The sequence below is a fragment of the Megalobrama amblycephala genome, linkage group LG2 (genome assembly GCF_018812025.1).
Source record: "Megalobrama amblycephala isolate DHTTF-2021 linkage group LG2, ASM1881202v1, whole genome shotgun sequence".
NCBI classification, from domain to species: Eukaryota; Metazoa; Chordata; class Actinopteri; order Cypriniformes; family Xenocyprididae; genus Megalobrama; species Megalobrama amblycephala.
In genome coordinates, this window is record NC_063045.1 from 28,990,087 (window position 1) to 29,102,552 (window position 112,466).

The 112,466-nt window shown below is 35.5% G+C and overlaps 3 protein-coding genes and 1 long non-coding RNA gene across 6 annotated transcripts in view; 2 read left to right on the forward strand and 2 right to left on the reverse strand.

Moving 5' to 3' along the window:
* Positions 1-1,412, forward strand: part of LOC125254698 — a 17,095-nt gene extending 15,683 nt beyond the window's left edge. The window contains exon 4 of the long non-coding RNA XR_007181722.1: positions 1-1,412. This exon is cut by the window's left edge and continues 414 nt beyond it. This is a non-coding gene — a long non-coding RNA (uncharacterized LOC125254698).
* A 36,087-nt stretch (positions 1,413-37,499) lies between these two features.
* mfsd8l1 (major facilitator superfamily domain containing 8-like 1) lies at positions 37,500-50,193 on the reverse strand. Its single transcript, XM_048169450.1, has 12 exons — positions 49,295-50,193; positions 47,444-47,629; positions 47,303-47,365; positions 47,082-47,201; positions 44,063-44,142; positions 43,651-43,966; positions 41,134-41,207; positions 40,462-40,675; positions 40,258-40,380; positions 39,880-40,010; positions 39,062-39,147; positions 37,500-38,013 (listed from the first exon to the last, which is right to left on the reverse strand). Exons 1-11 carry the CDS (start codon positions 49,368-49,370, stop codon positions 39,067-39,069), a joined length of 1,464 nt encoding a protein of 487 aa, XP_048025407.1. The 5' UTR covers positions 49,371-50,193; the 3' UTR covers positions 37,500-38,013; positions 39,062-39,066.
* Positions 50,194-50,368: 175 nt separating this feature from the next.
* Positions 50,369-57,963, reverse strand: polr2h (RNA polymerase II, I and III subunit H). The gene is made up of 6 exons (XM_048169460.1): positions 57,789-57,963; positions 57,494-57,615; positions 56,308-56,391; positions 53,750-53,843; positions 52,358-52,441; positions 50,369-51,034 (listed from the first exon to the last, which is right to left on the reverse strand). The coding sequence occupies exons 2-6, from the start codon at positions 57,564-57,566 to the stop codon at positions 50,917-50,919; spliced, it is 453 nt and encodes a 150-aa protein (XP_048025417.1). The 5' UTR covers positions 57,567-57,615; positions 57,789-57,963; the 3' UTR covers positions 50,369-50,916.
* A 484-nt stretch (positions 57,964-58,447) lies between these two features.
* LOC125254714 (lisH domain-containing protein ARMC9) lies at positions 58,448-100,031 on the forward strand. 3 transcript variants are annotated; one of them, XM_048169475.1, is made up of 26 exons: positions 58,448-58,639; positions 59,078-59,163; positions 59,260-59,385; positions 60,103-60,273; positions 60,497-60,652; positions 60,798-60,890; positions 62,700-62,724; positions 63,446-63,603; positions 63,719-63,817; positions 65,705-65,740; positions 68,637-68,671; positions 71,467-71,578; positions 72,206-72,298; positions 72,997-73,087; positions 73,939-74,062; positions 75,275-75,414; positions 75,581-75,657; positions 77,648-77,722; positions 79,164-79,254; positions 79,669-79,733; positions 79,911-80,009; positions 81,974-82,083; positions 86,721-86,857; positions 88,787-88,895; positions 90,342-90,523; positions 99,381-100,031. In XM_048169475.1, the coding sequence occupies exons 2-26, from the start codon at positions 59,089-59,091 to the stop codon at positions 99,401-99,403; spliced, it is 2,502 nt and encodes an 833-aa protein (XP_048025432.1). In that variant the 5' UTR covers positions 58,448-58,639; positions 59,078-59,088; the 3' UTR covers positions 99,404-100,031. The 3 variants fall into 3 exon arrangements, with proteins under 3 accessions (XP_048025432.1, XP_048025450.1, XP_048025442.1); XM_048169493.1 differs by lacking the exons at positions 90,342-90,523; positions 99,381-100,031 and adding an exon at positions 89,050-89,389; XM_048169485.1 differs by lacking the exon at positions 65,705-65,740 and having other exon boundaries at positions 58,449-58,639.
* The last annotated feature ends 12,435 nt before the right edge of the window (positions 100,032-112,466 follow it).

A 112,466-nucleotide genomic window follows, 5' to 3' on the forward strand; every position in this document is an offset into this window, starting at 1 on the left:
CTGTCAGGTATCAAGAGTTTGAGAGTTGACTGATTGTGAAAAAGGTCAGAAAAACAACCTTAGCTGTTCAGCTGTAGCTTGAATGAACAAGTAAAAAAAAAAAAAAAAAAAAAAAAATCAGAAACATTGTGACTAGTTGGTTGAATGAAACAGTTCATATACAATCCAAAGACAAACTCTCATGAATAACCCAGTAAACAATATTTTAAATGTAATGAAAATAATAAAGTGAGGTGACCATCATTCACAACTCTGACAATATTGGATGTTGACCTTATTAAACCTTTAACCTATTTAACCTTAACCTGCTGCTAACCTTATTTAAGACTTTCTCGGATAAAGGCATATTTCAACTTGTAACCTTTAAGATAGGAAAATCCATCAAACTGATACTTCATTGTAAAGGTGGCACACATTCTCAAGCAATGCCAAAATTACATATCTACTCTTCCCTGATGAACCTTGAACCTGGATAACACCTGAAAGCATCACTGTTCTTGTGATCTGCACAAGTCCACTCATTTCATCATCTCTGAAATATGGTGTCATTTCATATTTTTAAGTCTTTTGAACTCCATGCAGCTATCAGAGACTCCTGTAGACTGGATCATCTTCAGCATTTCAGGGTTAGGCTCCCTCTCTCACTCCTCTGGTTACAGAGTTTGGTTCCTGGATCCTGTAGCTCAGAAGTCTCCAATTCTGTTCCTGGATGGCCAATGTCCTGTAGAGTTTAGTGCCAACCTGCCCCAACACACTAGCCTGAAGGTTTAATCCTGAAGATCTTGAATAGTTGGTTTAAGTGTGTTAATTAGTATTTGAGTTGAACTTTTCCAGATAGTGTTCCTTTAGGAGCAGCATAGGAGACCTCTGCTGTAGCTCAACTGGCAGAGCATGGTACTAGCAATGCCAAAGTGATAAAATGTATACCTTGAATGTGCTGTAAATTGCTTTGGATAAAAACATCTGCCAATGTATATGTCAATGCAAAAAGGCAGAAAAACAACCACTAAAGTCTCTAAAGTCTACAATATTAGTAACCCACCTTCAAGAGACACCCACTTCTTCATTTCATTTCTGCTGCCTGCCTCTGGTTACCTCCTTGTCCTCCCACTCATTCTTGGTCATTTGGTCAACTTTCAGCCCATGTCACCCTCCGCCTCTTCAACAACCATCTTGCGATACTCCTTCGACTAATTTTCTTAAATGTCTGCACATACTGCTGCCTCTGCCCTGAATTCCACCCTCTCGTTAGAACTTGATGCCTTTTGACCTTTTTTTCAGCAACAGGATTAAGCACCTCTGTTCTAAACTATTCCACCACAGTGAAAAATGGAAGGAAACCAATACCTACAAAGACCTTACATCATAATACATCCTTTGATCCAAGGTTTCTTTAGACATCAAATCAGGAATTATACTGCCATTCCAGAATCAGTTTTGACTCAAGAATCAAGTCTAATGAAACTTCCTCCACTAGGCATAGGGTGAATTGGCATTAGAAGATCAGGCAAAGCAGACGATCAAAGGACATTTCTTGAAGAAGAAGGGAGCAATTGAGATCAAGGGGGCAGGAACAGTGTTTCATGAGAAGCTGTTGTCATTTCTTGTCCGTTTCAATCTCCGCCACCATTCGTACTTATCGCTTCCGCATGAGTCACACTTTAAGTGTGAAGTGGTCATCATTCACAACTCATTCTCCAAGACTGTTAATGATGTCTATTGACATGCCACCCACTGTGCTGCTAACCTTATTTGAGACCTCAGACAAGAACATACTACAACTTATCATAAGGCACAAACCAACTGCCCTCCTGAACCCAATCCCTCCTTTCTGCTATGAGTGATATCATGTTATCCCCTGCTTTACCTCTCCTATATGGAGAATACATTTTTGCATCTCTTGTACATCCCATTTAGTGCATTTAATTCTGAAATGCTGCTAAGGGTTCTTCACTGGCTTCTTAGTGGACATCCATTACACATTTGCCTGCTTAGACTACAGTACCATCAGTCTATCTCCCATTACATGCAATTAATCATCAAGCTAAACATCACATTCAGGCTGTTAAATCACTTTTTGTCACCTAGACCCTGCACTCATCTCCAGATGAAAGGTCGAAAGGTCTCTCCAGATGAAAGGAAACACACCTTTTTCAGACCTCACAGTGAGTTGACTAATTAATATCTACACCTGCAATAAAAATGCCATGTACTTAACTTCCTCATTTAAAGAATCATCTAGATATGTGCTTTGTACAGTAGCATCCTAGCTATACATTTATTATTTAAATATATAAAACATGTAAAATAGTTAAAGTAAATTTTTCTTCAAAAGTTATTTTGGTAAATGTTGGTAAATTAAATTTTGTTGTGCTAAAATTTGACAAATAGACTGAAAATTATAAAACATATGATTGAAATTAGCTGAATGGTACACTTCTGTGTAGTGTCAGGCAAAAGGATTTTTAAACACAATTTTTATATAGCAATGTTTTTTGTTTTTTACTAGTTACCAGCCTCTACAACTCAAAATGCTTGTTATAACCTGTTTAAAGGTGCCATAGAACGTGTTTTCAAAAGATGTAATATAAGTCTAAGGTGTCCCCTGAATGTGTCTGTGAAGTTTCAGCTCAAAATACCCCATAGATGTTTTTTTAATTCATTTTTTTTAACTGCCTATTTTGGGGCATCATTAAATATGCGCTGATTCAGGCTGCGGCGCCTTTAAATTCTTGTGCTCCCTGCCCCCGAGCTCGCGACTGCCTTAAATAGCATAAACAAAGTTCACACAGCTAATATAACCCTCAAAATGGATCTTTACAAAATGTGTGCTTCATGCAGCATGTCTAATCGCGTAAGTATGGTATTTATTTGGATGTTTACATTTGATTCTGAATGAGTTTGATGGTGCTCCGTGGCTAAAGCTAACATTACACACTGTTGGAAAGATTTATAAAGAATGTGTTTATGAATTATACAGACTGCAAGTGTTTAAAAAATGAAAATAACGACAGTCTTGTCTCCATGAATACAGTAAAAAATGATGGTAACCTTAACCACATTTAACAGTACATTAGCAACATGCTAACGAAACATTTAGAAAGACAGTTTACAAATATCACTAAAAATATCATGGATCATGTCAGTTATTATTGCTCCATCTGCCATTCTTTGCTATTGTCCTTGCTTGCTTACCTAGTCTGATGATTCAGCTGTGCACATCCAGACATCCTGCCATTGTGTAATGCCTTGAACATGAGCTGGCATATGCAAATATTGGGGGCGTACATATTAATGATCTTGAGATTCACCTGTTCTTCGGAGGTCTTTTAAACAAATGAGATTTATATAAGAAGGAGGAAACAATGGTGTTTGAGACTCACTGTATGTCATTTCCATGTACTGAACTCTTGTTATTCAACTAAGCCAAGGTAAATTCAATTTTTAATTCTAGGGCACCTTTAGTTAATTAAACATGTCTGTGGTGAATTCAAGGTATTTAGCATCAAGCAGACCGCTGCTGTACTGTGTGTGTCAGTGTCTAAGCGTCACACTGTCTCCAGCAGGATTTGCACTGGTCCCATTGGTCTTGTTCACAAAGAAACAGTGACAGCTGGCAGGACGTTTGCCAGCTCAGCTGCACACTGTGGGACAGAAGTGTTACAATGACTCTCCTCTTACATTGCCTGGTTACACGCAAAAACCCAACGTGACCACTGATCACCATAAACAGGCCTCAGCCTTATTGACTAGTGTGTTTGCAAGAGAATATTCAAACCACAGTATTTCAGTGGATCGTGTTCTACAACATACAAGAAATACTCAAAAAAATAAATAAAATAAAAATAGACGGAAGTTTTAAAACCCACAAAACTAAACTACAAAAAGTACTATAATGGTACTGTAGTATAGTGACCAGATTGTATTACCATTTTTTATTATTATTTTTTTTTTAATATACAGTATACCAATGTACAGAATAATTAACTTAGTGTTATATTATGGTATTTACATGCAATTACAATGAGACATATTAAGGTGTTGTGCCTCGTGGAATATCAACATGATTTCTAAGAAGTGTCATGCCAATGTCACAGTTGCTCTCTCTGGGTTGCCTTGCCCTCATGGGCATTTGTCCAGAATGCCACTGTTGTGTATGTGTATGTTGGCAGTAGCTCTCAGCACTGATTAGAGAACAACAGCAGCAACAGGAAACCTTGAAACACCTTGACAACTATCTACACCTGCTCTTATGATGGAAGTGTCCAAGTCAACATGGCTATCGGCACATTGCTACTCTGCTGCTCTCTAAACAATCACATCCTCAGCTCTGTCAGCATTACATGAAGATAAAACACTCAAATCCTGCAATCGGTGTCCTCTGTCCTCACTGGTCAAATTTCTTATAATTGTATTTAATTTTTCATTGTGCTTTTGTCAGAAGGGTAACATGCTAACAGGTGCATTTTTTCAAAACTCGTCAAGAATAAGTCTGGGTCATTTTTCAACCTGAAGAAAGAAATTACAAAAGTGTTTTTATATAGAAATTATTGTTATAAAAGTTTGTTACATAATATAAGTGTGTGTACTGTGTATATTTATTATGTATATATAAATATACACACATACATGCATATATATGTGTGTGTATTTATATATAAATAATAAATCCACATAGTACACATATATATATATATATATATATATATATATATTATTTTTATATATATATTTATTTTTAATTAATACTTAAGTAAATATTTTTGTGAAACCATATTTTGAATGGTAGCTTATCTCGGTTTTATAAGAATTATAAGATATATTTTTAATATATAATGTTAAAAGTTAATATATTTAATATATTTTTTTATGTCAGTCAAGCGGGTTAGCGCTTCACAGTTAGCATCTCTGTGTTGTGTCCAGCCTGGTGGACCTTCCCAGTGTGAACTTCTCACCCCCACAGCGGAGCAGTTGGCGTTCATCCAGTGCGTGCTGTACCGCACCATTCACTCCCTCACCCGATGCAGGGCATCACTCACCAAGAGCTCTAACACAGACGGTATTCCAGGTATTTCAGTGAGTGACAGGATTTAATAACATGTAAAAATAATTCTCTATTATTAAGGGCCTGCTAACGAATTTTTTGGGTCCCTGACAAGAACAGTAACCCGGGCCAAGGTGGCGGCTCCTTTGGCTTAGCTTTCTTTAAACCCCTGTCAGGAAAGAGTAATGACCTGGTGAATATTCACGAAAGCTCATGGCTCTGTGCCAAATGGACATCTCTGTGTTTCTACCATGGCTGGTTTTGATGGCTATGCAAAACAGGCATATACATGCATATCCATACTGTAAATACATCTGAGGACAGGTCAACACTGGGATAACTAAAAGATTCTCCAAAGTTAATCTGAGAAAATGTACTGCCCATAAATATTTATTGTCACCCATGAAACTATATTTTGGATCATTTTTATTTAATAGTCAATCAATTAAAATGAGTCTATGACATGTCCACAACAAAGAAAAGTAAAAATCTTAAAACCATGTTGCAAGGTTTTAGAAATGTACTGTATTCATGTTGGTTTCATATGGTTTTAAAAAAAAAACTTTTATACCATTTTCAAGAAAAGTTTAATTAATGTAATGACTGTAAATTGTCATTTGGTTTAACCATCAAGAAAAGTAATAACATATTTTCCATACAACTTGAAAATGAGTGTACACATCTTAATCATAATTAAGTTTTTAGATTTCTTTTTTCAAGGTAAAAATATATAATTTTACAAATATCATGAATTCATAACTATTTTTAACTTTTTAGGGAGTTGTACCACATGACATTTTACAGCCTGAACTACCTTGCCTTGGCAGGGGTCCTCTCTATAATGTAATTTCCTGTTTATGGATTTTTTTAACCATGTTTGTTACATGTTGGTTGCATCACATGACTTTGATCTGATGGACAAAAGTTTTATTTTAAATATATAATAATATTTTACAGAAGAGGATTAGGGCCAAGCAATAATAAAAAATAAAACCATCTCGAGATTAAAGTTGTTAAATTTCGAGAAAAAAGTTGAAATAAAATGTTGAGAAAAATCTCGTAATTTAATGAGTTTATTCTCAACATTTTATTTCGACTTTTTTCTCGAAATTTAACAAGTTTTTTCTCGAAATTTAACAACTTTAATCTCGAGATGGTTATATTTTTTTATTATTGCTTGGCCCTAATCCTCTTCCGTAATACTTAAACTAAATCTATATATTATTAATATTTTTATCAATATTTCATTATATATTATAGTAACTGTTTCATAAATATTCTTTCTTTTCTAAAAAAAAATAAAAAAAGATTATTCTGAAAATAAATATCTATTTATTTTCTTTATTATGAAATCAGAAAAGTTGTATCACCCTGACATGTCTTTAAAGAGGTGTTTTCAAGTTACTGTTTGCTTTCAAATCACAAAACAAACTAAACAGACAAAAAAAGTCACCAAAATGCTAACTGAATTAGTTCTATGATGTGTCATTGAATTTAATATATTGCAGTTAATTGCAAATATCTCCAAAGAAAATCCCCCAAATGAAGATAATTCAAAGACAAAAGATAAGTTGCAATATTATTGTTGTTGGTATGGTTAGTGTGTCTTTAATTTAATTCCAGGGTTTGATTATTGTTTTTCCAATTTGATTGAAACCATGTATGAGGTTTCATTTCCAAATAGAATTAGTGAAAAAATGATTTTTACTCACATTTAACAGTTTGAGGTTGTTATTTTTGGACCCTGCGAACTGCACAACTTAAGAGCATAGTGACGTTTTGCTATTTAGCGTATTGCTATTCCTCAGATTTCATGTGAAGCCATATGCTCGAAACATCATTGAATAACATGCTCGATGTGGGAGCTCTTTAAGTGAGTGGTTATGAAACAATTTTGCATGTTACCAAGGTTTTTGAAGTCCGATAGTAAGAGCAAACGCTTGGAATCGCGTTGTTAATTCGGCATGTAATTCAACGTGAAGTTAGCATTAGCTAACAACAGAGGCATTACCGAGATGTCTAAGAATGTGTGGCAAGCAGTGATCCCAGCCATAGATAAGGTCCCATCTGTTGTGTTACCTCCAGCAGGCCTATAACTGGAACCAGACAGGTCCCGTCACTTGTTCAGTGGGTTCCGAGGCCTGGGTTGGATTAGGACCAGTGTTGAGCCATGCTAGTTATTATTGTAGATTCGAAAGGGCTGAAGACGGTCTCTTTCTTCTTCTCTCTAGTTTCTGGCAGGATTAACATGCAAGCCTGTTTTTCTCAGGCCGCTATCAGTAGATCTCTACAGGCGGCCACAGTCCATCACAACTTGGCCCTTCCGTCTCACTCAGGACATGGCAATGTGACATCTTCTTCTTATTGTTAATTTAATTAGATGTGCCAGCAGGAAAAACACTGTTTTAGTCCCTCTCGCTTTTCAGAGTAATTGGATGTTGTGTTTGGCCAAAGCTAATGGTTGAACGGGTGCAGAATCATGGGGGAGCGAGGGAGTGAACAGTGCAGGACTGTCGCAGGATTATGTTTTTCATAGCTTAACCTTACATCAAATATAATTTTGTCAATTTGAACAGAAATCTTGTCGAAGTCTCTGTAAGGTGACATGCTATTTTCTACATTTGATTTGTGTGACATTTCTTATCTATGAAGCCCCTAGAGGGGACATGGTGATGGAAAAAAATATGAGATGGGGGGAAAAATTGCCTGCAAAACGTGTTCTCTCACAAAAGTATTGTGTTTCCCCAAGAAACTGTGCGTTATCCCACAAAACGTGTTCTTTTGCAAAAGTATTGTGTTTCCCCAAGAATCTGTGCGTTATCCCACAAAATGTGTTCTTTCACAAAAGCATTGCGTTCCTGTGTAACTCTGTTAACCCACAAAATGTGTTCTCTCACAAAAGTATTGTGTTCCCCCAATAAACTGTGCGTTATCCCACAAAACGTGTTCTTTCGCAAAAGTCACAAAAGTATTGCGTTCCCGTGTAACTCTGAATGTGTTCTCTCACAAAGTATTGTGTTCCCCAAGAAACTGTGTTTCCCACAAAACGTGTTCCCCCAAGAAACTGCGTTATCCCACAAAACGTGTTCTTTCACAAAAGTATTGCGTTCCCGTGTAACTCTGTTAACCCACAAAATGTGTTCTCTCACAAAAGTATTGTGTTCCCCCAAGAAACTGTGTTATCCCACAAAACGTGTTCTTTCGCAAAAGTATTGTGTTCCCCCAAGAAACTGCGTTATCCCACAAAACGTGTTCTTTCGCAAAAGTATTGTGTTCCCCCAAGAATCTGTGCCTTATCCCGCAAAATGTGTTCTTTCAAAAAAGTATTGCGTTCCCGTGTAACTCTGTTAACCCACAAAATGTGTTCTCTCACAAAAGTATTGTGTTCCCCCAAGAAACTGTGTGTTATCCCGCAAAACGTGTTCTTTCGCAAAAGTATTGTGTTCCCCCAAGAAACTGTGCGTTATCCCTCAAAACGTGTTCTTTCGCAAAAGTATTGTGTTCCCCTAAGAAACTGTGCGTTATCCCGCAAAACATGTTCTTTCGCAAAAGTATTGTGTTCCCTAAGAAACTGTGCGTTATCCCGCAGAACGTGTTCTTTCGCAAAAGTATTGTGTTCCCTAAGAATCTGTGCGTTATCCCGCAAAACGTGTTCTTTCGCAAAAGTATTGTGTTCCCCCTGGAAACTGTGCGTTATCCCGCAAAACGTGTTCTTTCGCAAAAGTATTGTGTTCCCCCTGGAAACTGTGCGTTATCCCGCAAAACGTGTTCTTTCGCAAAAGTATTGTGTTCCCTAAGAAACTGTGCGTTATCCCGCAGAACGTGTTCTTTCGCAAAAGTATTGTGTTCCCTAAGAATCTGTGCGTTATCCCGCAAAACGTGTTCTTTCGCAAAAGTATTGTGTTCCCCCTGGAAACTGTGCGTTATCCCGCAAAACGTGTTATTTCGCAAAAGTATTGTGTTCCCCCTGGAAACTGTGCGTTATCCCGCAAAACGTGTTCTTTCGCAAAAGTATTGTGTTCCCCTGGAAACTGTGCGTTATCCCGCAAAACGTGTTCTTTCGCAAAAGTATTGTGTTCCCCCTGGAAACTGTGCGTTATCCCGCAAAACGTGTTCTTTCGCAAAAGTATTGTGTTCCCCCTGGAAACTGTGCGTTATCCCGCAAAACGTGTTCTTTCGCAAAAGTATTGTGTTCCCCCTGGAAACTGTGCGTTATCCCGCAAAACGTGTTCTTTCGCAAAAGTATTGTGTTCCCCCAAGAATCTGTGCGTTATCCCGCAAAACGTGTTCTTTCGCAAAAGTATTGCGTTCCCCCAAGAAACTGTGCGTTATCCCACAAAATGTGTTCTCTCACAAAAGTATTGCGTTCCCCCAAGAAACTGTGCGTTATCCCACAAAACGTGTTCTTTCGCAAAAGTATTGCATTCCTGTGTAACTCTGTTAACCCACAAAATGTGTTCTCGCAAAAGTATTGCCTTCCCCCGAATAAACAAAGTTTCTCAAGAGAACGCAATAGCATAGAAATGTATTTCTCTTTCTCCCATCTTATTTCTTATCAACACCATCACCATGTTCCTTTAGGATCTCCGTACTTATCTGATAGCTGCATACAATGAAAATTCCCAGGGCCACATTACACATGCGTGCAGATGTTCCACCTTTTCTTCAGACCCCCTTCCGCTCCGAGCCTTGATTTTAGCACAATATTACAAACTATAAATGCGGCAGATTGTGTCCTGTGATAAGTCAAAACAAGCTATACCAAAATAAACACACTGCCAACTCGAGGGCCAATCAGAATCTCTCAAAAATACCAAAACAGGAGGCCCGCTGACAAGACGCATTAAGCGTGACATGCTGAAAGCAACCGGCAGGCTCTTGTGTCCTAGTGACCTTGCTTTAGGAAAAGATCAAACTGCCGCCACACTATCCCAAACCCAACCATACTTCCAGCCCGGTGTCAATCTTAACAAACCACATGGATTGTCGGTCAATTACGAATGTCTAATTAACTTGGACAAAAGACTAATATTGGCTTGGCATGAGGGCTAGAGCCTTTTGTTTTTAGAGCGAATAGGTTGGTGGTATAGAGCGTGAAACAATCTGTGTTTTGTATGAGCTTTCTTGAGACACAGAAGTGCGCAAGCTTGGCTGTGGGACTCAGTCTGGATCCAAAATTCGGATCTGTACCCAATTAGCTGGCTCAAAATCATGGGCTTACAATTCCTGGCCCACGTTATGGACTGAAAGGGAGGAGATGGGGAAGAAAAGATGAGAAAATGTACAGGGCAATGGGACTGCTCTTGGAAACAATCTGGCCAAGTTTAAATTGTCTTAATTGAATCTGCTATGAAAATGACTAGGTTTTTTCTTTGAAATGGGTGCCTATTTCACTTTTGAATGCTGATTTTTAAAATGCATTCTATCAGACAATTATTAGCACTTATATAATGTCAATCTCAAGGTAAAGTACAAATTATTATGGTGGGATTTTCATAAGTTGTGACTGGGAACATAACATTTCAAACTCAAATAAAAGATGACGCAGCCAAAAATCTGGATTCCAAAGACAAAAAGAGAAACAGGAGAAAAAGTACAGCTAGTCACCAGAGTATGTGAGCAATATAGCTCAAATGAACAACTTTATGTGTTTCTGCCTGGGTTTCTTGAAATTTAAAAACCCATGTTGTCTTTCATTCCAATATATCTCTATTATTACCCCATCATGAGCACAATGTGCATTTTAACGGCCTTCAATGCAACTGCATGTCAGCAAGTATTCATATTCATGTTAATGGACTACTGGCAGTCAAAATGTGGAAGGAATCGATGTGATTGAATTGTGAAATATTACGGACGGACGGACAGACGGACAGATGATGAGACCAAAATGGACCTTTTTGAACTGAGCTCCAAGCACTATATTTGGTGAATAGCAAACACAGCATAACTACTGGTGTGTTCTGGAAGCATGGTGGTGGCAGCATTATGTTGTGGGGGTGTTTCACTTCAGCGGGGACTGGACGATTGCAGGGAAAATAGATGCTGTCAGGTACAAAATTCTTGAGGAAAACCTGTGGCCCTCTGATAGACAGCTGAGGATGGGCAGGTCATTCACCTTCCAGCATGACAATGATCCAAAACATACCACCAAATGAACAACACAACGGCTGAAGGGTAGGAAGGCGAATGTCAATGAGTGGCCAAGTCAGAGCCCTGACTTAAACGCTTGGAAAATCAATGGATGGGAAGAGAGCCGTCCATTGCCGCTCACCACAGAAACTGACTAAACTTGAACAATTCTGCAAGGAAGAATGGGCAAATATTCCCCAATCTAGGTGTGCAAAGCTAGTACAGACACATCCAAAAAGATTAATGGTTATAATTAGAACAAAAGGTGGCTCTATGAAGTACTAAATCAGGGGACTGATGACTTTTCCAACCCTGTTATTCTAGTTTTTCAATTTTTAATAATCCTCCAGAATGTTTTAAAATGTTATTTTCACTTTGATGACGAGTGTAGCTGACGCTGGTAGGTCAGCTGTGGGTTATGTATGACATATTGGTGATTTCAGGGGTTTAATTTTATTATTTTCATAACTTTATATTTTAAATGTGTATTTTTGTGTATGTGTGCCAATTTCATAGTTTTGTTGGTATTGTATAGTATTATTGTTGTATTCATAGTTTGTCTAAATTGAGTGTCATGTGACTCTTCCTGATTTACTTAAAGGATTAGTCCACGATTCCAAAGGATTAGTCCACTTTTAAATAAACTTTTCCTGATAATTTACTCACCCCCATGTCATCCAAGATGTCCATGTCTTTCTTTCTTCAGTCGAAAAGAAATTAAAGTTTTTGATGAAAACATTCCAGGATTTTTCTCCTTATAGTAGACTTGAATGGGCACCAAATGATTGAAGGTCCAAATTAGTTTCACTTCAGCTTCAAATTGTTCTACACGATCCCAGATGAGAAATAAGGGTCTTATCTAGTGAAACCAGTGCTCATTTTCTGAAAAAAATTGAAAATTATATAAGTTTTAACCTTAAATGCTCATCTTGAACTAGCTCTCTTCTTCTTCTCCTCTATTAGAATTCCAGCAATGTAGACACTGCTAAGTGTATTACTGCCCTCCACAGGTCAAAGTTTGAACTAATTATTATATACTATTTTACTAGCATATTGCATATAAACATTAGTTCAAACTTTGGCCTGTGGAGGGCAGTATTACGCTTAGCAGCGTCTATACTGCTGGAATTCAAATAGAGGAGAAGAAGAAGAGAGCTAGTTCAAGATGAGCATTTCTGGTTAAAACTTATATAATTTTCAATTTTTTTCAGAAAATGAACAATGGTTTCTCTAGATAAGACCCTTATTTCTCATCTGGAATGTTTTCATCAAAAACCTTAATTTCTTTTTGACTGAAGAAAGAAAGACATGGACATCTTGGATGACATGGGGGTGAGTAAATTATCAGGAAACGTTTATTTAAAAGTGAACTAATCCTTTAACCTGGAAATGTTAGCGCCAACAGGATGGCGATACGCAAATACAGATAAATGTTAGTGATCCTGACCATTCTACTGCTGGTTACCAGGCAAGCACGGTAAAAGTGTTAATATTTTGTACATTCTTTTATTCGTTTTTCATCTCTTTAGTGGTGTGTGTAAATCTGTTTGTTGTGTTTGTTTGTTCTAGTTTGCACGTTTTGCTAGTTTGTTTAATAATAAATAAAAACGCATGGACATCAGTACTTTGGAATCATGGACTCTTTAATAACCAGCGAGTAGTTACAATGAGGGTTATAATGTGTACATACAGCTCAACAAAGTTAGACTTTTATTTATTTTCCAGGGTGTAATGTGACAAAAGTTAAAGGATTAGTCCACTTTCAAATCAAATTTTCCTGATAATTTACTCACCCCCATGTCATCCAAGATGTTCATGTCTTTCTTTCGTCCTACGCCTTCCCTATTCTACAATAATAAGGCGTAGGACATACAGCGTAAGCTTTTTGAAGAATACAGAAAGCAGAAGCACGTGCAAGGCGATCATTTGTGTTTATAAAGCATATACAGTTGTATTTTTTTTCGAAAATGACCGATCATTTCGCTAGATAAGACCCTTATTCCTCGTCTGTTTAAAGCCCTTTGAAGCTGCACTGAAGCTGTTAGTAGTTTTGATCTTCAACCGTTTGGAGGCCATTGAAGTCCACTATAAGGAGAATAATCCTGGAATGTTTTCATCAAAAACCTTCATTTCTTTTCGACTGAAGAAAGAAAGACATGAACATCTTGGATGATATGGGTGTGAGTAAATTATCAGGAAAATTTTATTTTAAAGTGAACTAATCCTTTAAAGATTTTCATAGGCTATGACTTTCCATAGGCACTATTTAAGACACTTGAAGTAATAGAAGATTTTTGTGTTCTAATTGAAATGTTGTGGACACAAATGGTCCTCATTTACTGTTCTGTGCCCGTTCAACACATAGACTTTAAATGAAGGGTCCAGTTCAAAGAGGTTGTGCTTGACAGACATGAACCCCTGTCAAAACATGCCTATAGTCATCAATCATCTAACCATCATACTACCACACACATGCACGCCAATGTGCAATTTCTTTTTTCAATTATCAGGTTTGTGGTGGCATTTAATCAGCACGAATACTTGTGCTTGAATCTCTCCAGAGCTGCGGTTCATCCAGAGGTCATCATTCACTCAATCGCTCTCACTCACTTGCATTCATTTCAGTTCAATAGCGCTTCGACATGGAACATGGTCAAGCTGCAAAATGTAGGTCACATGCTGCCCTCTAGTGGTCAGTCTTCATAGTCAATCCAAATAGATGAATTGCATTTGGTACATAAGCATTATATCACACTTGCAGTGCATTATGATGATTTTTCATTTCAGAAATATTTTTTTCCCAAAAGACCAATTTGGCAACAGTGTAGAAAATGAAAAACAAAACCTGTAGATTTTCAGGTTTATCTAACAATAATATATCTTGAAGACTGTGACAGGCTGGCTGTATTTATTACAGTAAAAATGTATTACAGTAATGCAAATTAAAATTGTTATATTTAATATTTATTATTATTAATAAGTTATTACTTTATATTATTTAATATACATTTTTATTATTGAATGCAGCTATAATTGCAAGTTTTAATAAGAAATTTCAATAAGAAAATTTCCATTTAAGTTATGAGTCAAAAACAAAACAGACAGTATATATCCTCCTGGGACCCAGGAATAGACTTTTGTCCTCTGTAGTGGACACTGTATTTTAGTGATTTACTCTGACATCATGTCACAGTTTTAAGTCTGGGTGTCCTGTAAAGAGCACATTCAGGGCTTTGCAGAGAAACCACATTTTTAGAGGTTTCGCCATGACAACAACAACTCCTTGGTCTTTAAATATGACTGAAAATCAAAATTAGCACTTAATAAATAATTTGTAATTATCATTGAAATCATTAATTTTCAAATTGTTTGTTATAAATCAGCATCTCAGGAAAATGTTATGGGGTTTATAATCAAAATATGACTTTCTGTTACAAAACGGCATTGATTTCATACATGTCCAGTGTAGAGGACAACAGGACTTAAATCATGTTTATCAGGCATTTTAGGAGACACAACAAGTGAATAGGGAAATAAATTATATATCAATATTCCTATTAATTATTAGATATTATTATGAAAATGTTGCCAAATATTACTCCCATTACACTTCTTTTTTCATTGCATGTTGCTCCAGGAACACATTAATATGCCAATAGATACAGTGTATAAAATGCATTGTATTGAATGGGAAAACACATGTTTTGCATGAAGTAAAATGGTATATCGATTCATTCCGTTCCATCTTTCATAACATAGTTGAGAATCATCTTTATACAAAATTTGGTTAAAAAAAAAATCCTGAAGCCTAAAAATTGATTCGTGCCTATACATGTCATTTCATGTCATTTTATTTTTTAAACAATTTAGTCCTGGTGTCCACTACAGAGGACACCATAAATAAAATATGCATAAAATATGAATAAAATATATTTTTCAAAAATGTTTTTTTTTTTCTTCCCCAATTTGTTTCTGCAAATGCTCTAAACAATGTAATGATGTGAAAAAATACTAAATTCAAAAAACTTTTTTTTTTCTGCGTCTCAGGAGGATATATATATATATATATATATATATATATATATATATATATATATATATATATATATATATATATATATATATAAAATGCACAAATGTATTATTATTATTAGTTTTAATTTTTAAATGGGCCACTCTGTGCTAGTCTTTATGTGCAAATGTCACAGCACAAACCTTGTATCTAAATAAGCAATTAAGCCATTATCTAATAAAAAATGCATTTGCATACATTTCTAGAACACATATCTTAACTTTTTTTTTTTTACAGAGGGGATGTTTTATATCACTTTATATCACTACATAAATGAGAAAATACTGTCAAAAGAAAGCAAAGCAAAAAAAAAAAAAAAAAAACAGAATATAGATAAGAATAAAACTAAGGTTTTCCTATGTTTGTCTGAATTTACTGTGAAATAGTATGTTTTAGCCATGTATTATTTTACTCTAGTTTGGTTTTTGACAGACAGCATGGATAAAAGCAATTCCAGGTTTGGCTGGATGTGTGTAAGTGTTACTGTAGTGTCTGTGGACTTTTGAAGGTTGAGACTGAAGAAATTCAGACAGACGAAGGTGAAATGTTCTTTCAGCAGAGACACACTGAATTGATTCTCCAGTCAATGTCATGCTTCAGTAGTCAAGAGAATCCAACAACTTGCTTTTTACAAGATTGCACTTATACAGTTATTGAGCAAAACCGACGATATGACCAACTTTTATTTCAGAGTAAAGAATGCTAATCATGCTCTATATTTAAAAAATATTACAAATACTTAATATATTCTTACAGACAGGCAGACAGATAGATAGATAGATACTGTAGATAGATAGATAGATAGATAGATAGATAGATAGATAGATAGACAGATAGATAGACAGATAGACAGATAGACAGATCTCACTGGATCTTCCCCAGGAGTGAAAACCTGGCATTTTCTTGAGAGGTTACATATTTTTGATTTTCATTTCCATACTTTCTGAATGATCCAAACACAGGACAGACTCTAAATAACTAAAGCAAAGTTTATAGCAGACTAAAAGCAGTATAAATTCATGGGTGAAATGCAGACTGAATGATTTGGTGAAACAGATAAAATGTTATTTAAAAAAAAAACATCTTTTTAATATTAAATATAATTAAAAACATTTTATTAACATAAAATGCACAAATGTATTATTATTATTATTATTAGTTTTAGTTTTTAAATGGGCCCTGCTGCTGCATATTTCATCCTGCTAAATGAATGGACTTCGTTTTACCTCTGTTCTTGGAATCTTACTTTTTATAAAACATTAATCCAAATATGAAGAGAATTTTGAGAACATGATACACAAGCAGTACTTTAGAAACACACACACACACACACACTTTTACCCCACAGCTTGGATTACTCATGCTTGTTGAATCTTGAAAGTAAATGTGCTATAATTGACATATGACATACTGCCATACACAACTGACCTGCAGCAGAAATGTGGACACATGCAAAGGCTAATGCTTAGTAGTGCGCATACAGAAAAGGAAAAAAATAAATAAATACAAACAAAAAATGTATATATATATATATATATATATATATATATATATATATATATATATATATATATATATATATATATATATATATATATATATAAACCACAAATACATTTAATAATATGTATACAATATTATTTATTGTATTGTATAAACCTTTAATATTTTGCAAATATTCCATTGTCTAGGTTTCGTTTCAGATCAGTTCAACACAGTAATTTTTGGTCAATTCCCCTGAAGTTTATTTTCAGTATAAAAATGTTTACCTTTTTTGCCCCCCTCCCCAAAATAACACTGCTCCTAAATTTATTCAAAGTAGATCAATTGAATCATTTAACTGAAATGGTAAAAACCCATGACTAGATATTCTGAAACAAATAAAATGTAAAACAATAAATAGGATACAATACATATCCAGTTACACTTTACAAAAAGGTTCAGTTGTTAACATTAATTAATGTATTAACTAACATGAACTAACCATGAGTAATACATTTGTTACTGTATTTATTAATATTTGTTAACATTAGCTAATAAAAATACAGTTGTTCATAGTACAATAATCATTTCATTTAGGTTAAATTAGATTTTTTAACTGTTTTAAAATGTTTGTTTAATGTTTAATTAAACAAACATTTAATTAAATGTTTAATTAAAAAAAAAAAAAAAGAAAAAAAAAAGATTTTAGTAATTTCGTTTAAAGCGGGGTATAATGCTATTTCATGCATTCTGACTTATTTACACTGTTAAAGAGTTGGATTCTCCAACGCTATCTCACGACCAATTCATACTTATTTTACGAGGTGGGTATTTCATATGAATTCGTACAATTCGTCTAAACCCCAGTGATGGTTAGGTTTAGTGATGGTGATGGTTCCTTTTACGCGAACTTCTCCCGGAAGAAAGCGCGCGCACACATCGACCAAAGCAAGAGAGCAAAAGCACACCCATCAACGCGAGTTCGGCTTTACGGAAGTCGTCGGCAGCGCTGCACAGGTCACAGGACTTCACGAAATCAACAATGTCACCAAAGAAGTGTGTTTTTTTGGTTGTGAGGGAAAGATAACCTTGCTTCCCAAAGAACCCAGTGTTAAGTGGAGCTGAGAGTTTTGTTCCCATGCGATACATTGATGCGCTCTCGACATTTGTTATTAAAATAACCATAGAAACTGATAGTTGCGTTTTTATTGGTTAAAATGAATGGAGAATATCTCGGGTTTTTCCGTGGCTGCTCGGTGCTTATGGTTTCATAAACAAGGCCCAGTTCTATGCTGGATTTACAGATCATTTGAAACTGAAAGATGGAGCGGTCACAGCGGTAATGATCCAGGTCATGATTCGGAACCGCTTCAAATGTCTGTTTTGTTTGCAATAGGCGCCTAAGTGCATATAATGTAAACAACACGAACTTAGTGAATTCATAAATTCATTATTTATCATTCACTATACGCTATATTCATTATAGTGATTCAAAACTTATACATGGATAACGCGATTGTGTATTGCATGTGTTTAAATATATTTGTTTAGCTGACCATTGATAGCTTGCAGATGATCTCTATGCAAAAGCTGCGCGAGCCTCCAGGGCGGAATAAGTCCCGCCTTCTAAATAAGAGCCAGTCACCGACTGGTAAAGTCTTCGCGTCACTTCAGTGGCCGTTAGAATCACCGGTTTCCATAGAAACAGTCAGACGCGCGCCTCCGAAGAGACACGCATTTAGGTCTGCGCATGCGCATTAGCTTGAAAAAATTAAATTTTAAAATAAATAAAAATAAATAAATAAATTAATTTTTTTTTTTTTTTTTTTTTTTTTTTTTTGTCATGATTCGAGCGTTTAGAAACTAAATTTATGAGCTGGTTGTTGTTAGATTTCATTGGTGATTTCAAATATGAAATTTAATCGTAAGGTTGGCGAACAGTTTCCCCATTCAAAGAGATTGCATGATGCCCAGGATGCCCGAGAGGCGTTTTGGCCGGCGAGTGAAATGACTTGTCTTAAAGGGACTTTGGTACAGCGTATGTATCTTTTATAAATATGATAAAACTAAAGACTTTTTGGCAATATGAAGGATGCTATACTACTCTATAGGTACTCAAGATTAACATGAGATTGGAAGGTTGTGCTACTCTTTTCACTGACCATTTGTTGCATTTTAGGCCTTATATTGTATCCTATTTGTGGAAAGTGCCAGACACAACACAGAGACAGAGGAGTTCACTCCGGGCATACTTTAAATATCTAGGGCATTTTACTGTCACATCTGTGGCACTTCTGCCCCCAGTCCTGGTTAATTTCTAACCCTGGTTTCGACATACAAAGATTATGAATTTTGATGGCTTAAACATGAAACATTAATCTGCTTGCAGATCATAAACTCAGCATTCAAAAAAAAGGATGTGACAGTGACAATTCCTAAATATAGGCAATGAAAACAGGATATGGCTGGATCGAGAGACAGAGCAAGAAAGAGAGACAGCCTCACAGCTGGCATAGCCCCAGTGACCCAAAGGGAACACGCTCACGTTGATGTAATTAGGGCACCAAGCCACAGTATGATTCCAAGCTCTTGCCCTTCAGTAAGCTTGAGTCACCAAGGCAGCTCCTCACGCTATGATTTTACTGACTGCGGCAGTTTGGTTCTCCTATATTAAAAGCAGAATCACTGGATGGGGTCAAGAGTTTAGTCTTGACTTCTGTGGCCCTTAAAGTGCATGTTGCTGTAATGTTTTCAGAAAGAAACAACAACATAGACATCACTGTTTAGAAACCTGAGGTCATGATGGTGTGCAGTAGGCCTAGGCTTTTCAATGAAGTGTAAAGATCTGCGTTAACAAAAATATTGTAGGGGTGCCACCAGGGCGTGTACTTGGCCCAATTTCATTTTTTGCTTTTATTTTTGGCTCTTGAATTCCTCTTCCAAAAAAATAAATAAATAAATAAGTTCTGACTGTATAAGGTGGGCTGTTTACATGTAGATTTTAGTATATTTTTATATTTCTATAACGAAATTAGAATTCAGTAATCATGCTTGAAGGTATAGATGTACAGGCAGTCTTCCTAAGACATCTAATCTGTACAGTTTCATGAAGTTGACACTACAATAACTTTTTTGAATTGTGTCATTTATTCATCTTGGATGTAGACCACGCCATGCTGAAAATGGGACAGGAATAACAACATGGAAATATGCAACTTAACATCTTAATTTTATTTATTTTATTTAAATACACAACTCTTTAGTATATTTACATAGACAAAAGAATGTGCATAATTTGTTGTAAGTTAGTAGTAAACTTTAGAACTTAAGTTGAGTATTCATAATTATTGAATGTAAAATAATCAATTAAATGTATTCAAATGAAACACTATCTGTGAGCAACTGTATTGAACGACCTTTTCAACTACAGAATAATGCCATCACATCATGGCTTGAGTGCTTATGTAGATAAGTTGCAATTGTAAATCTATACATTTTTAAATAAAATAATCAAATGACTGTATAGTTGCTGTTTTACATCACTGAACATTAATATCACAAAACATAACATTTGAAAGATTTAAAACAGTTAAATGATATAATGAATGCAAAATAAATTACAAAAAAATTATACATTATTTTAATCAGTATTTTTTTTATCTAAAGGATTTCTGTATTGATTGTTGCACCTTAATAAAAACGTTGGCGTTTAATTGTTTTTGAATACACATCAAAAATCAAATCAAATAAAACAGCTATATTTATTAGATTTGCTTTGGGTGCGTAATATTTTTGTGGATTGTGCTAAAGAGTTTGTATTCTTTAAATAGGTTTCCAGAATCTTTATATTTCAGCATAGCATAGTTAAAGAAAAAAATACTTTTTCTAGTATTTTACAGATATCTATATCTATTTTTCATTTGTTTGCAAAAATAAAATGTTTTTGTCTGTCTTTTAAAACTGTATCATGTAAACCTTAATGCAAGAATTCACAAACCTAATACAAATATTACTTATTTCCTTAATATTACTTGAGATTAATTTATGTATTCATTTCAAATGTTCCTCCATGTTTGATTTGTGTCTTATTTCAATAAAAAATTTCTCTCTTTTGTTATATTTATTATATATTGTTATAGTATTTATAGATATTTTATCTATGCTCCAAGAAAAGTCAATATTAAAAAAAAAAATGTAAAAATTGAAATTTGTAGTATAGTTTAAATTAAAAATAAAGGTGAACATTTTACTTAGAAACTTAAACTTATTAAATAACATAAAGGATCAAATGAGAAAAAAAATAAATCTCTCTGATGTTACATCTTGAAATATATTTTATAAACATATAAAATGTCATTTCTTTCTGCTTAGAAACTGGACCACTGAACATTAATGCTCATACAGTTATTTTATTGTATTTTTTTTTTATTCCACACAACTACAACATCATCCTTGCTGAATAATTTATGTCCATCAGCACAGATTAGACCAAAAAGTGGGTCGGATCTCTCAGAGTGATCCTTTTTCCATGAAGCAGAAAAGGAAAACATTGGCTGCACAAAGATATACATCATCTCTGGTCGGATGGAACAGATCTGTTCATTACAGCACTAAAGCAGCCAACACCACTTCTGTTCTAATTTAATACTATTCTTTTTCATTACAAATTATATTACCAGCATTACATTATGAGAAGCTTAACTGAAAAATTTGAGTTTGAGAATGTTCCAAACAGCATCTTGTGCATGAACTAATTTGCTCTAGAAATACTAAAGAATACTAAATAGCCTATCGTATTCATTTTGCCTCAAAAAACAACAATGAAGTTTAGTATTTTAATGTGATATTTTAAAGAGATGCTAGCGTTGCAAACGGATGTAATCTCTCCTCACAACTTCCCTCTCCCTGGGCCGATTAAAAGCACCTCAGCTAATTGGATTTAATGAATGATTTAACACAGCACAGCCTGATCAAATCAAACTGCCTCTGTCCTGGCCATTTACTCCCGGGTCAGCGCTTTCTAACACGAACGTCTCGAGAGACAGCTCAAGCTCCTTAAGGGCCTGAATCAAAACTTCTGCTTATTTTGCCTCTCCAAACTGATCAAATATCTCTCTCTCTCTCTTTTCAGCTGTGAGCTTCCGTTGTTGATCTTTGATACAGTTCACACATGGAGATAAATTGGTAAACACTTTACAATAAGGTTCATTAGTTAACATTAGTTAACTACATTAGTTAACATGAACTAATAATGAATTGCACTTATACAGCATTTTTTCCATCTTTGTTAATGTTAATTTTAACATTTACTAATGCATTATTAAAATATTGTCAACATTAATGCACTGTGAACTAACATGAACAAACAATGAACAACTGTATTTTCATTAACTAACATTAACGAAGATTAGTAAATACAGTAACAAATGTATTGCTCATGGTTAGTTCATATTAGTTAATACATTAAGTAATATTTAACTAATGAACCTTATTGTAAAATGTTACCATTGGTTCGTAATGTTGCATTTTTGTTATTGGTATATTTATTCATTTATTATTTTGGATTTTTTTATTTCATTTTTTCAAATAATTATTGTGATTTTTTTTAACCCATACCACCAATCATATTTAAGCATAATAACAGTAACAATACTGGATAACTTGTATATTAATAACAATTTGATCATTAATAATTTATTAAAATGTAGATAAATTCACCTAGAAAATATTTAAATTGAATTATTTAATATTAATCATATTTATATTAGTTTAATAATAATTATTCAACAACAATTACAATTTGATAATAAAATGGTTCTTTAATAATAACAATATTCATAAAAAATTAAATAAAATTAATACAAGTCAAATTGTGTCAAGTTCTCTTTAGAGTGTTCTTTATCGGTCTAAAAAAGTATTATTATTATTATTATTATTATTAAATAAATATAATAATAACAATATGTATAACACTTATATAAAATAAATAGTGCATTTTATGTTACATAGTTTGATATAATAGCATTTTCTTTATCAGTCCATGGCGAAAATGAGAATGGTTATTATTAAATAACTATTATTATACTTATTTAATATTTATATACTTATTTAATAATAATTAGTTATTTAATAATAACAACATATGTATAACAACACTTATATAAAATAAATATAATACATTATGGCCTGGTTTCACAGACACAGGCTTAGATTAAGCCAGGATTAGGTCTTAGTTCAATTAGTTCAATCTTTTATAAACGTACCCTATTACTGGACTGCATTTTGAGACAAAACAATAACACTGACATATTTATAATATGTTAGTTAAAGTTGCTTTCAGTTAAAACAGCTCAAACATGCATTTGACTAGCTTAAGCCTTGTCTGTGAATCCGGGGGTTTAAATTTTATAGTTTGACTTTTTCAAAATCACTGTTAAATTGTGTTAAAAAGTTTCCTTTAGTGTTTTCTTCATCTGAGTCTAAGCCGAAAAAAGAAGCAGGAAGATGACAACAGAACGGAGCCTAGAGTTTTACAAAGAGAAGTCTATAATCACTGGTTACATTGAAAGAGCCTCATCCGCATGCTGACAAAGTTGATTTTCAATGGCAATAGCAGCTTAATTACTAGGTCAAAGGATACACTGCCAGCAGGAAGCGTGTTGTGTTGGGTCACTCTGTGGCTAATGACCACTCTTCATTCACTCATTCTTTTTTTGGGGGGGATTTTTGTTAAAGCATTTTCACATTAGAAGCTTAATCATGATACAAATAAATATATTACTATACTGTGCATTACATAAAATAAATTAAAAAAAAAAAAACTTAATTGCAACAATTTACCCATCTAATAAGTAATGTTTGCTAAGGCAAGCACCATTATTATTACTGACTATACTTGGTGTGATTCCGGGGGGAAAAAAGAAAGAAAAAAATATTAAGTTGAGAAGTGTGCTATTACTTTTCTTAGTGATTGTATGATTTTTATCTAGCAGACAATAAAACCACATACACTCTAAAAAATGCTGGGTTAAAAACAACCCAAGTTGGGTTGAAAATGGACAAACCCAGCAATTGGGTTGTTTTAACCCAGCGGTAGGGTTAAATGTTTGCCCAACCTGCTGGGTAGTTTTATTTAACTCAACTATTGTTTAAAAATTACTGTATTGCTTAATTAAAATTATCCCAAAGTATGTTGGAAATGAACATTTATTAATGTTCAATGAATAATTATTAAACGATAAACATTTATTAAATTGCTTATTAATAAATTTATATTAATAAACTATTAAACTTATATTAATAAAATATTAAAGCTTATTAATAAACATTCACCTTTTGTCTATTATTGTTGCCTCTAATTGCATTTGGTTTTTAATTTCCCAACTATTTTGGGTTCATTTTAAGCTAGCCATATAGCAATTTTTAAACAATAGTTGGTTTAAATAAAACTACCCAGCAGGTTGGGCAAACATTTAACCCAACCGCTGGGTTAAAACAACCCAATCGCTGGGTTTGTCCATTTTCAACCCAACTTGGGTTGTTTTTAACCCAGCATTTTTTTAAACAACATGGAAAAACTAAAAATCTAGATTTAGATTGTATGAAATGCACAATATATTTGTACATTTTACAAAGTTAAAATGCTTTGAGTAATTCAGTAAAAACGATACGCAGGTGTTTATTACGTACGATATAATTTATTGAGAACAGACATTTTAACCATGCACTCAGTAACATGTGAGTCTCTAGTTTGACACGTTTTGTTGTGTTCTCACTCTGAGGCGCTTTTCTCTCTCTCCAATGGGCGCTCGGTTCAGCGGCAGGGCAGTGGGTCATGCCATGCCTTTGATTTTCACACTGTTTCTCCACTGAATGCCACATCAAGTTAATCAGGGTTAACAATCTAGGTGCCTTGCTAGCGCAGGACCCAGCGGCTCAGCGTGGCCCTGCGCTGGTGACACAGATGGGGCGATAATCCCCACGCCTACGGGGAGGATGGGAACCTCAGGGGCCGTCAGCTCGGCAGAGGGGTGTCCTAACGCTAAACTGGAGCGACTGCACCGGGGGAGGGCAAGGAAAGTTTATACTCTCGACAAACTGTTTTTGTTTTCTATGGAGTGGACTAATGAATGTGTGCTACTCGACACCTGTTGTCATACCAACTAAACTGATTAAACAACACAAAAGTAGAGAAGCACAAATGAGTTATTCTAAAGACACTTCTCATAATCAAGAGGATGAGGTTATGCTCCATTTTGAAAGATTGTAGGATCTCATTAGACATCTGCGGCACTAACGCGGAGACTATTGTCCTTCCAAACACTTATTATTTTCTTTCTTCTGTGAAACACAAAACGAAAAAAAAAAAAAAATCCAAATGATGTAACCATTGCAATGGCTACAGTATGAAAGCTTGTTTCCACTATGGAATAAAAAATAAAGTTAATTGCGACTTTGAATCTCACAAAAATATAAAGTCATAATTGCGAGCTATAAAGTCACAATCGCATGTTATAAAGTCATTTATAACTTACGAGTACGAGTTTATATCTCTCAATATAAAAAACACACAATTGCAGAAAATTTGCTGAAAATTTGTCATTTACTCACTCATGTTTTTCTAAACTTCTAAACACATAAGGAGATATTTTGAAGAATGTACTCAAAATAGTCCATACTTATGTGATGTGTTTTCTAAAGCAATATGATAGATCTGTTTGAATTTTAAGTCAGTAACTAGTTTGTCTCGCAACTGTCTTATTTTCTGAATTTTCGGAGAAAAAAGGTCAAAATTGCAATATGTAAACTCGCAATTGTGTGAAAAAAAGTAAATTATTGCAATTATCTTTTTTATCTTATTATAATTTTTATTCTGTGGCAGAAACTAGCTTTCATACTATTGCAATATTAGAATTGTGACTGAATCGTTTTTTGACTTGGATCTTTTCAATTATTTGGTTTATTCAGTTGATTCTTCCTTAATAAATTCTTGACTTTTATAGTTTTTTTTTTGTTTTCCTATAAAACTCATGGTTAGGTTTAGGAGTTGGGTTGTATGTTTTTGTAGGAAATAACTATAATGCTTTTTATGGTTTCGCCATTCCGTACAAATTTGCATTGCAAAGGTTTACATAACCTGTTTGCGGGACACTTGGCACTCCTTTTTATTGCATGTTTTCCCCAACACATATTATAGTAATCATCATAAATTTGGTATCATTCCTAACACTCAGAATTTATCCACACTGTAAAAAAAAAGATTTTATGGTGAAGTAAATACTACAGAAAAACAAACGTAATTTTTACATGAAAAAGTTAGTTCAAGCAAGAATTAAAAAAAAAAAAAAAAAAAATTAAGTAAATTCCAAATTAGTTCTCAATTTAAGCTTGTAGAAATTAAAGCGTAAATATCAATATTATAAAATTACGTAAAACTACACAACTTTTCTGTTACTGGTGTTCCCATCATGCACTGGGCCTTGAATAATTAATGGGTCGATTTTCCGCTGTTTTATCATCGCTTTTGTGATTATGTTTAGTAACTTGCCATTTTGTGACATTTGGAGTTCATTTCCTACTCAAAATGCCACATTCACACTCAAAACGATCTATCGAATGTTATCGTCATTGTGTATTGTGAACCAAGTACTGAGCTGTATTCAGGTGCCGTGTTACTTCTAATAAATAGATATGGTGTTTACATAATATCTATTGTATTATTTACTTAGCTGTTTATAAGTAAAGCATACACTTTAAAAGCATGGTTTAATTCAGTGTTATATTGTTTGAATAAAATGTATTGAAAAAGAAACTTCAACAAAGTAGAAATTACTCAACCTTTTAGTGGCTAAGTTAAAATTACTTATTTTCTTAATTTTACTAATTTTGTTAATTTTCACTTATCTTAGTTAAGTAGAGCTACTTCATTCCATATTTGAAACTTACTTAAAAATATGCGTGCAAAATCTTTTTTTTTTTTTTTTACACTACGCCGGCATTTTTGAACCTTGAAAATTGAGACTTTCGAAAACGCTGCAGACCCCGTTTTAGTTTAAAAATGCCGGAGTTACGTTTCAGTGTAAAGGGACCAAAACGGAGACTTTTGAAAATGATGGCGTGGCTGCCCACGTTCGCTCTGTGTATCCTTGACCGTGTAAACAATAACATGGAGACTAAATTGCAATTTTTGCTGGCTTTGTTGTCATTTTTAGCAGCCATTGTGCAGTTAAACTCTGCATTTTTTAATACTGCAGAAACCTGCATGTGCAAGAGGCAACAGTTTACACTTCTACACGCATGCCCAGTGTGCATGAACAGTCATGTGACATGCGTTTTCGGTCATGTAGTGTAGATGGAGATCGTTTATGAAACATTGTGGAAACGCCAGTGTAGATGAGGATCATTTTCATTTTAAATGTTGTTTTGAAACGAAAATGCACTAGTGTAAATGTGGCATTAGACATTGCGTTACAATGGAGGCGGTACTTTAAAATCTTTTAGTGGGCTGAATTTTTGTTAAATCAACTTCAAATTTGTAACTTGGTTAGACCTAATGCTTTAATTTTCTAGCAAATTTTAGAGTCCAAATTATTTTGTAATATATAAATTATATGTAAATTTAAAAAAAAAAAATTTAAATCTCTAAATTTTGTTATTTCCAGGATTAAATTAAATGTTAAAACATAGCATATGTTTTAGGAAAACTAATTTGCAGTTGTGAAACAAGCTTAATGATAAGAAATATAAATATCAATCCTATACTATTATTGTAGCTCCAACTTTACACACTGCAAAATACATTTTTCTTACTTGGTATTTTTGTCTTATTTTCCAGTACAAATATCTAAACATTCTTAAAGTCATTTTGCTTCTCAACTAAATGTATCTAGGTTTAAGTCTTGTTTACTGAAACATGCATCAAAATTTAGTGAGTTTTAGGCTTAAAACATGAATGGCATCAGAAAAATACTCTTGTTTTCCCTTTTGAATTAAGTTTATTTTTTGTCTACACTGTTTTAAGCATAAACTCACTTAACAGATGCATTTTTCAGAAAATCAGACTTAATATCTGATGTCATTTAGCATCTCAAGTAAATTTATCTAGATTTAAAAATGTTATTTGAGAATATATATTTGTACTGGAAAACAGGACAAAAATACTAAAAAATGTCTTCCATCCATTTTTTTTTCTTTTTCTTTTTTGCAGTGCATTGAAACGTTGCGTTTTATCTATAGATGTACAGCAAAAACTGGGATTAACATTTAATTTAATCCTGGAAATAACAAAATTTAGAGATTTTAAATGTCAAACAAAGAAACATTATGAAATAAAATAAAGATTCTGCAATGCAAGATGCGCTTCGGAGCATTTCTCAAATCTTGCTGGAAATTCATTTTAAATGTTGTTTTGAAACGAAAACGCACTAGTGTAAACGTGGCATTAGACATTGCGTTACAATGGAGGCGGTACTTTAAAATCTTTTAGTGGGCTGAATTTTTGTTAAATCAACTTCAAATTTGTAACTTGGTTAGACATAATGCTTTAATTTTCTAGCAAATTTTAGAGTCCAAATTATTTTGTAAGATATAAATTATATGTAAATTTAAAAAAAAAAGTTTAGTTCAGTACATTTGCTTGACAGTAAAATTAAACTTTATAATTTTTTGCACTAATTTTTTGAAGCTGCTTTCTTTTCTGCAATAATCTGCTGAATGTCTACATTAAAAAAGAGACCAACCTTAGATTTGTTTTCCAAAACATTCTTGAATTATAACAATTTAAGTTCAGACATGTGCTTAAGAAGCGGGATGACAGTAGAACAATAGGTTAAAAATAAATATGAATGACTTAAAACTGCCTCAACTTAAAATTCAAACAAATCTACCATATCGCTTTAGAAGACATATATAAAATAAGTATGGACTACTTATGATATTTTTTATGATTAAACTATTCTAATCCAAAACTAATCCATTAATATGCAATATGCAAATTGCATTGCACTTGTTTGTCTTCATAACATAATGTTTTTATTTGGTTTTTGTTTTAAACGTTTTAAAGTTATTTACAAAAATAAAGTATGCAAAGTCGAATTCAACTTAATTACATCCAAACACCTTCACAACACCCATGACTTTTTCCCCCTAAAATTTTAAGACCACTCGACATTCCCTCATCTTCCTGCTGCCGTTATCCTTGATTTCAAGAAGGCATCGGCTGGACTTTATATGCATCTCACATCCATTATTGAGGAGAATATTCAAATACAGCCTTCTGTCGCACATGTCACCGCACTTCCAGTAAATGCCAAGCTGGATTATTTAACTTTTTTTTTTTTTTTTTGAAGCAGTGACACTTGATTTACAGCTCTTAAAAGCATCTTCCAACACTATTGTATAAACTTAATATTTAATAAAGACTGCATGCCTCAAAAACCTATAGTGCAGTGCACTCTGAAATATATTTTTAAAGTTTTAGTCATAGTGGCATTTTTGACATTATAATGTGCGTAAATTGAAAACTGAGAGGTTAACAGAAAAAAAAAAAACGAAATGGCACGCCGTGGTCTCTCAGTGACGCTTACGAAGTCTAGCCGAATTTGTCGCTTGCGCACGAGGTCAAACTTCGGTCAGTTCTCGGATGAGCTAACAAAATCGGATATTGCTACAGTGTTTTTTTAAATGTTGAATCTCAAACAAAGTATAAACCCAAACAAGCCCATATACAAACTCTCGCTGTCCCTATGAAAGAATTAAGCAAGGTTCATCTGAAGTTCATGTGTCTGGTATCATAGATTTACATGGGCAAGAATAAAGACTGATTTTTTTTCATTCTGTTTTGTTGGGGGCTCAAAACTAATCACAGACTGTCACGTCAGTTATGACGTGACATTTTCTGAACTTCTGACCCCAATCGTTGGGTCATCGTTCGGTCAGACCCCTCCTGCGGGCCAGGAGTTGGTTCTCTAAAACATAACCGAAATACCTCGCATTTGCCAATATGCCGTATTTTCGTTCCTTCATAACCAGCCCCCTCCTCGGTCTAGAATCAGAGTTCACAGAAAGGCCACCGAATCTGCCCCGCCCTCCAAACAACTTTGCTCCGCCCATCGTTAGGCAACTCACAATGCGTGGCGGTTTCTACATACAGAAACACAGCGCGCCCTGTTGTTTGACGATGGAAAATCTTGCAAGAGCATTTTCAAAACTTACATTATTACAGAACAACAGACTACCCATATATTTGTTTAATATTTGAACATGCTTTTATGGAAGAAAACAGAAATCTTTCATGTAAAATATAACATTTTATTTCAATATTTGAACACATTTTTGATACTTCCATGACTGTTAGAGCACTGTGTAATTTAAAAAAATAACTACAATTCAGCATTAAAGTTTTCTTGAGCTTAAGCCTCATTGGAAAATGCATATTAATATTTGTTATTGAAAATATCCTTAAATATTATATTTAAATTTAGCATGTTTTAGGAAAACTAATTTGCAGTTGTGAAACAAGCTTAATGATAAGAAATATAAATATCAATCCTATACTATTATTGTAGCTCCAACTTTACACACTGCAAAATACATTTTTCTTACTTGGTATTTTTGTCTTATTTTCCAGTACAAATATCTAAACATTCTTAAAGTCATTTTGCTTCTCAACTAAATGTATCTAGGTTTAAGTCTTGTTTACTGAAACATGCATCAAAATTTAGTGAGTTTTAGGCTTAAAACATGAATGGCATCAGAAAAATACTCTTGTTTTCCCTTTTGAATTAAGTTTATTTTTTGTCTACACTGTTTTAAGCATAAACTCACTTAACAGATGCATTTTTCAGAAAATCAGACTTAATATCTGATGTCATTTAGCATCTCAAGTAAATTTATCTAGATTTAAAAATGTTATTTGAGAATATATATTTGTACTGGAAAACAGGACAAAAATACTAAAAAATGTCTTCCATCCAATTCCAAAATTCTTTTTCTTTTTTGCAGTGCATTGAAACTTTGCGTTTTATCTATAGATGTACAGCAAAAACTGGGATTAACATTTAATTTAATCCTGGAAATAACAAAATTTAGAGATTTTAAATGTCAAACAAAGAAACATTATGAAATAAAATAAAGATTCTGCAATGCAAGATGCGCTTCGGAGCATTTCTCAAATCTTGCTGGAAAACATGATCACACATGATTTGTAACAGAAGTGAATCACCCAAATGTAGCCGGCCGGGCAACATTTTTACAAGGTCAGTTTATATGGAGGTGTGGTATAAAAAGAGGTTTCATGGGAGAAAAAACATAACAGAAAAACACTGTGCAAAGAAAAATAAACAAAACAAAAAAACATCAAACCCTGTCTTTGTCAACAAGCACCTGGATTAAACCCGAATCAGAGAGATGAGGAGTCAAACATGGAGCTTTCTGGCTGACACAGATTCCATTATTTCCAGCATGAAACAGAAAATGTTTAAATTGATTGCTCAATCAATGAATCGATCAATGAATCTATCTATCTATCAAAGAGCATGATGTGTATTGGTTGAATATAGTGAGTGAAAATAAAGTGAGACCAAGGTAAATGAATTTGTTGAAAAGGTTAAATTCACAACTTTCAAAACACAAAAAGACATATATTTGCACAAAAAACAAAATTAATAATACATTACAAAAATTATAAATATTTTTTCGTTCCACATAAAGCTATGTCTAGCCACACACTTAATTTATGCAAATTCATGACACACATTATGACATGTACTGTATATTAAATGCTAAAACAAATTATATTTGTTCCGTGTTTCTAATGGCAAAATATTTCTGTTATAGAAAAAAACAACAAAAATAAAAACATTCTTGTCATTCTTACAAACACATTAACAAAGTAACAGGTTGTTGCCTAATAGTGATCAGTGTAATTTCACTAACAAATACTGGCATTTTAAAATCAACCAGTGCAGATGAGAAAGAGAGAGAAAATAAATGAATGTGGATTAAGAAATACCTCAATATTTCTCATTCTCAAAGGTTGCTGATTGTTTTATCTGGGTTAAGGACGTCCTCTAGAGTACAACTGATGTACTGCTATAATTTAATGGGTTATTTAAAAAAAAAATGGTTCTACTGAAATTAAAATTTGTGTCTCATGCAGAATTTGTCTTGTCACTTTCTTTTCAACCCCATCACACTAAAACATTTGATCATTCTTCATGACATGATATTATATTGATTTTATATGTATATAGATCAAGATCAAGTCATCTTGTTTGATTAATTTTAGAAACAGATATTGTTCTTGTTATAAGAATATTATCCTTATCTGATAAATAATCTAATATTCAATCCTGTAACATTCAACCCTTAAACATTTCGGATGTAACATGGTTGACAAAATATTGTTCATAAAGACATGTAATGAGGTTATTATTATTATTATTATTATTATTTTCAAATATAATCTACAAATCTCATGGTACTTTGGGCCTGGGGTGTTAAAATATGACTTTTAAAAGTAGCAGGAATCTTATCAAATGAAAAAAAAATAAATAATAATAATAATAATAATAAATAAATAAATAAAGGCATACATCAAAAATAAATCCTGAAGCTTTCTAACACACACAGCCTGAAAAAGAGCCATGTGAAGCTCATCATTTCAAAAAGACATCTGTAATAATTAGGGATGCTCTGATCGATTGGCCGCAGATCAGTATCGGCTGATAATCACATTCTATGACTCGAACGGGAGTCACTAAAATAGGGAGACCTCACCAACCGATTGCAAATTGATGACGTCAGACTTTAGTGCCGCAGTCATGTCATCACCAGTGTTATTACGTGGCCTCAAGAAACAATGCATTTTTAAGTCTTGCGATTTAAGAACAAGTGATTTGTAACCGCTCACATGCAGTAAGCAGCGAAACAGTGCTCATTTGATATGTGCGCGAGCTGTCTGAGAGACGGGTTCTGAGCGCAGTCAGCACACACCTGGAATTCACGCACATAAAGCTGCTGCTCATACAGGACGTGAGTACTTATCTTACTGGGCTTGAATGGTCAAATACACACTTATGTGTCAAAATGTCTACCTTTGTAAACACAGTCGTTTATGTCTTAAGTGAATGTCAGTGTAAACGGTGCATTCGGTGTTAAAACGAAAGCAGGCTAATAAAGCTGCTGCCATCCTTGCATTCATGTTAATCAAACAGTGTTTCATTGCTCTTTAACTAAATCACTTTTGTGAAGATTTTGCACTGTTTTTGTACGTTTGATTACTTTACACAATTTATGTTCCATTTCTATTTATAGTGCTTGAAGTTTAGCGCTCAGGTGTTGATGGTAAGCGACTATTCAGTACAGTTCATATGATTTGGATAAAAAGAGGAATAGATTAACTCCCCAAAATGCAGAAAATCTTGAATGGAAGGACACAAATACTCAGCACTTGCTGAATAATATTCCTGATCATTTTTCGTGTCACATTCGGACTATTCATTTTGTTCATTTAGAAGTTAGCAATGTTTTTGTTGCAATGATTAAAAAATAAAAAACAAAAAAACAAAAAAAACAATTATTGAGCAAGAACATAACCAGCCAGTGTATCTTCTTACCTTAGCCCGATTTGGTGGGTTTGAGCATGTCGCCGTTTGTCTTTGCGTCACATCTGTTTAAATAAAGAACGAGTCCCAGCTAGTAGACTATATCACATGTGAAGCGGAGCATTTATAGCCTTTTCTCACAGCAGCTGCAATTAAACTTCTCATTTGGAAGGAGGATTGTATGGTATGACAAATTAACGTTAGAGATTAGACTGTATAGAAATTGAAATCTACAGGTAGCGCTAATACTCGCTAAATACAGTCACGCAATGCTGATGTTGTTAACATTAACAATTTGAGAACAAAGTATAACAATAATAATAATTTGGTTTGACGTGATCCGAGCTAAGCGATCGTTAGATTTATATCACCATTGGCTGCGCGATTTATTCAGTTGGTCAGAAAATAAGTGGCAGACATGTTACTTGTTCAGATGACAATTTCCGGTGAAATTTCCTACTTTGGTCATACTTCAAGACTACAGTCTGTGATTCCGAAGTACAGTATCCACACCGGTGTGGTGACTGACAGCAAACATTAGCTCTCCAAATATGGTGTTAAATGTTGTATAAAACTAAACAAAAAGCTTAGAAATGCACACAAACAGTGACATAAACGCTGATCATTTGTCAATGGGAAGCCTGACCGGCATGCGAACGGTCCAGCCATCCTCCTGTCAGCCTAGCAGCGCTGAGCGCTCTGTGTAAACAAGCTAGCAGATCTCCTCAGAAAGATAGTTCAATACTGTGTAGTGTAGTGTAGTGTAGTATACTGTGTGTAGTTCTGTTTATTAATTTGAGAAATGTCACTGTCAAAAGAGAGCAAAGTCGCCAAAGCGTTAAACTCACCGGAGGCTCTCTGTGACTGCGTGTACATGTGCGTGTACACGCGAGCTGACAGTCAAGGATGCACGCACACACACACACACACCCTCTGTCTCAAGCAAAATTGTAGCACCTCTGTTCAATCTTTCTGATTTTAATAGATCTTTGTAAAAGTGCCTTTTAAAATATTTATTCAAATAAATACTTTAAAATAATTTGAGCTTCAGTCTGGTTTAATAGCATATATATATATATATATATATATATATATATATATATATATATATATATATACACACATATATACACACACAAATGTATTTGGTCAAATTAAGCTGTAAAATAAATAGTTTATTCCTTTAAATGCAATGGATTTTGAAAGATATCAACAAAAAATGAACTTGAAAACTTTAAAAAGCGATTTTCAGACAACCATAATTCAAATGGGTATATCTTTAAAACCATTCAAGGTATGACTCTCAATTTTGAAATCTGGGTCACTGTGACTCTGCTGGATCTGGTCACATATATAATTGCTTGGCATTAAGTCTTGTCATTTAAGCCGAGTTCAGACTGCACGATTTTTAAAGTAGTCGGGTCACTGTTCTTTTCACACTGCATGACTATCTTGGCCAGCATTCAGTCGCTGCTATGTCCACACTGCACGATGGATCGGCGACAGAAGGTGCATGACTTTACAATAGGAAGAATCGCCGACAACTCTGTCTGGCACGCAGCAAACTACGTTTCACAACCAAACACACGCGAGATGTGACAAGGAAACAACTCGATATCACGCGTGCAGGACCGGAGTTATTATTATTATTAAAAACGGTAGCCTGCAAGAAGCTTGCAATACGAGTTGCCTGTGCACTGATTTGCAGCGAATACAAGAAAAAGAAAAGAAGAATATGGAGGAGGAAATGCTTGGGGAGACTGTGGATTGTGTTCTGCAACGAGAGTTGGAGGTAAATACATACTTAACTTTTCAATGTGCTGCTGTTGCGGATGGTCAAGCAAATGTTTGTGTTTTGTTTCCGTTTGATAGAATTGTAATGTTTATGTGAATTGAAGCCATGCTTCGCTGATGTTGTGGTCTATAACTCCTCCCCGAACTCCCCACTGCTCTGTATCTTGCTCTCTCATTGGCTGTCAGTCATTGCCGATGTATTTTTCAGTCAGAACACTTTTCACACAGCAGGATTTTGAATCGCCGACAGGTCCAGATATTTAGCATGCCAAATATCTCACGGGCGTCGGCGACTTGTCGGCGATTCTCCCAGATCGCGTCTTTGCTCATTCACACTGCGTGATTGTCACTCGCGTGAACGAGCACCGATTTGCCTGTGATTTCGGGCATTTGTCTGCGATTTCTCAAAACCTGTCGGCGAGCCAAAATCGGGGCTAAAATCGTGCAATCTGAACTCGGCATTACTTGCCCGGGGAAAAAAAATGGATTTTTGTGTTCTCTTCAGTTTTCTATCAGCTTTGACATATTTAAATCTGCATATTTGTGATATTTAAAGGGCTTTTTTTAAAAATCTTATTAAATATATGCTTCCTAAATTTGATCAATAAATTCTACAATAAGACGACACTATGGGGCTGTTACCATTAAATTAAACTAATTTACACTGAAAAATTAAAACTCTCTCTGAATATACATATAAACATAATATATACATAATAAATGAATATACAAATAAGAAATGTTGGAAAGAATGATTCTTTCAATCAGGTGGCGGCAGGTGATCGTCTTATTGAGTGAGTCATTGAGTCATTCATTCAAACGATTCGTTCAAACGGCTGATTCATTCAAGAATGAGGCAGTTGTTTATGAAAGGGTCACTGAATCTTTGACTCAAACAATTCGTTCAAAATGCTGAATCATTCAGTAATGAAAACACGGCCGAGTGTTGCTGCGAGATACGCAATGGTTCTGCTGTATGTTAACTGAGTTTGTGTGTGCTGCGCTCATTTGTTTCCATTTCTCCTCGAGAGGCTGCGCAACCTTGTTGCAGTACAAATACATTATATATTAGCCTATTATTTCAATCGCCACTTACACTAAATGTAATAAAATCAGAATCATTCTCGCGTTTTGGTGACTCCCTAGTTTTTTTTTTGTTTTGTTTTTTAAAGCGTTCAAGTGTTAATATGTAGCCCTGCTGTAACTGTTCTTTTCATCTTCTCTCTACATTTTGTGTGCTAGTTAGCTCCCAGTCACGTGACACTGGAGCACCGTGAAAGGGAGAGTGACGGCTATATTAACCAGCCTAAAGTCTGCTTTAAACTTAAGAACATAGAGATGAAGTTTAATTGGTTGTGTGATAAAACGGTGGACCGGTAACTGTATCAGCTCACAGCAGACACATAGTAATTAGCGAATTAGTAATTATCGCACCTAAACAATTCGCACTCGCACATATGCTCCCGAATTATATTTTGAGGTCGCACGCATTAAATTTATGGAGCATATGCGACCAAAACGGTCGCAATTTCGAGCCTTGCAGAGTATCCTAATATGGATAGTGTTTTGCATAAGCCCTGTTTTAAAGGCCTATTAATATGTTCATTGTAAAATTAAAGGGTTAGTTCACCTAAAAATTCTGTCATTAATTACTCATTAATGACCTTCATTTATCTTCGGAACACAAATTTTTGATGAAATCCGAGAGCTGAGACTACCACCACTTTCAAGACCCAGAAAGGTAGTAAAGACATCGTAGTCGGCGCCGATGGCCTCATGGGCAGTGAGTCGACATGTAGCGCTAATGCGCTTCGGGCGACCCGAGTTCGAGTCCCGGCTCGTGGTCCTTTCCAGATCCTGTCCCCCTCTCTCTCTCCCACTTCGCTTCCTGTCTAATCACTGTCCTATCATAATAAAGGCAAAAACGCCAAAAACAAATCTTTAAAAAAAAAAAAAAGGTAGTAAAGACATGGTTAAAATAGCCGATGTGACTGCAGTGGTTCAACCTTAATGTTATGAAGCGACGAGAATACTGTTTGTGCGCTAAAACAAAACAAAAATAACAACTTTATTCAACAATATCTTCTCTTCTGTGTCATTCTCTTACGCTGTTTATGATCAGCACTTCCAGGTTCTACGTCAGAACAGCGACTCGTTATTGGCCGGCTCCTGTGTCTGCATTGCACTCATGTCGTGTTGTTCACATGGCCAATACTGAGCAGGCGTTCTTACGTAGAACCTGGAAGCACTGAACGTTAACAGCGTAGGATAATGACAGAAGATACTGACATTCAACAGTGAGCTTAATTATTTTAAAAATAAAAAAAACGGTAATCGGTATCGACTGTAAAAATCCTGATCGGAGCATCCCTAGTAATAATATTCTCTTTTATTCAACCATCAATCAGCAACATAGCCCAAAATATATATTTTCCTAAACTTAATGCATTAATCTCTTTATTACTATAAAAACATCATGACTCACATAAATGGATCTTCCATTGGAATGTGGCCTGTTCGTTCCTAATCATAAAACATTTGATCTACTGCAATTTCCATAGGAAATATAGTAGAAATTTACATTCATAAAAAGAGTCTTTGCCTTGATCAAACCTCTGCACAGAGCAAAGATGAAGACATCCAAATATTCACCTTCTTTTGTCATTTGTTTGTAATTTTGGTCTTACCCCACTCCTGAAGTCTCCACTCACTGCCACTTATTTTTGTTCCTGCAGTAAATGCAGAGTCTCTTTAGTCGTCACCAGTGGAAGCTCAGCACGTGTTAGTGAATCAACCCTAGACCGATTCCAAAAGATTTATTGGAGTCAAATGTTTCAGTAAACAGCTTGTTCACCAACAACGGCACATTATAGTTGATGTCAACCCTAGAAACAAAGAAAGAGCATTGTTAAATAATAAGCTGCTTAGGAGTGGGTGGATTTTTACCATTATAGTGTGGTTGTGGACACAGTGCCAACACATTTATGTTCAAACACCATGTAAAAGTGAATTTTGTATAATTGGTCCCCTTTAAAAAGCATACTGCTATTTAAATATTTATAGTTGCATACTGTTAAACAGTATGCAGTATGGTTGCACGATTAATCGTATTTTAATCACGATAACGATATCTGCTTCTCTCGATTGATTACAAATAATCGCTGGAGTTTAGCGATCTCCACAGGGAAATTCTGCTTTAATGAAAGTGTCATACAGCCAGTCTTTGTTTCTTCACAAGCCACTTGTACTATTTGTGTGACTAAATCTGCCATGACCAAACCTTCAGCGATAAATTTCAACAAATGCAACATGGATCTCCACCTTACTGTTTGCAGAGTGCACTTTTGCAACCTATGTGAGAATTCAATCATGAAAATGAACATAATTTGGAATTATTTGAAATAATATTAGGAGTTTTTCCGTTTTATCTTTTGAAGTTCCTAAAGCTTTTACCAGTTTTCATAATGTCAATCAGCTGAAAATTATATATAGCCAGGGATATTTTTTTTTATATCAAAGGGCATCGTTCTTTGCTTTACGAATTTGCAGGGCAATCTGAATCTGTGGTTTGTCTAATTTGCAAACGAATTGCGTTGCTTTATAAATCTAATGTGAATACAGATTACAAAGCACTCACAAAAACCATGTTTTGTATTGATTTACCATCTAACGAAGTTATCATAGTTGGTTAAATGAAGTCGCTGTGCCACCTTACAGGCCTTTTGGGTGAAGTGTAGGTTGGTAAAGAACGTGCAAAATGGCCATAACTACATTACCCTTTTTGATAGAATAATCGTGATTATAATTTTGAAAATAATAGTGATGAACAGTTTAACCATTATTGTGCAGCCCTAGTATGCAGTATAAATTATATACTGCACATCATATACATATACTATATTTCCATTTATCAGATTGAATCTCTTTGAGTACCTGTTTCAGTCTTCAGATTCAGTGCCTGCCGGACTGTCCACTGTTACAGGCTCCACCAGACGCTCATATGACACCATCATCATGATCTGTCAATCATTCATAAGGAGTTAATAGTTTAACCAAAGAGCTGTTGTCTTCAATAGCCAATTTTCCACTGTCAGGCCAGTGCGAGCCAGGGCTAACAATGTGCCGGGCCGGGCCAATAGCCTCAGACCTTGTGCAGCGAGGCCAAAATCAAGCTGCGTTTCCACTGTTGGGCCAGTAGCCCCACAGAGCTTCCCTAAAACGCCTCCATAGAATGACGTCACAAAACCCCACCATTTCACCAGCTGACTGAAAACTAACTAGATCGCAAATTAAATGAGTATAACAGAAGCGAACGTTTGGTCTTTACTTAAAGACTTGCGACTCCAGCATCGATATTTGACCAATGTTTTACTAGGGATGGGCATTTTTAAAAAATACTGCATTCGAATATTTGGGCTCATAAAAAAAATTATATTTGAATATTTGTTTATTTAAATGATATTTAACAAGAATGATGTTATTTATTAATTATCAAGTTTTTGTCACCATTTCTGAACAAGCTTACACTTCTCAATCCTCATTTGGCCCGCTTTTTACCACGGTATTCGGCAGGCCAAAAACCCCGGATGCCCTGATGAGGTCCGATCAAGCCCCGCAAGTGACAGTGGAAACACAACTGGCCCTGGCATGCACTAGCACGCTCACTTTTGACACGACAGTTGAAACTCAGCTATTGTTTGTTCTCACACTTTCACGTGACCAAACAAGGACATGTGTACATTAGGACTCACGGTAAGTAGGGCAAGCAGACCCATCATCAGCCCCATCATCACATAAAGGTCAGAGGTCAAACCACCAGCCCAGAGAGGACCAAGGATGGTGGCAAGTCCTCCGACAGAACGGCGTATCCCCTGACTGAACCCTGAGAGCAAACAAAGGGTTAATCCAAATAAGGTCTTCGCCCAAGCAAACATTGACTAGTAAGCCAGAAAAACTAGAAAAGTTGTCAAGATAACCTTTGTATGTTGCTTGACAAAGCCATGCCTAAACGTTGAAAAAAAGCCTGAGTGTTCTCTATCAGATAGACGCTTGTGATCATTTCAGAATTCAATGCATTGTAATGTGTTTAGTTTTACTTTATTTTTTACTACTATGTTCATAGAACTGACCTTGCGTCTTCTGTGATGTAATTTTGGAGAAGAGTGACACCTGGGCAACCGCCACAAAAGGGAGGCCCAGGACCTGAAGGAAAACACCAATGATGAACTCTGCCAGCTGCCATGCAAATCCACCTGAACCAAAGAAGCATTTGTGAGCCATGTGGGATTTTACAGCTAGAACCACAACATCAACATCACTGGGTTCTTTCTTACCCTGAGGATTGGCCAGGAAGATCAGGCACCAGACGCAGGAAATATTGCAGAGGATGAGGCCAATGGCCAGCACTACTCGCTCCGCCACACGCTTGCTTAACCAGCGCACGAACAGGAACCCAGCGATCACCTCTATGCCACATATACAGTACATGATGCTGTTTTCCAACTCGCCGAAGTTAAAGAACTTCTGCGTCAGAGGAGTCACCATAGTCTAGAGGGAGAACGTCATTAGATAAAATAGCCATAAAAAGCAGTGTAAGTGATTTCCGTAAGCTATAAATGTAAATGCATTTTATTTTCTAAATTAATTACTGAATTTGAAATGAGGCAACAACTTGGATGCAGAATTGAAATAAAAATTAAAATTTAAGGAAGAAGAAACAAATATAATGAAAATGTAGTGAATTTAAATGTTTTAACTCTATTTAAAGTATTTAATTTAAATGTATTGCGTTATATGTAATAAGTTAACTGTCATTTTATGGACAAACTGAAAACAAAGTGGTGCTATATTGCAAAATTAAAATTTGTTTTGATGGCAAAAGTTAAAAGTTAATGATGAACATTTAAATTCCAACACATGAACTGAAAGTGTGTCAATTGTTAAACTATGAATTTTGCCTATGTGTATGTGTCTGTGTGTGTGTGTGTGTTAGTGTGTGTGTTCACCTCCAGAGCAGTCTGATTAAACAGTGTGATAAACTGAGCTGCCAACAGCACAACCACCTCCTCACGGAGGAACTCTGAAAGTAAAAACAATGAAACAATTTATATTAAGCCAAGCTGATTCCCATACAGAGACTGAAAATTATAGTGCAACAACCTGTTTTTATTAGACATTAAGTAAACTCTGTGACACTCAAAGCGCCACATTTTTAAAATTTCAGTACCGATACTTTTGACAACTCTACTCTGAAATGTGTCAAACTAGGTCTTCCAGATTCAATTTATATCAAGAGAGATTCTAACTTACCTGAGCATTTAGTGTGTTTTTCTACAGCACCAAACAAATATCCTGTAAGCTAAGATACTAATGTAAGCTAGTATACTAATAAGTCAACAAGTTGTCTGCTTATATTAAAAAAATAAAATAGTAACAGCTTAATAGGATAAAGGTGTATATTAAAGGTCAACTTAGCGATAAAAAAAATAATTCCAATTCAATAAAGTTAAATAAATCTAAATTCAAATCCAAATCCATTCAAATTCCAGTTAAACATTCTGTAGAGCAGTGTTCCCAACCCTGTTCATGGAAGCATACCAACACTACACATTTTCCAACTCTTCCTAATCAGATACACCTGATTCAACTTATTAGCTCATTTGTAAAAACTGCATGACCTAAAAATGTATGGGTCAGATAAGGGAGACATCAAAAATGTGCACTGTTGGTGTGCCTCCAGGAGCAGGGTTGGGATACACTGCTGTACAGGGTGGGGTAGATTCAATTCAAATTTCAGTTCAAATAAAATTAAAATCGATTCAAATTCCAATTCAAAATTTTAGCTTGTGGCAAATTCAATGTAAGCTCCAAATAAAAATTCTAACTGATTCAAATTTCAATTCAACATTTATTCCAATTCAAATAAATTCAAATCCTAAAAAGGTAGGAAAGACATAAGTATTCCATGTGACTTTAGTAGCACTCAATTTTATGAAGCGACATGAGTGCTTTGTGTAAAAAACATAATTTACCACTTTATTTTACAAATTAATATTATCCAACAATCAGCTCTCACGTGAACACAAAATGCATGTGTCGTGATGCTCTCATGAACACTCGCGCATGTCAGTTGAAATAAGTTTGAACACAACACGCATGCGTCGTGAAGCTTTTGCGAACATGCATTGCAGATCAATATTTTTGTAAGAAACCTGGTAAATTTCGCTTCTATGCACAAACAAAGCACTCGTGTCACTTCATAAAACTGAATCACATGGAGTACTTTGATGTCATTCCTACCTTTCCTGACCTTAAAAGTAGTAGTTGTGTTGGATCTCTATGGAGGGACAGAAACCTCTCAGACTTCATCAAAAAGATCTTAATTTGTATTCCGAAGATGAACAAAGTTCTTACGGATGTGGAACAACACAAGGGTGAGTAATAAATTACAGAATTTTCATAAACCCTTTAAAGGTGCCCTAGAACATTTTTTAAAAGATGTAATATAAGTCTAAGGTGTCCCCTGAATGTGTCTGTGAAGTTTCAGCTCAAAATACCCCATAGATTTTTTGTAATTCATTTTTTTAACTGCCTATTTTGGGGCATAATTAGAAATGAGCCGATTCAGGGTGTGTGGCCCTTTAATTCTCGTGCTCCACGCCCACGGAGCTCGCGCTTGCCTTAAACAACATAAAAAAAGTTCAAACAGCTAATATAACCCTCAAAATGGATCTTTACAAAGTGTTCGTCATGCAGCATGTCTAATCGTGTAAGTACAGTGTTTATTTTGATGTTTACATTGATTCTGAATGAGTTTGAGGCTGTGCTCCGTGGTTAACGGCTAATGCTACACTGTTGGAGAGATTTATAAAGAATGAAGTTGTGTTTATGAATTATACAGACTGCAAGTGTTTAAAAATGAAAATAGTGACGACTCTTGTCTCCGTGAACATAGTAAGAAACGATGGTAACTTTAACCACATTTAACAGTACATTAGCAACATGCTAACGAAACATTTAGAAAGACAATTTACAAATATCACTAAAAATATCATGTTATCATGAATCATGTCAGTTATTATTGCCCCAACTGCCATTTTTCGCTATTGTTCTTGCTTGCTTACCTAGTCTGTTGATTCAGCTGTGCACATCCAGACGTTAATACTGGCTGCTCTTGTGTAATGCCTCGATCATGGGCTGGCATATGCAAATATTGGGGGCGTACACATTAATGATCCCGACTGTTACATAACAGTCAGTGTTGAGATTCGCCTGTTCTTCTGAGGTCTTTTAAACAAATGAGATTTATATAAGAAGGAGGAAACAAGGTTCGGTCCAGGCAATCGAACCAAGTGTGAAAGCACCCTGAGACTCACTGTATGTCTTTTCCATGTACTGAACTCTTGTTATTTAACTATGCCGAGGTAAATTCAATTTTTGAATCTAGGGCACCTTTAAGACAAATCAGTCAACTTGTTCTAATGTAATTATTTCTGATTGAGAATATGTAAATTTGCTGTCACCTCTGCTGGCACTGAAGTTCTTGAAGGGACTGGAGCTGATATCCTCAGGTGGAGGTGAAGGCGGAGGAGAAACATGAGTCACATTGCCATTGGCCATGGAAGAGGCTCTGGACTGGACACTGGTGACCGTCCCGTATGACCCAGTGAGCTCATTGGGCCCAACCAAAGGTTTGCCCTCTTCGTTCTCCTCATCTTCCTGCTCTACCTCTTCCTGCACCACTCCATTCCTCTGATGCCCATCGTCTTGAGGAGTGAAGTCCCAGTACATGAACAGGACTACAAACTGAAGGAGGATCCACAGCAGGCACATGAAAAGCTGAAACACAATAATAAATTCATTCAGGTAATGTATGTCTGCAAACATCCACAAATATTTCAAACAATGTCGACTGGGAAGCTACCAGTATCTTACCCCTGGGGAAGTGTATTTATTCACTGTAAAAGGTCCAACCTGGAAGTTACAGAGTCTGAGAAAGATATTGAATGCAGGACCTAGAAGACAACAGGAAAAAGTTAGCATGCGGAAAACACTAAATTAATACTGAAACTGTGCTGTCATTATGAGAAAAAGAAATCATTTTCTTACACACAACTGTTCAAAGTAAGAAATAAATGTTTTTCAGCAAGGGTGAACTTGATCAAAAGTGACACTAAAGACATTTATAATGTTACAAAGGATTTCTATTTCTAATAAGATTTTTAACTTTCTATTCATCAAAGAAAAAAAGTATCAAAATTCCACAAAAATATGAAGCAGCACAACAGTTTTCAACATTAATAATATTAGAAATGTTTCTTGAGCAGCAAATCAGCATATTGGAATAATTTCTAAAGGATCATTTGACACGGTCACATATTTATTAGTCTTGTTTTCTCACAACTTGTGTATTTTTGGCCAATCACAATGCTCTGGGTCAGCTGGCCATTCAGAGCACTATGAGCTTTTCAGAAGAGTGTGTTTCAGACAGACTGGGAATAGAGGGGCTGCAATAGAGGGTATGCATTGACGTCATTTTCCCGCTGGAACACACCCCCTCAGTCGCACTGAATGGCAAAATAGCTGCTGCATGACTGGATTTAATAGAGGAAATTGCAAAAACGTGAGTGAAACAAACGATTAAACTAAAGGTTTACCAAAGATCTAGTAATCCATGGATATTGACATGCAACCAAGAATCATGTTTCCAGACATTTATAGCCTGTGTGCCTGATTTTGATGCTGGGGAAATATATAAAGCAAATTTGCCTATGAGCGCTTTATATAAATACAATACAAGTAGGTCTAAATCCGGGCGATCACTTATATCAATGTTTTATATATATATATATATATATATATATATATATATATATATATATATATATATATATATATATATATATATTATATATCATCCAGACTTAAAACTTGTATAGTTTATGTCAGTCTATTTAAAAAGCAACCAATTTTGCAGAATATAAGATGGTAAATATTTAATTGATGCACATGATTTTACCTTGAAATTAAACATTGACAAAATGATAACTGCAAATCCATGTTTCGCTGCATTGAGTCCAGTCGTTTCTGTGAATTGCAGCAATCCATTTGCTTTTTTTTTCTTTAGCTTTCGGCAATCTGTAAAAATATACTTCAGATTTCTTGTCAAATCTATTTGTACAGTGAATCGCAAAGCTCTTTCCCATTTTGAATGTGTTTTGTGTTTTTCGCAACATTTACGCTGAAAACCAATGCTGCCACTCAGTCTTTTTGCCACTCAGTGGGTGCAACAGCAGTCGCTCTGGCCGACGGTGACATCACGTGCGTATCCTCTATGATGTACAGTATGTGAAAAATAATTAAAGAGAATTAAAGCATGTTGGCAGTAGGTGACGTCTTAATGAGTGAATCATTCATTCAAAAGATTCATTCAAAAAGCTGAATCATTCAGTAACAAAACTCATTCTGAGTGTTGCTTTCCTTTGGAACTATTTTTGTTGATTAAATAGAACAAAAAGAGTCAATAGTGTGTCTAAAACTTAAGTAACTTAATGTTAACTACTTGTTTATTGAACTATAAATTCAATGTAACATTTGCAATCGTGACAATATTCAGCAAATAGTCATGTTATGTTACTTAAAGGGAATTCCCCCTTTTCACAAGATGTAATATAAGTCTCTGGTGTCCCCAGAACTGTGAAGTTTCAGCTCAAAATACCGCACAGATCATTTGTTATAGCTTGTCAAACTTGTTCCTTTTTGGGTGTGAGCAAAAACACGCCATTTTTGTGTGTCCCTTTAAATCAAATGAGCTGCTGCTCCCGGCCCCCTTTCCAGAAGAGGGCAGAGCTTTAACAGCTCACGCTTTGGATACTCAACAACAACAAAACTGGAGAATCTCAAGCAGCCAAAAAGTCAGAAATTGTTAGTAGCGGTGTTCAGCCTTACATGTTTGAACCAGAGTCGGACACTGGTGGAGAGACTCAGTAAGAAGTTACAACTTTTAGAATGCAACTGGATGTTTCTGAATGGTTAGCGGATAAATTTATGTAGTTGTGGAGTTAAGTAGATTCATTAAACTCATCGACTTAGATTGTGCTACCAACATTATATTTGCATTATGCTGCTACCTACTGTTTTAATGGGAGGTAGCAAAATCTGAGCGAAATCGCCACACCAACGTAAAAATGATTTGCGCAAATATCTAACACTTTAATGACTTTCTGTGGCAAATTTTCAATCACGGTGTCCCAAGTGGCTCAGATGCCGGGAATTTATGGAGACTCTTATGTTCATTGGTACATCCAAAAACAGAATATTTGTATATGTTTTTGGCACAGATATTGTACATCTCCAGCTGCTACAGAGAGGAAACAGAAATGGTGGACTGCTGCGGCTCTCTCAAGGCGGTATCTATTATAATAGGGCAGAACGTCACCAGTCATGGGCAGGGCTTCCCTACTCTTACGTTAGCCTTTGGAGAGACTGTTTATGATTAGTGGGGATTATTAAAAAAAGGAACACATCAGTGTTCAAACAACTTATAAAAGTGAATTTTGCATAATAGGTCCCCTTTTAACTATATCATATTTTATAAATAAAAAAACTCAACATTTTTACCTCAGTATGTTTCTTCTGTGAGTTTCTTGTGTGTGCTGTTATGCATATTTGTTTTGATTTCTCCACGAAAGTCTCTCTCACAAAGAGACAGGCAGCGTGAGCCTCAACAGCACAACCTTGTTACCAGAAATACACTATCCCTTATCAATCTCCTTTTACACTGAATGTAATAAAATCAGAATCATTCTTGCATTTCGATGCTTCCCTAGTTATTTTTTGTCAATAAAGTTTCAAGCTACTTGTCCAGTCAGGTAAAGTAAAATTCTCTTTCACTTGCCCCTTCAAAAAAAACGTGTTAATGTCGAGCCCTGCCTAATCGTTCTTTTGCACCTACCAATGAGAAGCCCAGCCTGACGGCAGGCCATAACCGCAGCGAAAACTGTTGAACGGTCCTCAGGGGCCGTATTTCTAGTCAAGAAGCCAAAGATAGATGATCCAGCACCAGTGCCGATACCTAGAACATCAGAAACTGGTTCAATCACTAAAACACCATATACACACAACCATAAAGAAATTACAGACTAAAGATTAAAATCTTAAAGATTGAAACTTCACCTGCAACTAGACGACTGCAGAGCAATAACCATTTGGAGTAACCCATAAAATACATGAAATTACCTAAAAACAGACAGAAAGAGATGTTACCCACAAGCCACTAATGTTGCAAGTGTGGTCTGAATTGAGTGTGAAACTTACCAATAATCTCAAAGACATTGGCGAACAGGATGATTTTCTTGGTGCTGAGTGTGCGATCTGACCAGTGGCCAAACAAAGGACCAGTGAGAAGCCCACTGAAGCTGAATGCTGATAGGCTGAGGCCAAGAAAGTACGGCGCCGCATCCAACGTCTGCAGATACCTCCATATTGTCGGCAAAATCACAGCTGAAATGAAAACAAACATAAACATGGATATTATTAGTACATCTGATCTGGTATTATCTTGATAGCTAGTGAGTTAGAAATTAATGCCAGTTTATCAATAGAGAAACTTCTGTGACTTACTATTATGATAAAAATCTTAAGAATCTCTAAACACAAAGAGCGATGCTGAGACAGGCATGTCAGAAATGTCTCTTATTTAAGAAACAAGTGTATTAGAAACAAGTAACAAGTCAATCACTGTTATTAGCAACATCACGTTATACATTTGTGATGAATGTGACAGTCTTGTTATTATGGAGTCAAAAACAAGGGTGATTTACATTAAGAATTTTCCAGACTACTGAAACATTTAGCAGCATTATTATTTACAATATATATTATTATTTAACATATAAATATATTAATTTACTTCTTTTTTTTTTTATAATAGATATCCAAAATAATAATATACAAATAACAAAAAGCACAATATAACTGTATTATTATTATTATTATTATTATTACCATAGCAATATGACTATTTTAATGTGTACCAAGGTAATGTTATTGTAATTTGGAGTCCCATTAATATGAAGTATATGTAAATAGTATGTTAAATTAATGATAACTGTCATGTACTATAATATTGGTAATTCAAATTTGTGGCAAATTCAATTATACATTTCAAATCAAATACAAAATCGATTCGAAATCCAATTCAACATTTTGTGGCAAATTCCATTTAAATTCGAATTCAAATCAATTCGCAGTCAAATTACACATTCTGTAAAGCGTGTGGTAAATTTAATTCTAATTCCAATCAAAAATAAATCAATTCAAATTTAAATCCAAATCCACTCAAAGTCCAATTCAACATTCTGTGGAGTGCGTGGTAAATTATATTTAAAGGGTTAGTTCACCCAAAAATGAAAATTCTGTCATTTATTACTTCGATACACTGATTCATTGTGCTCCGATGCTTCATGAAGCAGTGTTTTGAAATCGGCCATCACTAAATAAGTCGTTATTTTGTTTTGTTTTTTGGCGCACCAAAAATATTCTAGTCGCTTTATAATATTAATATTGAACCACTGTACTCACATGAACTGATTTAGATGTGTTTTTAGTACATTAAAAGGATCTTGAGAGAGGAAATGTCATTGCTGGCTATGGAGGCCTCATGGAGCCATCAGATTTCAGCTAAAATATCTTAATTTGTGTTCTGAAGATGAACGAAGGTCTTACGGGTGTGGAACGACATGAGGGTGAGTAATAAATGACAGAATTTTCATTTTTGGGTGAACTAACCCTTTAAATTCCCGTTCAAATAAATTCAAATTCTGACAACTGAAACATTTAGCAACGCTATTATTTAGTTCATATGCATACATTTATTTTTGATATAGTGAATCCACATAAAATAATACACAAAAAAAGCACCATGTTATAAATCAGTCAGACCAATATTTGATAATGTAATTATACTGTGGAATACCTGTAGCTTTAAGTATATCTAAATATTGTTAAATTTCTGGAAATTGTTTTGTTCTACTGTGGTAATAGCGATGATACCATCTATACAAAATTCTTTTAAAACAAAAAAAAATTGATATTAGCCATACTGTTATTTTTAAATGTAAACCATCGTCCATAACAGTGTAACTGTACCGGAGACACTGAACTTACCGTACTCAATGCCGCTCAGTAAGAAGATCAGCCCTATAGTGAAGAACGTCAGTCTCCTCTTGTGTCTATAGTCCATTTTAACTCTTTTAACAAGATTTATAACTTATCACAGCGACTTCGACCCATTTTATCGCGTCCCCCTGCACGTAATGATCAAGACACTGCGACCAATTACTTCAGCGCTTCAGAGACGCTCCACATACTGCATACTAGACAAGCATACTCGCAGGACTGTCTGATAGCGCCGAATAGTCAAAAATACAAGTCTGAACCGGCCAAAACTATTGCCGTTGTAATGTAATTCAGAGAGCTCCTTTAAAAAGTCAGTAGTACAGCATGTCAGTTTTGTTTAAAACACTACGTGCATTATTTGAACGCAGTGATTTATACCAGTAGGTTAGCCGCAGTAAAAGATATACCTTTGGAACGTCACTCCTGCGTCACGTCCGGTTGCTGCAACACTGATATTACTCTTTTTACAGTCTATAATATTACTTGGTATTAAATGTTCGACTAAATTATCTAGAAAAGTATGCAAATTATAGACACCAGATTAACAAAAGCAAAATCTCACCTTTTTTAAAAAAAATAAATAAATAAAAAGTAAAAATATTCTAAACATTACCATAGCATGCAAAATATGTTTCAAAGACAAAATCACAAAATGTCTGTGCCCCTCCTTCACGACTGTTTACAATTGTATAAAAAAGTAAATACTTTTGACAATCTAATAAACTAATATTCAAATGATATAATAAACCATTTGAAATAATTTAATGCCTAAAGTATATGTATGCATGCATGTATGCACACACAAACTTTATTTTGAAAATGTAAAAACTCATATTAAAATAAAAAAATAAAAATATTAAAGTCTATACAGACTTCATTTTAAAATGTATATTTTACATTTTAAAATAAAATGTAATATGATTCACTTGTTAAATGTTTGTTGCTAGAAAATAAAAAAATAAAGTTTTTAAAGTGTATTTTGACACTTATTGTTCATCATGCATCTCTTTTGAAAAAAAATATTTGAATAATAATGTGGAAATTCTCTCTTTTGCCACTGTATAAAGATAACCAAGGGTTAAATATTTATTCAGCCCCTCATTTGACTGCAAACTTGTCATATGATTTCCATTATGGCCCTCTCACAGTAAACTGTGTCGCTCGCAGCCGCACACTGACGCTTTTATTTCCTTTAAATTAGATTAAACTGCATTTCTATCCGAGTTGGGACATCATTTTTGCCGTCACTTAAATTCTCAAGGCTCAGGATGCAGTTTTTTAGACTTAAGAAACACAATTTCTCATTTACTGATAACAGTTTAAAAGAAAATGAATGTACAAAATGTTACATGTGTCTGATGGCATTAATGTAATTCAACAAGGACTGTATTAAAACGTTTGGCCAACGTAGTGTACATGCAATGAGAAAACATCTCATCAAATGTTTTCAATATATAATCAAATAGTTCTCAGCAATTTACCACGGGCCACAGTTTCCAGATATTATCAGTAATATCAATTTCTCATCAAAAGAATTAGTTTAAAACAAAAGTCCTCAGTCCTCAAAAGTGAGAAGCTCCGCAGGACAGGAAATACAATCCAAAAACCCTTCAGAAAGCAAGTTTCTTCATCAGTAGATAAACCCTGGAGTCCACTTCAAATCCATGCAAGTTATTGGCATCTCCCTGAAGTCGCATCAGCAGGCCTCCATAAGACACGTACGCAGATCTGTGCAGACACATATACTCATGACATTTTTTATAAATATTACATATTGTAAAATATTAGGGATGCACCGTATTGGTACCAGTCCCAATATTGAGCTTGTGTACTCGTACTCATTGAAATGCTCTGATACCAACACCCGATACCACGCAGCGTATAGTACAGTGCTTGTGATGAAAACAGAGCAAAGAGAGAGCAGAACAGATATGTCAAAGAAGAATATCTATGAAGTGAATGTATCAAATTAATAGAATGTTAAACATTTAATATTTTATGCCTATATAGCCGGTGTGAGCACACAGCAGCACAGACGCTCAAGCTTGTCAAGCGCACATATTACTAAACATTAACTGATGGTATTAACTTCTGCTGCATGCTCTTTATTGCTGATTGTTCGCTAAGCACACATGTCATTTGAATTAAAACTAAATCGTATATGCAAGTAAAACTTGAACTGTTACATGATTTATGTATAACGAGTGATTCCCTACATTACTACAGGACAAGAAGTTTACTGTACTCAAACATCCAAAGCGTGCCCAAAAGGCAGCGTTTGAAAACTGCATTCTCTTGAATTCTCTTTTACAGTTGAGAAATAAAACGCACGTGTAACAGTATATTTGAACCGTGCATTCGGTCTTAAAGGGACAGCAGCTTAATAAATCTGCTGCTGTTTTTAATGTTAAGCAAACAACAAAGGACAAAGAATTCACTCACTGCTCTTGACTGAATGATTTTTGTAAACTTAATAAAGATTTATCTATATTAAATTTATACAGTGAAGATTATAAGCAGTGTTATTTTACATTTGATTACTTTATTCAAATTCTGTACCTGAAAACTACTGTTAGAACTACCTGAAAAGCACTGTTTATTTCATTTGTGTCGTTGTTCTTTTGTATTTATTTGTGCTATTTGTAACTGGATTATTGTTCTTATTTTATTACTGACTGTTTAATTGTTTTTAATAATGTTTTTAATTTATATTAATTAGGAGAATTGTCATGTTTCACTGGTATATAAACTTTTGAACCACTGACCCAACCAGGACAGTAGAAAAAAAATCCTTAGCACTGAGCCCTGCTGAAGCAGCTCTAAATATGCACTGTGCTATTAAATGAAAGATAAAATATGATATATAATAGAATGAATAGCAATAGAATGAACAGTCATAGTAAAAGAAGCTTGTACAATACATTTTAACAGGCATAATTAAGCATGAAAATAACTGAAGGAAATATATATAGAGCATTAGAGCAGAACAACTAAACTTCATGATTGTCATGAAGCTTTTAGGAAATGTATATAGTGGAAAGAAACACTCACAGTCGTGTGGCTGCTTCTGTTGAGGTTTCATCTCCTTCAATCCTATAAACCTTTCCATACATGACATAATCAAACTGATCGGCCCTGCAAAAGAACAACACACACCAGATATTACCATTAAAACAACTGTTTTCTATATGAATATACCATTTAAAGGTCCCGTTCTTCGTGATCCCGTGTTTCAAACTTTAGTTAGTGTGTAATGTTGTTGTTAGAGTATAAATAAAATCTGTACAATTTTAAAGCTCAAAGTTCAATGCCAAGCGAGATATTTTATTTAACAGAAGTCGCCTACATCGAACGGCCAGTTTGGACTACATCCCTCTACTTCCTTCTTTAATGACGTCACTAAAACAGACTAACCTCTGCCCACAGGAATACACAAGAGTTGCGTTTGTAGAGTGTGTTTGTCGCCATGTCGTCGAAACGCTGTTATTTTTATCCCGCAGTCCAATCACCGGGTCTGATTCCGGCTCAAATTGATAGGGTAAAATTAAAGACATGTTTACAATAACACTGAGCGCGTGCATCTCCACGTTATGGTAAGAGGCGTGACCTTTCCAGGCAAGGTTCGCTAAGCTGCTGTCGAATCACAACACAGGAACCGCTGGCACAATCAGAACTCGTTACGTATTTCTGAAGGAGGGACTTCATAGAACAAGGAAGTCATCAGCCCGTTTTTATGACAGTGGAAACAGCGGTATACAGATAAGTAAATTATGTGAAAAATACTGTGTTTTTTTTACACGCGAAACATGAACACATGTTATATTGCACACTATAAACACAATCAAAGCTTCAAAAAACCACGAAAAACGGGACCTTTAACATGCAATTTATTCCTGTGATCAAAGCTGAAATTTTCAGCATCATTACTTCAGTCATCAGTGTCACATGATCCTTCAAAAATTCTAATATGATGATTTGCTGCTCAAGAAACATTTATGATTATTATCATTGTTGAAAACAGTTGAGCTGCTTCATATTTCTGTGAAAACCATACTTTTTTTTGTCTTTGATGAATAAAAAGTAAAAATATTAGAAAAATAAATCTTTTGTAATATTTTAAGTGTCTTTACTGTTGCTTTTGATCAATTTAATGTCAATAAATCACTTCAAAAAAAAAAAAAAAAAGCACTGAATAAACTATTTTTTTATGTAAGTTTAAAATGTAGTTACATTTTAAAAACAGTAATTCAAGGGCAGGGCAACCTGTCTTTCAAATGAGATCCACCAATAGCAAACCACAACCATCCAATCAATTCCATATAGACAAAATCAAGTCCTGCCTTACATTTGTTCTTGTTCCAGCAAGCATTTCAAATTTGTATTTGATAAATGTTAATTTAGTGACATTTTTCATTACATATTTTATACATTCACCAGGATTACCTAGACGGTCTGTCATCTTGAGGGTTGTATTCGCCGTCATCCGGCGTTCCATCCTCATACAGTGTGCTAGCAATCACCAATCTGAACTTGTCACCTGAGAGAAGGACACACACACACACACACACACACACACATACACATACACATACACATACACACATTATATTATATTATATTATATTATATTATATTATATTATATTATATTATATTATATTATATTATACACACACACATATATTTAGGATGTAATGGCACACAGAAGTCATGGTTCGGTATGTACCTCGGTTTTGGGGTCGATATAAGTTTGGTACAACAAGAAAAGCAACAAAACCCCAATGCTAGGTTTCTTTTCATTTATTTTGAACAGACAGTAGTGCAAATTACAGTTTGTTCCAACTAGCAGCATTTAGTCCCCCTGAGGTAGTTGGTAACAGTACAGGCTCCTTTAGTGTATTAAATACTAAGCAATAAACAGAATGCACTCTTGCATTTTTTCTTTCTTTTTTCTTTTTTTGGGTAGGGCTGATAAAAAACAAAAAAGGTATTTGGTCAAAATCAGCTACAAAACTGAAAGCATCTCTAGTGTTATTAAAAAAAAAAAAAACTGCCTAGCTCCAGTGATTGGCATATCTGGATGATGCGTCGTCTGATGTGTTGCCATGCTGGACAATGTCCATGACACAAATCGGCACAATGCCAAATTATTTTGTCTCAATATAACAGTGTGAACAATTTAAAATACTCCGTCATTTACGGTCATACAAGTAAGAGTAACTGTAAAAGGGTCTATTTTTTTGGTGTGTAAACTCACAATAAAAACAAAACATTGTGCTTTTGTAAATTAAAGAAAACAAAGAGGATGGCGTTTTCTGCCGTCCCAGTTTCCTTTCTGTGCAGTTTGAATTATTCGAAACTCAGAGTATAGGCTACTAGAAAGCTCTTGCATGCCATGTTTTGAGTTGGTGCACAGATCATCTGTTCTTCTTCTGCTCTTTTCCCTGTTGTGGCGGTTAGCAAAAAGCATTGCATTACCGTGTGTGCCCCCTTCCGAATTAGAGTGTGGATCACTTGTGACTGACTGTATTCGTCATCTGACTGTATTCACTGAACCGTGACGTGTGTGAGTGTGTGTGTATGTAGATAGATTGATAGATATGATGTATAGTGACATGATGACAGTATTAACCCTCAAAAACCGAGACGGCCGGTGGCGGCCAAAAAGAACCATCGTTCTAAAATGTTTAATAACTTTTGAACCGCTAATCCAATCTGTATGCTTTAAAATGTACTGTAAAGAGGAGATTCTGCTTTCCAGTGATATCACATTTATCTCATTCTGACATTCAGAGGCTCCGTGGTAAGACTGGTTATGTCATCAAAATCTGCAGCATTGATTCGTTAAGGCAATGCATGTGGTTTGTTCCTCTAAGCCAAACAGGAACGATTGTTGATGCCTAGTTCCGCCTCCTATGCCCAGATTGGTTCAAACCATTATCATCATCTCAACCAATAAACATAGGTTTTGGTCATTTGAACCACGATACTATCATGTTTCTTTGAAAGTATGAATAAGTATTTGCGTGCGCGTGTATCTGCGTGTATGAAAACAAACACAAAAATTACAGATTTGAATGAGAACACTCATATTACAAAGCATGAATTTGACATAATATGAACCAAAAATGATGATAAAACAGTTTCACATCAGATAAGTTATTGCAATTTATGCTTTCAAACGTGTCTCTATGCAGTGAACCGGTGCAATCAACGCGTTCAGTGAGGAGTACAGCCACAGGACTGCTCTGTTTGGTTGTTATATTATCTAAATACTTATTTTGTAGTTTGTGAAGATCATTAACATTAGTAGTTCAGCTGAACTACTTATTTTTCTTTCTCATTTTGTGTGTATTTTGTGAAAAAAATTTTGCACTTTTTATTTGTTGCACAAGACAATTTTCATAATGGTTTTCATTACTTGCAACACTATTTGATTTTATTCATGTTCAGATTGAAAATATATTTCTCTAATAAGTCACTTTTGCTTTAGTGTTCTGTTTTTTTTTTTTGTATTTATTTTACTCCCTGGTCTTTGGACACACATTATCAATAAATAGAGTGCACCTGTTTATCCCTAAACAGAAATATTGTAGTTTTATCTAGAGTAATATTGTAACAAATGGCTATAACTTGCTTAGAGATTGTTACATTTAGACAAAATTTCATCTGAAAGTTTAAAACATCCAAATATTACTTTTTAAAAGAAAAAAAAAAAATCATACTTCAGGAGGTTTTGTGTGAGTTTACTAGATTTTTGCTGCCGTTTTTTTCTTTAAATTCTGGGAATTGTATCCATTCTCAGACAAAATAAATGTAAACTTGGCACTTTAAATGAGCTAAACTGAAACTTCAAATTGTCCTGTTTAAAATGATAAATGGCATTTGATGCTGACTACTAGAATGGGTTAGAAAACCAGAGAAAAGTGCAGGAGAGTCAAGAGCCCCAAAAATGCTCTAGGTCTTTAAGGGTTAAATGAAGACTGAACATCAATGACTTACCGAGATCAACAGGATAAATCTGAATGTTCACATCAAGGATCAGGTCCATTTTGAAAGACTCACTTTCACAGTGAAGACGAGATACTAATAACAACAAAACAAATATTTAGAATAATTATTTAATTAATTTAGTAGAATTTTTGTGGACCATCAACAAGGTTTACCCAATATTTTTTCTGGCATGTAAGGTCTTTTGTAGTGGATATAGCAATATTATATAACATGTTATGTTTTTATTTAGAGGTCTTCCCAATATCCATTATTAAAGTAGTATTTACATTAAAATAATACATTAAAAAGTAAATACAATTAAAATAATAATAAGAAAATGAAGAATAACTTTCAAACTTTTCTTTTTAAACTGATTTATGTTTTAATGTTCAGTGTTCAGTATCAATTATTTAAGTAGCATTTACATAATAAAGTATTACATTACAAACATTAACAAATAAAATAAAAGTTTAAATATTAATTAATTAATTTATTTTATTTATTCATGTATTTTTAATGTTTATAAACTCACAGTCAATAGAATAATAAATTTTTTTAAATGTTTTTGAAAGAAATCTCTTCTGCTCACTAAGGTTGTATTTATTTGATGAAAAATAGGTTCAAAACAGTAATATTGTGAAATATTGTATTCTACTCTTAATTCTATGTGAATGTTGCAAAATGTAATTTATTCCTGTGATCAAAGCTGAATTTTCAGCATCATTACTCCAGCCTTCAGTGTCACATGATCCTTCAAAATCATTATAATATGCTGATTTGCTGCTCAATAAACATTTCTGATTACCACCAATGAAAACATCTGTGCTTAATATTTTTTTGTGAAAACCGTGATACAATACTATTTTAAAGTTTAGGGTAAGTAAGATATTATAGAAAGTTCAAAAGAAAAAAAAAATCTACTTCAAATAAATGCTGTTCTTTTGTACTTTCTATTCATAAGTATCCTTAAAAAAAGTGTTTTTTTATTTTTTGTTTCCTCAAAAATATTAAGCAGGATAAGAGACCTTTCAAAAACATAAAAAAACTAAATTATTCCAAACTTTCGACCGCCAGTGTAATGTAAATACTTCAGTATGCAAATACTATTTTATTAATGGATATTGAAAAAAGCTAAAGAAAAAAAAGTAAATAAACTGTATTTATTAAATGTCGTAAATACTGAAGTCATACTCACCTCTGTCAAACTTTTTTCCATCTGGATCAATATCCTTCACATCAAAAATGTCCTCAAACAGAATCCCAGCCATCTGCGCAACTCTCAATGGAAAAACCCCTCAATTTGGCGATGTATTTACCCTGGTAAAACAGAAAAGATGACAATATTTAACACAGGACTTTGTTTCGTTTAAAAATATAAATGAACTAAATATAAATGTCAATGTTTCATAATGCCTCATACTAACACTCTAGTTAGTATCAAGTACAGTATATTGCGTTTTAAATAAAAGCTTTCTGCAAATACGACATACTTTCTCCCGATTTAGTGTGCGTAAGATCGTTCCAGTTAAAAATTGGAGAGAACAACTGTATAAATAAACAACTTTCTTCTCATTCAACAAAAATATGAAACATGCCGCGAAACAATGTGCTTCACCTCCGGCCACGTGATTTACTACTACATCCGGTTCATGGCACGAATTCACTACGACGGTGGAATATTTATATTTTACAGCAAAATATAAAACTACATATATATATTATAAAATAAAAAAAGTAAAATTATTCTGCTTATGTTTTGTATAAATTATATAATATTTGCCATATATATATATATACATATATTTATAATACATATAACATATACATATATACATATAATTTATAATATATATAATACATTATTTAATAAACATAACATACATATTTACATAAATAGAAAAAATGCAATACATAAAATAAATAAATAAAAAATACAAGTGATTAAGTATACATTCTTTTTAGAAGGCTTGCAAGATATAAAATAATAATTTAAAAAAAATCATATGATTATATGATTATAATAATTCCATACTCAAAGAAACAAACCATTATTTTTCCCTTTTGAAACTCTCATGCCAACAGGATCATCAACAAATATACAAATGACTACATTTTATCTCACGTAAACTACAACATTTTACGACACATATTTCCGGCAACCGTACTTCCGTTGCGGTTGTTAGGAGAAAGCGTCTTCCTCATGGTTACCGCTACATTTAGCCAAACAGCTTCTGTTTATCCTGCGGAAATTATCTTTAATAGCATGTATATCTCTACAGATTTTACGTAAACGCGTCAGATATGTTGAGCGACGGTTGTACATTAAAATATTCTTAGTGAGGTGAGTTCTGTTATATTTAGACTGCAAACTGGCTACTGGCAAACAAGCACGCCAGCTAACGTAATATGTTATATAACGTTATGTGCATTCTGCTCGTTATTACATACAAATAAATGTGTGTAGTGTTTTCAACAGCATATATAAGTCGGTTTAGCTTAATTCTACGTAAACTGTTTGTTTGTTTTGCCTTGCGGCTGAAGACGGGAAAACAGTTCTCGAGTGACTCATTTGTAAAGCAAATGGTGTATATTTTGTGTCGGTTTTCTCAGAGATTACATACAGCCTAGCCAGCAAAAAGGTGTTGAAGTTCGTGTACTATACTATATAAAAGTATTATATGGTATTTAGCGATGGCATCTTCTTCTTGAGATCTAATATTTTCGTTAGGCTCTTCACAGTATTCCAGTATTAAAGTATTTATTTATTTATTTATTTTAGATTGTGGATCAATGAACTTCAGAAAATCTCAAAGGATGGGTGAGGATCTAGCAAGTGAAAGTGATCTGATGTCAATTATCAACGAGGTGGGGTACATCACTTTTATAAATTTATTTATTTTTTATAATAATAATATTTTACATGTATAGACATACAGTGACAAATTATATAACAATGTTCAGTATCTGAAGTTTGGCGAGTTTGAAGAGACTGCGATAGTGTTTGAAAAGGAAATCAAACGCAAAGGAAAACCTGCCCTCAAAAGTGCAGGACCGTCACGCCGAGACTCCAAAGCCATCGCCATTCACGTAAGAGTGTGTTCAGATGTCATTTATCCACAAACAGCATGAAATTCTGATGCGCAGTACATTTTAATAGATTAGCTTTCCTTATTATAAACATATTAACAAAAGTTTAACTCGTACCCCCGGTTTCACAGACAAGGCTTAAGATAGTCCTAGGTTAATATGCATGTTTGAGCTGTTTCAACTGAAAGGAACTTGCACTGACAGATCTTAAAATATGTCAGTGTTATTGTTTTGTCTCAAGATGCAACCAGTAATGTTTTTTTTTTTTCCTAGGGTATGTTTATAAAAGCTACTTAAATGCCCTAATTGAACTAAGGCCTACTCCTGACTTAAGCTAAGACTTGTCTGTGAAACCAGGCCTTAAATTTGGTCTATTCAATTACATAATCCTAACTTGTCAGAAGTTCCCCCTAATTTAAAACTTTTGCACTTTTTCATAAAATCTATCTATCTATCTATCTATCTATCTATCTATCTATCTATCTATCTATCTATCTATCTATCTATCTTATTTCAATATTTGTACGAAAAAAAAAGTCCCCAACATTGTTGTCATTACCTGTCAAGCATTTTACAAAACTTTCTTTTAATTCAAATAGAATAACAGCTTAAATATCAGAAGTAAAATGTTTACGTAATGACGAGAGAAAAGATGATTTTTATTTAATAGATAAACTTAATTCATTATTTAATAAAGTTTTTTCTCCCTTCCTATAGGATGATTTTCTCAGCTCATTTAATGATGGAGACTATAAGGTATTCTCTGAGCTGTGGGCTAAAAATATTCCTCCAGAGATTCGGGATTTTGATCCAGTGGCCCAGAAACTGGAATTCTACTTACAAATTCATTTTACAATATACCCTCTAAAATCACCTTTAGGAAGTCATGTAAGTGCATTTTATTGTTGGTAATGGAAATAAAATTACCTTTTTTAAAAAAAATAAATAAATGACTGTATACACATAAGGAACTATACAATGTATGTACTCTGTTTGACCAACAGATGTCCCCATAAAATCAGATATTCAATATTTAAATGACATTGTCTTGGCTTTGTCAAGATGCAAATAACTTTTTTGTTTAATGTAAAATTCCATTTGTGTAATGCAGGGTAAAGCAGAGTTTGACAACAGGATCACACATTTCAAACACTACCTGGAGACCAGAGGGGCGGCGCTGTGCCAGACCACTGAATTCCTGCCATTCTATGCCCTGCCATTTGTGCCCAATCCCACGGTGCATCCGTCCTTCCAAGAGCTTTTCCAGGTAGAAAAAAATAAATAAAAAAGAGCTTTTCTAGGTAGAAAAAAGAAAAAAATCTGCTTGTTTTAAAAACACTTGCTTTATGCAGAGAGAAGAAGAGGATTTAATGTGTTGTCTTTTTGTTTTTTTGTTTTTTACTTGATCATAGGATTCCTGGATGCCAGAGTTGAGAGAAAGGCTGGAGAAGTTCCTTTCAGTGACTCTGAAAGCTTCAAACATACCAAGGCTTTTAACTTTATATGTATCCTTTTTCCACAACAGTATAATTTTAAAACTATAATTTCCAAGCCTGTAAAAGTTATTTATTTGTATTTTTTTAATTATATGCATGTGTGTGTGTGTGTATATATATATATATATATATATATATATACATATACACTAGGTCCAGTGAGAAGTAAATGAAGTAGGTTTAATTAATCCTGGGTAATAATTAAATTTGTTGTGTCTTCAGAAGGTTTCTCAATGAAAATGTTTAACTTTTAATGACTCTGTGAACCTTATCGAATGTCACTTTTCTAATCTCATGGCGACTGCTTCTGTATGTGGCTTTTCTTTAAAAGACATCCATGTGTATTAAAGGGATAGTCACCCAAAAATGAAAATTCTGTAATCATTTACTCACCCTCAAGTTGTTCCAAACCTGTATAAATTTCTTTGTTATGCTGAAAACAAAGGAAGATATTTGGAAGAATGTCAGTAACCAAACAGATCTCGTCCCCCATTTACTACCATAGTATTTATTTTTGCTATGGGGGGCAATGATGACAGAGTAAATGAGTAAATGATGACAGAATTTTCATTTTTGGGTGAAATATCCCTTTAAAAAATAAAAGGAAAGAAAAAGCTATCAAGGCAGATACATAAAACCGAAGCGTTGTATATTGTGAGCAATTTAAAGACACATTTAGTGTTTTTTTGTTTTTTGTTGTTTGTTTAGGTCAATAAAACAGTAGTCTTAAAAGCATAAAAGTAGCCTATCTGATAATGGTAATGGTAATGGATAATGGTAAAACAAGGTAATGGAGATACAGCATAATTCAGCTGGTCACATGATTTTAACATGGCGGCCAACATGAGGGCACACCAATTTATAGAATAAATGTGTTCTGAACTACTTTTATGACTAATAGCCTTTATCTCACTTATAACGTACATATAGCAATAATGTACTAATAATAATTAGTTTTTTTTTTATTTAGTATATACACTGCCGTTTAAAAAAATTGTGGTCAGTATGAATAAAAAAAAAAATAATAATAATAATAATAATAATAATGCTTTATTTTTTCAGTGAATTGATCAAAAGTGACAGTAAACACATTTTTGCTTTTTTCTTTTCTTTTCTTTTCTTTTCTTTTCTTTTCTTTTCTTTTCTTTTTTTTTCAAATAAATGCTTTCTTTTCATCAAAGAATCCTGAAAAAAAAAGTATCACAATTTCCATAAAAATATTAAGCAGAACAAAATGCTGCTTGGTGAGCATAAGAGAGTTCTTTCAATAAAAAGATAAAAAAAAAAAAAAAAAAAAAAAAAGGATTAGTGGAATGTTCAAATTACTAAACCTAAGTACCATATTAAAAGCAATATTTGCATTATCACACATCATCGCTCTTAAATAGTTTTACCCGAAACCTAAAATAGCCGTGAGCATTGAATAAATAATTGTGTAAGAGCAGCTGAACCATGCACCTTTTGAATTTTTGATATCAACCAAAGCTACTTTAAAATAAACTCAGCGCATGTGTTGTCTATACCTCAGCTATTGATAGCTGAATCTCTGTCGTAATATAGGGAAGCCTGAGGATTATGATTGTATAATTATTAAACATTGTGTAAGTGTATTGTATATATTCATAAAATGTACGTTCTAGTTTTGCGTCAGAACAATGGGCCGTGGATTGTGAAAACAAGTCCTCTGAATGATGTGTTTGATGAGCAAACGGGGCTGTTCTTGAATGATGTAGATTGAGGGCTGGGAAAATTGCTGACATTAATCCATCAAAATGAAAAATGACTTGTTGGCATGACTCCTTAACACAAAGAAAACAGAACGATGGAGGAAAAGGCAACAAAGGTGAATTATTCTGAAGCAGTTCCTAGATTTTTACTGTAGTATTGTTGGTAGGGTCCAAAATGAGCAAAATTATAATATTTAATTAATTATTTAATTAAAATGTGTATAATTTTTTTCCCTAATAATGTGATTGTTTCTGTTTTTCTGTACATATGAAATTGCACCTGTGACTAGAACATTACAATTTTGTTTTACGTTTTACAATACTTTCTATTTAGTGTACAAGATATAAATGATATATTGATTTTTTTTTAAATAATGGTGAAAAAATCTTTATCTAGTAATCACAAATGACTCTCATAATTGATTGGTCACAAGGTGTGGGAAGCATGTAGAGGAAGTAGTTTTAATCCTGAATCTCCAGTCTGTTTGTAAATTATGATTGCACATTACTGTGGGAAATAATTACATTTGTTTTATAATAGAATATAACATAATATAATTATAATAATAAATAAAATATGTGTAATTTTCTCCATAATAATGCTATTAATTATCTGTTTTCCTTGCAAACTGCCACCATAAAAAAAAAAGTAAATTTTTTTGTACTAAATATTTTTGTGTTTGTGGCATAATGTGAGGAATCTGTTAATTTTGGACTGGTTGTAGGTAAAATGCACTGTCATACCCTGAAATTGTTAACTTCCTGTACTTATGTAACTCTTTGGTTTCATGCGTACACACCAACCCCTTATTTGACTTTGTGTGTTTTGTCATCCAGAAACGATTCAGCAAATGCAGCTCCATCTGACTGAGGCAGAAAGGAAGGCCACCATCTACATGAGGAGATTCGCCAAGCTGCAGGCTGACCATCACAACCTTATTGGTGTCACGGCCGAGCTGGTGGATTCACTGGAGGCCACAGTCCGTGGAAAGATGGCAAGCAAACATCTCAACAAATAAGTCCCCAAATTACGCCCACAATTCCAAAAATTCAGATAATTGCACATGACAAAGCTAAAACGCTCAAGGGACCGTTGTTAATGTTTTGCAGATCTCCCCAGAGTACCTGCAGGGCGTGTGTATGCGGCTCTTCAGCAGTCACATGAGACAGAGTGCTGCTCAGAGTGTAGACTTCACCAGACCTGGCACTGTGAGTCACTGGGTCCACTGTTTGTGTGCTTTTTCGAACCCTACATGGGAATACAACTTTTGTATGAATGCATTTGGCTCCCAAAATGTTGGATAAAAAGTTGCAATACTTTTCCAGATATTAGGCTTTGTCCACACTGCACCCAAATGCAATTTGTTTTTCAAGCAAATGATTCTCTTTGTTCAGTCAGTGTATTTTACTTAATTACTTAAATTCTCCCCAAATTTAAAATAAAGTTATAATAAATCATATTGTACCTAAAATAAGATAATTTTAGAACTATAATGACTTTTGCATATTGATGTCATATTCATGACATTTAAGCATATCTTTTATCTTACAAACTGTCATTAGCGTAATGCATGGAAATCTCTTTAATATATGCTAATTTTAAATAAAAATAAAATATTATTTTCCATATTATTAGAGGAATGAATCACCATTGGGAATAATGTGAATTACAAAACATTCTTAAAAATAAAATGTCTGGATGCATTAAAGTAATGATAATTTTTGTCGTTGTTGTTTTTACATTAATACGAATTGGACGGGACAAATAAAAATGCTTAATTGCCATGACAGTCATGTTACAAATGCAAAATAACATTTTGTTGAGAGCACAGAAACTGAAAAATTTCTGCTCAAAAATCTGCTCATGTCCATCATGACATATACATTCTGTAACTCACTCACTCACCACTGCGTTTCATATAAATTTACACAGAACTAGTTTTTTCATTCCATCGCGCTGCTTTTCCATCGCTTTTCTATGTAAACATGCACTAGAAAAATGTGTTTGGTCGTTGTGCCTCACTCATGTAATGATTAACAATGGCAAAAGTTTTAAGTTTCATTTTAAGTACAATATGATTTTTCATATCACAGTGTTCTAGAAGTTCAATTTTTAAAAAACATGTGTCTAGACCTTTCATTATTTTTCCTTTCACTTCCCTGTGTCTTACATTTTTAAACAAAAAACATTCTGTGGTCACATTTACCGCAGTTTGGTGAATTTTTGCAGGCGAAATCCAGTCATTTCAGTAGGAATCCATGCAAAAGATTTCCACATAACAGACATTCCGCTATTGTACTCAGACAGTGTAATTAATAATTGGTATATATTACTTAATGACTTAAATTCACCCCAAAATCAAAATAAAGATATACTCAATAATATTGTACCTAAAATAAGCTTATTTTAAAACTATTATGACTTTTTCATTTTGACATTATATTTGAAACAAATAAGCACATTTACTTACAAATTGTCATTACTGTAATGCATAGAAATCTAATTCTCGTTACCGTAATGTGAATGAAAAAACAAAATTACAGTTATAGATTGTGGTAGTATTTGTCACTTTATTCAATGCTCTTTTAAATAAAAATAAATAAATAAATAAAAACATTATTTTTCATGTTATTACAGTAATGAATTACCATTAAGAATAATATTAGGCCTAATTCATTCGTTTTGTGTGAGCTTTACTTCATACTGTAAAAAATTGACATTGAACCCTTTTAGCCTGCGATATTTCACCGAAATTTTGCTAATGTGACTGCACCTTTAGAGATACACTAATTGGAGCTTTTTTAATGTATTGCTTTTATGATATAGTCTGTTTTTTCAATTTCTATCATGGTTTATTAACTTAAGTGTTAGTTGCTTAATGGTTTAGCAACTGAAGTGTTACATAACATATGTAATGAGTATTTGTAATAGATAAACAACCCAACATTTTTCACATTCATAGCCTCTATAGAATCGCATAGTGGGTGGACAATCTGACATTCCCTAAAATGTTTTTTTTTTTTTTTTTTACTTGGGTGTGTCCTCAATCATATCTTCCTCTGTGTTTGTGTGTGTCTGATCATCTGTTCATGAAGGGATATTACTCTATGAGCCCTTATGATGATGGATATGTAAGTTGCTGAATGTTTCATTGTCTTACCTCCTGGTCTTGCCTGCATAACCATCAGCCCTGCCTGTCTTCTTCCTCCTTCGCATTTCGTTCCAAAGCCTAGTTCCCCAGTTCCCATTAGATCACCCTAGTGTCATGGGACGTACGTTCTTGTTCAGTCTAAGAATGATCCACTTTGTCCAACTGACACGTACATTGTTGCTCAACCCCAAAGGAAGCACATAATACTGATTGCTTTGAAGACTGCTTAGTATTTGTTTCACTTATTTGTCTCCAGTTCCCCAGAGTGGACAGTATAAATCCCAAACTGTTACAAAAAGGACAAAAATTGGTTATATTGCAGGTGAAAATGAAAAATATTTCCTTTTCCCTTTTGATATAATCTGCGACTTCCTGGCATCAGATAAATAAATCACACGCCTTCCTACATTTACACGTCAACAGTGACATTTTTTTGGTACAGAAACTTGAGTCGGCAGATTACAGTGAAGAAGGAAGGAGGAAACACTCTGAAAAAAATAAATACACCATAAAATAATAAATAAAAAAATGAATAATTTGCCAAAGATTAATCAAAATGAAACCTAATTAAACATTGTCTGAAAACAAGTCTTAAAAAAGTCTTAGATATTTTTCAAGAACAATAAGACAACAAGTAAGGGATAATGTACATCCAGCCGGTTGTTATCTCAGATTAAACCCCACCAGGGTGATCAGGACTCTGACGCGAAGCAGAGGGGTCTTGTATCAGCCTGAAGGGGTTTATTCTGAGATAACAACCGGATGGATGTACATTATCCCGCTTATTTCACGGCTACTTGCCACATAAGTAAATAATTAGACACGATATATTGATCTGAGTTGATCTGAGTCCACTTCCGCTGGAGAGAGCAGTTGTTCGCACGGCAAGTTCAAACTAGACAGAAACACATTTAAGAGATACGGTACAGTTATTCAGCATATTACACGGCAATTCGCCACATAAATAATTATGGGGATAAGATATTGATCTGAGATTAAACTGATTTAAAATCGTACCTGTTTGTTTTCTTAATCCATTACAGTGAACAGCTGCATTTGTATGAAATGAGAGAGCTAGTCCGCGATACCGGATGACATAATTAAATAACTTCACAAAATTTGACTGCTTTTTAATATTTTATTTGCTCACCAATGGCAAAACCCATTCCTAACAACCATATAGCGCTGCAGACTTCAGTAACCCGGATGAGCCTGTGTTAACTGCTTACAGTGGTTGTTATCGGGGAATAACATACCCCTGGATGGCCCCATTGACCAATCAGAATCAAGTATTCCACAGAGCCGTGTAATAATACTTAATAAATCACAACTTTTTGAGGGTCCAAAAAAACTTAAAGGGTTAGTTCACCCAAAAATGAAAATTCTGTCATTAATTACTCACCCACATGTCATTCCACACACGTAAGACCTCCGTTCATCTTTGGAACATAACGTAAGATATTTTTGATAAAATCCGATGCTTCATGAGGCCTGCATTGCCAGCAAGACAAGTGACACTTTCAATGCCCAGAAATCTACTAAAGACGTATTTAAAACAGTTCATGTGACTACAGTGGTTCAAACTTAATATTATGAAGCGACGAGAATACTTTTTGTGCGCCAAAAAAAAACAAAATAACGACTTTATGACAATATCTAGTGATAGGTGATTTGTCTTGCTGGCAATGCAGGCCTCACTGAGCCATCTGATTTTATGAAAAATATATGAATATGTGTTCCGAAGATGAAAGGAGGTCTTACAGGTGTGTAATGACATGTAACAACATTAGTTTTGGGTGTACTAACCCTTGAAAGAAAAGTTTGTGATTCTTATAGTGACACAAAATGCCTGGTGCGTGGCAATGATCAAATATTATGCAACATTTCAACATTGATAATAATCAATGTTTCTTGAGCAGCAAATCAGCATATTAGAATGATTTCTAAAAGATCATGTGACACTGAAGGCTGGAGTAATGATGCTGAAATTTCCTGTTTTATCACAGGAATAAATTACATTTTAGACTCAAATAGAAAACAGTTATTTGAAATTGTAATAATATTTCACAATATCACTGATTGTACTGTATTTTTATCAAATAAATGCCACCTTGTGAGCATAAGAGACTTTTTTTCAACCAGGATACACCCATTATGTGCAAACCCTCATAATTGTTAAGTCCACTTACACAGACGGTCTGCAAATATCCTAAGCAAACACTTGAAATTTGACAAACTTGAGAATGCTCACATAACTCAGGCTATCTGGATTGTTCTCCTCAAACCAGTTTGAGCTCAACCTTGCATGAACAGCCCTTCAGAGAAGGATGTTTACATTTGACAGGAAAATATGGCTTTATGTACCTGTATACAGCAAAACAAACTAATATAAGCAATCCTCATACCCCAAATAATGCCGATCGAATTACTTAAACCTGTGCTTACTTGATCTGCCTTCTCTTGGGTTTCAGTGTATCCCTCCCACATGGGAAAGTCTCTAATTGCATCCTTGAGATTCCAGAATTTGCTGTGCTCGTTGGCTCTGTTAGAAATTAGATCTTGCAGGTGCAGCGCTATAATGATCTTGGGGAATTCCTCCCACTAACCCTCCCTCCTCGAACCCTCCAGCTTTGCGGACAGGTCATTTATGTGTTTCAGGTCATTCATTGCATGTAAATGTACGCGTCAACCCCCCCGTACTGCATGCAGTCCAATTGTTGTTAAACGCATGCTAGTTTATTATTTAATACCCACATTGAGCTAGTCTCTCATAGAATAACCAGTGAACAGTTCACTAACATATACAGAGGCATTTTATTTTTGTTTGCAAGCCAATGTATCAACAGATTCCAAATGACTTTTTTTTTTTCATTTAGGCATCCTCAATGCTGCGGGCGTCGGTTGCACCTCAGTAAGTTGTTGTTGTTGTTTTTTGTGTTTGTTTGTTTGTTTTTACTTTGAGATTGAAAAAAAAAAAAAAAAAGATTGGTAGAAAGTCTTGTTTCGGCAGTAATAGAGGGTATATCTACTAAACATTTGACAACTTGAAGTAGACCAGGGGTTTTCACACTTTTTATTAATGCCAGGAGCCCCTAAATATGGTGATCCATTTGTTTGGCCCCCCTTTTTAAAATATGAAGGCAGTTATGACCCATATACATTGTTTGAGAAATATGTGGAATATAAAACCGATTATATTTTGTTCCTAGAATTGTCATATTATATTATTGTATTATATATGAATATATTTTATTATAGTTTTATTGTATTATAAATATTTAATATTATTTTATTATATGTAAAATATTTAGCTGTCAATAAAATAACTGCATTTTAGACAGTCTTTACAGCAGTGTTAATTTCGTTGATGGATAATTTGTATCATAATTTTCGTCAACATTTTTTCACAGACGAAAACAAGGCGATGACTAAATAAAAATGAGTTTTGAATGACTAAAACTATGACTCAAATCTACTCTAATTTTCGTCAGCAAATAAAAACGAGACAAAAATGATAGAGAGGGACGATTTGGGAAGATATCCAGTCAGGACTGCTGTCCTGTGTGGAAGATGCACACATTTGAAGTGTAACGTGCTGAAGCTTTTCCGTGCTAACCGCTGGAAAAGCGGCGCTGTTGAGCACTCTACAGGCTCGTCCAGCAGCTCTTCAGAATAAATAGCGCATATTTATGCCAAGCGATTGCTGATAAGCTAATTTTGGTGAATTATGACAATGTTTACTACACAATGTTTATATGGTAGTATGTTTTAGACTGTTGTAAAAATGCATATTTTAACTCCCTCATCTGAACTTAAATGAGCACCCTGCTACTGCTACAGTGCAGACTGCAGACATTTCAGAATAAGAGTTTGGTTTATAATTATTATTTTTTCCTGGTCATTATTGTTATTTTGTTTACACAATAAACTGTATTTAATTTAATTTCTGTTTAATTCATAGTAAACTACTGTATCTTGTCACAGGAAGGAAAGACTAAGAACATTATTTGAAACATTATTCAATATATTTTACTGGTATAAGGGTTATTATAGTTAACTAAACCTAAAACCATAAAAACTCTTCATTACTTGAAATAAACATTAACTGAAATAAAATAAATATATATAAAAATGTAAACTTAATTTATTTCATCTAGTTCCCAACTTTAACTTAACCTGATGTACTAAAATAACTAAAACAGAAATAAAAAACTATAGACATTTAAAAGCAAAAACTAAAAGACAAACACACAACAAATTGCTAAAACTTTTAACTAAAATTACAACGAAAGCAGAAATACTAAAAATCTAATCTAATCAAAATTTTAAACAAAAACTATAATAGTACCTCAATGATAAGTGTGTCAGTCCCTGACAAGTACTGAATTGAGCTCTCTTTCGTGTGTTTTTGCACTTGAACGGTCAAAAACCGTCCACTTTGGCGAGTAAAGTACAGTTGGTTGTCTTAAGTAAACATAAATATCAGATGTATATCAGTGTATTGGATCTGTGTATTGTTAGATAAATGCTTAATGCATTACAATTTAACTAAATTAGATTTTATCTAAAGGCCCCGGAATACTTTAAACGAAGTTCTTTTTCGTTCTTCGTTTAGGGGTAAAACGATGTTCGAAATGCGTGACCAGCGGTATATACTGTAAACAGACATCTGACGCCGCCCACACTGCTGTGATCGACTTTTAGATGAATATGTAAAATATGTGCCGTGCACTTTCTTCTCAGTAACAAAATAAACACACAAAAAAAAATGAGAAAACAGCAAGCATTTATTATAGAAAGCATAAGAAAAGCTTCCGATCATAACAACATGAGTATGTTAGCACGAGCTCTGCAAATTAGCACTCCAGTCACCTCATGACTTCATATCACTTTATTCAATAGATTGCTTAAAATCAAGCAGCTTTACAGTATTAAACATGGAAAACAGTGTTAGTGCCTCATTTTTTTACAAACACAACTTCATTTTGTACTATAAAACGGCTATCCAGTGTGTTCATGTTTTCACCCATGGAGATCTTACCTCGACGAACTCAAACACACGAAATGAGTCAAAGACGTGTCCCACGCGAGTGAAGGCAGAGCCTCAGCGCACACCTCCTATTATGTTATCGTCACTGACCAATGGTAGTACGAAGGTGTTTTGCAGCTGGAGCGAACTTTTCCTTTGGAAGTTTCGAATTTCCAAAAAAAACAAACTTCGTTTTGGCCTGATTTTGTTCGAAATGACGTCACATCAGTTTGTTCTTCGATTTCGTTTGAAGTATACCGGGGCCTTAATCGTTGGCTAAATCTACTGTAGATTTAGTCGACTAAAATCTTATGATATTTAGTTGACTAAAACTAGACTAAAACTAAAACAATTTCCAATGACTAAAATATGACTAAAACTAAATGGCATTTTAGTCAAAAGACTATGACTAAAACTAAATCAAAATTTGCTGTCAAAATTAACACTGCTTTACAGACACTCACACAAAATAATTTCTTAAGTGGCTTGATAACTTTGGCATTTTGTACTTGCCAAGTCAGATCATTAAAAAGTAATTCTGTAAATGCAACCAAACCAGTCCTTGGAAACATTATCTTTAAGATACATTCTTTCCAACAATAATCAAATTCCCATCAGTAACCTGAAGAACAAGGTCTCATGTGCCGATTTATCATATTTTTATTTCCTGTTCTCAGGAGGCCCAAAGACGTGCCTTTGCTGCCTTCGCTTGACTACGAAAAACTAAAGAAAGACCTAGTGAATGGATCAGATCGACTGAAGGCTTTGCTGCTTCAAGCTTTGCGCTGGGTAACTCAGAATTTCTGTTAGTAAACAAAAAAACATCAGCACACTTGGCAGGACTACAGCATCGACCCTGATATATCATATATATATATAAATATATATATATGTATATATATATATATATATATATATATATATATATATATATATATATATATATATATATATATATATATATATATATATATATATATATATATATATATATATATATATATATATATATATATATATATAGTTTCTGCCACAATATCAGAATTACTACAGTTAGATGTGTTTTCTAAGTCAGTTAGTCAAGAGTCTGTTAGTATTGCTTAAACATGACAAAATAGGTTAAAAAACAAGGAACCCAAGAAAATAATAGAAACTTCGAAGTGGGATCTTTTTGACAACCACTGAAAATACCTGAGCAACTGCATAGAAACATGATAAGAAGCACTACAGCATGTACGTGGCCAAAATGCAAGTGTGAATCCTTTAAACTGAAGCCATAGTTCAGTTTTGTAAAGAATATTATATGTTTTATCTCCGTCTTTGAAGTATTTTCTGTCCTTTAAATACACATTGAGGTGCACAAATTGATTTTCATATTCACATTCCAATTTTCTTGTGATTTTCATTGGTCGGCAGAGATTGACTCGATCTCTTCATGGTGAGCAAAGAGACACGGTTCTACAGGCCTTCATCAGCAATGATCTTCTGGAGCGATACAGTACCAAACAGGTCCATTTCAAACTCCTTGTCGTGTTTATGCTAACAACCTTTTTTGTGTATTATATGGAATTGTATGGAAAACTGCATGCAGAATAATTTTACAATATTAAGATAATATTTAAAATGGCTTTATAGTTAACATCATTTATCAGGGCACTGATATCATGTATTTAGCTAATTTCACAAATTGTTTCCAACACTTTAACTGTCATATGCTGCCTCTCTCTTTCTGTTATGTTACTATAATTAAACATAGAGTTCCACAGAAAAACATTTTTAGCCCATTCTCTATATGGTCTTTTATATCATTCCAATGTATTCAAATTGCATTTTGATTGATTTTGATAAGTTTTTGTTTTTGAGTTCGCAATGAGGACGCTGACAGTTAAAACATTCAAAATAATTAAAACATAATTTGTGCTGTCCATGACCTACTTCTCTTCTAAAATGTGTCATCTCATTTAAGATGAATCTGAAAGTGGATGATCAGGTTTCAGCAGTTTACGTGAAATCTTGACTCATCTCTTCCAATTATTGTCCTCAAGTTCCTTGGGGCAATCTAGTCACCACTTCTTTCAGTTTTTGTGCTAGCTGAAAGATAATAATCTCATGTTACTAAAATCCAGAATGAATTAAATAGTCCTTTGCAAGCAACATACTGTACCAAGAGTCACTTTTCTGCCTAACCGGTCTTGTGTACTTTACAGAAAACTGTTCTTTATCTAATAAAATCCAAAAATGAGATTGTCAGACAGTATATGGCACGACTCATCAATGCCTTTGCGTCATTGTGTGATGGTAAGTGAAAATTATTATTTTTTTCTTTTTGTTCCTTAAAGCAGTTTGTGTGACAGACTGTAAACAAACTAGGACCCCCCCAATCATAAACACACATCCCTCCATCACTTTACGTGGTGCTATAATATGCAAAGTGTTTATGTAACTCCAGAATTGTATGGGCCAGAGTCAAAAATCTGGCCCTGAATCAATTGAGCATGTGGATTTTTATTTCCCCCTTTTTTTTTCTTTTTTTTTTTTTTGCCTTTTGATATTTTTTGAAAAACTTTTTCGACCTTAAAAGTGTAACTTTGCCAATTCTGCAATTCTGCAATTCTGCATGTGTGTTGAGGTTTTCCTACCTATTTGGCAAAAGGGAAGACAACAGCCTTTTTTCTGTTTTCTCTAGTCAGGTAGCACAAATTATTATTATTATTATTTTTTTTGCGAATGGTGAATTACCCCTTGAATGTATGTTCACATTTCCTGTTGTTTGGTCATATTTCCGACTTTAAATTAAGTCATTTAAATAGGAATCCACGTGATTGGGAATTTTGCGTGAGGAAGATAGAATCGGTCAAACAATGTGTCACACAGATTCGTTGCATTTATCGCTACACTACATTCTTTGCTACACTACATTCTTTGCTACACTACATTCTTTGCTTTGATGAATATCACTATTGTCAGTAGAAAATTGGTCTTTTTTTCCCACCAAATTTCCCCACCAGTATGTTTTTTTGGCTATGGAAATTAAAATTTAATTCATTTCTGGTTCTCAATTCTCAATTTTTTTTGTACAAAACTTTTACAGTGGTAATTGTATAAATTGTCTATACATTGTGTTTACTTATGCACATTTGCACACCCAGGGCGCATGTACCTCTCTCAGATACCCTCTTTACTGAGGTTTCTGCTTGACTGTCTGAAGACTGAGGAGAAAGAGTCTGTAACTCGAGAAAACGTACTTGCGGCGCTGCAGAAACTCAGCCTCAGGTATGCCATTTATTAATAAATGGTAAAAAAAACATGCACACTATAATAATATGTTTTCAGTTGTTTTTCACTTTTAAAAAGTTTAAAGTGCAAAGTTTAAAATTACTTCAAAATGCAAAATCAAAAAGCAAAATAAATTTCCAACGTTTTTAAAATTAAAAACATTTTTTTTTTTTTTTTTAACAAACTAGCAAGTAGTTTCATGGCTGTGATGTAAACTAAATTTGAAAAATTGTTTCCACCACAAAACAAGTAATTAATAAATTAATTAAAAAGTTAATTGTGACTTTTTATCTCACAGTTTTGACTTTTTTCTTGCAGTTGCGAGTTCATATCTCACAATTCTGAGAAAAATTTGCAGAATTGCATTAAAAAGTGAGATTGTAAACTCGCAATTACAAGAAAAAAGTCAGAACTGCATTAAAAATTGAGATTATAAACTTGCAATAACTTTTTCGTTTTGTGCTTCAAAAAATGTACCAAGCACAATGTTCTCTCACCATTCCTGATTTCTAACAGCGTCTTGCAGCTATCAGAGCAGAAACGAAAGTTGATGCTCTCCATATGTGTTTCCGTCGTCTCCGGGCGTGTTCATATGTAAATTGCGTGAGTTTATTTTGTCCACTAGATCGAAACATCTGAAAAAAGCCATACATTTACCCACCCATAGACCCTCCCCTCGAAAAAATCAGGACAGAAGTGATTGACAGTGTACAAAAGAGATTAGATTAAAATACCAGGTGGAAACGGGTATGTTTCTCCCTCGTCCACTTATGATCTGATTGACCAAAATGCATCTTGATACTAGCAGGTTGAAACAGGGCCATAAAGTCATAATTACAAGATATGAACTCGCAATTGCAAGTTATAAAGTCCAAATCGCGATATATAAACTTGTAATTCTGAGAAAAAAAGTATTGCGAGATATGAACACGAAATTCTGACGTGTGAGATATAAACTTGCAAGAAAAAAGGCGGAATTGTCAGATAAATCTGCAGTTTCCTATTTTTTATTCCGTGGCGAACACAAGCTTCCGTACTAAACACCCAATGGATATTTAAAAAAATTATGAAATATTTCCCATCATGGTTTCAATAGGAAATACTTCAAGCGATATCATGAGGTCTTTAAAAATATGTTATTATTTATTATATATTATATTAAAAGGCAAAACAACTGCTCAGTGTTTGTATATTTTGTGCTGTGAGCAGGCGAGCACAGCAGTCTGCTATGATCAGAGATGGTCTGATTGGCTGGTTGGTCAAAGAGCTCCACGACTCCGACTGTCTATCTGACTACACACTTGAATACGCCATCTCCCTCCTCATGAACCTCTGTCTGCGCACTCAAGGTAACACAATGATTTTTTTAATCAATGACCATAAAAAAGAAATAAAGATGCATTGTATTGTGTATTCATCCTTTGTTTAGTTTGTTTACACTTTCATTTGCATTGCTTATAGTACTATTTACTTTAGCAAGTCAATGTTTACTTTTTTATGTCTCTCACGTTTCAGGAAAGAAAAAATGCGCAGAGGAGGCCAAACACGCCCTGAAAGTGCTGACGGAGCTCTTGGGACATGAGAACCATGAGGTAAATTGGTAATTGCTCAACCGCTATCCACAAACAAGGTGTGTCATTTAAATTTGTTCTCCCCTCACTGCTTTCATGATTAGTGAACTTGAAGGCGTAAATTAGCTTAGTCCTTTTTACGTCAGCCAGTTCTCAGATAAGAGGGCTTTTGTCAGCTTTGGATTAAAAAGTTTGTCTTGCAAGTGTACCATGAACGTTTCACTCCCTTTTTGAAACTTTTGAAATGGAGAATCAAGTCTACACTTTATATTATATTCATTAATGAATTTGCTCACCAGCCTCAAAAATTCTTTTAAAAGTTGCTGTTAAACAATATTAAACTATGTAAATTGGCAAATAAATAAATAAATAAAAATGTTACAATAAAAAAAATATATATTGTATTTCTAGTTGATTCAACATTAGCTGTGGTCAAAAATACTCTATATAATATATATTCTATACTATTTTCCCCACATTTTTGACTAATTGTGTAATAAATACAGTAGAATAATAGAATATTGAAAGACATAATAATAAAAGTCTTTGATTTTCCTTCAATATCCAGTCCAGTTCACCTATTTAAAAGGCACAATTTTTAAGTAAAGTCATAGGGCCAGATTTACTAACAGCTTGCGCCAACGCAAACCTATGTAAGCTTGTTTCTGCTACTGAATAAAAATTTAAAAAGGTAATTGCAACTTTTTATCTTACTATTCTGACTTTTTTTTCTTGCAATTGCTAGTTTACATATCACAATTCTGACTTTTTTTCTCAGAATTGCGTGATATAGAGTCGCACTTGCAAATTATAAAGTTTTATTGCAAGTTCTGACTTTTTTCTTGCAATTGTGAGTTTATATCTCACAATTCTGACTTTATAATTCGTAATTTTTTTCTTTATAAACTTTATAACAGGCAATTGTGAGTTATAAAGTCAGAATTGTGAGATATAAACTCAAACAATTCTGGGGAAAAAGTCAGTCTTTTTTTCCCCTCAGAAATGGACTTCATAACTCACAATTGCGAGTGTAAATCTCACAGTTCTGAGAAAAGAAGTCAGAATTGTGAGATGTAAACTCACAATTGCAAGAAAAAAGTTTATATTTCGCAATTCTGACTTTATTTCTCGCAATTACGAGTTTCTATCATGCAATTCTAACTTTATAACTCGCAATTGAGACTATATTACTCAGTTGTGAGAAAAAAGTCAGAATTGTGAGATAAGAAGTCACCATTACCTTTCTTTTTTATTCTGTGGCAGAAACAAGCTTCCATGCAAACCCACTTTGCCATTAGAAAACTACCATCAGATTTACTAAAGACATGCAGTGAAAAAGTAGTGCTGAATAGGTGTTATTTTTGCAGCTGACCTTATTGCATATGCTTTTGTATGAGTTTCCCTTTCAGACGCAAGATTTATGAGATGAGAGTATTTAAATAAATCAAGCAAGGTGATTTACTAAGGTTTGCACTAGTCAAATTACTGGTGCCATTATTTATCACCCAAAAAAGCATGTCTTAAACCAGAAGCTAATTTGTACTGCTCTTTGTAGATTGTGTTGGTCATTATGGAAATGATCCGGCTACTTCTGTGGTCGTTAATTTGTGCATCGTCAGTAGATCACATGCAGAACTTTCCACTCCTATCAGCCATCAGTTTAGTAAATCTGGCCCGTAGTGTACGATACAGATTGCTTTGAAGCAGTTTCACAGTAATAAACAGGAAAATGAGTAAATGTTGCAAAATTCCTCAGTCATGTTGTACAGAAGACAGTAGTGTCATTCATTCAGCTCATTTTAGTTCAGTGTTGATCCAGTTAAGTTGAATAACTGTTTAAATGTTGCAAAGTTCATTAATTATGATGCAGTGTCATTTCAAGCTTTTAAGATTTTTTAGAGCAAAATGTTTTTGAGATGTGTCTCCATTCATTTTGTAATGTATGAATGCATCAGAGATGCTGAAGTTTCAAATGTTCATTGCATGTTTGTGTTCATGTGTGTGAATATAGATTCGGTACTATGTGAATGGAGCTTTATACAGCATCCTGTCCATGCCAGTGATACGAGAGGAAGCAAAACAGATGGTATGTGTTTAATCACGGTTCATTTACAGTATACCTAGACTCCAATAGTTATGAGTAATAAAAATCCTATTTATTACTTTAGCAATAACAATCAAACCTTTCAAAGTTAAACAGTGACGTGCCCGTGTAGACATGTGAGAAGGTACATTTTCAAAAAAAAAAACACTTTAGGTTTGGTAACACTTTAGTTTAGGGTCCAATTCTCACTATTAACTAGTTGCTTATTAGCATGCATATTACTAGAATATTGGCTGTTTATTAGTACTTATAAAGCACATATGAATGCCTTATTCTGCATGACCATATTCTACATCCCTTAATCCTACCCAATACATAAACTTAACAATTACCTTACTAACTTTTAATAAACAATAATTAGGAGTTTATTGAGGCAAAAGTCATAGGTAATAGATAGTTAATAGTGAAAATTGGACCTTAATCTAAAGTGTGACCCAATGTTTTATAGTCAAATTCCCGGTGAAAAATTACACTACTATCCACCAATCAGAAAAGTCACTGTCAAACAGAAATTGTGCCGAAAGAGCTCAGCACCCAATCCCATAAAAGACTGCGAATGATGCATTTCAGATGGTCTACCTACAATCACTAATTATAGATCATATATTTATACACTACCTTTCAAATATTTGGGGTCAGTAAAATTTTTATATAGAAATTAATACTTTTATTCAGTAAGGATGCATTAAATTGATCAAAACTGACATTAAAATCTATATTTAAAATAAATGCTGTTCTTTTGAGCTTTCCATTCATCACAGAATCCTAAAAAAATATCAAGGTTTCGACAAAAATACTAAGCAGCTCAGTTGTTTTCAACATCGATAATAATAAGAAATGTTTTATCGAATCAGCATATTAGGGTGGTTTCTGAAGGATCATGTGACACTGAGACTGGAGTAACGATGCTGAAAATTCAGCTTTGATCACAGGAATAAGTTATAGTTTAAAACATATTCACATAGAAAACAGCTGTTCTAAATGGCAATACTACAGTTATTACTGTATTTTTAATCAGATAAATGCAGTCTTGGTGAGCAGAAGAGACCTTTCAAAATGAGTAAAACTTTTAAATGGTAGTGTATTCTATAAATATTTAGCATAAAATATATTGTTTTTATATATAATCAATTACTTTAGTTTAAGTTGATGAATGATATAATTTGTAATACTACACGATGAGTACAATCATTTTTTATTTTTTTTATTTCAAGTCTTCAAGTTGAAGTTCAAATGTTGTGATTCTGCTCCAATCTAGTTTGTTGCAGTTTATTATTATTATTTTTTCTATGGAGAAAATGAATAAGAAAAATCCTGCAGGAACCAAGGCTGCTCAGTGTTTACACAGTGAGCAGTCACTGTTGTGCTCCATAGCTATAAATACAGAATACAAATAATGTGAGTATTTTGTTATTGTGTTTAGAGTATGGAAGAGACCCTACGCTGTTACAGTAAAGAAGAAAATCCTGAACTCAACAGACAAATCGAATTCATCATCAAACAGCTTAACTCAGGTAAGAAGATAAAAGCAGGTCACCTCAAAATCGTTCTCCAAAAAACAAGAAAAAAAAAAATCTGTCCTCACCTACACAACACTTTTTTTTTTTTTTTTCTTCCATTGAACACAAAAAGTGCATTTTTAAATAATATCCTGGCCATTGTTTTCAGTATGCTGAAAGTGAATGAGGACAGGGTTATCAGCTTCAAAAAGAATGGAAAGGCACCATAAAAGTATCATAAACTCTGTCTATATGACATGGAATGGAGTGTATGGGTCATTTGGACTACTTTTATGATGCTCTTATGAGTCTATCTGTTGCGTTCCAACAGGTACAATAATGACAAATGACAGACTTTGTTGGGGTCCTATATTTATTCCATTATTTCAGTGATTCTTTTGTCTTCATTTATAATTGTGCCGTACACAGCGGACATTCCCGAACACGAACCTGAGTCGGATGATGAAGAGGATGATGACGACGACGATGATGAGGTAATTCACTTTGATCTTGTCTTCTGAGAAAAATTATTGCTTAACATGACTTTTGATTTCCCATAATCTACATGAAAGGCTATCACTGCTATTTGCATTTTATCAGTATTGGCGGTGTTCATATGATTTATTGCTTGGTCATTTGATCTGTCTGTAATTCTTTACTCTTGTTAACAGGAAGATGTTATGGAGGCAGACCTAGATAAAGAGGAAGTCCTGCAGCCTCAGCCAAAAGAACTCAGTGGAGAGTCTTTACTGACAACAGAGTATCTAGGGGTAAAACCTCACAGTACATTTATATGACGATAGACACCAAATCCAGACAAAGAACTTCACACACAAGTGTATTGTTGGTCAAGAGTCAAGACATTTAAATGATAAATAAAAAGAGCTATTTAAAAGTAAGAGCAACACTTCTTTTTTTGTCATGAATTAAATCCCTCACAAAGGAAACAGCGTTCAATATATCAAAAATCTGAAAGCAGTTACGCATCTTCAATGTCTTGCAAGCAGCAATTCGTAGTTCACTGCTATGACATAAACAAAAGGCCCTGATATATTTCAAGAGTAAATGAAGAATGAACTGGTGCAGCATCATTTTGAACAAAATCAGGCCAGAAGTTCATTTTGGGAGTTTGACCGCTTGCCAAAGCGGACTTTCCAAAAGTTCGCCTTGGCTGGTAAACACCTCTGAACTAACATTGGTTTGTGGAGATGATCCAATTGGTAGGTGTGGCTCTGAGGCTCCGCCTTCTTTGATGTGAAAATCTTCTCTGGTTTATTTCTTCTATTCAGTCCGTTGAGGTCAGACACCCTTGAGTAAAAACATGAACACACTTTATAGTGGAAATTCAAGTTGTAATTCTAGCTGAAAGAGACACCGACATGTTTTTCATGTTTAATACTATAAATCTGCTTGCTTTAAGCAATGTATTGCATAAAGTGTTATATGTGACCCTAGACACAAAAACCAATCAAAAGGGTCAATTTTTTGAAATTGAGATTTATGCATAATCTGAAAGCTGAATAAATACGTTTTCCATTGAATGGTTTGGTATGGTATGACAATATTTGGCCGAAATATAACTATTTAAAAATGTGGAATCGGAAGGTGCAAAAAAAAAAAAAAAAAAAAAAAATCTAAATATTGAGAAAATCGCCTTTAAAGTTGTCCAAATGAAGTCCTAAGCAATGCATATCCATTTAAAAAAATTAATTTGATATATTTACAGTAGGAAATTTACAAAATATCTTCATGGAACATGATCTTTGCTTATATCCTAATGATTTTTGGCATAAAAGAAAAATCGATAATTTTGACCCATACAATATATTGTTGGCTATTGCTACAAATATACCTGTGCGACTTATGACTGGTTTTGTGGTCCAAGGTCACATATAATAAACATGAGGTGACTTAGCTGGAGTGCTGAATTGCAGAGCTGGTACAAACATCCACATCGCTATAATCAGATGCTTTCTTAACTGCTGTTTTCTCACCGCTGTCATTTTTGTTGTGTATTTTGTTATTGAGAGGAAATCGTGCACCACATATTAACACATTCATCTAAACATCACTCTCTAAGATTGTGGATGGCGTCAGAGTGTTTGCTTTGCTAACAGTAAACCACTGGTCGCACATTTCAAACTTGTTTAAACCCCTAGTGAATAACTAAAAAGAACTTTACCATGTGTATATCCGGGCCTTAATGGCTATTGGTTACAAAACCTTCAATATGCCCCACCCTAGCAAATACATCAACACAGGAGTGGTAACAAGTGATCAGAAGGCCCGTTCATACCAAGTCCACACCACAGCTATAACGACAATGGAACGATATAGTTGGAATCGCAAATTTCAAAACCATTTTTTTCCAACAATAATAACAATGACTGCCAATCAGAATCCATATCGCATTAAAGAACTCGAGCGTTTAAAGTGCCAGACAACATAAATGTAGCGCTCACTACAATAAATGGAGCATTATCATCTGATATTTATAGTTATCATTCTTGTTGTGATCTGGCCTTAATCCTGGTATTATCATGCGTCTCGGATGCATCTAAGTTGTAGACTGATATCTCAGCCAGGCAATGTAAATGGCCAGTATTTGTTCCCGTTTTGTCACTTTCAAAATCTATTGATTGGAAGATGTACATTATTCATTGAGAAACTGTGATATTTTGTGATTTATGTTTGAGATATATCAGCTGTATTCTGTCTCTTTGGTGCTTTGTAGATAATGACCAACATGGTGAAGATGAAGAGAAGATCATATCCTCCATCATCTCGCAGCATAGACGAGCCCCTCCAGCGGCCGGTTACGCCCAGTTCTCACAAAAACTCCATGTAAGAACCTCATTCTGAATGCCTGTTCATAACAAGACAAATATATTTGCTGCGATAAACATTAATTTGATTCAACAGATTTTAATGCGTCTGTTCAGACCACCGCAAACATTCACATTCCGTCAATGCAACAAAATGGGTTACTGAGAGTTGTTCTAATTTGTCTTCTGGCCAACTAATAAGATTTACTCTTTTGATCACATGCCCAGAACTGTTGCTGTTACGTAAACGAAATAAACAATACCCGAACAATATTTTGCTAAGACAGTGAATAGCAGAAATGTGTCAGATGTTGTGCATTAACTCTGGTATTTTTCTTTTCTATAAGTGGCACCTAGTACAGTCAGAGAGTGAATTTGGTTTCTATTCAGCCCCTCTGACATTTTTTATGCAGTACACATGTACACAAGTTTGTGACTTTAATGTCGTCTTTGATCAATAAAATTAGTCTACCATTACTTAAAAGCAATTTCACATTGGTTAACACATTGGAATGATATATGATTGTAGATGCACACCATAGCAAGACCCTTAAGGAAACTGTTAAAGGGATAGTTCACCCAAAAATGAAGATATTTGGAAGAATGTCAGTGAGTGCGTTTACATGCACGTTCTTAAGCCGATTATGCTTAATAAGCCAACCACGAACGTGGTCATGTAAACGCGGTAACCCGTTTTCTTTTATCTGAGTAAGGTCATAAACAGCTTAAGCATAAACCGGTCGGAGCAGGTAGTTTTTTGGCTCTTTTCGCCCAGCATGAAAATGCATTAACCTGCTTTCTGTCATGTGCATGTGTGATACGTGACAGAAACGCATCCATAGTGCAGATTTAAACGCATCAAGACCGAGCGATTGTTTTGCAAGAAAAGGAAGAAGGAAATCTATCGCAAATTCAGGCTCTTTCAAGACCCAGAAAATTGAAAAAATTTGTTCTCATCTCTCGTGCAGAAGTAGAAGTGGGGTTAGTAAAAACGCTGCTTCTGTAACTGCATGAGAGAATAATATATGAGCCGTAAGTTTCACGCTGACATGTTGCAAGCTTTATTTAACATCAAAACTGACATAACGTATGGAATACATTAGATACGCAAATTATTATTTTTGATGTCACTACAAGGAAATAAACCAATTTATTAATAAAGTCATGTAAACGTGGTTTACTTGCGTTGTCAGTTAACTGTTTTGCATGTAAACGGGGGAAAACTGGTTATTTTAATAAGCTGATATTTCTTAGTTCTCAGCTTACTAGTGTGCATGTAAATGTGCTTAGTAACCAGAAAAATCTCATCCACCTTGACTGCCATAGTATTTATTTTTATTACTATGATAGTCAATGGGGGGCGAGATCTGTTTGATTTCTGACATTCTTCCAAATATATTAATTTGTCTTCAGCAGAACAAATAAATTCATACAGGTTTGGAGGGTGAGTAAATAATGACAGAATTTTCATTTTTGGGTGAACTATCTCTTTAAGTCATCTTTTTTTCACATTTTACACATATTAACATTTGAATCATTCAGAAATTTCCCTCTCTCTGTCACAAAACTTAGAAATTTTACAAACTCTGAAATTATGTGTTATATTTTAAAGCAAACACATATATTGTTCCTGTGAATGTCGTGTTACTTTAATAAGTACATGTGTACTAGTTTGCTTCCTTGTCGGCACAGTAACCACGAATTGTTTATTTTTTATTTTTCAACTGAAAGTGTTATCATTGGAGGCATCTAATAGTTCAGCTTAATTTGAGATGATTGTACCTCAAACAAAGTGACTCTCGCTTACAGCAGAAGGGCAAGTGTGTCTATATTCATCTCTGGCTTTGTCGTCAGTAAAGAGAAGTCAATAGTTCTGCCCTTAAGTCAAATAATGTTAATATGCAAGCAGGATATACAAGACTCCATCCTCAGTTGGATATATCCTCATTGTTTCTACTGAAGCATATGGATCAGTGATTGGAACAACTACGGACAATTGGTTGCGTGACTGTTAATGTTTTGACCTTGCTGTGTTGAAATGGTATGAATGAAAGAACTCAACATTGTATTTATGCTCTTTAATGGGCAAGAATTTCAGAGCGTGTTTTAAGATAATATACTACCATCTCCAAAGGACGTTTGGGGTAGACCAAGTTAAAGGATTAGTTCACTTTAAAATGAAAATTACCCCATGATTTACTCACCCTCAAGCCATCCTATGTGTATATGACTTTCTTCTTTCAGACGAATACAAACTGAGTTATATTAATAATCACCCTGATGCTTCTAAGATTTATAATGGCAGTGCACGGAAACCACCTGTTTGAAGCTCAAAAAAGTGCATCCATCAATCATAAACATACTCCACATGGATCCGGGGGGTTAATAAAGGCTTTCTGAAACAGTGTTTGTATAAGAAAAAATATCCATATTTAACAAGTTATAAAGTAAAATAACTAGCTTCCACCAGACCGCCTTCCATATTCAATTTACAAAGAAAGTGTAACGCCTCTCGCAGTTCACAACGCTTGCACTACATCCTACACCTTACGTATTCAACTTACAAAAACAAGCGTAATTGACGTGACATGTGGAGTACGATGGATGGATGGATGGACTTTTTTTGAGCTTCAAACAGGTGGTTGTCTTTCACTGCCATTTATAAAGCTTAGGAGCATCAGGGTGATTATTAATATAACTCAGATTGTATTCGTCTGAAAGAAGAAACTCATATACCTAGGATGTCTTGAGGGTGAGTAAATCATGGGGTCATTTTCATTTTAAAGTGAACTAATCCTTTAAGAATGATTTCTGAATGATCATGTGACACTGAGGACTGGAGTATTGATGCTGGAAATTCAGCTTTGAGTACAGGAATAAATTACATTTAAACATTTAACATTTTAAATTGTAATAATATTTCAAAATATTACAGTATTTTTGATCAAATAAATTCAGCCTTGGTAAGCAGAAGAGATTTTAAAATCTTAAAATCAAAAACATTAAAATCTTAATTTTTTCCAAATTTTTGACCGCCGTGTATTTAATTACAGTAGTCAACATTTGAAGTGGATCAAAACCATTCATCACCTTCTTAGGACAACTTTGATTAAGTTTTTTGATCCATTTCAAATGTTGACTACTATATTTTAATTTATTAGCACCAATATATGCAAACAATACATGGTATAAACATATTAACTTACCTATCATTTTTAAATAAAATTTTGGAAGTACGTAAAATTCAAAACGGAGACTTACGTGACAATCATATTGTTGCACAGAACAATAATCAAATTACTGTTAAAAGCACAATATGTAAGATTTTTGGATTAAAATATCCCAAAACCACTAGAACAGTGTTATATATTTTGTTGACTTGTGTAATTATCCCAAATGTTTCCAAGAATGTTTAAATCCAGAGAAATAAGCAATTTTATCCAGGACACGGACCATGTCTGTGCGTCACCTATCAATGACATACCCGCGTTACACCGGTTTTGTAGCAACCATGGAAACTCCAAAGACTCTTTAATATATTATTCCCTGGTTTCACAGACAAGGTTTAAGCTAGTCCCAGAATAAGGGTGTGTTCACACTTGTAGTTCAGTTCGTTTGGGTCATTTGGTCCGGACCAAAAAAGAAAAAAAAAAAGATTTAGTCCTGGTCCGATTAGCATTCACATTGGCAATTTTATCACTGAACCAAAGATACCGAACCTAAAGGCATAAGGGAAACATTCACAACCTGATTGGTCGGATGTTATGACGTATTGCTTTTTTTGAGACGGAACTTACCGAGCATCCAAAACAATGCTGTGTGCTAAGATAAATGCGCTTGTTGTGTGCGTGTAGCCTGGATACGATGCTTGTTTGGTGCGCACCAGGGTTCAGATGGCAGCGTTCACATATGTTCAAATGAACCCCACTAACAGAGCAATCGCACCAGGGTTCGTTTTAATCGAACCAAACATGACAAGTGTGAACTCACCCTTAAATTCATGTTTGAGCTGCTTTAACTGAAAGCAACTTGCACTGACATATCTTAAAATATGTCAGTGCCATTGTTTTGTCTCAAGATGCACACCAGTAATGTTTTTTTCTAGGGCACATTTAAAAGATACTTAAATGCCCTAAATGAACTAAGGCTTAATCCTGGCTTAGTCTAAGCCATGTTTGTGAAACCAGGCCTATGTGTTTTATTAGACAGGTGAGCAACTGTTTGGATACATTAATCAACAGAAAACTAATCAGGTTATATAGCTCAACCTAGTAAGTCTTGTTTAAATCTTGTTTTCTTGATTTACTACGAGTACCATGTTTTAACATGACTAATATCGATCTAGCTTACTGCAGTGCCTCATAGTAGCCAGCGAGCAAACGCAGAGTAGCACTATAACAACTTTAAAAACACAAATGTATCTAATACGTTAAAACAGTGCTGCGTTACCCCACATACACATGACTGGAAGAAGTGGAAGTGGTCATCTGCAGCATAAAAAAAGCTCCATTGCTCACGAGTCATGTGTCACGCTTGTCTCTCATTAGCAATCGCAAATTTTCACAATGTCGGAATTAGATTTTATCTACTCACACTGGCATGTTGGACATGTTAATATTTATTTGTACATGTGGGTATGTGTCGTTGCCTATTCAGATCTGGTGGCGATGGAGTCTACCCCGTTACCCGACTGAGAAGTGAAGATAGCCCCGCCCATTCTCACTTTAGTTCCCGCCCACCTACTCGCACCGGCAGTCGGCCCAGCACTGCTGAATCCATCCACCAAACACTGGGTACGTGTGCCGTCGACTGACAAATATTTACATATGTATCCCAGCAATTTTTCTCATTGATTTACTTTTTTCATTCACCTCAAAGTTGAGCTTTTTGTAATGTCTTTTTTATCTTTTCTATTCTCTGAATAAAAAAAATCTTTTTTATTCTCCGAAAAATAAAAATGTTACTGTTTTGTAACCTTTCAGAAGGATGAGATCACAGTTCCATATATAATAAATATTCAACGTTTCTCTGAAATGATTTAATTTCCGAGGCCCTTAGTCTGGACTGTGCCTTCATGGACCTCTCGCTTGCGTTCCAAATGCACAGCCTAATGGAATCACTTTGATGTGGCTTTCAGTGGCTGCAGGCGAGGGTTTGTCTCAGAACACTATCATCTAAACACGATATTAGGCAAAACCAGATATGCTTCATTCGTGCATGTGCTGTCATTTTTGAATGGTTCCCTCTGAAACATATGTAGGAGTGTAAATGTAGGTAGAAAATTTAGTTTATTCACCTCAAGAGGTGTTTATTATTATTATTTTATTTGTTTCAGTATTGTATTTGTATATTTATATATTTGTTTGTATCAGGTTTGCAATTTTATTTTATTTTTTTTAACCCTGTTCCCTGTTTGGACAGTCTAAATAAAGTTTAAGTCCTTGATTTGGGTGATTATAATTGTTAATGAAAAAAAAAATAAAAAAAAAAAAAATAAATAATATAAAAATATATATATATATATATATATATATATATATATATATATATATATATATATTTTTTTTTTTTTTTTTTTTTTCATTAACAATTATATATATATAAAATATATATATAATATATAAATATATATAAACAATATATATAAAAAGTAAATGATTCATAATAATAATAATAAGAAGAAGAACATTAAAAAAAATGTATTTATAATTTTAAAAAAATAGTACAAATGCTCAAACTAGTAACAGAGTAGCAGATTTAACATTAATTATGATGTCAATTTAGCCTTAATTAAAATATAAATTGCACTAGCTAGTTTTGAACCAAGTTTTAGTTGGTAGTTGTTGATAAATTTGTAATTAAAATAATTTAAAGACAATTGATCATTTTGATAACTTTAGTAACAGGATTGAGTATTTGATCTTTGATCAGTATAAAAACAGGGCTGAAAACAGAGTGTTTCATAGTTTTTATTACTTTGGTAATGGTTGAATGTTTGGTCACTTATAACTTATCACTTATCGTAGTCATTTTAATAACTTTGGTAACAGGGTTGAATTAACTGTTTAAATAACTTTTGTAACAGGGTTGAATGTTTAATAACTTTGAAAACAGGGTTGATGAACAAACATTCATCCCTGTTACCAAAGTTTTATCATTGTAACTTTGGTAACTTTGGTTGAATGCTTGAACTTTGCAATTGTGGCCAATATATGGGATTTGTTCCTTGCTTTTAAAAAAGTCCTCTGATGTCAATTTGTACCTTATTTGTGGAAAGCACCATAAAATGTATGGTTCTGGTTCTATAATCTGATTGGATGAGCCATGTTCAAAGCTTTTTGCAGCTATAAACACCAAAAATACCATACGGTTATATAAAAAGATACATAAAATCAGCTTCTCATTGTTTCTATGATAACCCCATCTCTTAGTTTCCTGTCATGGCACTTTTTTTTAGCATTTGTCTTAGCAGCAGTTATATTATGTCATCAAAATTATGGGACACCTGTTTCATTTATTTCTCACTGACTTTCTCTGCTAGCAATTATTCCTATTCAATTTTCTTATGAACAGGAACCATATAGCACATCTCTCCTAGACCACTTTGCATTTCCTTGTGAAAGTGAACAGCTCTCAAGTCCTTCACTGTGGCACGTGTGTGTTAATGATGTCAGCCGCATGTGAGGTGTGTGTGTGACATCTTCTAGTGTTTCTCCAATCAGCCACCGATTCAGAATGCTGGCGTTCCTCTGTGGAATCGGGGCTCACGGGGTCCCCGGAAAGACGTGTGCCTCCGCCAGGCCAGAATAACACCAATGGCCAATCATACAGGTGAGTTTGCTGCCCATTCAGTATATTATTAGACCAACATTACCCATCTTGGGACTTTCCACAACAGTTATACATTAACAAGACGTTTAGGGATCCGGGTGTGACATTCCATGCTCGCTGTGGCATGGCATATCTAAAATGTAAAGGTCCACAGGATCCAGTGTTATCAAGCATGTCACAGGCTGTAACTCAGCTCTGGAAGGCAGCGAGCTAGAGAGAGACCTAAGGAATTTGGGGTGGGAGTGAGGCATCGAACCTTGAGTCTGCATTGCCACAGGACAGACTTTGTCTTGAGAATCCAACAACTGCTAAACAAAGGGCTTATTCAGGTACCTTCCTTCCCAAATCCCTGTCCTAACTGAGTTCTGGAGACCTGTGTATGTAATGACCCTTTGAACACACGTGCACCACATTCTCTTGTAAAAAGCTATACATCCAACATCCAGCATTCTAAGAATGCACTGCAGTTTTGTCCTCTGCCGCTTTAAATGCTCAGGCTCTGAAAGCAGGATGGATTCTGATTGGCTGTCAATGTTTTTATCGTTCATCAGCTGGAAAAAAAAAAAAAAAGTTCCGAAAGTGATTCCAACAATATCGTTTCTCTTATAGTTGTGGTGTGAAAATTTAGAAAGAATTTAGAAAGAGTTTTAGAACTACAGTAGTGTGAAAAAGTGCTTGCCCCCTTCCTAATTTTTTATTTTTTTGCATGTTTGTCACACTTTAATGTTTCAGATCATCAAACAAATTTAAATATGAATCAAAGATAACACAAGTAAACACAACATGCAGTTTTTAAATGAAAGTTTTTATTATGAAGGGAAAACAAAATCCAAACCCACATGGCCCTGTGTGAAAAAGTGCTTGTCTCCTAAACCTAATAACTGGTTGGGCCACCCTTAGCAGCAACAACTGCAATCAAGCATTTGCGATAATTTGCAATGAGTCTGTTAGAGCGCTGTGGAGGAATTTTGTCCCACTCATCTTTGCAGGATTGTTGTAATTCAGTCACATTGGAGGGTTTTCATCCTATAGCATCGTATAGAAAGCTACAAATAATAGATTTTGTGAAAAGATGAAAAGAATCAACAAATGATCAGTTAAAGTTGGTGTTTACACTCAGTGGGTTGTTGAAGCAAATTTTCACTATTGGAAATAGTTTAACTTGTTTAAATTGTCATGAACATTTAGCTTTATGCTAAGCTAAAATGCTATTTCTGTATTTTGAACGAAACCTTCTTATACAAAAGAAAAGATCTCTTAAAAAGCATATTCTTGCTAGGAAGTTTTGTCTTGTTTTACAGTAAAAATCCCTCAGCTAGATACATTTGATTGAGAAGCAAATGCAAATAGATTCAAATGAGTCTGCTAGTCACTCTGAGCAGCACTGGACAAAGGCAAATTGTAAATGTAAACTTAGTGGTATCTCTTTCATTGTCTTCTATCTAGTGGCCACACCGTGGGCTTTGCAAGCCGGCCAAAGATTCCTCGCACCCCTGATAGTGACGCAGGCAGTGCTGGCAGGTCTCGTCTGCCCCCGCTGGCCCCCCAGTTCTCCAACAGCGAGCCCCAGCAGAGCGGCAGCAGGCCCGGTTCGGTAGGGGGCTCCAGTGGGCGGCCCAGCCAACAGAGTAAGTCATTCACTCAACTTTCCCAACAAAACCGATACTCTCAAAATGGTCTCTCAAACAAAACTTGTGTGTATTTATCTTATCTATAGGATCAGACATCAATCCCACCCATGTTTGAAAACTATCCCTGCGAATCCCTTTTAATGTAAATCTGATGGGTGCTTGAAATTTTGTGTGTGTGCAGTACAAGTACACACACCCTTATTATATACTTTTACTCTCATGTTTACCATATGCTGTGTATCATCATTGTGAGCTCTTAATGTATAGCAAATACACCAATGACAGGCCATTCCTTACAGTGATTTTACTATGGTCAAAGAGTGTTGTTAACAGTTCCGGTTCAGATTACTCTGTAATTCCTTAACAGGTGCATTAACTGTTTTCCTTAATTCCTTAGTGCATTAACGATTCCTTTAGTACTTTTGAGAACTAACTAGGGAAAAAAATGCATATGAGAAATGATTCGTTAATTAATTTAAAGGTTTTTACACAAACTTTTTAATTACATTTAATGACTTAAGTTTTTAATTAATTTTTAATTAACTGTATTTTTAGATGCTAAATAAATGCAATACAGTAACTGGCCTTAACAATATATAAATGATTAATACTTAAAACAAGCTAAACATATATATATTTTTTAAATGTGGTAACATATTTCATTAATTTAATTTTATAAAATACAAACCCGATTCCAAAAAATTTGGGACACTGTACAAATTGTGAATAAAAAAGGAATGCAATAATTTACAAATCTCATAAACTTATATTTTATTCACAATAGAATATAGATAACATATCAAATGTTGAAAGTGAGACATTTTGAAATGTCATGCCAAATATTGGCTCATTTTGGATTTCATGAGAGCTACACATTCCAAAAAAGTTGGGACAGGTAGCAATAAGAGGCCAGAAAAGTTAAATGTACATATAAGGAACAGCTGGAGGACCAATTTGCAACTTATTAGGTCAATTGGCAGCATCACTGGGGATCATGGACATCATCATCTACAGTGCATAATATCATCCAAAGATTCAGAGAATCTGGAACAATCTCTGTGCGTAAGGGTAAAGGCCAGAAAACCATACTGGATGCCCGTGATCTTCGGGCCCTTAGACGGCACAGCATTACATACAGGAATGCTACTGTAATGGAAATCACAACATGGGCTCAGGAATACTTCCAGAAAACATTTTTGGAAAACTGGGACGCCATGTCATCCGGACTAAAGAGGACAAGGACAACCCAAGTTGTTATCAGCGCTCAGTTCAGAAGCCTGCATCTCTGATGGTATGGGGTTGCATGAGTGCGTGTGGCATGGGCAGCTTACACATCTGGAAAGGCACCATCAATGCTGAAAATATATCTAAGTTCTAGAACAACATATGCTCCCATCCAGACATCATCTCTTTCAGGGAAGACCTTGCATTTTCCAACATGACAATGCCAGACCACATACTGCATCAATTACAACATCATGGCTGCGTAGAAGAAGGATCCGGGTACTGAAATGGCCAGCCTGCAGTCCAGATCTTTCACCCATAGAAAACATTTGCACACCATAAAGAGGAAGATGCGACAAAGAAGACCTAAGACAGGTGAGCAACTAGAAGCCTGTATTAGACAAGAATGGGACAACATTCCTATTCCTAAACTTGAGCAACTTGTCTCCTCAGTCCCCAGACATTTGCAGACTGTTATAAAAAGAAGAGGGGATGCCACACAGTGGTAAACATGGCCTTGTCCCAACTTTTTTGAGATGTGTTGATGCCATGAAATTTAAAATCAACTTATTTTTCCCTTAAAATGATACATTTTAAACATTTGATATGTCATCTATGTTGTATTCTGAATAAAAAAATGAAATTTGTAACTTCCACATCATTGCATTCTGTTTTTATTCATAATTTGTACAGTGTCCCAACTTTTTTGGAATCGGGTATGTATTTTTTTAATATTTTTGTATTTGTATTTTTTTGTATTATTTTAATACTAATTAATTATTTTGTTTTGTAATTCTATTTTTTTAGTTAATTTTGTGGTACACAAAGTTTACACAAAATTCACTTAAAAATGTACAAACAGAAAATATGCACTCTGAAGTTCCTCTTTGTCTGATAGCCAAACCTCTTTTTTTTAGGTATTGTTTGTTTCTCATTCTGTTCTTCATAAACATGTTTCTCCATGTACTTGATCCCCATAGAAATCACATTTAAACAATGAAAGGAACAAGTTTAACAGAAATCTTGTAGTTTAGGTTAACCGGTTTTCCCAGAGTGTTTGATTTCAGCTTAGGTTACGGAAGTTGTTTAACCATTTAAGCTCAGTTTTTTACTTGAAGTGATGAATTAAAGTAAAATCATGAACAGCAAATAATAGAGTGAAATGCAGATTTTAAGTAAAGTTAATGAAGATTATATTAGAAAAAAAGAGAGATTACTATGAAATGTAAATATGGAGATATTGAACTTGAGATAAGGGAACACTTTAACGTGTCTTTATTTGTTTACTCTCTCATTCAGTCGTTTGTTCTTGTTTTTATTGGAACAGATGTCAAGCAGTATGAACAACAGCTGCAGAACAGCTGAGTGTTTAATGACGTCAAAGGATAGTGTGTCTTGGAGACTGACAAAGACATCTTTATATGTGCATTAATGTTTATTTTAATTAGCTGATGAAAGTGAACGGTTCTTGGTTTAGCAAGATATTCTTAGTAACATAAGTACTAAGTATAAGTAACATAAATACATTAACACTTTTATCTAGTGACTTGCAATTTGGAAACATAAATGTGTCTTCCTCCTGAAGTAAATGTACTAAATCTCAAAGCCTTCTTGGCCATGGCTATGTGGTTGCTAGGTCATTCTGGGTGATTGATAGAGTGTTCTGGGTGGTTGCTACCGTTCGTAACCGAGCACGTTCCCTTTCGATACTTCACTTGTACTGCGTATGGGGAACGAATTCAACCGCACCATGCCACGGCAGGGAACGACTGTACTTATCTTGGGTGCCTAGGGGCCCAGTGGATAAGTGAGAGGGCCAAGGGCCGTCGAACCCTAGTTACACTGGTAGAGGGAGACACTCCCTAACAGTGGCATGATGACGGAGCTTCACAGAGGCCATCGTATCATACAGAGAGGACCCGAGCATGAAAGGTCGGGATGTCCAAATTATAGAATTTGACAAAAGTGGATGGCGAGGACCAGCCGGCCGCCTCGCAGATTTCTTTGAGAGAGACACCACTAGACAAGGCCCACGAAGAGGCCATCCCTCTAGTGGAATGTGCTCTTACTCCTATGGGGCAGTTAAGGCCCATAGAGGAGTAACAGAGCTATTGCGTCGACTATCCAACGCGAGAGACGTTGCTTTGAGACCGGAGACCCTTTGATGCGGCCGCTAAAGCAGACAAAGAGTTGGTCAGATTGCCGGAATGGCTTTGACCGCTCAATGTAGGTCCTCAATGCCCCCTCAGCCCTCATGCGGACTGAGTCGAAAACTGCACCCAGGAAAGTGATGCGTTGGCTGGGGAGCAGTGAGCTCTTGGCAAAATTGACCCTGAGTCCTAGGCACTGTAAGTGGCTGAGGAGCAGGGATCTGTGATGTTCTAGCTTGGTTCGAGATTGGGCCAATATGAGCCAATCGTCGAGATAATTAAAAAACTGGATTCCCATCTGTCTCAGAGGGGAAAGCGCCGCGTTCATGCACTTCGTAAATGTGCAAGGAGCTAGGGACAGCCCAAAGGGAAGGACCGTGTATTGATAAGCCACTCCCTCGAAGGCGAATCTCAAGATCGCCTGTGATGGGGGGCTATCTGGATGTGAAAGTAAGCATCTTTCAGATCCAGCAAGAAGAACCAGTCCTCGGTACAAATCTGGGCAAGGATCTGCTTCAACGTTAACAATCTGAACTTCCGTCTCATGAGGGAGCGGTTCAGATGTCTGAGGTCTAAATGGGTCTGAGACCGGCATCTTTCTTGGGGACGAGGAAGTAATGGCTGAAAACCCGATTCGCTCTCTGAAAGGGGAACAATTTCTATGGCTGCTTTCCTTAAGAGTCATCACTTCGGTGCGGAGGACATGAGCAGCATCCGGATTTACTGAAGTGGGAACCACACCGTGGAAGAGCGGGGGTCTTCGGGCGAACTGCAGTGAGTAGCCGTGATTTATAATCCCCAAGACCCACTTTGACGGCGTCCAGCGGTGGCATTCGCTCATAGCCCTTCTCTTAAGAGCCGTCCACTGAAGTGAGAGCTGCAGGTGAAGAAGTGCGTAGGCGGGCCGAGTAGGACTTTGTCAGCTCGTCGTGTACTTCAGGAAAGAAGAGAGTGAAGCGCTGGCGGGGGGTCTGACGACGTCCCGGCAGATACCACTCGTCCAGCCTGCTGCGCGTCGGCTCTTCTGGCGGAGCCCACTCGAGGTCGAGTTCCTCAACGGCCTTGGAGAGGACACGGAAAAGCTTGGCGTCCATCCCTGGCCTAGCGTCGATGGGCTCCAGAGACGGCAGGTGGGCGGGGTCTTCAGAGTCGCCGGCCCATTCCTCCGTTTCAGATGCCGCGAGAGACATGGAGTCATTAAGCGGCTCGTCCTCTGATCCGCCAAAAGAGACGAGGTCGCTCGCTTCAGCCGAGGGACGCTGCTCTGGGCGGGAAAACAGGATGGGGGACGGCTCTCTCATTGGAGAGGGAGAGGCACGCGGGCGCTGGGCTGGCGTAAGCTCTCCCAAGTCCGGGCGCTGGACCCCTCTACCCTGCTGTCTCTTCCTAGCCGGGAGGAAGAAAACAGGAGGGCGCGAGGGGTGGGACCGCTTTCACTGAAGAAAGCGATCCGCGAGCGCAAAGAGGCAAGACTCATGCACTAGCAGTGCGGGCATGAAGTCTCGGTGAGCGCCACCTCTGCATGGGGCTTACCCAGGCAGGTGACGCACTCACCGTGGTCATCATCATCCTGCAGAGGGGCTCTGCAGGTGCACAACTGTGGCGCGGCATTTGTAACAACGCCGTCGCCGTGAAAACAGCGTTTCTGGGGCTCTTTTAGAGCGGTGAGAACCGCTGGAAATGCTCTTTCAGCAGCGGCGTGAAAACCGCGGAAATATGCTGCTTTTAGAATCGCCGGATGGCGGCAGGAGACTCACTGAGAGGCGGCCGGAAGCGGGAAGCGGGCGGCTCGAGAGCGGCAGTCTGCGAGGGTGCCGGCGCTGCTGCAGTCGGCAGTCTCAGCTGGTCCTCTGCAGTGCCTCTTAGACAGCGGAGAGAGCTCGTTCCAAGCGGCAAAGGCGTTCAGCAGGATTCCAGCGAAGAGAAGTTATCGCTGAAGGAGAGAGATCTGAAATCCTATGGCGAAATGCCCGCTTATATAGCCATAAGCCCTGCCCGTTTTGGCGGGCTTTTTGGCACGCTGCATCGCCATAGGCTCGCGCAGCTTCACCGCACCGCCATTGGTTCAAAAATTTTCATGATTGAACCAATGGACGTGCAGTTACACTGCACTATTGAAAAAGGCTTCAGCACGGAGGAAAAAGGAGCTTTTCCCCATACGCAGTACGAGTGAAGTATCAAAAGGGAACTGGGTGATTGATAGTGTGTTCTGGGTGGTTGCTAGGTGTTTGGGTTGTTGGTATGTGGTTTCTAGGGCATTCTGTGTGATTAATAGTATGTTTTTAGGTGTTTTGTTTGGCCGTTTGGTGTGTCCGGTGTGGTTGCTTAGGTGTTCTGGGTTATTGCTAGGACATTCAGGCATCCAAAATAGAATACTTCTCTACTATATAGTAGGCGAAAAACGGTATGCGAACAGAGTAGTATGTCTGAATTCATAGTATTCGAAAAACAGTAGGCAAAAAGTACCCAGATGACTTTACTACTTCCGGTGAGATTCTGAAGTGTGCATACAATGGACACTTTACTATCCCATGAGGCCACAGGAGAGAATTTGTGAATGGAGTTGAAGGGACGTAACTGACGCCGGTAGGTCATGTGACAGTAACAACATGGTGAATGTAGTACGTCTGAATTCATTCATACTACACACATTCATAATATGTAAACATACTTTTTCAGCGGTCGTGAAGTAAATTTAAATTCAAATATAGTACCTACTCAGTACGCAATTTTGGACACAGCTATGGTGTTCTGGGTTGTTGCTAGGACATTCAGGATTAGTAAAAGAGTGTCTGGGTGGTTGCTAGGGTGTTCAAGTTGTTATGGCATTCTGAATGATTGGATGCTCTGGGTTGTTGCTAGAGTGTTTTGAGTGATTGCTAAGGTGTTTGCTATAGTAGAATGTGTTTATATAATAGAATGTGTTTGCTACAGCATTCTGGGTAAGGATTGATATGGTGTTATGGGTGGTTGCTATGGTGTTGCTAAGGTGTTCTGGCTTATTGCTAGATGTTTACAAGGTTATTAGTTGGTCGCTAAATTGTTGTGGGTAGTTGCCAGGACATTGTTGTGTGGTTGCTAAGGTTTTCTGAGTTGTTTTTGTTAAATGAACCAGTTACGCATAGCTTTAGGTTACGCGCAAGTTACTGCTGAATTAACTTAATGAAAAAGTCATCCTGTCTTGACATTATAGTGTCATAATTTACTCTATTACTGTAAATGCATGGATTATTTCTGTATAAAGTTTTTTTTTAAGGTGTCCTTGTTAAAGTGTAACTATACTGTACATTTAATTACTGAGTAACATTAATTAACAACATGTACTTACTGTATAATTAGGAATAGGGTTTGGTTTAGGGTTAGTTGCATGCAATGATGCTTAATTTACTGTTATTACTAGAGTAAGTACATGTAACGTGTAACAAAGGCACTGTAAAACTGTTACCAGTTACGGACACTATTGTGATCAGACAATGAAACCAGGATTTTCATTAATTCACTGATTTATTTGATCACATTTACTTCATATATTTTCTTAGTTTTTCTCTTCTTTCATTCTATTCCTGTCCTTTCACTATTTCTTTCCAACTGTTTCTAATACATACTTTTTTTTTCTTCTTCTTCTTTTTTTTTTTTTAATCAGGCCATATCAAACATCTTATATCCATTCCACTGTGAGGTCTGTCTTTCAGAAATGAAATGAAATTAGACTTGCCCATATTGTATTTGGTGGCAACTCCTTCCTGCCTGTTGCATTACTGGAAAATCAGTTATCCTCTATAATGCACACATGGTCAAAGCTCCACATTATGTTTACTTTCTGTTAAGTGCTCCATCTTGTTATCTCACTGATCGTAATATTGCAAATAGGAAAATGTGATCTGTGTGTGTGTTCTGACCACAATCTGAACAGTTAAGACCACAGGAAATGTGGCTATTGAACTAAGAATACACCATTAGCCAATGTGAGATCAGTGGGTTAAAGGGATAGTTCACCCAGAAATGAAAATTATGTCATCATTCACTCGCCCTCAGGTTGTTCCAAAATTGTATAAATTTATTTGTTCTGTTGAACACAAATGAATATATTTTGAAGAATGTGGTTTACTGAACAGTTCTGGGGCACCATTGACTTCCATAGTATTTTTTATTTTTTTCCCTACTATGGAAGTCAATGGTGCCCCAAAGCGGCCTGGTTACAAACTTCCTTCCAAATATCTTCCTTTGTGTACAGCAGAGCAAAGAAACTTATACAGGTTTGGAACAACTTGATGACGAATGAATGATGACAGAATTTTCATTTTTGGGTGAACTATCCCTTTAAAGGTGAACATTTTGTCTTAAAATTAGGGCTTTTTAAATCAAATTAATTACATGAAATGCCAAGGAATTAATTGCAGTAGGTCACATGTATCGGTCACGGTGATTTTGCCAAGTAAGTCATGTTCCTGGATCAACATATTTTGTTGACCCTGGAACAACATTCCAGTCTGAAAATTTAGTCTTAACCCTATTCCTACCCCTAAACCTAATCCTACCCATAAATTATCCCTAAAATCAGAGGGGAAAGATAGGTGAATAACATTGATGTAGAAGCACCTAACCCTGGTTGCAAGCCTAAACTTGACATAAACTGTGAACTTGTCCCTCAAATTTGATTGGTTGATTGGATTGTTGTTCCAGGATCAACAAAATATGTTGATCCAGGAACATGTCTTACTTGACAAAATCACGGTGACCCCACAGGTATCAATATTTATTAAGAAAAGCCCCCAGATAAAAAATAATTCAAAGACATTGCATTGATGTAGCATTCAATAGCATTCATTAGACAATAAAATAAACTTCAAAATAGTTTAACTTCAGGAGGGGAAAAAATGTTTTTCTTTCTGTCTTGAAGTAGTGCTTCAAGCTTTCATTGTTTCATCAAATTTTTACTACCTATGTTTATGTAAGGGTCAAAATGCATGTGACATTTGTAGTACTTTTTTTAGTACTTGTTGAATTTATAATGATTTAAATAAATTGAAAATAAGGAGAATTTTTGGTTAAATATTTTCACAATTTAAAAAATACCTAAACAATTTTTCTTTATGGAAAATGTAATTTCTTATTTGTTATTTTTACTTTTTGATATTTCTTATGCATGTTGTACTATGATACTTGATACTATGCGCCTGATACTATGCTTTTGTGCATGTGCCATAGTATGAAAGAATCGTATTATGTATCTGACATTTGAACTGTCTGAAATATGATGATGATTTATCTCTTCATAGGTCTGTCTAGGGGTTTATCTAGAAATTTAATCATCTTTTACAGTAGTGTCTGACTAATTATGTTCTTATTCTTATGATCTGAAATAATATGATTTAAAGGGATAACAAATTACAAATTAATGCATTATCCACAAATTAAAGTGACTAAACCAGTTCTAAACACACGTTTATTATATTCCACACCACCTTTTCACCTTCCAGGCAGCCAGTCAAATAGAAAGTGAAAAAGGGAAGCTTTCAGCAGCAGAAGCCTATCGCCAGAGGAGCATCCAGCTTCCTGTAACAGCATCCAATTTTCTTATCAGGCTGTGGGCCTGTGAAACAAAGCTGAGGATTGTGGCTCCTGAGGGCCTTTCAGCCCCTGCCACAGAGTGCACCTGTAACACAACACACTTCAGCAATCATCAAAACAAGTACTTTCATTATCCTGCAACCTTCCAAACGCCTGGTGCTCGACTCCGGCTTTGTTACTCTTGAACCTCGACCACCCTCACTCAGAGGAAGCAGATGTATTTAAAAACATAGAAAAATGAAGGTGTTTTCAGTCCTTGTTAATTGTTTTCGCTGTATCGCATATGTGATTAGATTTTGTTTTATTATTGCAGCTTTGTATGTCACCCTGTTTCAGCTAGCCTGGAGAGTCATAGTGTCATATTCGTTTGTAGTTTGTTTTGCATGATTGTGCTGTATAAAATAGACTTGATGGAGGAAACTAACACAGGTAACTTTGAACTACTGGATTGATGTTTGGATCTGTATTTGGCTATTTTAAATTTTGCTTTGTGTGTTAAAATGTTTTGAAGTTAGTGTGAATATTTTTGCACATTAAATATAATAACTTTTATATAAAAATGTGCTGTTGTCTCATATTACATAGTGTGTGTGTGTGTATTCAGCTGCTCGTTAACACAAATATCTAATCAGCCAATCCCTCGATGCATTTAGGCATGCAGAAATTGTCAATATTATCGGAAGAAAGGTGATTTAAAGGGATAGTTCACCAAAAAATGAAAATTATCACATGATTTACTCACCATCAAGCCATCCTAGGTGTATATGATAATCTTCTTTCAGACGAACACAATTTAAAAATATCCTTAGTCCTCCAAGGTTTATAATGGTTGTGAAAGGGGGGCTGTGTTTTGAAGCCAAAAATAATGCATCCATCCATAAAAAAGTAATCCATATGACTCCAGGGGATTAATAGAGGTTTTATGAAGTGAACTGATGCATTTTTGTTAGAAAAATGTCCATATTTAAAACTTTATAAATTCAAATAACTAGCTTCCAGCGGACGACCATACGTGATGATGGCATGATGAGTCTCTGAGATTTCTGCTGCGACATTCAGATGGTAGGGTCAGAATTTGGCCTTGTATTAGTGGTTCAGGCCACTGGTGGTATAATGTTGTGAGGGATATTTTCAGGATCCTTAGTACCAATTGAGCATTGTTTTTATGCCACAGCCTACCTGAGAATTGTTGCTGACCCTGTACTGTTTATGACCACAGTGTACCATCCTCTGATGGCTATTTCTAGCACGATAACACACCATGTCACAAAGCTCAAATCATCCCTAACTGGTTTCTTGAACATGACAATGACTTCCCTATACTCAAATGTCCTCCACAGTCACCAGATCTCAATCCATTAGAGCAGCTTTGGGATGTGGTGGAACGGGAGTTTTGCATCATGGATGTGCAGCCGACAAATTTGCAGCAACTGCATGATGCTATCATGTCAATATGGACCAAAATCTCTGAGAAATATTTCCAGCACCTTGTTGAATCTATGCCATGTAGAATTGAGGCAAAATGGGATCCAACCCGGTACTACCTCTACTTACTTGTATTATTAGGTTTAAAAAAGACTTTTGACTGTGCATTTTATATAATTTAAAGATATTTAAGGCAAAAAGGCTTATTTTATATTCATAATGTTGTGTGAAATGTTCCTACCAGACAGTTTTCTTGTTGTTGTTGTTTGTGTTTCCATTTTTCATTTTGATCAAAACTGGCAGAAGATGAGAAGTCCTACGGTGTGTCAAGTCTTTCACCAGTTGGTCTGAACATCTGCACAAATCATAAAGCACAACAGCACTATGCTTCTATTTTGGGTTCATTAATCCTCTCTCTGCCTTTTGTTCTCTAATTCTACATGTTGAGTTACCTTTTTTGTCTGTGAAGTGTGAGTTACAAAAGTACCTGATTTGAATAAAAGGTATGTTAAGCACAGTTCTCTAGAAGAGATTAATGTACTAATAATAACTGGCTTGTTTGAGTAGCATCAAAGGTCTACAATGACAATGAAGTAAATGTGAGTGTGTGTAAAACTCATTGTAAAACATGTAAAAATCAGTTTGACTTACTGAACAACATCTACAGGCTTTAGTGTGGGCTCTTTTTTTGACATGGGCCAATAATTTTGACATGGTTTGGCAACCATTAACTAAAGTGACTAATGTGTTTTATTTGGCGGTGCTTTGCTATCTAACCATCAACACATAAACTCAGTTCTGACGACAGCACTGTTTCTCCAGCTTCCTGCATGGTGCACTACCAAAATGGGATGCAAAAACAGCACTGAAAAACAGGAATTATTTAATCTCACTTCAGCTGCATCCCACAATCCTTTCTTCCTTTTGTTCTCCCCCCATTTCCTGCTATAGTTGACATGGTCTGTCCATGTGCATCCTGTGCTTCAGTGGGATTTTTCCTGCACCCCCCACCCCACCTTTGACCTGAAAGTGGACCATATTTGGTCCATAAGTCCCTATTTTTCTGTCCCCTAAAACAACACCTCCTTTGCCACCAGCTCTTGGCAGATGAGTGTGCCCAACAGATTTTATTGTCAAATCTGATCTGCGGCCTCTTGGGAATGAGGAAGTCCAAAGAAAAGTTATTTGTTAATGATGGATGAAACTGGGCTTGTCTTAGCAGATCCCAAAGAAATTGCAGAGTTACTAGATCAGGAGATGTCAAAAGTATGGCAGTGTCCTTTTAGCGGAAACTGTCCTGCTTATGGAACGCTGTGCTCTTTGGAACAGAATTCCTAGTGAGGTTAGACTTGTCCACAGGGGACAAGCTCTATGGACATGTTTTTATGACTCAAGCTGAGCTCGGCATGATGGAGTACCAAACATCTGAATCCTCAGCTGTGTTGTACCTTACATTTGCAGATTTCCTGCAGGCCTTGGCATTGTGACAACCATACTGATGAAAGCTTGAAAAACGAAGCAGCTGAATCCTTCAACCTTTAGTTCAGAACATTTATGTAAAACATTTATTAATGACAGTTTATCTTTCAAAAAAGTGTTATACTAAGAATGCACTCAGTACCTGGTTATCATGGTTCTAAACCCCTTTTAACCCCTGGTAAAGGAACTTTTCTCACTTTTCTTAGCTTCACTTTTGCGGTGTTAACCCCGCATTGTGGTGCCAAACTTGTATAGTGAGGTGTTAAAATGTTATTACTAGATGCTTAGTAACCGTCAACATGTGTTTTGGATAGTGAAGGAAACACAGCAGGTTGTATTGAAGGGGTGGATTCTGGAATCCACTGCCGCTTCAATATATATCTTTTAAGTTATTAATCAACATTTATATTTCTGTTAAAATATTTGAATGACTTCTTCAATGTATGTTAAAGCGTCTATTTTCCTCTGTACCTCTCACTAAGAGAAAAGAACATGTTATCAGTATGTTTTGGGGAAAGTTTGCTGCTCAGAGCAGAGCTCAGATCAACTTCAGCCTTGAAGAAGCTGTGAATCATGTGTATCTGTGTATGTGTGCTAAGAGTTTTGTGCAGGTCCCTTTGTACTGGACAACTGGCATTCTGCTTGAGACCAGCAGACGCCACATCATGACCCCAAAAGGACATCCGGTACCTAAATCCAGGGTCCCCCTCGTCATCACCGCGACGAAGGGAGATATGCTTCTTACTATCTGTCCATGTGTGGAAAATTTCTAATCTTGTCTATTTTTCTTAGCCAATTAGAATCATTCAACCTGAAGTAATGACATAGTTAGTTGATTCTGTTAGAGCATAATTGTTGTGGAAATGTGAATGTAGGCAGAGCGGCCTACGAACTCCTTGTGAGACTTGAAGCTGGCTTCTGCTGATGAAACTGCAAACTATTCTTCATTAAATTTTTCTTCAATTTATTTTTTTAAAAACTTTGACTCCGGGTCTTTATTCAACATATCTGGTAACAAGGGTCCCTAACAGTATAAACAGTACTGTCAGAGTTAGATGTGAAACAATGTCAAATGGTGACAAAAATCGTGACAATTGGAGTGAAGAAGAAATCGTTTCATTCTTAGCTTTATAGTCCGCAAAGTCCATTCAGGATAAACTTGATAGTACAGTCGGCAATATAGAATGAGGATTCACAATGCCCAGTGCCTTTACGTAAACATATCGCATGCAGCGTTTGTCCAACCAGTGGCACTGACACTACAAATAACGACGTTAACCCAGGGTTTAGAAACGTATGGTGCGAAATGGCAGCTTATGAATAGAGGGTATGCACGTGACATCACCATCGGCCGGAGTGACTGTGGTTACGCCCACTGAGTGTCAAAAAGACTGAGTGGCAGCATTGGTTTTCAGCGTGAACGGTGTTGGAGAAAGTAATGCATTACAATATTGCATTACTCTCTAAAAAAGTAATTAATTGCATTATTTAGTTACTTTTTATGAAAAGTAATGTGTTACATTACTTTGCGTTACTTTTTCTCACCTGGGCTGGGCTTGCTTGTTTGTTTATTTTTTTAATAACAACAAAAAAAGTTCTATTTTTGTCCAATGTACAGGCCCTTTCACACCAGAAGTGAAACAAACAAGCCTCAGGCTGAAGGAAATGCATATTTACGCCTGTTCAGTAGAGGGCACAGCTCAAATAAACCTTTCAGATGTGCTGCCATTCTGGATTAAGAATAGGAGACAGGAGAAGAAAGTTCAACACTCTTATTTCTAAATCTATTCTAAAGTAATTTTTGCCTATTAGTATGGTTGAAATGGATCATCAAAGGTCAGCAGCAAAGACATTGGTTAATAAAGTGAGATTAAATACATAAAGTATATTTGTGTAATTATATATATATAATTGTTACAGGTTTGCGTAAAATTCAGAGTTTGCATGTCACCCTTTATTCATTTTGTGGAATACTAAATGTTTTCATGCAAGTGAGATGAGTAAATGCATGTTCACATTTAGTCTAGAATTACAATAACCATCATGTTCACACAGCGCACACAACATCTCTGCACTTTATATCTCTCAACATGGGGACAGGAGAGCTGTCAGTCAATAAATGTGAAAACAAAGTAACTTGCGTTACTTATTTTAAAAAGTAACAGATATTTTGTTGTAAATTGGAAAAGTAATGTGTTACTTTACTAGTTACTTGAAATAAGTCATTTGATTACATAACTCAAGTTACTTGTAATGCATTACCTCCAACACTGAGCGTGAATGCCACTAAAAACAAACAAAATGTATTCAAAACAGGATAGAGCTTTGCGATTCACTGTACAAATAGATTTGAAAAGAAATCTGAGGTATATTTTTACAGATTGCCGAAAGCTAAAGAAAACAGAAGCAAATGGATCGCTGCAGTTCACAGAAACAACTGGACTCCAGGCAGAGAAACATGAATTTGCAGTTATCATTTTGTCAATATGTTAAATTTTGTTGTAAAATCATATATTGTATTGACCACTCATCAATTAAATATTTGTCACAGAGTCACAGCCAGCACCTACTAACACCAACACAATGTCACCAGATCTACACGCTCCAACCACTCGTTCACAGTCTCCTGAATTCTAATCACCAGCACCTGCACATCATCAGACACACTATAAAGACTCACACTCCCTGCACTTCATTGTCTGGTCTTGTCATTCGGACCTGAACTACTTACCTGAGCCATCCCGATCCCCTTCCTCTCATCTTCCTTTGTCTGTTCATCTTCCCTTGGGGATTCTGTTCCTGCAAAGAGACATTCCTCTATTACTACTCCAGCTAAATGACTGTTCCAAAGTGCTTGTGCAAATACTCACCTGCATTCACCGTCTGCCAGTTTCCATGCCTCTGTTTCTAATAAACAACCTGTTTTACACTTGCCTGTCTGCCTCCGTCTGTGTTCTAACAGAAGACCAGACCTCATGCAGAGCACCACGGTTTCTGATGGGGATCGGTCTACAGATCCATTCGTCGAACCTCACTCCAATCGTCACCCACAAGCACTTCACCAACAGTCCCAGCAGATCTTGTGCATGCCGTTCGTCAGTCACTCCTTCACCCAGCACCCGCTGCTTCTCCCGCTGCCTCTGTCAGTCCCATGGCCCGACCAGTGACATTCTCCGGTGCGGTGGAGGATTGCAGTGGGTTCCTCCTGCAATGTTCGCTCTACCTCGAAGCACAGTCTCAACTTTTCGGGTGGCGTTCGTAATCTCTCTTCTCTTAGGCCGAGCAATACAGTGGGCTCAATCCCTATGGGAATCCAATGCCCCCATAACATCTACCATCACAGCCTTCTTCAGTCACTTCCGGGAAGTTTTCGGACAAAGTACTGCTGATCTTTCGGTAAACGACCAACTTTACAGCTTACGTCAAGGTGATGAGTCAGTGAGTATGTATGCCCTCCGGTTTCCTACTTTAATGGCTGCTAGTAGCTGGAACGAAATGGCACTCATCACTGCCTTTCATCATGGTCTCAATTCACGTCAAACAATTAATGGTAGATTACGATGATTCTTTGGGGCTGGAAAATCTCATTCAGAAAACCATCCATGTGGCCCAACGATTTTCTGCATGCTTACTTAAAAACCCCACTGTAACTCCTCTGCCCACCATACCATATGGCCTGTCCAACTCACCCTCCATGTTTCAGAGTTATATGAATGAGGTTTTCCGGGAATACCTCCATCAGGCCTTGTTGATGCCATCACTTCCTTGGGTTTGCCAATTTCTACCGTTGCTTCATCCACAATTACAGTCTCCTCAGTGCACCACTCGCATCGCTCCTTAAGGGCTGGCCCAAGTCTCTGTCCTGGACTCCATCTGCCCAAGAAGCCTTCCATCAGCTCCAGGAAGCTTTCCTCACCACTCCGATTCTGATACACCCCAATCCGGATCTCCTATTCGTTGTTGAAGTCGACGCCTCATCCACTGGAGTTGGGGTGGTGTTGTCACAGCGGCAGGGTGATCCACCTCAACTCCAGAACTCTAGAAGCTATCCCCGGCGGAGTAAAACTATGACATTGGGAATCGAGAACTCCTTGCCATCAAGTTAGCTCTGGAGGAATGGAGACACTGGCCGGAGGGAGCCAATTACCAGTTCGAGGTCATAACGGATCACCGAAACCTTGAATACCTCTGAGAAGCGAAGAGACTCAACCCTTGCCAAGCTCTCTTCTTCACCAGATTTAAGTATCTTGGTCTCACCTGGGAATAGACTTCATGACAAATCTTCCATCATCTAACAATTACACGTGTGTTGGTAATAGTGGATCGTTTCTCCAAGGCCTGTAAGCTCGTCCCCCTCAAGGGTCTTCCCACGGCATTCGAAGGGGCCGAAGCACTGTTCACCAACGTCTTCCGTCATTTTGGCATCCCTGAAGACATCATTTCTGACTGCGGACCTCAGTTCATATCCAGAGTTTGGCAAGCCTTTTCAAGCTCCTGGGAGTATCAGTGAGCCTATCATCAGGATACCATTCGCAGACCAACGGTCAGACTGAGCGCAAGATTCAGGAAATCGGGAGATACCTGAGGTTGTATTGCCACAGCAACCAAGGCAGCTGGAGCCAATTCCTCCCCTGGGCGGAATATGCCCAAAACTCCCTCCGGCAGACCACCACAGGGCCCACCCCGTTCCAGTGCATCCTGGGCTATCAACCACCTCTCTTCGCCTGGTCGGGTGAGCCCTCTGAGGTTCCAGCTGTCAACCACTGGTTCCAGCAGAGCGAGAGAGTCTGGGACTGAGCTCATGTCCATCTCCAGCAGGCAGTACGGAGACACAAAAGACATGCGGACTCCAGAAGGGCTCCTACTCCGCACTACCATCCTGGCCGTTCCTGCAAAGAGACATTCCTCTATTACTACTCCAGCTAATTGACTGTTTCAAAGTGCTTGTGCAAATACTCACCTGCATTCACCGTCTGCCAGTTTCCGTGCCTCTGTTTCTAATAAACAACCTGTTTTACAATTACCTGTCTGCCTCTGTCTGTGTTCTGACAATATTATATCTTATATATTATATTCTGCTTAATTGGGTGTTTTTAAATTTGTACATGTTTTAGGACTGGATGATTATATATAACATTGATATAAGTGATCACCTGGATTTAGCCCTACTTATATTTATTTAAAGCGTTCACAGGCAAATTTGCTTTATGTATTTCCCTGGCGTCGAAATCAGGCACATCTAAATGTCTGGATACTGAAATGGCTTTCGGACGTAAACACAGAACCGTCGTACTGCCTTCACTATGTCAACAGCATAGGAGACTGACAGGGAAGAGAAAAAAATTGTTGAATAAAGTCATTATATTTGTTATATTTTTGTGCATAAAAAATATTCTCGTCGCTTCATAACATTAAGGTTGAAACACTGTGGTCACATGGACTATTTTAACGATGTCTTTAATACTTTTATGGGCCTTAAAAGGTGCAATGACGTTGCTGCCTATGTGTGGTTCAGAAACCCTTGGATTTCAAAATCAAAAATTCTTAATTTGATCTTAATTACATCTTAATTTGTGTTCCGAAGTTGAACTAAGGTCTTACGGGTTTGGGACAACATGAGGGTGAGAAATTAATGATAACTCTTTAACCCTGGGTAAATTATGAGCACTGTGAAACAATGTCACATAAGTCCACTGAAGGCAAGATGAACTTGAACCCATGTGCAGTTTATTGGAAATAAACCAAAGTGAGCAAAACAAAGTCTTGACTAGATATGAGCATAAACATAAACAACTCATCAACAGTAGGATGACACAAACAAAGCTAGACAAGAGAATGGTAACATGAGGGCTATTTAGGCAAAAAGACTGTCTAAATAACAATGAACCAAAGAACCAATGAGAATGTGACAGAAAACAAGGGAACAAATCAGAACATGAAACATGAGACTAGGGAAGCACATGACAGGAAACAAAGGAACCATGACTACAAAATAAAAGACATGAATCATGAACATGAAACAAAACCCAAAACAGACGTGACAAACGTGAAGCAAGATAACCCAGGATTCCATTTTCTAGGGGTTTAGAATGACCCAGGGATAATTGTTTCAAGTGTGAAAAAGCCCTCTTGTGTTGCTTCAAGCCTGAATGTTTAAAGGGGTCATGAACTGCATTTTTAATTATTTCATAGTGTTTCCTTAGGTGAACTTATAATGTAGGTGTGATTTTTACATCAAAAATTGTCATAATTTAGAAATAAAAGGCTATTTTTCTACCCTGAAATTAGCCCTCTGGTCTGAACGCTCTGTTTGAAGAGCCGTGTCTGCTGTGAGACTTCAATGTAAACACCCACTGCTGTGATTGGCTGACATGTTTGCATATGAAATATGTCTTAAATGTGGAACTGGTGCTGCCAGGCAGTTGGGGATTGAACCCCCACTGCGAAAACTTTACCAGCTCTACAGCTGTCAAGATTAATCATGAAAAGTGTTGATTATAGCACTATATTTAGGTCTACTCCCATCACATAAAAGCTTGCAGCGATGAGCATTGCAGCCGATGACAGACAGCCACATGTGATGGCAGTGATCATGTCATTGAACTTGGTTTCTGCACTCTCATAAATGCCTCAATCATTACTAACAGTGCAAACACAGTGTAAATACAGTAAGAGATTTATAACAGGTGTTTTGGCGAGAGTCCAGATAAACTTGTGCTGTGTGATTGACAGCTTCAGCCATTACAAAGGAAGTGTTCTTTGATCGCTTTTTGTATATAATTTAATCACAATTTTAGAACGCATAAATACTCAGTACATATCAAGCGATCTGTAATAACAGGCAAACCAATAGTGACCACGTAATAAAAACAGTTACTCACACTTGTGTGGTACTATATTACTGTCGGATCCAATATAGTTGGCACAGAATCATCGTTTACTTTCAGTCTTGCTGAAAATCCTGCGTCGAATTGTGCCTTGTTTGTAAATGAATCCGCAGTAAAATGAAGTGAACGAAGGATCAAGTTCTTACTGACGCAGTCTAGAACTTAATTAAAAATAAAGTTCATCCACTCTTTCCTAACATTTGCATCAGTAGGAAGGCAATGCCAAGTTGTGTTTTTCCACAACTTGGCACTGCACAGCGTCTTGTTGTTTTCGAAGCCATCTTTATTGTTTGGTTTCTGTGTAGACCTGCATTTTCTTTTCTCATTATTTACCAACTAATAATGCGTGAATTGGTGGGTGGGGCTAAACAAGCAGTGATGTAGAAGCAGGCGTTGATGTTCTTCTGCCGAGGCGGTGCTTAGCCACACTATTACATCATAAAGTGGCTCATTCCAGAACCTGTCATTTTACCAGACCGGCTTTAATATAAGCTGTTTTAGACTAACGAGAAAGTTTTGAGTTCTTACAGGATGTTTTTATAGTGCAATGACCTATTAATGGTCAATAAATCATTTCAGTCATACTAAATTACAATTTGAGCACACTATTTGCATGCAGCCCTATTTCTGTGTCCACGTGAACTTCAGCAAGAACAAGTGTTTGAAAACAAATGTCCACTGGGTAGTCCGTACACGCCAAATATATCAGTCTCCACTTACAGTCAGTGAGTGTACTTTGAATGGCTTCCACACTCAACTGTGCACTAGATAAAGTGGAACGTGGAAAATATACGATAGGATACTTCCCATGTCTGTGTTTCACTCCAGCTCATGGACAGTCAATGTGACCAAATTTCATCATCAGTACAGTGCTGAACAGTGAAGTGAACTTTGAATGGCTTTGAAACTGTGCACTAAAAAGTGAAACAGAGAGAATGGCAGCACATGAAATGACCTGATTTGGAACACTTTACATAGGCTGCAACTCTATATGTCATACAAATAGTGTATTGGACAACATTTTGTTTTGTTTTTTTTTCTCCAGGAAGTTAATCCCAGTGCATTCTGGGAAATGCATCTGCTTTAGATTTCGAGGATTTATGCTTAATGTTGCTTCGTGCCATGACTGTAGGACCTCTCTCTGAAATATCTGTGTGTGTATGTGTGTATTTTTGTGACATGTCTGGACACAAATTTGTATAATGACATGTTATGACATAGGTATTACAAGGAGAGGGTGACTTATGAGGACATTACCCCATGTCCCCATTTTTTTTGAGAAAGTAAAAAGGTGCACAGTTTCCTGTGATGGGTAGGTTTAGGGGTAGGGGTAGTGTAGGGGGATAGAAATAGTTTGTACATTATAAAAACCATTACGCCTATGGAATGTCCCCATAATTAAAAAAAAACAAACGTGTGTGTGTGCGTGTGTGTGTGTGTGTGTGTGTGTGTGTGTGTGTGTTTTTTTACGTCAGCCAGAGACTGCTCAGGAAGAACCAGAGGGGAAAAAAGGCCTTGTTGATGCCAGAGGCTAGAGGAGAATGACCAGACTGGTTCTAGCTGATAGAAAGGCAACAGTAACACAAACAACAACCGCGGTCTGCAGAAAAGCATCTCTGAACGCACACAGAAAGGCTACAAAAACAGAAGACACACTGGCTGCCATTCCTGTCATTTAAGAACAGGAAACTGAGGCTACTGTTCACACGTGCTCACCAAAACTGGACAATATAAGATGCCTGGTCTGATGAGTCTCTATTTCTGCTGTGACATTCAGATGGTAGGGTCAAAATTTGGAGTAAACAACATGAAAGTATGGATCCATTCAGCCTTGTATCAGTGGTTCAGGCTGCTGCTGGTGGTGTGATGGTGTGAGGGATATTTTCTTGGTACACTTTTGGGCCCCTTAGTACCAATATAATAATAGGCATGGTTTGTTTATTTTACTCTTTTAAATTATAGTTTTAAAAATGTTAGAACATTTGGTAACACTTTAAAATACTTTAAGATTAATGACAGAACAGTATTCTAAAGTGGTACTGTAGCATTTTTATTATGGATTCTGGGTCATGGGTAAAACCATAAAATATAAACATAAAAGGCATTTGAAATACAGCAAAAAATGGTAAAGGCAAAAGATTCCAAGTGTTAATGTGATCTTAAAAAAAAAAAAAAAATTTAAAAAGGCACAAAAGCACCCAAAGCAACACTCACGGGGGGGGAGAAGGAAGTGCTGGCTGTGCATGACAGCATCTGTTATCAGTAAAGTACACTGCCGTCTCCAGATAAACACGGCTGACGGAGTGTTCGTGAGCACACTGACATTGAGGGCCCTTCACAGCGACACCAAACACAAGGGCCTCCACTGAGACTGGATTCTGCACAATGATGTTTGATTTGTAAAATGTATACAAATCTGCATAAAAACTTTGCACTTGCCATACCAGGCAATTCCACAAGCACCTGGATGGTGACTCATTATGTTGTGCAGCTGGTTTCCTCGTATTGTGCTTTGACTTCATTTCCGTGACCAAAAAGCTAAACACACTTGATTCACTTCACTTTAGGGAGGTAAATCAATTTTGCTTAAACCAAGTCATTGGATGCACTGTTGCCTTGATAATTCCACCCCCTCCCCCCCAACTTTAAAGTAGGGTACTTTAAAAGCACACTTTATGGGAAATGTTTTTTTTTTCCTTTTTCAAAATATTTAATGATCAATATATATATATATATATATATATATATATATATATATATATATATATATATATATATATATATATATATATATATATATATATATATATATTTCTATTAAATATTGATATATTTATATATTTATAGATAAAAAATATATATTTTGTAAAATAAATCGTTTTTTTTTTTATCAGATTTGGCATTTGATGAACACATTAATCTTGTTTTATTTTGCTTTATTACTATATAGAGGGACTATACTACTATATATTACTTTATATTACTATATACTTTATATTACTATATAAAGTTACTCCAATGTGCCACTAAAAATGACGCAAGTTTTTGCATCAGAGTAAGTCTATCCTAATTCTTTCTGCTGATTCAAACATTTGCATTTCCACACACATAAAGCAAGCTTCCAGCGGAGAAGGAGTGTTTGACACACAACCTTTTGGTAATTTATTGACATACGTCAATTCATAAATCCTGACCTAAGCAAGG

Coding starts and splice junctions, on each gene's coding strand:
- mfsd8l1 (XM_048169450.1), bottom strand. CDS start 49,370: ATGGACTATAGACACAAGAGGAGACTGACGTTCTTCACTATAGGGCTG. Junction 47,202..47,302: donor CTGCAGTCGTCTAGTTGCAG/GTGAAGTTTCAA, acceptor CTGATGTTCTAG/GTATCGGCACTGGTGCTGGA. Junction 40,381..40,461: donor CTTCCTGGCCAATCCTCAGG/GTAAGAAAGAAC, acceptor TCTTTGGTTCAG/GTGGATTTGCATGGCAGCTG.
- polr2h (XM_048169460.1), bottom strand. CDS start 57,566: ATGGCTGGGATTCTGTTTGAGGACATTTTTGATGTGAAGGATATTGAT. Junction 56,392..57,493: donor TGGAAAAAAGTTTGACAGAG/GTGAGTATGACT, acceptor TGTTGTTATTAG/TATCTCGTCTTCACTGTGAA. Junction 51,035..52,357: donor ACAGAAGCAGCCACACGACT/GTGAGTGTTTCT, acceptor GTGTCTGCACAG/ATCTGCGTACGTGTCTTATG.
- LOC125254714 (XM_048169475.1), top strand. CDS start 59,089: ATGAACTTCAGAAAATCTCAAAGGATGGGTGAGGATCTAGCAAGTGAA. Junction 63,818..65,704: donor ACTTCACCAGACCTGGCACT/GTGAGTCACTGG, acceptor CTGTTCATGAAG/GGATATTACTCTATGAGCCC. Junction 65,741..68,636: donor GCCCTTATGATGATGGATAT/GTAAGTTGCTGA, acceptor TTTTTCATTTAG/GCATCCTCAATGCTGCGGGC.